The 144,179-nt window shown below is 40.2% G+C and overlaps 1 protein-coding gene across 1 annotated transcript; it reads left to right on the top strand.

Moving 5' to 3' along the window:
- The first annotated feature begins 76,948 nt into the window (after positions 1–76,948).
- Positions 76,949–137,880, top strand: CNKSR3 (CNKSR family member 3). The gene is made up of 13 exons (XM_042795819.1): positions 76,949–77,099; positions 109,233–109,396; positions 116,995–117,197; positions 118,570–118,657; positions 121,576–121,617; positions 123,502–123,621; positions 125,396–125,455; positions 128,281–128,349; positions 129,073–129,219; positions 130,938–131,062; positions 133,551–133,759; positions 134,236–134,325; positions 135,837–137,880. Exons 1-13 carry the CDS (start codon positions 77,048–77,050, stop codon positions 136,133–136,135), a joined length of 1,668 nt encoding a protein of 555 aa, XP_042651753.1. The 5' UTR covers positions 76,949–77,047; the 3' UTR covers positions 136,136–137,880.
- The last annotated feature ends 6,299 nt before the right edge of the window (positions 137,881–144,179 follow it).

Below are 144,179 nucleotides of genomic sequence, written 5' to 3'. Positions count from 1 at the left end.
CAGCCTTTGGGAAAGTACTAATGAACCACAAATTAGCATCTTTTGGCCTAGTAGTTTTTAACAATGCATATTAAGTGCTGATTGACTTTAGTATGGCAGGCTGTAAGCTACAGCTCTTGGAAACTGGTTTTACACAAAGTCCAGCTTTCCCTGCCATGGGGTAGTAACGCTGGGAGAAGGCAAAGAGCAGAATTAGATTGTTTTTCTATTTCAGTTCCACTTGTGTTCTCAAGCACCATTGGATAGTAAACTAGTGAAGTGCAATATAAATTCTGTAGAAGCGGTAGATCTCATAATAAAAATACCAGAGCTTTAAGCGTTCTTTAAAATTGAAGTACTTTAAACCATTAACATATAGAGAAATATTACAGCAACAAAAATAGCTACTCTTTTTTCATCATAACCAAAACGTGTACCATATGTTTTACAGATATCTAAAGAGCAGGTAAGTAGAACAGATACCTTGTTTTAGTGTTTCTCATGCCTTCCAAGTGGCATTGTGAAAAAACCCCTATCTTAAATAGATAACTTATTCTTCTTGATGAGAATAAAAGAGACAGGTGGCAGAGACTTACTTAGAGAAGGGATAGTTTAGTTTAATGAGATGAGGTGATTACTTATTTCAAAGGGTATGTTTTTAGAAAAAGATATTGTTATCTAATGTGAGGAGGTTAGAGGGTTTTGGTTATTGTAGAGTGTTTTGCTGTGGGTTTTTTTGTTGTTGTTGTTTATTCGTAAGTTTGCTCTCTCCTTTCGGATGTTTAAAGTCAAAAGCCTGATTCTGAGGTTTTGCAGCTGTTCTGAAATGCATGCTCCTACTAATAAAAGATACAGATTGTTTATTTCTACCTGAAAGGTGGTGTTAGATCTGAGAATAGAGGAAATTATATTGTGATTGTACTTAGGAGTATGCTAGTCTGTAAGTTTTGTACAGAAAAGATATAGTAATGCTTACAGCTGATGCATTATTGGTAGACTTCTATACTGTGCTGCTAGGTAGCCTCCTTGCTTGTTGCTGATCAAGATGAACTTTCTGTCTCAAAGAATGATGTAAAAGAAGAAAGTGGCTTAATGACTTATGAAAATAGAGCTATGCTAGGAAAATGATCAAGGAAAGGAGAGTACTAAGATTGTCTAGGAAAAGAAGTCATATTCAAGGTACAAAAATAAAAAACCTTGTGCTATTTAGTTAACTGACTATTTTACTGTGTGATTTAGTCTGTGGTTTGTGTAATAAGTAAAAAAAAAAATCTAGTTAGTACTTTCAATTTAAATGGCTATAATGACTTGATATGGTATAGCAGACTTTTATTGTAACATTCAGGGGTTTTTTATTAGTTTGTTTTGTTCAAGCTGTCTGTGTACCCTGTGTCCTTGTCATGTTTCACCATTTCTAGAAGTTTATATGGGACTGTCTGAAGTTGTAAGCAATGAAACTTAAAGCCCTGAAGTTTACGATAACCAATGTGTTAAGAGGAGTACAAATTAACTCAGAAACCCTATTGCTCCCTGATGCAAAATACAGCATTTCACATGATTATACTGATTTATCTTCAAAGGCAGTATTGTCCTTAACCTAACTGAATACTGCTGAATTCCATTAGCTGTGAGATTATAATTTCTCGGGGTCTTGAGTTATTTTTTTTCTTTTTCTTCTAAATCTCAATGAAAATACTGAAAGTGGGATGTAGGGAGTAATAAATATTCTCACAGAGCTATTTAGTTCATTACAACACAGGAGAAGTTTAGAGAAACTAGCTTAATTCAAGCAAAACCAGATAACTGAACTAGATTTAAACAGATAGAAAATGTAATCTTATTAACAATAAAAAAACCACCAACTGTATAGTCTTTGCTTCACTTACCTCCTTTTGGAATGTAGCTACAACTAAAATATGAATTACATGGACAAACTCTTTATAGAGTTTGAGCTTTGGATACAGGCATTTTCAAAACCAGTCTTACTCCCTTTTTGCTGCAGATTGTATATACACAGCTTTATATAAAACTTTGCCAATATTTTCTTTTATGCATTTTATTGTTCAGTTCCAGTTTATGCAGACTCAGTAGTTCATATAATCACTGAAAGATTTTTGTCAGCACAGGTGGGTTTTCTCTGCTGTTATTAATTGAGAATGGAAGTCCTCTGTTCCGGGATGCATCATTTGAAATAAGATGCATGCTTTGGAACAGGCAGGAAGAGATTAATAAAATGTGTACTCTATTCACTATCATCTGGTCTGCTAATATAGCATAATAAGTAAGCCCTGGGGAGTTATTCCAGCCTGGCAGGGTTTATCACCGTGTGGTACATGGATTGAACAGAAGAGATCTTAGCCTAGCACAACAAAGAAATTGTAGTATTATGGGCAATAGCTATGCAACATCCCAAATAAAATAATAGGTCACCTTGCACATACTAATCTACAGTACAAACCTATTGGAGCCTTAACCTGTCACATTATGATATCTTCTTCATTGAAGTTGAAAGGGTTCCCTGCAGAACAAATACTGTGTGTATCTTCCTTTAATTCTTTTTCCCTCAAAAAAAAACAAAACAAAACCCAAACCCTCTCTCACTTCCTAGTACTTCACTGGGAATACTGAGCGCTGCGGGGGTGGATATCTTTGTTTGAGGCCCTTGTTTTAAGGGTGAAAAGTGCTTTCTCTGTCTTCATTCTTCATCTTTAACTCACAATTATGCTGGAGGATTGTCATATTGAGAGCTGGTTTCTTTTTCTCACGGAAAAGAGAAAATGGGAGTAAGCTGTCACCAAGAGTCATTGTAGGAATAGTAAGAGTTGGACGTTTAGTTACAAATCTGTACTTTTCCTCTGGTGTGTGCCTGTCTCTGACAGGGGCCAGGCTGCCCCCAGGACAGCACAGGGTGTGGGTGTCAGATCTCTGCTGCTGCAGGCTTTGGGCTGCCCTGGGGTAGGGACCTGGGCTCGGGTAGGAGGCAGAGGTGGCTGCTCTGGTTAGGTAGCCCGGTGTATCTGGGTCTTTCTGCCAAAGTCCAGCTATCAGTAAAAACTGCAGGTAATGCCTGCCTAATGTTTTCTGTACTCCTAAAGCCAGAGCACCTACCTACCTTTTTCTCTGCCTGTGCTGCTGGAGGGGAATTCAGGCAGCTTACACAGAATAGGTCAGAATGGGTTTTCAGTCTTGGTTATCTGAAGGTTCTCGCACAATAACCCCAAAGACAGGGCGGCTCTTATACCTGTGAATTTGGTCCATTTTATTCTCAGTAAAACTTGTGTATTCGTTCCCTTAAAGGGCCTGCAATTAATTTATGTTCTGTTCCTTTAAAATATAAACCGCAACAAACTCCTGTTGAATAATGCTTATCTGATGAAGGAAAATGGAAGAACAGAACAAATCTTGATATGCACACTGTTAAAATCTGTTACAGCCCACGAAAGTGGTTCATGGGCGTGCTCCAGTCTGCTTTCACTCCTTCACCTTTGGAAGTGGATAACCTTTATTCTGGTACAGTGTTACTGTGTTAGATGTGAAAAGGTCCCCTGACATCACATGGCTAATTGGGGCTCCTCAGTGAATAGGATCTGGCCTTTTAGCGGTATCCTGAATACACTATTGACTTGCTGACAGGAAGCCCTGCAGCGATAACAAAGGAAGAAATGATTCAGCAATCACCGGAAAGCCTCCCTTGATTTCACATCTGCTAGTCCATCTATTTCCATGCTGGCCGAGCTGCCTTCACATGAGGGCAAAGTCTCTCATTGTTCAGTACTTGGTTCCTCTCTTTATTCTTCTTTCTTTCTTTTTAATTTAAAATGTCACATTTTCCACAGGCACTATCAAAACCAAAATAAAACAACTGCTAGGGTGATGGAGTGTCAAAAATTATTAACTGCTGCTAGCTGCAGCTGAAAAAGGATATGTGAAGACGAAGTGCTGCATTATAAACGTCAGGGCAATTTCCAAAATTAGCTTAAAGTCCAAGGGATTAGGGTATTGTCTTACTCAACTGTGGCAGACCATGACTGTCTCTAGGGTGACTCTGCTGCAGCCCTTTAAGAGCAAAATCCCAAATCCTGCTTTAGATAAGTTGGTTTTGGTTTGTTACTGTAACAAAGAGGCACCATTCAAAGTTTAAAATGCTTTTGCTTTGTATTACAGTACCCAATGTGGTTAAGAGCTAAGAAAATACTAGGAAGTTATTTTATTTTATAAAGAAAGCAATAAAGCCATTCTTTCTCTTGATTCATGCTTCTTGTGAGAGTACAGTGTATGCCAGCATGCTTAGCATGACTAGGAAAATTCTTTTGCTGTATTTGGACAACTTGTACACCAGGACATTTTTATACTTATCTGGATGAACTCTAAACATCAAATGTTCTGGTCCAGATATTAGAACACAGTTGAATTAATAAATATGTTAGGAAGAGCATAAATAATAACAGCTGTCTAACCGTGATATGTTTATTTTAAAACTCATAGAACAACACAAAGGTTACATATCCTTGTTTTAATGCAGTTCATGATGTAGGAGCATACAAATTGCCACTTGAAATCAAAGCAGTTATCCATATACTTTGTCATTTTAACTTCTAATTAGAACAACAAGTCTAAGGTATCCCTGAAGTTGTGTTCTTTGCCCTAGTTAAATCAAAAAGAAAGTACCATTTGCTCTGCCTGTTTGCAGGGAACATTGTCCTCTTTCTGAAGCAGCTTAGCTTTTCCACGTTATGCCTTGCGTAACTCCTTGCACTACTCCTTCTCTTCCAGCTCTTTTATTTTTTTGGAGTGTCTGTGTTTTCTGTGACGCTATATTGCTGCATGGTTTCTGAGGTTTTTAGCTTCCTAATTTAGGCCTCTAGATTAGTTTCCTTCTTGTGAGGGGGTGTGGGAGAGGTGAGGATTGTTCACTGAGTCATCTTTAAGATCTGGTGTGAGAGCTTTTTGAAAACCCAGGGAAAATTTTGGTAGACTAACTCTCCTGCAGAGGTGGTGGGGGTGCACTTCTGCATTGGAGGCACTGGATCCCAGTCAAGGCATGGCAAATCTCAGATTAATCCTGTCTGGGGAGAGCAAAAAGATGGTTATATTTAAAATAATGAAGGCAAGTCTTAACTTTAGGTCATCTTTGGGAAACAGTAGTAGTCACTCATCACTGTAGGACTCTATGCATGGTAGAATGGGGGGTGATCTGGGGGGATGGTGAATGGCAAAACATGTTTTCCTCTGTGGTCTTAACAAGGTGGCAGTCTCTGTAAATTTTGGCAGATCCGTATGGAATAAAGTGTTAAACTGGTGTTAATCTACAAGTGAAAACTTCACTCATGTACTCCAAAGTGACTCTGTTTCTAGCATTGTGGCATCCAGTTTTGATCATTAATGGGATTTTTCTGGAGGGTGGCTACGGACCCAGAAGGCACGAGGCATTTTCTCACAGTGCACTTTTGCTGTTCCCAGCAGAAGTCACACAATTATTTGTTGGGAAGCATTGCAGGACCATTTCAGAAGCCTTCCAAGTGTTTTATGGAGGAAAATGTGACTCAGGAACACAAGCCCCTAGCTGAAGGGAATATCAGGTTTAATTGTGGCTTTCTTGCTGTGTATAAAAGGTCAAGCCCTATCTTATGGAAAGTTTGGAATAAAAATAGTCATAAAACCTTAGGAGAAGAGCACCAGGAGATGGAGTGAAGAGAAAAAGAGCACACATTTACAGAGCAGGATGTTCCCTGTTGATCTGGAATTCAGCTGTGAAAGTGAAATGAGGATATAAAGCACCATCTTCATTTGTCCTATCTACAAGAACTTTGAATTACCAGCGTTTCTTCATTAAGTCTGGCACTTTACCTTCATATATTTATTGCTGTACTCTTTGTCCCCTGTGTTGATACCAATGCAAACAAGGATAAAGTACCAATGGATTGTATGCATGGAAAGGTGCTTTTCTATTGGACAAGTGTAAATATTTACTTGCACAATAGAGCCTATATATGTATATATACACAAGTAGACACATATATATATAAATAGAAATATAATATATATATATTTCTGTAGATATATTAATAGAATGTATATAGGTCTATGAATATATAACTCCACAGAGATATTAATAGAATACATATGTATATGTAGCTAGACCTATGAGCATTTAGATCTTTATATATCTGTACCTATAGATATGATCCCAGGAAAGACGTGGTATGATCTCAGAGCTGCCTTTGGTGGGGGCGAGACAGGTGGGCAGGCAGACAGACAGACAGACAGACGGGCGGGCGGGCGGGCGGGGGCTGCGCACAGGCGGGCGCCCGGCGCTGGGGGGCAGCGCTGGCCCGCAACCCGCCGCCGCCCGGCTGCAGCCTTCCAGGCTGGAAAACGCTGGGAGTTCGGAGTGCAGAGGGAGCTCCGAGGGGCTCCCTGCCTCCGAAGGGCAGGCAGACGCAGCCCCGCACAGAGGCCTTGCGTGCTTCACCCCCTTTCTTTCTTTTAAATGAGGAATCCCATTTTCCTTTTGCATCCCTCACGCTCTCTAACCTGTTAGGGGAGGTGAGGGAGCTCGCAAGCTCTGGACCGGTCTCTGAGCGGTTAATGTGCTGAACCGTCCTCACAGGCCGTTTTTGCAGAGTTATGTCTCTGCCAGAAGAAGACGGGGCCCGTGGGGGCACAGCGGCGGAGTCCCTCGGGCTCCCCAGAAAGCCTGGAGCTGTGGATCACACCAGCACCGCAAAAAAGCAAAAGTCAGGGGATGGGCCTGGCTGCCCCAGGTGGCACAAGCCCTGTCCGTGTCCAGATCTCTATAAGGAGGATGTAATAATACAGTGATTAGTTTTGTGCTTCTGCATACTTCATCTTTACATTTGTAGCAGCCTAACAAATGCTGGAGAGAGCCACTGTCTTCTGCTGCATTTCAAACTGCAGTCTATTACAGGAAATTGCACATTATGCTTTCTCATGGAAACATTACTTTTTTTCCCCCATATGGTGATATTTTTTCCATGAATTCAAAGTAACTTGAAACTTATGGCTGTTCTCTGAGTATGTGAAGTATTAGTCAATTTGACAGAAGATGTACCACATATAAAGGAAATTTTTGATCACTGAAAGTCCATTCTAAAAAAAGCTAAATATTTATTGAATGCTGCTCCTAACATGAACCTTTTATCTGCCCTGGGGCAAGAGGATAGTAAGCAGTGGTAGATATGTTCTATAAAACTGTATATAGTATCCAGCTTTTTTTCTGGCTCTGAGGAGGCTCAAATTCTTCAGGAAACATCTTCCATTTTTATATTTATTTTATTTTATTTTATTTTATTTTATTTTATTTTATTTTATTTTATTTTATTTTATTTTATTTTATTTTATTTTATTTATTGCCAGATTAGTTAAGTAACTTACCTGTTGTTTCTATCACTGGATTTTTTTTTGTTAGTGACTTTAGTTTGTGTCACTAGAAAATAATCATTTTCTCTTAGCTACTGTTGATGCTTTCTTTCTCTCGAGCTCCCGGGGGAGGCAGATTCCTCGAGCCCTATTCAAGTAACAAAGCACAGCGATTACTTACGGACTTCATTTGTGTATGTAAAGATTGCTCACGCTGCTAAGATCGCTGTAATCAAACTGTCTCTGCTAGGATTTCTTACATTGTGATTTCTTACATTGTGTCTTGCTCCTTTCAGTTTATAAATGCAGTTCTTATTCCCGTGTGTAAAAACGGTGCTGTGGATGAAGTTCATTTACATGTTTTATTTTCTAATGGAAGAGATATATATTCCTTGTTTATTTTTAGGGTATTAGAACCATGAAACCAAATAAGGAATGTTTTCTTTGGTTTAGCAATAATGATAGTATCTGGTACCTATATCGTGCTGCTGAATAATGTTATTTCCATTTCATACATGGGGAACTGAGGCACAGCAAGGCAAAATGAATTCCTGGAAAACACCCAAGAAGCACATGGCAGAAGCTGGAAAACAATCAAGTATTCTCAGTACTAGTCATCTGCTTTGTGCACAATGGTTCTCCTTCATGAAAACTGGAAGGATTTTCTTTTCTTGGGAATGAGGAGGTCAAGCATTGTGTGAGAGGCATTTAAACTCTAATGTAGCTCCAACTAGCTGAGAAAAGAATGTAACAATCTGCACTTTTAGAAACATAAGTAACTTTAAACATTCTACTGTAAAATAATTTGATGTAATGGAGGGAAAGAAGACCAGAAGATGAAAAGTTAAGGGAAAAGAAGAAGGAAATGTCAGTAAAAAAGTGAAATTGGTGTTAATATATATAATACTATGTAACGGGTTTGTATATAAGTATATATACTTATATAAAAAACCTGTTATAAGGGTTTGTAAACTTGATACAACTAACCTGATAAGGCTTCCTTGACTTATTGAAAGAATGCAAAGCTTGGACTAAAATACATTTCATAGGTACCTTCAGTTGCAGATTCTCATTATTGTTTATTTCCAGAGTAAACAGGGAGGTGGCCTGTCCCTCTGCTCCCTGCTGTAGGTGGTCCCACAGCTACAAAGTGCTCTGAAAGGCGAAGGACCCTATTTACAGGACAGGTGCCATAAAGCACATGCTTATCAGCCCTGACTGAATAAGGCTTTTGATCCTGGCTGGTCACATTTTTCCTTTGAACCTACAAGCCAGAGAAAGTGCCTTGTGATGTTGGAACTGTTTTTTACAAAACGTCAAACCTCCCACTTTGGACATCAGAAAACAGACTTGCTCTGTTGGACCAAAAATAGAAATCCCTCTCCTTCCATCATCTACTTCTCTGATCCTGTGCCTGTAGGTCACAGCAAGGCTGGTTGTCGTCATGGTAAGGATGCATCCCACTTTTCTTGTCCTCCTCTTCTAACTCAAGGGTGGAGTATTCCCCAGGGCCACTAGCTTATCCTTCTTATAACCCTGCAAGGATTTTTCAGGGGCGTCTGGCATTCCCTATGATACTTCATACTCACGCTGGCTAGGGACAGGCTACTCTGCCTTTCTATCTACACAGAGCAGTCATGTACATGATGAGGTGCCTGCTCTGAGCATTCAGTGATCCCCATACTGCTGCAGGAGTAGATAGTCAGCTTCCAGCAAATGGAATTTCTACCTATCTGTGGGCTGATATTTTGGTATGGGCAACCTGACTGAAATATAAGTAAGAGTCTGCAAAGAGATTCATATTATGATTTAGCCTTACTTCTTTTGAGAAAGAAATGCGTCTCCAAAGAAGCACTCACTTTAAGGCAACAAAGGTTCAAGATTGCTCTGGTACTGCTAGAAAATATTGATACTTCTGTCTCATGGTCCTTCAGAAGGTGAAAAAATGTGCCAATCCTGGTGGGATACAATAGGCAACTGGTTAATAACTATCACCTTGAAGAACACACAATGACTGTTCACTGAGAGAGTATGTTAAAAGAGAAGCTGAAATCCTATTTCCTTCTCATTGCTGTGATTAAAATTGGGAGGGATCGTCTGTTATATTAGGGGCCTCCAGTCCTTTCCTGTAACAGGTCATGGGATAAAGAAGACTTTGGTAAGTGGAAACTCTCCAGTAATCCAGGAAGTTGCAAGATGATGCCCAAACATGTATATGAAATGCTGAAGACCAGAGGATGCCATTTCTAAAACTATTTCCTTGTGTGGCAGGTCTTATCTATGATGTTATGGCCCATGTGCAACACTGGCAAGACTAAAGACAAATGTTTTCAAATGGGCTCACTTTGGGGCATAGCTGGTAGGCTGGCTGTGTTCAGGCCACCAGAAAGTATACTGGTTAATACTGGTGTGCCTTAGCAACAGGGAAGGGAGAGAAGGGCTGCCCTGTGGTCTTGCATGCTGCAAATACAGGCTGACATTTGTGAGTTACTGATTGGAAAGGTATGTGCTGCTTTCCAGGTCAAATTGAGCTAGAGATCTGCTATAGTTATTTATGGTGATCACATGAGTATGTTGGCAACACATTGTTATTTGATACTGTAAAAGGATGTCTGTTCCGGTCATTTTAGGAATAATTTGTTCTTTACGACTTCAGTGTTACATTTTCTATAAGCTTTTATTTTGACTATAAAAATGTAGTTGGAAAGTTTATTTTAGTAAATTTATTTTAAAATGTCTGTTTTGGGGTTTGAGTTTAAAAAAAACCCTCACAAACCTTTTGTTTTCCGATGATTCAAGCATTATCCAGCTCTAATAAAAACCTTCAAATATGTAGATATTTTTAATTTATAAATATTTTTGAACAACTACTACTGCATTTGCTTAAAGATACAGTTGGGGGGGGTAAAGGTTTGACAGACCAACTGCCTGTTAACAACTTGTATTTTTTTTTTAAAGTATAATCCAGTATAAATGAGAGTGTCCTTGTTTTTAATCAGCCTGTGTACATACAAAACACCCCAAACCAGCAGTCTTAACTAAATCAAAATGTTGCAGAGTTGTTAACTTAGGAAGGAGGGTTTTAAACCAGATATGATGGGGAAAGTGGGACTGAGGGCTTGAGGTGAGAGAGGAGACATTGCAGAGGTGGGGAGATGGACCCAGCAGAAGTCTGTAAAGAGGACTTTGACATTCCCACTCAGAAGGGAGTGTGCTCAGAGGCTTACTCTGTGTGTGTAGGTGCACTAACACGTTGAGCCCAGGTGGCACAGAAGAAGGGCTGGAGGTCCCTATGCAGTCACAAGGCCGTGTATGGATGGGTTGTGCAGAGTGCCATGACAGGAATGCTCCAAGGCTCTTTGAAAACATGCCTCTGAGCTGGTGAAGCATGTCTAAGTCCTACTGCCATGCTGGGTCAGCCTGAGGATGGAGAGGGTGCAGGCATCATTTAAAGCCTTTTCTCCCTGTCTCAGCTTCCAGTACAGCACTGTTTAGTCAGGCCAAAGAATCTACTGGATTTCATCCAGACTTCCCTTGTTCTTAGGGCTGGATTTACTACAGTTTAAATAACAATGAAATGTGAACTGATTTTGTCAATCTGGCTGCTCTTTAGGTCTCAGTCTCTTTTGTCTGTTTCTACTCCCATAACAAGCAACGTTTTCCAAAAATGATACTACCACAGATCTGGAAAGCCAGGATGCTGCTAAAAACAGAGCATGTGGGAGTTAGATCTCAGGATGGCAAAACTGCGGGCTTATGGTCTGTGCTAAAGATCCAGCTGCGGAGTGTTGTGGTATTCTTGCATTATTCTCAGTAACTCTGGTTGATGGTGATTTATATGATCAGAACTTTTCATCCAGAATCTTTCCTAAAGCAGCCTTTGCCACGTGAACTCTTAAACAGGTTGGCGAGCTAGTAGCACAGTCAGAATGTATTCTGGCCCCATTCTCTGATCTAGCTTTACCAGGGAGCAACCAGAGTAATCACTCCAGTCCCCAGCTTATGACAGGCTCCTTCTAAGCAACACTGAAAAGTAGAGCTCGTTTGGAGGAGAGAAAAAACAATTTCCTTATTACTCAAATGCCAGCTCTGACCAATCAGTTGAGGAATATTTAGTGGGATGCTTCAGCTCCTCCTGCCTACTAATGAACCCCAGGCCAACTTTGGAGGAACTCTGGAGACCTGTTACATAGCAGAGTCTCCTTATGCCCGTGTAGCTGATGAGATATGTGGGATATATACGTGTGATGGTGTGTGAAGGCAGTGACCAGTCGTCTGGAAAAAGGTTAATGTTATGAACAATGTGAGCTGGGGTGGCAGTTCCTTTCTGAGCATGCTGTGAGTGTCCTGCGAGAGTGTCTAAGCATTTGTAAGGTGTTTATATCCTCTTTCCTCTCCAACCAGCTTGTTACCCGGTTCAGAGCACAGAGAGCACATAACAAAGGTGGCTCCCGGGAATATTAAAGTTTGGGGAAAAATCTCTGAATTCCCCTTCTCAGACAGACTTTTACAAACCTAATATCTGCTCTTGTTATACCTAATGTTCTTATTTTCCAGTACTGGTATGGTCTAAAACAATGCAAAGGAAAGGTGCTTATTTGAATACCAAAAATTTAAGAGCACTCTGATTGGAATGATTTATGACCTTTGCAGAGTCTGAGGCATTAGTCAGAAGTCAGGGGTTTACATGAAATTGGCTTGTTATGGAGAGCAAAAAGCTTACCTGTGTCTTCTTTTTTCCCATCAATGGATACTTCTTAGTGTTTATTAAAAGGGATAAAATCAGAAGGGAAGCAGTGCGGGTTGCAGCAAGACTTTCTTTTTTATCAACATATGAAGTGCTGCCTTGATAGAGGAGCCAAAGGCTGTAACAGTTTCTTTGACAGAGTTTTGTCAGTGCAACTTGTTCATGGTCACCAGCAGCCTGCTGTTTCTAGCTTAAGAACTCCTATCCATATATGCCTATCTAATGAGTAGATTCTGAGCCGGAAAATGATTTTCTAGAACGTATATAATTTGTATAGAACTGGGGAGGGTATTTACAAAATGGGAGGAACTAGGGTTAGAAGAAGGTTTGTCTTGGCAGGGTTTTCCGGAAAACAGAGAGCTGAAAGTGTCAGAGGAAAGAGATGGCCCAAAACAGCCTCCCCTTGTTCTGTGGGAGGCCGGACACACTGGCTGCCACTGTTGTGCAGTCACAGGGAGCCCCAGGGGGGTCTGCGTCAGGGACCCTCTGCTGTTAGAGGCTGTGGATGCAGGGTACTAGCAGGCAGTAACTTCTGAAGTTAGAAGGACATGAATGACCACTGACATTTTCCCACAAAATAAATCAGCAGTGGATTTGACTCTTGTCCTTTTTTTCTCGATTCTTTGGTCACTCTACTAATTCATACAATGAAGGTTAATATGTTGCTTTTTTCTATTAGTTTATTTCTAGTTTTGATGTCCTTAAGCCAGTATCATCTGCTTGCCGTGCATAGTAGAAAAAGTAGGATAACCTCTAGTGGAAAGGTGGTTTTGAGTTGATGATCAGGAGATTTTTCTGGGTTCTAAAAACATTTGATTCATGGTTTTGACCAGAATACTGCAGCATGTGGTAAAAAGACAGGTTTTTTGCATAGCAGCAACAGCAATAATAATGTAGTGATGTTATCTGGAGGTATCATGTTCAGTTTGAGTGCAGCTGGGAAATCTGCTGTGCAAACACACTGGCAAAAAAATAAAAAACCCAACAAAAAACCACCCCCAAAATCCCCCCCCCTGCTTTCAGAAGTTTCCAGTCCAAGTAGCTAAGACAGAAAGGAAGGCATTCATTGAAGTAAGTGCCTTGGGATTGCTGTATGTAAAAGGAGGAAGATAGTTTGCTTAAGTTATATACCTATCTCTTAGATGGCTAGAATAATATAGAACCTACAAACAAGTATAATTCTGTTCCTTCCACATTTACAGGGCTTCTCTATGACCGGAGAATACTTTTTCATCAAAACAGACTGCACCAGGGTGAGCATTCAATTACAGCACCTGTGTCCAAAAAGCTTGTAAAAGCAACATTTCCTCATTCAGTTAGTGTTGGATGTGGCTGATGGCAAATTAAGTGATGAGGAACCTCTACTTCTAAGGAAAAGGAAAGGTTCCTCTATATGAACATTTTCTGTATGGAAAAGAAAGGGCAAGTATAAAACTGGATTGTTGCAACAGAAGCACTGATGAATGTATTGTTTTATCTTGTATTTACCAGAAGTTGTCCAGCATATGAAATGATGGAATTGTGTGGGCTCCAAAGCTATGCACAAAATTTCAGCACAAGGCTAAGAACTATTTTGTTGCCTTATTTGTAAAAGTAAGTTTGCTTTCCCATTCATTGTCACATTCTGGTGTGTATTTTGCAATTCTTGTTTGCTCTTAAATTGTCTTGGGCTGAAGTGTTGGGGTGGGGGTCAGCAATCCACCAGTGCTTCAATGCTGGCTCTGGTTTTCATGCACCAGCAGAGCACTGTTCATAATCCTCTTTCCAGCTCCCTGCCCCTCAGCACAGAGATGTGAAAGTCTTCCAGACAATGACTTCTGTATCTTGTAAACACACCAAAGGTCATAAAAATATACAGTGCTTACATTAGCTTCTGCTTTTCAGCCTCTGCTACCCCCATTTGACCCCATATGATTGCCTAAAAAGGTGAATAGTTGTCTTCAGGCTTAACAGTGAGGAAAAACTGAGTTTGGTCACTTCTGTAATAGGAGAAACCTTTTCTCAGTAGGTGTTACTGGCTTTGGGGAGTTTTGTTTGCTTTTAATGTTCTTCTGTCTTGCCAGCACTGAGGACAACCATAATAGGCTTCTGCCCGGAGCTTTACTTGAGTGGTCAGAAAAGTCTTCAGTTACCTGTGATTAGACATGTTTGTTTTACCCCTTAGTTAAAGTTTGCATACAGTGATGTCTGGGGTCATCCACTTGACTGCATAAGTGATAAATGTAGCAAGAATGGGATGTTTAGCAGAGTCTAAACATTTAATGGCACAGGCCTACCCTCTCCCACTCTGATGGGGTTTTTATTCTGTAGGTTTTATTCAGTAAAAGTAATGGAAGGAGTTTGTGCTCTCTTTAAAATATTCGATGAGCTCTTTCCAGACGGGCATTAAGTAGCATGTCAATACATTGAAATCAGGTCTATAAAACTGAGCTTTGTTTTTTTTTGTGGCATCTACTGATTTCCAGGCTCTATGCATGTCTCCTTCAAGCCCAGCAAGGCAGTGAGGACATCTGTTTCTGTGAATGAGCAGAATGTGCTTGGCCTGTGAGCAGAAGGTGTGTTTCAGGCTACAGTATCATGTTTTTGCTCTAGGAGCTTCCAGGAAACATAGCTTCTGTATGTTTAAGGTAGTAAACAATGTGAGAATATGGAAAGCTATTCCTGCTGTTAGGTTTTTCCTCCTTCCCAGGTTAGAAGCGTCTTATCTACCCTCTTTGAGAACAAGGAATGTGAATGTGCTAACTTGCCCCAACCTATCTAAAAGAATTCAGAAATCTGTAACCTCACTGGAAGTTGATGGGTCAAAGTGGGCTGTTGGAAAGATCTGCATCCAAAACTGGCAACTAACATTTCAAACCCTTGATTTCAGTGTCTTTTGTTTGGAAATGTATGATCTGGCCTACTGTTTTATTTAGGATTACAAGGTTTGCCCTTTTTTTGTTTTCTTGCTTCTGCTTGGCTGTGAGGATGCCATTCTGGATCTACTGCAGTCAACAGCAAAGCCCTCATTTGATATCAGTAAGAGCAGGATTGGACTCCTAGTGTTCTGTTGCTTGCTCGCACTGCACAGCAGGCTCCTCAGCTTTTTAAGAGCTTGATCCAACCAGGAAAAATCCCAAAAGAGAATGGATTTGGGGACCCCATGCTTCAGCCCAATAACTGGCGTCTCAGAGCTGTAGCTCACGCAGAGGCTTATCCCCAGATCTGCAGTCCAGGACAGTGGCCACAAGACTGCACGTCTCTCTGGGGCAGCTGCTGGGACCTGGCCCAGGGCAGGGAGGTCACCTCCAGTCTGTCTCCTACTTGCATGGATCTGAGGGACCAGGGGTTCTCCAGAGCATGCAGGAGGGTGGAGGTTGTGACCGTCCAGGCTGCTGCACTGTTGGAGCTGGTGCCACCACAGACAGTAGTGTCATATTGTATGAGCGCTTCTGCAAAGAAGCAGGGCTGTTCTCCTCATCTTGTGTATTCCTGGCTTCTCTGGAGTCATGGATAAGGATTGGCTTTGCTTAGGCTGTCTTAACCCTTGCAGGATCTCATCCCTCTTATATGGCCCAAGTACTTCTTTTACATGAGGCTTGCACTCTTCTTGGTCCAGCTCTGTACCTCTGGGTTCCTTGTTAATTCTGTCTTTGCTTTAGGACTGACTTGAAATCCAGAGTATCACATACTGCTGTCATTATTTAGAGATGCAACTACTCATCCCCTTAGAATTCTTTTAATTCTTTAGTTTTGCACTAAAAGCAAGAATAGCTTAGAAAGAAAAACAAAAAGAGCGTACTTTGTGTAATCCAAACTTTAGCTCCCCCGATTGTTGGCTCCACATTCCCGGTTTGTGATGTCAACAGAAATCTTGAAGATTAAGAACACATATCAAATTTCACTGGCTGGCTTAACGTTACACTACTGGGAAATGCTGCAGACCCTTTTTCCCTCTGCCAAGTAAAATCTTAAGAAGTTCGATAAATAAATAAAAAAGTCTGAGGAAGGTCTGAAATGAAACGGATGTGGGCCTCCTGAGCAGGGTGTAGTGCTCAGCCTTCTTCTGGCCTGGGTTCATCAGCCTGCCCACACCAGGAGTGCTGCCACATCCCATGGTATTGCCACAGCTGCCACTCCCCACTGCCTAATCTAGACTTGGACTTCATCTGCTCTGGTTAACTGCCTAGCTGCTCTAAATTTGCACTTTCTTCAAAACTGGGAAGTCCTCAAGATTTTCTCTTTGCTTTTCTGTCTTCTCCCCAGGCCATCAAACAAGAACATCCACGTCATGACTGTGGGTCCCTTTGGGCACTCAGGAGATTTAATGTTTTGAAATGATTGAGGGTGGGTGGGGAATTTGATTTCTTTAGAAATTAAATAAACCTAAATTTTTGAAGACCTATAAATGAGATTGTAATTAAGTATAATGTAGTATGGAAGCAGTGATGTGGGTTTTTTTCCTGTAATGTGTCTGTATACAGCCAACACAAGAACTTAATTTGTTTTTAAGGAACTTGTATTGTCAAAAGAGAAACTTTCCCTGTAGCCCTTCTAATGTGGTAAAAACCAGACCAAACCTTGCTCTCATCTGCACTAAGCCACACTGCGGTAAGCAAGAAAGCAAGCTCAGTATGTGAGTGTGTTTTGACAGTTGCACCAACTCTTATACCTTTGCTATGCAGTCGCTACTACTCCCACATGCTGCTTGTTATCTAGTTGCTCCCATACTCTAGGATAAAAATCATGCCTTTTGGGCGTTAAGACACACAGTAGGAAGGACTCATTTCAAAAGCTATTGGGATAGGGGCCCAGGGAACAGAGGGTCTAGCTTCCAGGATGGCTCCTGCTTTCCCTCCCTCAGCATGCCCTGGCTGACACTAATGGAGGGGGCAGAGCCTCCATTCCCTCTTGTATTTGCATCAGATAAGGCAGTAATTTCTGATTTAACCGTTCCATGGGAGCAAACTTTCACTTCATTAACACTGGCGTCATTATCAGGATGGGGTAATTCACCGTGTGATCCAGACCCAGCTGTGACCTGCATGGAGCCTTCCAGTGGCAGTGCTAATTAGTGCCTTAGTGCCACATGAACACCCCTCCACACTTTGGCTGAGGCCACAACTACTTCCACGTGTCACTAAGCAACCATTGCCTGGTAACTAATTTTGGACTCCAACTGCTTTAGCAAGCTGAGGATAAATGACATCCTGTTGTTATCTGTCCTCTGGGCAGCTGCTAAATTCCCACAGCAACTTTGGTCTGCTGTCTCCATCGCAGGATAGCGCTCCGGGCATTGCAGCATGTCCCTGATATGAACGTGAATAACGAGCATAATTAGGGTCTGACCAAGCAGAGATGCATCAGAAGCTCAGACTGGACCCTGGAAATATTTCTTCCTTTTTGGTCTAGTTTTTGGATCAAGGAGGAGAGGAGGGGGGAGCAGGAGTGCTGAGGCAGGGCTAACAGCTTTCTCCAAATTCCCAGGAGACACAGCCTGACACTTTTATGCGTTTAATTCTGCCTCTGATCATTTGGCGTGGCTGTGCAATACGGCTATGTGCATGGCCCTCTGAGGAGTTGCAGGGGAAATACCTACAGTGAAGGATTGTTTGGGATCGCAGAGGAGAGTAGTGTGTTTTGGCAGGGGTGCAGACAGGGTTTACCCAGGAGATGCAAGAAAGCTAATTTAAACTTTCTGATTAGCTGGATTTTGCAGTTGTGCAAGGCCTTGGGGTTAGCGGTGTTAAGGGAGATACTACCTACAGTGAGAAAGTGTTTTCTTGTCAAAAATCCAGAATATTAATTTATCTTGAGTTATTAAATTAGGGTTTGGTGTCTATACTCAAGGGTCTTTTAGCTATTTTCCTATTGTCTACTGTATTAGATACTTGAGGCAGCCCGTTGCTTTGAGAACAGGCCTTGTGTGACCAGAGCGAGCTTCAGTGCATGCACACACATCCCGAGAGCATGTCCTGACTGCTGGTGTTTCACTGAAACCTGCCACCAGATTCATCTCTATCTGCTGCTGTTGACAATGGCTAAGATAAATACTGTCTACATTAAAATTTTGGGGAACACATCAGGAAGAATAATGAGAAACTTTTTTACTGGAAAAAAACAAACAACTACCAAAAACCCCCAAACTCCCCAAAACCCCCCAAATTAGTGTTAGTACAGAAGCAAAACTTGCTCATCCAGCTCTGATTCTTAAACTTAGTTCCTGTAACAGGTGGTTCCAATAATGCAATATTTAGAATGTCTGCCTCTGTAATTTTGTACTGAGGATGTAATCTCTGTGTTGGTGTTTTTTTGGTGTTTTTTTTCTTTCTCAGATGTTTAGCTTGCATTTCCCTGTGAGGAATTCCTTTTCCAGTGGAAGCTTCATAATTGCAATAGGCAATACAGTAACAAATCAAGGGAGGAAAATTAAGTAAATTGTTTAAGATTGAAATTAATAGTATTTTTTACAAACATGTTATCATATAAAGATCCCCACACAGCTGAAACACGGCTAAAGAAATGTATTTACAGGCTGGATATCTAGCATTCAAGCTGTCAGGTTTCAGCTATGGGACTGGGCTTTCCCTGAGGTAGAAGTTTATCTACTGGTAAAATAAGATGTGCCAGTGGAGCTTCTGAAGCAAAGCAGAAAATCAAAGCCCCTGATCATTTGCACTCAGTAAAATTTACATGTCACTGTTTATAAGGGGCCTATTCTGTGGTTCTGGACATATTTCAATTTGTGTTTATGCCTGACCATCTTAAAATATTTTTTTTTCCTGTTTCCTGTACTTCACTGAAGTTGTGCTATGTCATTTGCTTTACAGGCCATCACCATATAACATTTAACTCTAAATTGATTAAGTTTAGTGAAGGATGAAGTGATCCCTATTTGTGTGTGTTTTTCTGAAGTACTGCTGACAAAAGCTGTGTAAATGTAACACATGACTACTGTTTATTGTAGATTAAGCTTGTTCAGCATTTGTCAGTAATGTACCCGGTTTGCAATTAAAATAACAGGATTTTGTGGTGGGGTTGTTTTTGTCATTTGTGTTAATAATTAACCTAATCTGACAAAAACTATCTGGCAAAAATAGCTAAACTGGACAGATATGTGGCACAAGGCTCCTCAGCGGGAAGAAGGCAACCTTTGGAAGTGAACAGTGAAGTTAGTATGTTAACTCTGCGGAGACTCAGAAGCAGTCTAGCTAGATTTTATTTTTTTCAACAGCAAAATATAGTTTAAACTGTCCCTTTTTCTGTTGTTCCTGTCATCAATATGCTTCCGTTTGCCTGCCCCTCCAAGAACACAGATCTGTGTGATAGCACCCAAGCCAAACTGCTATGCAAGCTGTTGTGCCAAATCAGGAAATTTTAGAGAATTTATAAACCCCGAGGAGAAAGCTATATAAAGACTTTGATTCATGGAACCATGACAAAGCTCCTGTGTTTCTGGGCTAATTTCATTTCTGTTTTACCTTTGTAGTTTACTTTTAATAGAGATAACTTCCTTATGAGAAAGTCAAGATATAGTGGTCAGTGTCTAGCAGTCTTGTGAGGGCAAACTAAGAGGGAAACCAGTTTGCATCTTTAAGCTACAAGATGAGTGGAAATTCAAGGAGGATGCTCTGACCAATGGCACACTAGTTGAGGGAAAAGGCAACATGTGGCGTGATGTCTTGGATTTTCTGGCATTTAACAAATTATCTTTGACCTGTCCCTGCATGTTGCCTTTTTGTATTTAAAAATTAAAAAAAAAAAAAAGGAAGCAAAACCTTATGTTCTTCATTATCAAGGGCAGTGGAAAATCTGCAAAAATTCAGGACTAGAAAAAAAAGATTAAGTCGGTGGGTGGTCTGTGGTCACTGCAACATCTTCTCAAGTATCTGGACACTGAATTTGTTGTAATCACTTTCACTTTATAAGCATATATCTGGGTCAGAAAGGAGTGGGGGAAAGAGAAAAATAACAAATGTTTTTTAACGAGACAGTATGTTCCTACCAATACTGATTTTAAAAAAGAAAGTAAAGATGTTTCCGGAAAGGAAACATGAAACAGCGTATTGTTAAGAGTCACCTCGTTTATATTTTGTATCACAGCCCAGACTCAGTTCTTCTGTGTCATTGAATTTAATTTCACTTTTAATCTTGCTTTTGTTTCTTAATGTAATGAAGCTCATAAGTTAAACACTTCTGGTTCCTTTAAAAAATGTTAATCAATTGTAAATCCTAAAGCCATCTCCTTGTTGGCTATAAGAGACAGACTCTTCTTGCCTTTGTTTTTTGGGGAAATAGCTCCACTGCTGTGCATTTGCCAGTAGCACAGGAGGCTTTTCAGATGCAGACTGGCCAGGTAGGTACAGTCCTATACCAGTAGGCAAAGCTTCTCATGTTACTGGGAGGATGTGCCATATAAGCAACAGAAAACTGTGTTTGTTTTTTGTTTTTCTTTTTTTTTTGTTGTTGTTGTTGGGTTTTTTGTTTTTTTGTTTTTTTGTTTTTTTTGTTTGTGTTTTTTGTTTGTTTTTGTTTGTTTTTTTTTTGTTGTTTTTTGTGGTTTTTTTTTTTAGTTTTTAAAGAAAAGCAATAAGCCTCTTTTTTTTTTTTTTTTTTTTTTTAAAGGAGACATGAGTAAGTAATTTTATATTTAGTGTGTATCTCTGTCCAGGGCTGCCTTCACTTTCCCTGCATAGCAAATAGAGTACTGGTGTCACTCTCCTGTGCCAGGGATGGATGTCCTCCTACAGGGTCACTGAGGGGCTCCCTCCCTTCTGCCCGTGGGTACCAGGCTCTGTGCAAGATTTTTTAGAGAGATTTGAACAGGTTTATAACAAACACTCAGATTTTAATCTGATCCTCAGCCTGTGGGCCTCATGCCTGCTCCTGAGTCCCAGTGTGTGTGCTGGGCACCTCTCCCTGCTGTGACAGGACAAGGCCTGGTGGGTACCCTCCGTCCTCCTCCTCCTTCTCCATGGGGGAACCCCCTTGATCTGCAGGCTTGGGGGGCAGCACAGTATTTTCTGTCATACTGAGGTGACAAGGCTGTAATGTCCCACAGTGTACAGTTTCTATATAGCCTGAGGGTATCAGGGCAATCTCTACTGTACAAACTTCTCAGTAGATAGTACCATGATTGTAGATACAATTCCACATTTGCAAACACCTGCTGTACTACATCACCTTTACAGTATTGTTATGACCTTTTATAGAGCTTTCTCAGTGAGTTATTTCTTATTTTTCAGTTGATAGCACAGCAAGTTGGACTGTGAAGGTGAAGTTGTGATAAGAGTATTTTTGTTCTAAGTTAATGGGGTAGTGCTCTGTATTGCTGATAGCTAAATCTGACTGCCTTTCAAAAGTCATGCTGTAGGAAGTTCCTCAGATAATATAATTTTGTTTCCTGTTTCTTCCAAAGCAAGAGCCAGGATTTTTTAATGTCTACATCCTCTGTACTCGTCTTTCCTTTGGCTTGCTGGATAAAGCTGTACTAATGTATCAAATCTGACTCTGCTTCACAGATGGGTGAGTTTTGTAGCAACTCTGACCTAATACAGAAGCCAATTCCATTATTAAGTTGCCTCCTGAGATTGTTTTGTTACTGACTACTGTGTCCCACCCCAGAGCAGATATTATTCAGCTCTCAGACACTGTTGCACACTTTCTTGGTGAGTGTTTTTTTTTTTTTTTTATTATTTTGTTTTAAATTAATAATAAAACCACTTTGGTACACACCATGGTGCAAGGTAACTTGCAGGAATATGCAGTATGCCGTCCCTGAAGCTGAATAATCCTCCACAGTTGATGCATCCCCATTAGTAGCAAAGGTCAAGTCCCACTTTTGAGACCACCTCTTCTAGGGGTTTCAGAAGATGCAGAAGCAGCTTCCAATTGCTTTGTGCTACCTTGTGCATGTGCAGGGATGTGTCTACAGCCCGTGTCTTTGCATGTGTGCAGCAGCAGTGTTAGTCTTGCTGCTTCTGAGCAACCTGTTTGCAAGTACAAGAGGAGACATTTCATGCCTGGAGAGCTGCTCACCTTCTCAGGGGAAAACGTAATGGGTGAGGTAGGAAGAATCCGTATTTTGGATGTAGAACAGAGGCTATTATTCCCGAATAAATTTATTTTTAAATGTACATTTCATTCTTTATAAAGGTTAAATGACTCCTACATGTTATCAATATCACATAGGACTTAAAGATTCAAATGCTTTTAAACTGCTGTGTGAGTGAGTTATGTGCTGTGCTTTACTTCATGTATTATATAACAGCTAATTCAATGTGTCCCACAATTTCTCTGGACCAAAGAAATGGATGTGAGGTCTTGTATATAAATCTCCTTACACCAGGTGCAGAGTGTTGGGTTTTGTTGTTTTGTATTTGTTTGTTTGTTTTTAAGCTAGTAGGGGATCTACCATTTTTATATTATACTGTTGTATGCAGCTTGTGTTAAGTGTACCTTCTTCAGTTTCATTCAGGTGTCCTTCCTTGTGTAATTTATATCACTATTCAGCCCTCTACATTGCCAAAATGGTGCAAAAGAGCCTTAAGATGAATGGAGGACAAAGAAAAACTGTTTTTCCTGGACTGTACATCTTTTCCTGCATTGCATGTTACTACTGATTATAACAAATTTAGGGGGACTCAAATTCATATGGAGTCTGAGTGCCAAAGCTGTGGATTTAATTGTAGGGTATACCCCTACAATTTATAGTAGACATTTAGTTAATTGCAGAATTAAATTACTTTGTTTTCCACTGTTGTGGGTCCTTATTGAATTTGGCACAAGTTCAAAGGGCCTTGTAGCATCCAGCCTTTGCTGGATCATAAAGCAAAGGCCCTCCCCAGGAACACAAATGGAATTTCTTTCCACCGCTACAGTGAGATTAATGGCAGTGTTAGTAGGGTTTTTTTTCCCTGCTTTGTCCTGTAAATCTGACCTCTATTGGACTAAACCGCCTTTAAAAGAAAACAAACTAAAACACAGGCTGCTTAAATTCTCTTGAGGCACCATTCAAGAGGCAGTATTTTGTTCATCCCACGAACCTTTCATGGCACTGAATTTTGGGCAGGAGATGTATACAGGATCAGGCATGCTGGCAGAGACTACTGGGGTTTGCAGTTGCAGGAGAAAGGGGCCACACATCAGCTGATGCTGCTGATGTGATGGATTAGTGAACAGAGAAAGGTTTGCATTGTGATAAAAATGGAAGGATTAGCGGCTGCCCTTGCTGAGTCAGGATAGAGGGAGGAGGATGAGGAGGACAGCAACATGCTGTGGCAGTGGTCTGTACTAAATTTGCTATCATCATCCTTCTTTACTGCTAATCTCCTTCCCCTTTCTTCAATGAGAAAAGTACTTCTGGAGATCTTCCTTCATATCAAAGGAGAACTTCATTTTTATTCCTTCCATTATGCTTATGGGTTTTTTTAATTATTACTCAGCTGATTGCATTTTTAACTCTTCAAATATTTTTATTTCAAAGTAATTTCAAAATAGAAAATAGTTAAAGGTGCTATCTTAACTGCAGAGGCAGATCCCTGACTGAAGTAACAACCAGAGAAGGTTGTACATATGATTTATTAAATGCTACAGTGGTATGGCTGGATAGCATGTCCTCATTGAGATCCATTCCTGTGATGTGAGGTTTGAATTCAGTTCCACCTCTAAAATTAATAATCTGTGGGTCTTTCTTTTCATCTCCTAAAAAAAAAAAAAAAAAAAAAAAAAGAGTAAATTGGTTGCTTATGATGATTTTTAGGACTTAGTTCATTAGGGCCCCTGTTCCTCTATTTTGATACAGTTCATCAATTGAGACTCTTATGTTTGGCACAAGACCTGTTTCAGTAATGCCAACAGTTAACATCATCGCTGATGGGCTCTGCCAAGAGTCGAGAAGCTTGCTCGGACACTTGCTGCCTCTCGCTGTCCCCTCTCCCCTCTTCTGGGGGGCTGCCACCCCCAGAGACTCTTTGGGAGTGAAGGTGTTTCCATACCTGCTGAGTAGAACCTTAAATCACTTCTGAGTATGGCTCTGAGCTCACTTACTGGGATGTGAATGGGAGCAGTTGTGTTACCATGCAAATCCCGCCTGCCAGCCCTGCCACCAGCCTGCAGCCACTGGGCAGGTGGTGGGGTACGCATCGTGGCACATGCTCCCCAAATCTGACGCAGCTCCTGGGACTGTGCTTAGGTGCTTTACTGAATTAAGACTGCTACCTCTTCAAGGTCTCTCAATACTTTTAGATGACATTTGACCAAATGAAATTGTATTCCTCACAGAAACAGATTTGCATCAGCCAGATACCTTTGATCTTAGCAGAGAACTCAATCTAATAGTTGGAGGGGAGTAAACCCCTCCTTTTTAAAGTTACATTGCAGCCAGTGAGGCTTCTCCCTGACAGATGAATCCAGACTTAAGGATTCCTCTGCAGAAGCAGAGGAATAAAACAGGGGCCTTGAATTACCTGACTGCCAGGTAGTGAGATGATGCAGTGGCTGGAGCACATGCAAGGCTCACCATTTCTAACCACTGCAGCTACCCCCTAGGTGAGCTGAGCATGTAGTGCTCATAGGGGCAGCAGCTTTTTATGCAAACCAAAACTTCTACTATGGGCAGCAAAATTGGGATCATACTAATACGAGGTAATAATTAGTGGTATTTTTGAAATAACTGCAAAGAGATTTGTGGATTAATATTGGTATTTTAGATCTACTTATAGATAGCTTTTAACAAAGAAATCTCATGAGATTTTTAAAATGTGTCATAATGTGGTACAGCAGGACAAATTGTTCTGGACCACCTTTCATTGGCCAGTGTGCAACATCTCTTGGCATTTCATATTTCTTTTCATTTAAGGAAAAATACAAGCCCAAACTTAAGAGTCCAAAATCTGAAAATGGAGCACTTAAATAAAAAGCTCTTCATTAATTTCTTTTATCCTATATGGATTAAGGTCCCAGGAGCTCTTCAGAAAACAGGGTTGATTTGCTGCCTTATTTTCTGTCACATAATAATCTAGAATATTTGGGATCTCCACCTGAAAGGGGAGGAAGAGGCATTGTGGGTACATGCAGGAGCACTGTTTAGGGAAAATCATGAGAAGAACTTTTCAAGTGAGAAAGCATATCACTGTTTGTCCTCTCAGAAAGTTGCTTGGGAAGTTAGGACAGAAGGAAGCTAGGAAGAATTTGGCTACATCTCACTTCCAGATTTTTCTTCTTCTCCTTCAGGGAAACAAATCCATTTTAAAAGAAGAAGTTGAAAAGAAGGGAGGAGTTCAGTCAGTGTAATGTCTTATTTTGCTGTCTTTAGACTGCAAGAATGAGTTTTTCCCCATCTCTAAGCATTATTGTTGCACAAGGCTTTCATTGTGATGGGCACATGTCAGCTGTAAAGGGCATACCTCAGGGACACCTGAAATTGGTACTGCAAAAACGCTGAATCTTAAAGACTTGGAAGGGATCTCTGATGTTCCCTAGTTCAAACTCTTATGAAAAGACTAGGTTAGGCCATTACTCCATGTCAGCTGAGGCTACTTCTGGCCAAGTCTTGGACACCTCCTGTATGTAGATTACACTGCTGCATCGGGTGCCCATGCTGGGCCTCCGACACCTTCCTTGAGAGGACAGTAAGGAACTTCTACAACACTTCTCATAGCAAACATGCACCCTTTGTACAAGGATGTGCCAGTAGGTTTTATCTGCAGAGAGGCAAGGTGAAGGAGAAGATGACCTTTTTTATTTTAAATTCCTAAAAACACTATAAGGTTTTGTAGTATCAACAAAAGAGGGAAGTTTATTTGGAAAACATATTAACCTGTTCTCATTGGAATATTTATACCATGTACTTGAAAATGTAACATATTTACATGGATAATATTACTGTGTTAGTTAAATGTGTGAGGGCAAAGAACATGTCTAGTGTGTGAGTTTTTTGACATATTTTTTAAGAATTGGGTGGCTCTTATTACAGACAAGGAATAGAACTCACTCTCACTCTTATTAGATAAATATACCATTGAGACTGAAGTCCATGGGGCTTGCTGAGGTACTTGGATGGATATGAAGTTAGGGCTAAAAGACTCTGTGTTCAATAATTCATTTAAATTATTCCACTTAGAAAACAAAACCAAAATCAGGTGTTGTGAATTCCTCAGGGAGAGGGGACAATGACTGAGATCCTGAAGAGGTATCCAGAATCCTTATATCTGTGATTTTCTGGATGGTGACTTAAAGAGTATATGTGACAGAAGAACACAAAAAGTCATCCAGTTCATGGTCAATATTATGAGTTTGGGAGATGGATGTGAGCCAATAGAAGTCTTTCCAGGGATCTTTAATGCATTCCTTTCTCTGTACCAGCACAAGCTGCTTAATAAAGTACCTCTGCTTTTTATTTTCTTTTTTTTTTTTATTTTTTTTATTTAAAAAAAAAAAAGTCTCACACAGACTGAGAGTGTGAGATATTTGACATCCTTCCTTCCCTTCCAAGTTCTAATACATTTTTTTCTCCCTGTGGAGAAATAGCAAAGAAAAGAAACACCTCAGCATAAGCTCCTGATTTGCACAAACTCCCCTGTGTGATCGGACAGAGCAGGCTGTGGGAGCAGCTGTTGACAGCCTGCATGCAGATGGTTGCATCCAGGCGGTATCTGAGTATGCTTATGCTAAAATTAATCACTTTCTAACATTAATCACTTTCTAACTCTTTAAAACCCCATGGTGAATTGTGGTGAATCCCGCTTTCCCAATAACTGATGGAAGCTCTTTCATGCATAGGCCCAAGGTGGCCTTCAGATGGGCTGGTAGAACATTGATGTGGTTTCTCTGGGGCAGGCAAGACCCTGAACACCTGAGTATTTGTGGTGCTTTGCCAACTGTGCCTCTCATGCTTGTTTTGGCTACCAGTGCCTTTCACATAGCACAGGTGCCTGTGCTGCACTGCTGAATGTGCTCATGACATCTTGCACTTCTGCTGACTTCAACGCAAGTCTGGTCTTTTAGCAAGTGCAGTAAAAAACTATATTAAAGTTGAAATAAAATTTAGATGTTATGTCCTGTATTAAGAAGAGTTTGAATTGTTTTTACATAGCCTGAGACATATCTGTTGCAAGATATGCTGATGACATTTTTGAAGTCCTCAGAGTCAGCTGAGAAAATGTTTTGAACAACCTTCTTCAGTAGATTGATATCAACAAAGATGAATTTCAGCAATGGATCTCAACTCCTTCTTCTTCATACAGGTGGTATCTGTTAGGATTGTTAGGACATTATGAACACAAAAGGCCAATTTCTTTGTCAGGAAACAACCTTCCCTAAACACTTCTCATAGCTGAACAAAGTATTAACACATGTATGAATCCTCTGTTTAGTTTCAGTGACAGTGAGTCACTTCCCTTGTTTTTGTCGGTCATTCAACAGCAAAAGAGAAGAAGATAACTCAAACTGTGTGAAGTTTCCGTTTTTTATTAAATGGGCTTCTGGTTACCAGTGTTTCTTCATCATTAATACTGGAAGTGACTCCCCTCTCATGCCACTCTTGAAGAGTTTTTAATTTGAAATAAATTATCTCCTATACATAATAAAAAATATAATTTGAGAATAAATACATTACTTTTTAAAAAATTTAAATCTCATGCCATTCAAAGACTTGCTTTTGCTTTAGCTCCAGGAGCTGATAAACCCATAGTTGTGATGTAGATGCATAAGTTTTCCATATGAGATAGATACACATGTGTAAGTCCAGTTTGTGTGCCTGTAGGGAGGATTTCCACAGTATCCTTGAAAATCTCACTCTCCCCCTTCAGGTAAATATATTCTGCAGTTACTAATCTTCAAGTACTTTACTTACAGGCAAATGGAAGCAAGGGGAAAAGAAGTGCAAAGTATTTTTGAAAAGCCTCACAAGCTGTTGGGAGTTGAGCAGACTCATAGACACTGTCCTTACATCACACTCAGTCAACTGCCACAGTACAGTGCCACAAAGGTGGTGAATTTTTAAAGTAAGGCTACAAAATCTTCAGGAGAATGGCAGAATAACATACAACTCTGATGATAACACTGAATCTTCATTTTATTGACTTTTGACAGCCAGCCATGATGGCCTTTGAAACTCCCAGCTCTGAACAGCCTGTGTTGAAACATTAACCAAAAACCCTGTCTAATGCAAACACCATCTGAGAAGCTCTTGTCAGCATACATAGCCTTGCCTTGTGTTGCCTTTCACTTGTAAGTCTTTCAGAAAGCTTTGGCCAAGCCCAGCTCTGGCTGAATGCCTGCTTCCAGCCTCCTGTGTTTGCCACACCACTTTCCCAGGCTCTGTGTGATTTTCTCGTGTTGTGCTCATGCAACAGTGATCGCACCACGCATGGTGGGTTCCCTGCCCTGTAAAATAATTACCTCTAGAAAACATGTCCTACTCATGCCTATGAGACAGGCACACGTTGAAAAGTTTTTCTAGCTTGGGACCATAGAAGGAGTGCAAAGAGACTTCCCCCGGCTATCTGAAATGTGCAGTAAGTGTGATTTAGATAGAGATTTTGAGGAAAAAATGGAAAAGAACAGTGGAGGAAGGAAAAGCAGCAAATATGCTAGGGACTTCATACAGTTTTTGATCCCCTCTAAGTGTAACAAAAGGAATAATCCTCTTTATTTCTCTGCTTCTGTGGTTAGAATTAAAGGAGTCTTTGATATACAGGCTAAACTGAAACCAGACAGATGATTTAGTAAAACAACAAGGTACTTCATCAAAAGGCAGCATTTTAATGCTTTTCATTTATTAAAATATGTTCCATTGATACATGGAATAGAACGAAGTATATTAAACAAAAGTTTATATTATAAATGCAGACAAGAAGTGTGCAGCCTTATCTGTTATCAGAGACTCAAAGTTGGAGATTTCTCACCACTATGTAGACTAATGGTGTAACTCAACATTGACATTCAAGAGGGCTTAGTTAAAATGCTGTTTGGGATCTAGAGATGGTAGCTAGCTCTAGTGAGCAATGCTACTGCAGGAATCTGGCTCAGATTCAGGTATGCAGGAACTTAAGACTGTTTATCCAAAAGCTTGAATCACCCTCCCTTGCATCTGAGCAGTCTTGGCTGGCAATCAATCAGGAAAGAAGAATTCTTCACCATCAGAATGCTAGAGGCAGGGATGTGTTTTACAGACAGGGAGGATGTGAGATGCCATTGCTGGGCTAGGAGGAAAGGAAGCTGTTGCTATGATGAAGGAACACAAACAGTCAAGTCACTTTGTCTTTGAAGATAACAACATGACTGTGAACCTAGACTTCTCTCCAACCTGGGAAATTCTGTAGTTGCCCCTCTGGCAGCTTTAATAGTTTTACTGCTTACATGTGTTCTTGGGAGTCTGTTCTTCCTACCATTGCTTGTCTCCCAGCAAGTCTACAGACAACATAAAATTGTTGTTAAGGATGATAGAATTTGTATGAATTCTGATGCCAGAATGGGATTCGACAATAGAAACTAACATCTGATGTCTGCTGGGATTAAAGTTACTTTGAACTATGGAGACTGCAAAAGTGTAAATCTCTGGGTTCTACAAAGCTCCTTGTCAGTCCAGAACTAGACTTGCAAGGCACAGGTGTCAAAAGGCTTCAGTAACCTTTTCTTTCATATTCTTCAGTAAAAGGAGGGATTTGAGTAACAGTCACAGTGTAGAAAGAGAGGTGACATATGAAAAAGGAGAGAAACATTGGGGCTTCAGAACTGGAATTAAAACATTAGAGCTGAGCATCTTGGCTCAGCTATTGACTTGTTGTGTGGCCTTGGACAGCCTGGTTTATAAAGTGGGGAGGGGAAACTGGCACAGGAACATCTGAGGATTAAAGGATGTTTACAGAATGCTTTGTACTTGCATCATTTTATCTTTTCAAAGTGTTTATTAATTTTGAGCTAGTCTCTTATGCCACTGTAACAGCACTGAACTTTCCTCAACTGGATCTGCTTCTTCACAAAAAAATTCACATGTACATAGATAAGACACAACACTCCACACAAGTTCTAATCAGTTATAGAAGTCTTAATATTATCTCTTGATATTCAGTGTTGAAAAAATTGGAATCCTAAGGAGGGGGGAAAGTATGGGATAGCTGTCTCATGAAGACTTTCTTATGACTGCATCTGTTAACCGATCAGTTAAGGAAATATTTATTTGACTGAGAAATATACTTTATATATGTTTTCTAAGTCTCTGTCATTTTAATTCATATTAACTTAGTGACATCCTCTGTGACATGAAGTCATAAGAGTGTTTTACAACAGATGTTTCTGAGCATCCAAGACCTGCTTTTCTGTATAAGAATACAGTGAAAGTAGGTGCTAGTAGATCATACTGCGTGCAAGCTTGCTGTGCTTGTTTCAAGAGACAAGAAGCCATGTGTTAATAATCATTACAGTACGAAACTACTAGCTGTAGTCAATTTAAGAGTTCGTGCAGAGTGATTCCCCTAAACCCACTTGTCTGCATGTCCTGGTAGTGTTCCCTGGGAGACATTGGCTCCCTTGAGCCACTCCGGTAAGATAGGATGTGGAGAGCATATGAAAGGGAGGAGGAAAACAAGCTGAAATAATGCTGATTATTGGTATTATGGGGAACAAAATGCAACAGGTCAAGGGACTGAAAAGATACAGAAAAAGATATGTGCTATCATAAATATATGCTATGAATGCTTGAGAAAAACAGGATTCAGTCATGAAGAAAAACCTTTGAACAGAATGAAGACTTTGTGAGCAGTTGCACAAACGTAGTTTACAACAGAGATGATACTATGGATGCAGGAAATCACAGTTGTTGCATGCATACACTGAAAACCTGGTGTTCTTCGATATGCAGTAGCTGTAAAAGAAATGTTTCTGTGCTCATTTAAATGGCTGATGGACTTCAGGAGCTCTGGGGGGCTACTCTCAAAGTCCAAGAGAGGTAGCTAGTATCTTCCATTGTTAATGACACTGTATTATTATTTACTTTTGCAAAGCAGCTCTGAATATTCAAGCAGTCACGTGGCATGTGTGTTATATGCCTGGAGCCCTTGATAGGTTTGTGGTACCTTCTTAACATTTCTCTAACTGCAGAACTGCTGGTCCATTTTCAATAAGCTAGGGGATCAAACTAGCAAGGTCAGGGAATGAACATACCTGCAGAGGAGAAAGGTACACCTGGTTCCCATCCTTGGATTTTTCAGGCGTGAAATCACGAGAAAAACCCCATCAGACTCATGTGCCTTGGGTCAGAGACCCACATTCAATGTTGATGTATACAGATAAGCAGTCTGGTTTCCAGGAATGGTAAGAGGCATAGCAAACTACAGACATAGCTGAGATTTGTGTGACAATCAACAACTCTGAAAACCAGGCCCCTGGTATTAAATTCTTACCATCAGCCACCTAATCTTGAAAATGTTGGCCAAATGCCACAAAACTGTCCTTCTTTTAGAAAATGGAACCTGTTTTTTAAAAACTCTAATCTGTAGTGATGGAGCTTTGTAAACAATCTCAGATATTTCCACTATAACATTAATGAGTAAGTCATTTACCAAGGGAGAAAGAGATTGGCTCAATTTTTCTCTCATTGCCCTTTCTTCTGTGGTCAAGGTTGAAAGACTAGAGCTGAAATGATTACTAGAGGAAGAACGTTCTCTGCTTCTGTTTTTCCAGCTAAAACCCTTGTAAGAGAAGGTGCTTCTTGTTCCTGGCTCTCATTTCTGGGGATTAGGTTGTTCTCACCCCAAACTATTTTTCAATTTGCATGAAGTGATTCCCCTGTGCATTTTTATTTAGTGTCTGTGTACAGCTGGGATGAAATATGTTCTTAGGCTGTTAATGCAGATTGCTGAGGGCATGAAGGGTGTGAAATCTTCATGCTCTAATGGCACACAAACACAGACTGCGTGAGATTATTTTGAGGGAAGCATGGCACTTGTATTCAAGAGCGCTCTTCAGTCCCTGTGTCTGTTAGTGTTGTGGTATATCAAACCACCCCTAAATTCCTAATGTATTTTCCCGGTCGCAAGACATTTATTCAAGAGTAAGATGAAATGAGACTGGGATGGAGAATAACATTCCCAATTGAAATATGTGTTGGGTTTCTCTAAGTTGTATTGTCTTTGGACTGTTTCTTCCTGTCCAACAGGCTCTAGTAAAGTTTAAAAATCTGCTTCAAAACATTCTGCCAGTTCCAGGTACTTTGGTATCTTTCAGTAGCACAATCACCTCGTTATTCATTTAAATTATTACAGAAGATTAATTTTAAAAATTAGTGAACTAAAGATTGACAACAGTGATGGTGGGTCTGTGAGAGAGCTATGGGATTTCATTTGACAGAATTTAGACATGGAAAGCAAGGATGTTCATTTATTCACTTTCTTGATGCATCCCATGAAGACCTTCTGAACCTTGATCTTGCCTGAAAAATGCCGAAATGCTCACCTATTGCTTTCTGCTACTGTTGCGGGCCTGATCAGCACTTACATTGCTGCAGAGGAAGAGATCCAGCTGGGGTCTTTGCAGGACAAATATTCTAACAACAATTTCTGTTGCATAACCAGTGGTATTAGATGCTCTAATAGCTGGCTTAATGATCCAATAAGACTTAAAACCTAACTGGGCGTGCATATGTTTGGCTTAGCATGTGGCACTAAAAGCACTCTGCAAAGCTAATTGCCTCTCTTTCTTTGTAGTTATCAGTGTAAAAAACCTAGACTGATGAGAAACTTGCAGTATGCATAGGCGGTGTTTACCACCAGCTTCATAATGTCAGTGACATCTTTGTCTTATCAGAGATCTCAGGAAGACATTCTGGTTGTGCTGTTGTCAGGGACCTCAACTTTCATTGCACACAGATGTTCAGCACTTGGCAGGTCAGGTCAGATGATGAAGAAAAAGGAATGAGGAAAACCATTCTGGCCAAGAAAAGAGGGAAACCTGCAAATGGAAGCCTTGAGGTCAGCCACAAAAGGACAACTTGAGCATTACTTCTTTGGGCTCTCCTGTGAGAGCAAAAGGGCTGAAGGAAGGCACAGCCCTAATAACTGGAATGGCAGAGGGAGGAAAGTCCCCAGAGCCTTTCCCTTTCTTGCCTTGCATTTATCTCCTGTTGGCCATCACAGGAGAAGGCTTTTGAGGGCAAAGATGTCTTAGCTGAACAAGAAAAAAATGCAGAAACAGACACTTGCCTGGACATTGCTCCTTTCAGGGCTGGTATTGCCCAAACAAAGCTGAATGTAACTTCTGACTTGCTGGCATACTAGAAGCTAGTACATACTAGTATATAACCAGAAGCTATTTTCCTCAACTGTTTTCTTTCCCTGAAGCATATACCTCAAAGGGCCCTACTTCACTTCAACATGCAGACTATATGTGATGAAGTGAGCCACTATTACCACGTTCCTGTGGCTACCATGTAACCATTTTTTTCTCAGAAAGATCTTCCTTTTCTATCCTTTATGTCCCACTGAGGTAAATAATTGAGTCCCTGCCTGTTTTTTATTTATTATTTCTTGCCAGCCTGACCTGGGTGAAACAAGTTTGGGAGTACCCGGCTGTTCTCAGGTGGGAGGTAGGAGGCAAGTGCTGGTGGCTGGGGATAATATAACAGGTTGAAGATGAACACCTCATCCACATACAGCAGATGCAGATGCTCCAGCTGGGAGCCTTACAACAGAACAGAAGGACCTAGGCACTGAGAGAAATAGGAATGCCCCAAGTGGTAGGGGGAGAAGGGGTTGCAGATGGGAGGTGCTTTGAGGCAGGATCAAGGACAGCAGGCCAGAGGAAAAGCAGAACTGAAGGAGTTGGGGAGCTGAAAAGTGGGAGGGCATTAGGGCAGCAAGGAGAATGGGGGCCTGAAATAGGATGTATATGGTCCATAGTGAGCTTAGGGTTGGGTAGGTTGAAGAAGGGAGTTAAGAAGAGCAAAGAATTTTGGGGATAACGAGATTGTATGAGGGAGGAACACTGAGAAAAAGATGTGGGAGGCTGGATATTCAGTTTGGGAAATACTGGGAGGTTCTGAAGAAAGAGTAATGGGGATATTTGATCTTTTGGGCACTCTGGGACATGAGGAGCTGGAGACAGAGTCTGTGAGACAGGAGAATTGGGACCGCACGGTCTGGAATGTGAGGGGCTTGTAGTCAGGAGAGGACCAATTTCCCCTCAGCCTCTGCTGTGGGCTGATGGTAGGGACATCCACTGAACTCTCCACGTGCTGTCTCAGCTGCAGGTCTGTAGGACACCTTCGCCCTGAGTGTTCCCTACTTTCATTAGAGTGGCAGCCCAATTAATTTTCAATCATGTAACATCTCTGTGACCAAAGGAGTGGTGGCTTCCCTATAAAGAGTTAGAGATACATTTTAGCTGTTAATATATGAATGTAATATAGCATGTGCTATAATATAGATGTAGTTTAGCTATATGATTTAGCAACTGAAAACAAAAAGAGCCAGCAAAATATCCCTCATGTAGTGGAGCAGGAGCCCTTCTTCTCCTTTCCCAGTCTGTCTATAGGTAATCTAAGAAAATTATAGAAGTTAATCTCTATTTCTCTAGAAATAATATTGCAGGCAAATGCTTTTCAGTAATGCATTTGGACAGATTCCTACAGATAAAATTCAGCCTCTGGAATCAGAAAGTCCATTTTATAGGAGTTTGCAACACTGTTGAGGTCATCTTGCCTGTGGAGAGACCAGATACTACCCAGTGATGCTACCTGAGAACATAGTGTCAGTTAATAGAAAACCTGATTAGTTTTCAGGAAATTTTACTGGTTTTGATGAAGCCAGTGTTGCTTAGGGAAGAAAGTTTTGCAGCAGTGTCAATTGCCATTTTTCCTGAGAACATTTCCCTTCCCAAAGACTGAGAGCCCTTCTCTGTACAAAAGCAGTAACGCTGTCTCTCTGTACTGGGAAGAATGAAGCTCGCCCTGAAGGAGCACCCTGCAACCCAGTTTCTGAACTCTGCTGGTGGTGGCGGAGAACTGCTGAGGCAAATGCTCTGGTGAACGCATAGGCAAGCACATCTTCTTACTGCCGGTACTCAGCCTGTAACCAGTGCATGCTTCTCTTTTTTGCCTAATTTGTAGTCTGTTCACCTCAAGTTTGTTTATACCTAGCAAGTAGGTTTATTACTTGTTTGTACTTCGCTTAGTTTGTTTGCATCCAGATTACAGTAGGTTCACTGGCAAATTATACCCAATTTGCAATCTTCATATAATTAAATGATTTGTTAATACCTCGTTTGCTATCTGTTTACAAAATTTGACAGAGAGGCATGTTTTGATATTATGCGGGTTCCGATGAGGATGAGAGGAGCTTTATACAATTTCAAAAGGTACGTGAACTGGGCCTTATTTGCTAAGCTCTTGAATAGACTGCCATGTTAGTGGAATAAAGAAATGGGCCATATATTTTAAGTGGGGAGAAAATGGATAATTCAACGGTAAGGGTCAAATCATCCTGCCAAGAAAAACCTACTGAAGAGGAAATACACTGAGTTATAATTATTTGCATTGTAGATAATAATATCAATTATAGTTCCCAGCTGGAATCAAGCCTCCATATTTTGGCTTCCGTACAACCACAGAGTAACAGTTCCAGTCACAACAAGTTTTAGCCAAATAAAGACAAAGCTCAATTAGCAAAACAACACAAATTTGCAAAAGCATGGGGTTGGACAATTAGAGACTGATGTTTGGATACAGTTACATATGGCAGTTCAGTGACAATTAGCAGCACTAATCAACATTCATAATTAATGTAATTCTTCAAACAAGAAGTTTTAACCCTTCCCAAAAGCTGGATCAAAGAAAATCTCTTGTCAAGCTCACTAGGAACCATCTGCGTAGGATTAAGTCTATAGTTTAAGTAAAATTGCCAACCCACTAGTCTTTGTGGTAAATGTCATGCTATCAGCTTCTTCTAAAATTCCCAGATTCTGAAATCTAGTTTTCATGGGAGAATCATATTTTCCTTTGAAAAAAAAAAAAAAAGCAAAATAAAAGGAAGGAGCATGGTGGCAGGTGCTGGGATAAAAGGAGATCAGACTGGTTTGAGGCAAATGCAAATGAAGCAACTGTATTTGCCTACTGCTGGGGTACTGTGCCTGACACAGAGCCCTGAATGCCAGGCTGGCACTGCCACTGTCCAGGCAAAACATCAGGGGGTCTAGGGAAGCAATTACACCAAAAGGGCTAACGCCTCTCCAGCCCCTCCTAACCTTCTGTGACAGCAGTATCAGCAATCATGGCTTTCTGAGGTTCTCCCCTAATTTATTTTTCCTAGTATCCTCTAGTTTCCCTATGTTTTCTGTGTTTTTCCCCACTCCTCTTCACATAATAGTAGGTTTGGTCCCTCCCACCTGGGGATGGAAAATTAAATTTTGCCAACACAACTGAAAAGCTTCATGCAATTTCTGTCCCAGATAAGGGGACTAACTTTTCTGTGGGATTGAGCAGTGAAGCCCTCACAGACTTTAGGAGGCACAGAACTGGCTGAAACCCACCAGCTTCCTTTCCTTAAATGAAAATATTGAAGTAAGGGCATCAACCTCCTTGGGAAAGATGTCAAGCATTCATGCATGTCACTGATCACCATGGAGATGGTGAAGGTCTTGGCACTTCTTGTACTACCTCTTGGAAGAAATAGTCTGCATATACTTCAAACAGCTCTGATGATCCAACCATCCTGTACCGAGTTCTCAGGTCCTGTGGAACCCAAGTATGTGTCACTAGCAGGAGAGAGAAAGGTACCAGGATAAAGTGAAGAGAGAAATAATGTGACTTGTCCATGTGGTAGTACATATAACTGTGGTCAGCTCTCTAGAGCAGTTCATCTTGACTTCATCTTTGCAAGATTTCTTTTTTATTTCAAGGCAAACCTAGCAAATTCTAAAAGGTGGTAGCAGTGGAGCCAGCCAGAGGCTTCCTGCCTTCTTGTGGCACCCGGCCCTGCCCATTGTCTAGTGTGTTGCTTTGCACCATGCTGATTCCTCTTCACATTCCCTGTGTCGCTGACACCTGCAAAAGCTTCTTTTCTAGGACAATAATCCATGATGTAATCATAATGGATTGCCATTTTAATAACTGAGCGACAGATGAATAGAAATACCTCTTCATTACTTCCTTTTTCTAGCTGGTAGGAGAAGATGTAGCCTTCTCTTCAACTTCCCATCCTTTAGAAGGAAGAAACTTTTTTCTTCTCCTGCCTAAAATATACAGCAAGAGGTGTCTCCTCTTTTCCCTAGTGCAGTTGTGGTCATTCAGAAAGGTGACCTATTTTTGTCTCCCATTAATGCACCCTTTGGGAGACAAATGAGTCTGGCTACCTCGTACCTCTCGGAGAATCATGGATGCTCCCACTTTCAGATTACATCTCAAGGCTTCAACTTGTTTGTTTACCGGCAGCATTAACTCGACAGGCCTAACTGGATTTGGCACATACACACCCTTTATCTCTGTTGTGACAGCAGTTAATTAAAGTGACTCAGAAATAAGCTTCTCCAAAACAAAGTAATTTTTATTTGCCAAAGGATCATCCAAAGAAGGAGCCTAAACAGCAAAGAACCGTAGTTTAGCTTGACCTGCTTGTAGATCTGGCTTTGGCCCAGCTTGGTAGGGAAGCCTGCTACCTGCTATGCTGCTTGGCTGCCCAGAGCTCTTCTTTGCTCACTGTTAGTGGCAGCTCATCCCTCCTCTTTGCCAAGCCAGCATCTTTAATGTGTAAAATCCACCTTGACCTCACCTCTTGGCCTGAAGAAGCACCAGTGCTCTGTGCCTGAGAGGAGCAAGCCTGGAGTAGATCTCTTTTCTTCAGAGGCACTCACATTGGCTCTTCTTTCTTACTCACTTTCTTTTAACAGTTTCACTGCATTTTAAATTCTGGTGCTCAATAAGAATAAGATATCACAGGCAAAATGAGACCTATGTGTTACATGCAAAACAGTACACATTTTTCTTATTCAACCCAACTATGTAAGAGAAAAGGGGATGCTTCTCTTCCTTACTTTTAAGAGTAGGTGGAAAAGCGTATCTTGGTATAAAAACCACCACGTGAACAACAGCAACTTTCAAACTGGGTCTGCTTCCACTTATATCCACTTAAACGCCATGGAGCCAGATGACCTCCTCTGTCTTTGTACAGTCCTTTAGATCTGTGAAAGGTCTGTGCAAGTTTGCTACTGCAGCTGTGCCTGGGAAATCCTCAGTGAGTAGCATTTCCACTCACACAGCACCAACACCAGTGGGACCCTAGTGAGATGAGCGGTACCAAATCAGTCACCAAGGAGCATGGAATTACTCATAGGTGTTTACAAGATAAAAATCAACCTTCTGTATCTAAGGTTTCTCTAAAAGACATTCACATTAGTGATGGGAGTAGCCTCTGAGTATTTGACTGCCACACTTTGGCCCATCACTGGTAAGCATAGGAACTTAAAAGAAACATCCCCTCTTTGATTAGGAAGATAGGGTGCCATCCCTAATCACCACAGAAATAAAACTAATCATAGTACAAATGTAGTAGTAGAAAAAAATTGTAATAGAATGTAGTAGTACAAAAAAATCTTAGTGCTATTAATTGTAGTACAAAAAAAAAAAAATACTGAAAGAAAACATATCATTTCCTCCACATGAAGAAATTAGGTCTGGAAAATCATGCAGGTAGTGCTGAAACTGCTTTGATGATTGTAACTTCCACACATTGCAAAATAAGCAGGTCAGAGGCTGTGGCTTAAAATAAGCAGGCCTGAGCTGAAGAAAAGGAAAGCTCATTAAGTTCCTCTTGCAATGCCTACCTATCCTGTGAAGCTTTGGGACAGAAATCTGGAGGACCAAATTTTAGAAATATTTCTGAATTTATAAAAGGAGACAGTGAGACTTGTATTTTCTGCCCTGTTTATTTGGAATGATAACTAAACATGATGTGTGAAGCAAGTAGAAACAGAAGCAACAGCTAAACTTCAGGTCACTGAGAAAGAAACACTATAGGCATATAATGTATTACTGGTTATATTACATTTGAGGTCCCAAGATTAGTTTTATATTTAATAGATGACTACTGCATGTTAAAAGAAGTAATAGGTTTTTAAGGATCTGTTTTCTTTGTCCTTCTTTTACATAGTTTCCTTGGATATTTGGCTCATAAATTTGTGGAGGGAATGCTTCATCCATATTAAAAACCTTACTTCAGTTATTAAAATGAAAAACTGTGTTCATTTTTTTTCAGTATTTGCCTTTTAATTATATTTACTTTTTATTGTTCTTGCTGTATTTTCATTGCTTACACTTTTGGTTTTCAAGTGTTAATGACAGGTTATGAAAAGAAATATTTTTTTTTATATCCCAGTAGTTAATAAATGCAGTTTATTTACTTCCTTTTCATTTTTTTTTTTTTTTTATTGTTCAGTTTTGGGCTCAGAGTATATGAAAACTTTTATTTGAGTATCTCAGGCATTTAGTGTTTCTTATATAGTTGTTAATTCTGTATGCATACTATTAAAAACCAGTTGGTTTTTGTGACATTCATGGTTGCCACTATCCTCAAGCTGTGACATTGGGAATGCTTGAATCATATTATTTTTGTCATACTCCCATCGCCCACCCTTTGAAAGTCTGAAATCCCTGCTTTATTGAGTTGTTAGGGGGTGCTCAGAGTCTCCTTGAGCCCAGTGGCAAGTAAGTCCCACTGGGGACATGGTAACAATCTGAGAACAGATAAGTTTAAGAAGAAAAAACATAACAATAATAATTTTGGGCTATGAAAGAGATTGCATAAATTGACTTGTAGAGAGCAGTTGGTCTATGCCAAGGTTGTGTGCCTGATTGGAACCTCAGAGCAGCGTTTGGGCATGGGGGAATGAAGGGTGTTGCAGGACTGTAGGCTTATTTCAGCTTCGGTTTCTGAAGCAAAGCTTTAAGTAATCAGCTTCTTTGAGCTAAATTTTATAGGCATTGGAATATGAGGTTTTAATGTATTTTCTACAGCTTTCTTTCCTCCTACTAAAAGGTAACTGAAATTTGTACCATAAGGTAACACTGTTGAATATTAGCTCTTGGTTGCCCTCTGCTTCTAAAGAAATTCCTTATAATTTTTTTTTTTTTCTGTTGCTCAGGAATATGCTGGCATTTTAAAACCTTCATGAGGTAATGTAATTTGCCTGAGAAGAAAGTAATTCTTACCTGAAATGTGACATGGAAAGTGCTGGTCCTAGAAAATAGTAATTTTTATGTATGGACTTTATTTTCATGTTGATTTTTTAAAAAGAAGAACATAATGACAGCAATAACAAAAAAGCACATTATATTATAGTTTCTAAGAAATAATTTTTCTAGAATCTGAACAAAGAATTGAAAGCTACTCTCTGTGGTGATCAGGAAAGGATCATTCTTAAAGGACTATCCCCTTCCCCCCTCAAAAAAAACCCAAAACCAAACCAAACCAAAAGCAGAAAAGGGATTTTTTAAAATGCTATCAACTAACATTTTATCTTCAAATTATCAAAATTCAGTGTATCTTTCTGATAGAGAAAGAAGATGCCCTTCCTCACTATTTTGTGATGTGTGTGTTTTATCTCAGGACAGTTTCCCTGTGCCGGTCAACATAGAGCTTATGTATTATGCTCAGCATATATTCAAGTTTCAGGTAAGTTAACAGACTTGTTATATTTTAAAAGGATCTAAAAGTTAAATAAGGAATACTTTTCTTTAAGAGCTGAGTTACCCTGAGCTCCATTTTTTGCTTCCCTGCTTCTGAGCAACTGCACAATCATTTAGGCTTCCTGATTGCCCAAACAATCTCTACAAAGCTGTAGCAAAGCTGCTGTGATTTAAGCACTTTGGACAAGTCACACCTGTGCAATTCCACTATAACACGTGGGGGGGTCCCACACTTAGACAAGAGAACCTCATGCATAAGATGGGAAACATGCACTAGTGAATCAAGATCTTTACAAATATTCTTCCCAGTCATTAGTGATGAGATGTACTCAGTGTGTGTGCATATGAATGTGCATATATGTTAATGTGTCTTTATATATTTATGCATTAAATATTATTTATATATTAAATATTTCTCACTTTACTATAAAGTGCAATCCCAAATCGTACAACACAGAATTTTTCTTTCAGAATTTATTGATGCTCTGAAACCATTATTGGTAACTGGAGGAAGATGCCATTCTCCCATTCTTTACAGATGTCCTTTATAGACTGCAGTGGATTAAATTTGCTATGATTATGGTCCAACAGCTAAATGATATACTTAATCATTTAATATTATTTTATATGGCAGACAGTAACAGTTTTTAAAAGGTTTTCTTCCCTCCTTATGACAGGAAACTTCTCTGTCAATCATTTTAAAAAACATTTCTGAAATAAAATATAAATATGCATTATGTATGCCGTCATAGACCTAACAGTTAAACTGAGCAGACGTTTCTGATGAAAGTTTTCTGTTTGCCAATTTTAAATTCTCTTTCTATCACATACCACTGGGACAACTATCTTTGACATTTCAGTTTTTGGTTTCTTTTTATTGATCTATATTTCCTTTCTCTGTACAAAAAAAAAAAAAATACAGTGAAATCTGGTTTGCAGGAACATAATTTAAAGCAAATATTTTTTTTTTTTTGTTTTTTCTTGTCACTTCAGAGGTAAACCAATTTTAATTGTTCATTATTATTTACAAAGTGCTCCAGCAACCAGAAGATAAACCTTCAGAAATCAGTTATTCTATGTGAGAAGGTTGTCAGAAAACTGGTTAAGTTTACTGGTCTTTTCACAATGGTATGTCAAAACAGGCATATAAGAGCTCCTGTTCACTGTCTCACAAGGGTTATGGGAAATTCTATTTTTCTAGCAAATTAAATTCACTCGTAGACTAAGGATTATGCCAGCAATAACTTTTTTTTTTTCCTGGAAGCTCCCCACCATGATGCCAGATAATATTCCAGTGGTGTTAGCACTGGAAGCAGTAACATAGATCAAGTTCAAATGATTTCCAGTGCTTGACTTCAAATATTGCAAATATGTTGTGTACATGGGCAGATCACCACTTCAAAACAGTTCTTCTTTCATGCCTGTTAAGCAACAAAATTGTATGTTGTAAGTATATCATGTTGTAATGATCTGAGACTGGTTATCCTTCACTATGACATTTTCAGTGACAGAATTTAAAGCATTTTAGATATCGATCCAACCCAGATAGAAAACAGTCCCCTGCAGTGAGATTTTGGATCTTCAATTTGTGCCTGGCCTGCACACCTGTCATACAGATGATCTCTAGATCCCCGCTTATGTCACTTGATAATGTAGGGATTTTGACCCGTATGGGAAGAATTCAGGACATACTACAAATATTGCAATGAATTAAACCTATTGCTGATACTGTAGTGTTTTTAAATTTAGATTAATGAGATTACTGCATATTAACTGCAATAATCCTTTCCCATAAGATTAGGTAGCTAACAAAGATGTGGGAAGGCATTTGTAGGGCAGGGAGAACACGGGCTGTCTCTGGGAGGCTCTAATGAAATCGCCTTCCTACAGCTCCAGCTCTAAGGCACGGAGGTTCTCCTGGTCTTCAAGCAGCTACTATACCACAGAGAAAATTTTTCTGTGTCCAGAGAACTGACATGCCCTATTCTTTTTGACAACAGATGTGACATTGGTGGGATTTAGCCATGTGCTAAAGGACTGTTCTATAAATGTTTTGTTTCTAGGGTTCAATGTTAATGGCAAAGCGTGTTTATGCCCTGCTGTCTTTATGGAAGCTTGAAAATATATTACAAAAGACATGTCACAACCTTTACGAAATACTCAAATGCGTTATTATTGCACTAGAACTGTCTCTGTCCCTGCCTGTACTTGAACTGCAACCAACATTAGTGACGGTGGGAAGCACCAAAAGCCTGAGAAGACTCAGGCTTTCAGCCAGAGTGGCTCTGAGCTGTCCTCGAGAAGAAGGGAGCCTGGCTTTGGGCTGACAGTAGGACTTAACTGTGCTGCAAGGAGAAACTAGGTTGCTGAAAACATTTTAAAATAAAATCTATTGTAATTGGTGACTCCCTGTTTTACCATGGATATAAGTGCTGATTCAGGAATGGTGGAATGGACCACCAGCCTCCCCTCACAATTTGTGCTGTACCTTCATCTGCAAAGACATATTGGGGAGAACATATGGACACTGGCAAATCCTAGAGGGACAATACAAACCATAGTGAGTCAGATGTACTTGTGCTATAGTGATACATGGAGACTCCAGAAAATGGGAATTTCCAATTTCATGATATTTACTGCTGTCCTCCATGTGCCAGTGCACAAAAAAAATATTTCCCACGGTTGATTGAGTGATATATTAAGTTCTGTGGGGAAGAGCAAGACATTGTGGGAAAATGTGTGTCATGTCACATACCTAATACTTGGCAAGTCTGAGGTAATAGTTATGCATAAGATAACAGTAGCTAGCACAGTGGAAGTAGGTTGGGCATGCAAAATATTCACTACACCCTGAGGTCCTCAAACACTCATGTGATTAGATATGCCCGCCCTCAGATCAAGTAAGGATTAGAGGAAAGGTGTAGCTGGCACATGTATCAAAAAGGGAAAAAAAAAAAAAAAAAAAAAAGTCTTTAACCTACTGACTTCACAAGCATAGGGAAATAAAAATAGCAAACTGAAGCTCTTCCAAAAATGACAGGTGTGCGAATAGTTCCTGCTAAAGGGAGGTGTAATGCTGTTTACTTTGCTGGTCTTAAGCAAGACTTCACTTTGCCACCTTTCAGAGCATAAATATTGAGATTTTTAATGAAAGCAGCTGCAGGATATCTAAGAACAAGGATAGTATCTTTGGATAAGAATATATTGACACAGGTTATGTTAACCCTGTAAGTCAGGAACAATTAATGAAGTAATTTACTTTTTCTGGTTATGTAGCCAATAGCAGAGATTAGCAAGGCAGAAACATTTTCAACCTTTTTTCTTATGTGAATTCCCTGTACATTTTGATATCTTAAGATAGATGCAAATACATAGTGACTATTGTGGGTCAAAATGCCCCACTGAATAATTTGGCAAAGTCTCTTTTTAATTAGATACTTTATTCCTCCAAAAGGAGCAAATTTGGGGGAACCTTCTGGAGAGAATAATGGCAACAATCTGGGTGTTGTAAGCTCGGTAAAGACTCCTGCTAATCAAGCATGGTGAACTTTCTAAAAAGAAACCTCTTAGGAAAGCTGACTCTGTGGTGAGGAGCTGGAAGTTTTATGCAGTGAATGCTACAGGAGATTACATTCATAAATGGACAATTAAGGTGAATTTGTAAAAGCAGAAAAATGTATTTCTGTGCATTTTAATGCACTATTTGCAAGGTGTAATATCCAAAGTAATACTATAGAAAACAGTTCATACATGAAGCTGTTTGGGATAGTTACCAGTATTGTTGAATTCTACTGAATTGTTCACAGGACTGGCTGTCCCATCCAGTCTCAGCCCGTCCCCAGGGAGGTGCCCGGTGCCCGGGGCTGGGCTGTCCTGGTGTCTTTGGCTGGGGCAATGGGATGGGTCCTGCCTGCCAGGTCCTGCCTGGCCACCCCCATGGGGACCCCCCACGGTCCTGGACACCCAGCTCCTGGGAAACCCACTGGTGCTGGAGTCGTGCTACATTCACTGTGTGAGAAAGGAACAAACAAATTAACCTAGCACAAGGTACCAGAAGTGCTCAAGAGAGCTGAAAACCTAGTGCACTCCCAGCCCTATGCCACCTAGACAGACATCTCCATTATTTGTAGCCTAACAGCCATTCCCTGCTCCAGTGGTAATAATGATGCTGTATCAGATGCTTCCAATTATCCTCTAGTGCTAAATATAGAAATATTTTAAATAAAATATAGTGCTTTAAAAGGTATGAAAATAAACCTCAGCATTTTATTCAATTACTTTTATCATCCCTTGAGAGAATGAAATGCTCAAGCTGACCCTTTTGGATCCCAAATCAGTCATCAGTGATGGACAGGGAACAAATATTCTCTTGCTTACACACATCACTGCACATCTGGCATTAGCAGGGCAGAAGAGAACTTGACTTCATCTAAAGCAGATCACACTAGAAATTGTCAAATGCAAATTATTAGCCAGGAAGGACCCGTGACTACACCCACTACAGCCTGGCCCATTTTTTGATTTAATGTGTGTGCCTATCTCACAGAAAAAAAATAGAGCGTATCGGTTAAATTAACATTTAAACCAAACAAACAGCAATACTACTTGGTTATGTGTCCTAAAGGCATGGCATAGGCACTGTGTTATGGTGTAGCTGCCTGGGACACCTGAAAACCATGAACAATGTTTCTGTAAAAAAAGTGACGTAACTGAATTTAGTTTTTCTTAAGAACTACATATTAATATATTTTTTAAATTAAGGACATGAACTGGGTGGGAAATTTAAACTCAAGGCTTCCAAATTCAATACAACCATTACCTTTTTTCTTTTTTTTTGCTGTATTTGTCAATGACATTCTAAAACATTTGAACCATTTCAGCTACTTTGGAAAAAGGCATAAAAATCTCAGAGATATGAAGCTCCTGCACATTTAAGGAAAATTGGTGCCTGGAGAGTGGAATAAGACCCAGAGGGGTGTCTCAGCTGAGAAAAAAGCTGCAGCATAAGGGTGTCCATTGACTAATGGTGACGTGGGTAGCAGCTGGCCAGTCAGCAAAGAGGCAGCTCAGAGCCAGCCATGGTACCTCCTGTCCCTCCAGTTATTAGTAAGAGAGCACAGCATGGAACCAGGGGTCTTTCTGAGGTAGCGGGAAGTTAAGTGTTGGTGAAAATGGTAAGCTGTAAAAAGATGCCTGGGAAAAAAACGCAAATTCAAAAGGAAAAAGATGATTCAGCAGTTTTCTCTTTGTGGAATAACTCATTTTTTTCCAGTATTTTAAAAAATCACAGTACAGGAATCATGAAAAAATTCTCTATCTGACAGTGTAGCACATTATCACGTTAAGTTGCCATGCTGCCTTAGTGAGCAAAAAAGTATTTTTCTAATGACTGGAGGTTTCAGAGAACCATAATTCACACTGCCTGAAATACAGCTCAATTTCTTTTTGAAAGGAGCCTTTCTCACAAGATTCCTGGCACTTCTTGGGTCCAGCTGGATCAGAAATAAAATACAAATAGCCTCTCTTTGAATTCAGTGCTGCTTCTCTGGCCACAACGTCAATTAGGAAGTCAGCAAGGGTGTGTACGTGTGTGGGTAGATAAATTAGTAAGTGAGATTACTTTAGTTATTTCCATAGATTTAGCTGCCACCTTTGTGACGATGACTTTAAAAATCTATTTCCAGCCTCTCCCACTTCCATATATAATACTAGACATGTCATTGGTGTCTTCCTCAATCAAAGCCTCTCTATCTCAGTTCCTCCCTCACCCCACCTGGGCTCCTGCTGGGTCACATAGCTTCATAAAAGCCCTGAAAACCATTCCCACAGCCACCAATCTGATTCATCCTATGACTCGTTTTTATCTTGGTTATTGTGGGTTCTTTGTTTCTATTTGCATAGTCCATAAAACCTGCACTTGTACAAGTACTCATGCTAGTTATGGGCACTAGTGATGTCCTGTTCTTTTACTGAGAGATGAGAAGGAAATTGAATTAGGAAATCATCCTAATTGAAGTGAGGGTCTTCTATCAGTTTCTTTATGTGGGATTTGGGAACTGCTATCAAAAAAATTACTGTGTATTATCCAGTATTTCCTGAAGAGGTTAGTGAAGACCCTATTGTGTTCAATGGTGTTTATATTTATACAGTATCTCCAACAAACTTCCCACCTGAATAGCCAAATCAAACAGAAACACAAAGAGCTGAAGGACACTGCTGAGTCAGACACACCCCATGGTTGGCAGTTCTGATGAGGAAAAGCATGATCATCAAAATCTCAGTTCCTTGCTTTTTCCACTGTCTCATTCTCACTGACAGATGATAAGGTTTACAAAGCCTTTAAAAAAAAAGAGAGACAGATGGAAATTGCATTTAAGAACAAGCCCATAATAGCATTTTCTGAGCTCATCCTTCTAATTGTCCTGTGACACTTGCAGAGTTAAAAGAAAAAAAAAATTATATGGAAAGAGACAAATCTTAGTATTTATATTCAACTGAGGATTTTGTGTAGGGCTGAGGTAATAGGCCTCAACTGCCAGGCTCTCAATGGACCCATCTTCTCTCGTCTGTTCATTGCAGCAGAGCACAGGGAATGGGACAGCAAACTGTGCAGGGTGCACAGAGACCCTGGGCTCAAGCACAGCACTCCCAAGTTAAGCTGCTCTCCTTTTATATCTGGAAGTGTCTAATTGCTTTGAAAGGACTGTAGTCCTCTGCAGTCACTGGACCTGAAGATGTGGCTTGGCCTTGGATCAAGTATGTGAAGAATGTGTGACCCTCTCAACACAGAGAACTCAAGTAGCAACACAGGAAAGTTGTACTGAGAATAACTACAGCCTCTCTGCTCCTCCCATGAAGGGATATATAATTCAGCCAGTGTTTGGAAGTGGGAAAAGAAGACATTTGTTACTTTTTTAACCTAAATTTTCCAGGGCTCTTCCCAAGTCCTTGGGGTGAACAGTTATCACCGCATAATGAGAGGATACTCCATTGTTCTCGTGCATAGACCCAAGGGAGGGATTTTTATTCCTTCATTTGCTTCCCTATGCAGGCTCTCCTCTCAGTGAGTGAGACACGAAACAATATTGTAGCATCATAATTTGAAAGGGCAAGGGCAAAAACCTAGCTCTTTGCAACATCCTTTCTTACCCCTCCAATGTGACTGTAAACATCTATCTCAATGTCATTTTTTCCCTGTCTACGTATCAGGCAGGTTCTGCAAAGGAGAATGACTCTGATGCTGTAGTAATATTGACCTGGAAAATTGGTCTGTAGAGCTTCTGTATGAAATTCTAAAGCCTTCTTACAAATATTAATGGAAAGCATTTCACAACTTTCTTGTCAGACAGGTAACTGTTATTGTCATTATTTGTCATCTGCAAGAACTGGGGCAGACTATGTGAGTTGCTCAAAGTCAAGTGAGACAGCTGAGTACAGCATCTAGTTCCCTGTGACACAAATATATAAAATGTGGCAGCTTCCCAATCCATTTAATTTCACTAACAAAACTGATTAATATAATGATGAAGAATATAAAAATCAATTTTAGTCTGTGTGGTGACAGATAATTTTTTCAGTAGGAGTTGTATGAGAATGCTTCACAGAAGCTGCAGCAGATACAATGGATGATGTGTCAGTGCAGTGCCCCTGTGTAAGTGGGGACACAGAGACACTGGGCTTCTGTTTCTGCATCCTGTGTTGATCTTCTGGTGAAAGCCAGTGCTTATCTGTGCAAGGGTGCACTAGTCTAACTATTGCTTGATCCTTACAATTGCTGGAAAAGTCTTAAAAAGAAGTCTGTGTTCAGGGTTTGGATACTGACAAATCTGCTTGGGCTGGCACTGTCCTGTTTGCTGTATATAGGAAAAGATAGAAAGAGGTGGTTGGTTCATCCATACCTGAATTTTCTTGCAACAGAAGTAAGCAGTGATTCCATTCCCATGCGACAGTCACCACATTTTGTTTCACTTAGAAAGAAACAGGTGAAGTTTCTTCCAATACTAGGCAAGTTTCATCACAGCAGATTAAAATGACATCTTATTCTACAAATCCTTAAGGATTAAGAACGTTTATTTCTAAACATTAAATCTCAGCAAAAGGACAGGAGGGGCTTGTTTTTAGCTTGGAGCAATATAGCAGATACAGCTGATAGCAGAGACACTGAATAAGAATATAGTTAATAAGGACAGGAAAATATATAACAGCAGAATTAGATTTCATTATTTTTACTTTATTATGTTCAGTAGATTATCACATTGTTATATGTTTATAGTAGAGAACAAACTAAGGTTATACTTTCATTTGAAAAATAGTTTATATTCTCTTTTGAGTTAATTAATTAGAAGTGTATTATAAGTGGAATTAATTAACCTCACTCATTGGCCATGCAGTCTACCTACAACTAAATTCCTGCTGAATTTTAGACGTTTACCAGTTTGAGCTTTCTGTGGGTTGTAGTGCTGTAAATTTAAAAACAAATAGTGGATTATCTTTAAAATAAGCTTGTTATAAAGTTCCCTCTATGATCTTGTACTGTTCTAATTCCTTGTATACCCAAAAGTCTTTTTCCCATGAACTCTTAACAAATACCAGGGAAGTAACATGTGTGTATTTGAGGGTGGAAGGGTATTGTATGTCTCCTCATTTAACTGAATTAACTCAGGATCAAACAGGTGTCAAAATTTTCTAGGGTTTGCAAAGAGGTCAACTGCACTGATCAAACATCAGTATGTGCTACTGTATGTCTATATCAGAGGTGTACATTGATGAAGCTCCCTAGATGTAGAACCATTTTTAAATCTAGCTAAACATTTGGGGGTTGAATTTTATGCTATAATGTATTTCCTCCAGTATGGTTGACTTGGCTTTTTCATCTTCTGAGAAAGATGTAATGGCTGGGAATCTTCCAGGTAAGGTTCAGATTTATAATCCAGTTTGGTTTATATGTAAGGACCAAAATAAATAGATTTAAGGAGAAAAAAAATATAATAGTGACTTATGTTCTTTCCCATCTTTTCTCTTGTTTTGTTTGGTATATGCTGATGCTGCCTTACAACTTCAGGGCAACTACATTTCAGTTGTGTTTTGTTTGTTTTAGAATCCTTTGGGGATGAAAAGAAATATCCCCCTTAAATGGTATTAATTACGCATCCTTTCTACAAAATGAGAAAGAATGCCAATACTTGCTACTGTCTTCTACTGCACAGTAAGATGTATTAGCATCTGTCTAAATATTGCATCTACCTGATCTGTATTTTATTGTTGTCTGGTACTTGTATTTCAAGAAAATCTGATATGTCAAGAAATTACTCAGCTGCTGGGAGAGAAAGAGCAATGAAATCTAGTTGTGGAAACTTATAGCTGTGCCTATGGCTTATGACTGTCAGTGTGTCTGTAGCAGAGGTCGTCCTCCATGGCAGTGTTATATGGCTCAGAGACTGAAAACCCCTCTAGATGTGCAACATTTTCTCATGGTGTTTCATTTGGAAGATTGCCTGCAAGCAGTCTGATGTAATAGGAAAAGAATTCAAAATGAAATATCTTAAGCTGATGAGCTTTCAGGTAAGTATGTTGCTGCTCCAGCCTATTTGATTTCATAAGATTTTAATTCAACTCTACAACCTCTTTGGGGATAAAATCTTTGACAATGCTAACATAAAGAATAAGACTGAATCTTCCGTATGCCCCTGTGTGGCTGTGACAGCATCAGTAAAACATGGAAGCAGATATTCAGCATTTAGCAACTACTGTAAGAACCACCTGTTGGCAGGGCAGACATTACAACAGTGATGGATATTTTTGAAAATCATATGTATCCCACCATCTGCCCTGTCACCTTTCTGGGGTTCTCACAGTTCTCCTGCTATGTTTTACTTGTGAAAGGAGTGGCAGGAGGTAAAAGCTTGGCAGTGATTGATTTGCCAGTGTGGTTGTTATGGGTGTTGAAGAATTGTTATTCTCTCCCTTTGAGTGTCAACACTGAAGTACTTTAACAAGATTCTTGCACTTTGACAATTTGCTTCTGAGATTCAAAGCTTTTCTGAACGATCAAGATTATGCCTAGACTGTGAGAGAGATGCATTCATGGCACCCCACAGCTTGTGCTTTTGACTGTCCCAATTGTCCATCACTGGTTTGGCAGTCATACCAGTGTGATTATTGTTACAGACACAGTTCAGTTGTAAGTATGGTGAAATAGGCCACTGCAGTAACTTTTATGTTCTCACTCTACACAGTCAGACATGTCTGTATCAGATGGTTCCAGAGGGGTACAGTCCCTCCTCTGACTGTGCTTGTGCCTGTCCTGTGCAGTGGCTGCTGTGTAGCTGTATCACTCCTACTCTAAACAGATTAGCTGGTTCTCCTTGCAGAAATAATAACGTATCATCAAATTATCTTTGCTAAATGATCTATGCTTTGATATTTCTTATGGAGACTATTGAAAATTCCCAAGAATGTATAAAGCCATAATAGGGATGAAGGCAGTAGAATGATGTAATTTGGTCTGATTCTGTGATAGAAGATACTACAGAAAAGTAAATTTTGAGGATGAAGAATTAATATTATCTTTATTTACCATATTTAATTAGCATGTAGGTCTACCGTATATGTCTAACATAAATCACATAGATGGGTTGTGATGGATTTCCTTGGTGCATAAAATAAATATTTTTAAAAATAATACAGGTATTATTCCTCTTAAATATTACACAGTTCTTCTACGATGACTTCTTCCAGGTGGAAGTATCATTCATGATATTAATATTAGATCCATAACTTCTACTTGACAGATGGAAGGAAGCTTTTATTTAAAGGCTCAGCCCCATGAAGTGTTGCATGCGTTGGACCACCACTGACTCCAAAGACAATCTGAGCATCTAAAATAAATGTTCAGCACTTTTTAGAACTGAAGTCTGCTTCCCTTAATGAGGCTGCTGAGGATCAGGTGATAGTGTTGCAAGTCTTACACATCCAACATGCAGTTAAAAATTGGGGACTCTGCTGACTGGTTGTCTGATTTCAATGTCTGACTACTGGATGATACCCGGAGCTCAATTTTTGCTCTGCATTGTGTGTCATACACTGAAACATGCATGCAAGAATTCCTTTACCATTCACTTTTTTTGGTTTAGCATCCCCCTGTCTAGAGTCCAAGAAACATTTTTTCTAAAACCTAGTTTCTTTGTGTCAGAATCTGGAATAAGTGTTCTCCCTTCAAATACAGTCTTAGGAACTCAGATGTTTAATACAACCAAAACGTGGTTACCCAAAAGTGACCCTTCACTGACTCAAATTAACACAGGATGAGTAAATGCTGTACAACTGATGCAAAAAGAATTGGACTGTATAATTACCATTCTTTCTATATCTTTTTTGGATCAAAACTTTGTAGGTCAATGTTATAAAAAACATCTTGCTGCAATTTATTTGCTTCTAAGACCTTTTTTTTTTTTTTTTTTTTTTTTTTCTGTAAAATAGAAGTCTCTGCTGCACAGAAGTACCGTTCTGGCCTTCAAACACAAAGAAATATTGCATAACAATTACTGAACTGGATGTTCCCCTCTGTCTTCCTGTACATCAGCATATTGACATTTCATCAGTGACATGAATTTTCCATGTGACTTTTATTTAGTTTTTGAAACCTGCCTGCATATAACTGTTTTAAAGTTATCTACTCTCAGAATCATTATTATAGTTTTAAATGCTTGCAACTGTGAAAAGCCATAGACAGATGTTTCCTAATGAACAGTGTGTGCCATGGCCCATTGCATGTGAACAGCAGAAATACAAACTTTTCAAAACAATACACATTTTGTGGTTGAGTTTCTCCAAACTAGCGAGTGTCCCCACCAAAAGCAGTTTCCTGGCAGAACATAAGGGTACAGCAGCTGTTTGAGAAAAAAAAAACAAAACACCACTCCTGTTGCTGGGGTGGTTTGGTATATCCTCAATAGTTTTTCTTTTAAAAGACCACTGAAATTCTCACTGGGAATTCACAAAGTAACATGCAGAAAATGATCCTTCATATGCATGAGGTATGGCACATCACTACATCTGTGGTGTCATTAATTCTGCATGCTGGGCTTCTTGTTTGGGAAGCTGAGTGAAAAGCTACTCGTCTAGGAGTCAGGCACATTTATCAGGAAGGAAAGATGCTTTTCTGAGTCCATATTACCCTAGCAGAGTAAGCCTCACTTTCAGAGGACTGCATGTATTCAGATCCCATTAAATCAACTAGAAATATTCTTATTCAGCATCTCAGCTAATTCTTTCTAAAAAAGAAAAACAACCAGGAGTGGTAATTTCAGTTTAAAAGGTATATTTTGTTAACAAACAATTTGTGTTTGGGTGCTTTAAGGTACAGAAATGTATTATTATTACAGAAAATAACTTTAAAAGCTATTTCACCCATCATTAATTCCATCCTTTGTTTATGTGTTTGTCTTAGCTTCTGTTTTTATCACAGAAGATTAACAAAATCAGTGTATTACATGGGATGCTTAACTGGTCATCAGTATTTTTCTGTTACTCATTAAATATTTTTCTTATGGGAAAGAGGAGAAGGTATACACCATGTTGGTACTATGATGTTCTCAAATGCTCTAAAATGCTGGCTGAAGACATTCCCTTACATATACCAGAATTTTACATGTTTCTTTGGGTTCTGCCTAGAACAGAGAGGCTTTGGAATTTTTTTTTTTTTTTCAGAAGAAGTTAAACATATATTTCTTTCTCTTCTTTATTCGAGGCAGCATGTATTAAGAAAAACAGATTTTAAAAAGAGTCATTATGCTTCCAAACATATTTAATATGTATGTAGTTGGATACATATTATTCATGTTTGTATTTTGTTTTGTTACTTGCATCCCAGAACAAAGAAGGCAAAGAAATTAATGAAAATACAAGCCAAAGAAATGGCGTGTGAGAGCGTGTGTGTCTGCATGCAATAATTTATATACTAACTTCATTGCATAGTAATACAAACCATCTAGCCTGCAATGTTCCCCTGCTTCATTACACTGTGCACAGAAAAATTGAGCTTTAGATTAGAGATCTTGTTATATTCATTGCCATCTGAATTTTTTGCCTCTCTCATTGTTCCACTCATCTCAATTTAAAACACAGTTCCGATTTTGATCTCAGAGTACTATAAATCCAAAATAAGTCTTACAACTTCAAAGAAGTTTATTTCTGCTTTACATAGTTATAACTAAGATACAAATCTGACCCATAGGCACATTCATTTTATAGCGAGTTAAAACATGTACCCTTACTATTGGCAAATCCTTAAGGTTAACAGACATACATGTGCTGTTAGAATAGCAGCTATGGTGCTGGGTTTTTTGGTTGGTGTTTTTTTTTTGTTTTGTTTTGTTTTGTTTTTTTTCATCCAGAGATATTTTTGGTTCTTTCCCTTTTGACACACATTCCTGGTAACAATTAAGAGCGGCTCTTCTTAGTACAAAATTAAATCTGATAGCTGAGCACTTTATGTATCAAATTCATTTTCTGTTTAGATGATGATTATTGTACATGGAGTAGAAATGTGAGGCCTGATTGTCCCTTTACTTACAGTGCTGTAAACCAGCAGAGATAGTGTGAAAGACAGATAGGAAAAAGATTCTGGGGATATATCCATGCTTGATGCTTCGCTATCAAAAGAAGAAAGTGGTGGGGAAAGAGGGACTGCTTGCGCCTTTATGGGCTCTGAATGATCCCTGTCTCTGCTTGTGGAAAGCCTGCTTGGAAGGAAAGCAATGCACGAGGTCATTCGTATCTTTCCCCTCTCTCTCACAGGAGCCAGAGCTGACACTGCACCACATTGCACTAAGGGGGTTTGCCTCGGCGGGGCTGTAGGACTGGCTGGAAAGGGCTGCTGGCATTGTCCCTGCAGGCTGTCACACTGGGGTTACAGGGCCCGTCTCCCCTTGACAGAGATGTCGCCCTTGCAGGTAGAGATGGACTTGGTATCTGTGCTCTCTCTGTGGACACTCTCTACCCCAAAGGTGAATGGAGAAGTGGATGACCTTGTCCATTACAAATTCTTACTGTGGGCCTTTAATCTGCCTTAATCCCCAGGTGCTCTTACTGATGTAAACTGCTGAGTGCCCCTGCGTCTCACTGATTTCCTCTAGGAACTCAGGGAAAGTGTTCTAACCTTTTTCAGGATCAGTCTCAAGGACTCGGGGATCTCCTCCTTTCATATGACCTGGGCTATCCAGTAATATTTCCTGGGATTATTTTCGTTTTACTCCCCAGATTTGAATTTCCAGGTGCTGGCAACAGAAGGTTCTTAGTGGAAAGTCCCTGGGGCATTGACTCATTTCCTCTTTTTTTTTTTTCATTAGGGTCCAGATTTTTTGACTTTCAGCATGCAAACCAGGAATACTTATTTAATTTAACATTCCTGAGTATAGGCAAAATGCCAGGAATTTATTTTATCAGTGGGTGGGGTGGGCAGATGGTGGCATGGCTTTGGGCATTTGCCAGGGGTTGGCAATTTCATTTGTTTATTTTTCTTTAACTGTGCACTCTGCCTACACATGGCATTATGATAATAGGGGCAAAAAGCCATGAATAGTGATGAAGGAGATCAGCTTCTAAGATCTCCATTATGGAAAGGGTGTTAAACTCACAGCCTACAGTCCTCTGCAGGGACTCCATTCAGCCTATTAACCCAGTTCAACAATGTAAATTGGTTAAAGTATCAAACCCTTGCTCAGGAAAAGTTTCCCTTCAAGGGTTGTATGAAGGCTTTAAGTAAGTGGGATTTAAGCAGGTGCTTGTTTCCTGAAGTAGGACTTTGATAAGTTTCATTCCTTCTGGCTAAGTCGCAGCTTTGATGTCTATTCTTCAGGAAGAAAATGTCACCAGAAAGTGCATTTTCACTGAGATTAGCTCTTGCACCCAGAGTCACTGGGATTCCATGCAGACTGCAGTTGCATTTGAAAATGGCCAGAAGTAGTGGGGAAAGGGTCCTGTTTCCAGGGTGGCTGCTGGAATAAATGCTGGCAGTGTGGTCACCAATGGATGAAGAGGACTTGTTGTCATCTTGTGATGTTTTAACAAACACATTTTTCAACATAAGAGCAGAGGTAGTGTATACTAAAGAATATAAGAATAATGAATATGTCCCACTAAGAAAGACCAGACAAGTTGTAGGCAAGGCACGATATGCAAAGGAAAGTCCCATTCAGTGTCGGTAAAGATCATACAGTTGGGCCTTAAAAGCAGTATCTGGAAGACAGGAAATGCCATCTGTATCATACACTCTGCGTGTGTTATTTATCCTGCTGTGACATTGCCTGAAATTGCTCCAGTGCTTGCAAGCTTATGACACTCCAGGAGACCAGGATGAATACAGCAGCACTTCTGGCAGCCAGCGTTGTCCAGAACATGGTGTGACAGTTGCCTGGGGTGCAAAAAGCTGCAACTGATGTTCATTAAAATGCCATCAATGTTTTTATCAGGACCACAAATAAGTAGTTAGATGGTTCTATGTACCTTTTTAGGATAACATTTTCTTGTGTAAAGTTGATTACTAGAAAAACTTGCAAGGAACAAGCTTCAGCTCAGCCTTGAAAGGGCAGACTTACATGAACATTAATGTCATATGTGACAGCCTGAGTTTGAATCTCAGAAACTCTGTGTGTCATTTTTCTGAGTGTTGCAGGTGCTCTGATCATAGTTCTTGCAATATTCCATCCCATAAACACTCAGTAAAGTACGTAACCAACACTGTCTGGTGTGGCTGAACCTTGTGTTTGCCTCATAGTGGTCAATATTCATTCCATTCTAAAGGCCAAGCTTTCTGGTTAAGTTATACATCTCATTAGAAACTCTTTTCAAGTGATGTACCATGTCATACAGTCAGGTGATGGCTGTTTTGCATCACTGGAGATGTTGTAAAACCACAATGCACGGCCCAGCCCTAAGACAGCAAAGTGCTTGGTCTAGATCTCCTGTGAGGCAGTTGGCCATAGCAAGGAAAAATAATTTATCTAACTGACTTAATATGAAACATCTCAAGTCAATTGGACAACTCAAAATAATATTTTCCCCAGAAAATTATATTTAAATATACTTTTCCTCTGGAAGTCAACAGCTTTATGGGAACTACAATTTCTGTTGGAAAGGTATTACAGCGAGACATCCTTGATCAACTCTAATAATTTAAGCACTGCATGGGATATTATTATTGACTCTTTTGGTCTTTTTTTTTTTACCTGCAGTGCCCTCCTTTCCCTTTCTCTGCTTCTATTGCATTGGCCCTAAAACTCTGGCTAGACAAACAGATCATCTAACCTCACCCATCTAGTCATTTTTCAGCTAATTACTTTGTGCTCCCAACCCCCAAGCAATTTTCATGTAAACATGTTTCAGGAAATATGTTTCATTGTGGATAATTCCCTTGCCACCCTCAAGTTCAGGCAGGTGTTTTGTTTGTTTTTATACAGGTTCTTATTCTCTATCATTAGTCTTTGTTAGTCATTATTTTTGTTTTATCTGCTTTGATCTATTCACTAACTTCAAACTAGCCTAAGTAAAAGTTGACTCCTGTATGTTTTCATTGATTGATTTTCATGTTATAATAATGTTTCTAAATTCATCTTAAATTCATTCAGCTTTTCATCTGTGCTCAAATAAATGAGATTTCTGCCACAAATAGGACCCACAGACCTCTTTCCCACAAGAAGAAATACAGATCATCACACAGCAACAGCCATCAGGTAAAACCCCAGCCTACATCCTACTGGGGATGCACGTACTGCGTGGTGATACACAGGAGAGCTCCTGTGGCTCTGCAGGATGCTCAGCGGTGGCACGTCATGCTGCAGAGGTCCAGGTGTTTCAGAAGAATATCAAAGATGTCTAGAGTGACAGGTCCACTCCAAATGCCAACCTTCATCTATTTATGGAAGCAAATTTATGCCCTCAAATCTTCTTTCTTACGTCCAACTTTTACCTTTTCCACCTTTCATCTCCAGTTTTGACTAAGCTTGGCTTACTTTTAAAACAGGTGATGTTGCTTGATGATTATATTGATCTATTCAATCATTGTTCAGTATTCTCCAGCAGGTGCAAGATTTTTTCCTCTTGTTTTCTCATAAGTAGCTCAAAAAATTACATAGTCTTAAAGTAAAGGCAGAGCTTCTTGGTCTATACATCTTATGAAGAAGAACAGGTGAATATACTGCCTAAAAATATGAGTTTTCAGAGATAAACCACATGACAAAATAGACTACAGGGCAGTAGTTTGTTGAGGTAGCCAGTGAACATCTAGTCTTCTCTCTCAACATGCTGAAAGCCGAGATGACATGTCAGACCGCTTCTAAATTAATTGGAATTTTGTGTTTGGTTTACCCAAAGTTCCTTTAAAAACAACAACAAAAAAATCTTTATGTCTTTAAAACTGATGAAGGCAAGGTGTCAAGCTAAGATATTGTCAGGTTTTATTGTATTTTCTGAAGAACATAAAGAAATGATGCAAAATCACCGAGGGAAATAATAGTATTTATCTAAAGCCTTTCATCTCTACACCTGGTTTTATCAGGTATACATGAACCTCTGTCAATTCTCTTATGCTCTGAAATTAAGTAGGTGGGATTTTTTCTGTTTGTAAAAGAGAAGCAATGGAGAATAATTAGGGTAAGTATTCCCTAATTGGGAACTGGTATTGGTAGCATCTTCATTGGCCCCCAGTGGGAAATCCACTGAATCCTTTGTAGATATCCTTTTGACTTCAGCCAGGACAGCAGCAGAGACAGTTCAAGTTTCCAAGATCCAGCTGTCAAATACAGCGTGCAGAAAGCTATGATTTAGAATTTCCTCCTTAGGGTTTCCTGGTAGTGAGTCTAAATGAAGACTGTGGCTTAGGGAACCCACAGTCTCCCCAGGGAGATAAAACAAACACACCCAACAGTCAGAAAAGAATCTGTTCTCATAATATTTCCAAGTTGCTTTCAAAACAGCTGGGATTTCCACACTGTGAAATTTGGATCCATATGGGAACAACTGTATACTGCTCTGACCCTAATTTTACTTTCAAGCTTTAGAGTTTTGTCCACCTCAGGGAATAATGCAAAATGGAATCAGGATGGACCTGGAACAATAAATATATTTTTGCAACATATTTGGCTTCACAGTTAGGCATTCTTGATGCTAAACTCAGTCAGCAAGTCATTCATGGCTTCCATGGGAATTTTTGCCTCTTAGTGCAAAGATAAATAAATGCAAAGATAAATAAATGCAAATATTTATTCCTTCCCAGAAGCAGAAGTTATGTGGGCATGATTTGACTTGACAGTAAAAACAGTGCTGACCTGGCTGTACCACTGTGGTCTAATGGGCTAAAGCTTTAATCCATTAAGCTACCATGTCAGCTTGGCTTTCCCTCTCCAGCTGTTGTGAAGAGAGAACTACTCTTCTCCTAATTCCTTATGCCAGCCTGGTCGATACGCCCTTCGTATGAACATAGCAGACTCCAAGGTAGATATTTTGTTATTACTGTCTTCAGGTTAGTTCAAAGATGGACACATTTACCTTGTCTTCTATTCCTGTGTCTTGATGCTTTATACAGTATGTTGGGGTATGATCTGACTTTCTTGCTATAGGGTGTAGGAGAGTCTTTTCCAGCTAAGCATAATAACTGCCTTTTCAAGGCATAATAAAATGTATTGCTAACATGTTTCTTAGTACAGGAGTAGTAGCAATAGCATTACTATAGCTATGATAACTGCAGATATGAGAGGGTACTTTCTTGAGCGCTTGGAAGGTTTCCTGTGTCTTCTACCTACATCACACTAATGTATCTTTTCCTGCAGTGCTTACTCCTGTTTGTTAGTAACCTTAGAGACAAGGTCCACATATATTAATCCATAGCTAGGATTTTAGTTTACTCCCTTCCCTAGGCTTCTGAAACTCATTAGGACTTAACTAATAATTAAATAAATGATCCCTTTACTTTCCTCTCAATTTGCAGATCTGGAAGTAGAGTGGAAACAGACCTGGCTCAGTGCAATTTGTAATATTACTTACTTTCATTATCTCTTTTTTGCCCTTGAAAACTAGTTCCCTAGGGCTTACAAATCTGGGGCAAATTGGCTGATGATATCTTTCAACTATTTGTTGATGGAAAAGGGTGCAAACTGATCCATGTAACAAAGTAAGTTTTAAAAGAAGTCTTCTATGACATGCAAAGCCCTGCTTTGCCCTCACAAAATTAGCTTGTTCTTGTAAATAGGCAGTGCTTTACAGAACACAGAGAAATATTTTTAAAAAGTATGTTTTATTAGTATTATAGTGTAGTGTTGTAAGGTCATAGTAGCAGAGAGTTGCTTGAATTTACTCCAGATGTTGCTTAAAAAAAAACCCAAACTGATTTTTGGCAGATGTTTGAAAATAAAATATAGACCAAGACAACTAATAATTTTTGAAAATGCAACTCTATGTTGTAAACTTCTCATCAAGGTGCAAAGGCTCATTGAATTATTTGGTGCAGTAGAGGGAAATGTGTGCCCCTGTTGAGGGCGGTTTCTATAAATGAGCTCAAATGTGATACCAGCCACTGGAAAATGCTACATGGGAGACAGATGATGGCAATTTGGAAACACTCTGATCAGACATTGTACTTCGTGTACAGCGGGAAATAAATCACATGTCATACAGAGACATAAGAAACTGATCTTCACAGCTCCCAATGCCAACTAGTCTCTTTGAATTAAATGAACTTTGTTGCATACATCATGGTTGAAATATTATTTTGATACAAACAGAACAGAAGTAGAAAGTTTAAATTGAAGCTTAAAACCATACAGTTGTATAAGATGCTAGAACTCTAAACCACTGTTTATTCCACCTTCTATTGATTTGTTTAAATGTATGAAACCCATAGGGCACCTTGTGCCGGTCACTCCTGGGCTTGACACTATCACTAGTTTCCAAGTTTCCAGTCTTCACTCATGGCTCTGACAGATGCCTTGCACTGAATCAATCTGTTTCCTGCCCCTGTGTCCCCCCACAAGCTGTCCACTGCATCTTTCTAGGGGAGCTTATCTTCTCTGCTGCCGAGTTGCCATGCAGCCTGAGTGATTGTGCCTGGGCTGTTCCAGTGAACACGAATAAATAAGGTTTGAGCAAGGGCTGAGATGCATTTCAACGTCCTAATTTAAACCACCTTACCTATATTTATCAGTGGATGGTGGTCACTCTTGTGAAATAAAGATAATTTCTCTTCTTCAGTCTCTCACAGTGATGGCTGTGTTTGGATGAGGCAAGCCGGAGCCTGAAGCATTTCTGTTTGCTGACTGAATGGGTACAGAAGTCAGATGCGATGCAAGCTTCACCAAGCTCCCTAGTAAATAAAGTTAGATCATCATTCAGAAATGCGCTATGTTCTCTGCTTTGAGCACCTGAGAGTGCTCAGATGCTCAGAATGAACCTGCATGCTTAAGTCAGTCATGATCTTATGTGAGCTACCAAACCAGCAGCATGATTGTTGCAGCAGCAGAACATGTGAGCTGGGGCCTTTCTCTGCTGTTGATTTTTGAATGACTGTGCGCAAATCGGTCAATGTTTATCACTTTCTCTGCTCTCTGAGATTCACTTAGATATTTGTGAACTTTCTCGAGCTCCTTGGATAAAAGTCTATACAAGGACAAGTCAAAACACAGTATCATGATGTAATTCTGCTTAGCTTTGCCTGATAAGGTCAACACTGTATTTTTTCCTTTCATTTGAAACCAAACTTCCATTAATGTCAGTGAGACCTCAAAGTGCCTTTTGCAATAATGCTTTTGAAATAACTTTTCATAACAAAAACAAAGTTGCTGTTCTGCTAAAAGGATTTCAGCAGGTGCTCCTCATGTTTGTAACATCATGATAAAACAGACGAACAAGAGTCTTCTTTCTTCTCTGATAATATACATGTGATACAGTTGTCCATCTCAACTTGTTGCATGAGAATTTGGCTGCTCAGTTTATTAGCATGAGGAATTCCATGTATTTATTTGGCAGCACAGATTTTGATCTATGACAACACTGCTGAAGCATTTTGGGAGAAAAAAATAAATAAAATCCATTATCCTTCTATTTAAACTTGGACCATATTCCGTCTTACATCAAATGACAGAGTTAATTATATTTCACAGGATTGCTAAGTCCAGTATGACAAAATGATCTTTGAGAAAGAACTGAATATAGACAAATGGCAAAAGATCATGACAAATATTCAATTTGCATTATCTGCTTTATCAAAAAGCAAATTCTCCTTTTGATTCTTATCCTTTTTTTCTCTGTAGAATGATTTTTCCCACACATTTCCAGAAATATGGGATGTAATCCAAATGGCTATCTTGCTCACTTCTGTATATATGGCTTACATGCATTAGTGTGGTCTTTCTGGGGCCTAACTTTTACATTATCACATTCCTTGGGATTTGAGGGACAAAGGGTGGCTATTGGGAGACAGGGAAGTTAAAATTGACAAAAAGTAGGTCTTGCAGGCTAACTGCCCTGGTACCCTGTTATGTAGTATTACTTTCCCCTACAGTACCTCTGGTTTTATTTATGCTCTTTGCTTTCTACTCTTTGACACATTGGACCTGCCAGCTCCTTTCCTTAGAGTTTCTCCATTCCTCTATCACACAGTCCCTGGCAGCCCCAAAACCCTCCTACAGTGAGTGCTGCTCCCTCAAGCCTTCAGTTCCTTCTCTAAAACACATGAATGTTGCAAGGCCGATACCACCTCCAGTGTACTGTAAACTGAAACTAAACATTCTTGCCTTCTTCTTTGGACACCTCCACCCCCAGGAAAACGTGATTTCTCCACCGTAATGCTAGGCAGGTGCTTGCAGTTTGGTGGTTATCTCGCTCTGGTTAGAAGATGAGGTCCTTGAGGCACAGGTTAACCTTAGGCTATTGTCTGTATCATCCCAACTACACCACTGGCACATAGCTCCAAGTAATAAGCTTAACACCAGCCCACAAAAATCAGGAACTGTTATGCTGTTAAGATCTTTCCAAGCTGCAGGTTTCAAAAGTAAAGTCCTTAAGGAATTATGAGTCATATTGAAGGAAAAGGAATGTCAAGTTTAAAGAGTTATTAACATGTACGGAGAAAATATTTTAAAAATTAAAATAAGTTCATCCAGCTCCTCAAAGATAAGTTGAGATTGAATATATATTGTTGACCTGATTGACTCATTTGAACACTTTGGCTGCCTCAAGTTCTTTCTTTTTCCTTTCCACAAGTGTGTAAATAGCCAGATATTTGGACAAATAAAACCAGATCAAACCTTTTGCAGATTTCTGGGTAAGCCAGACATATCAGGACTGCATAAGAACTGTCTGGTTAGAGAAGCTGCCACTTATATAAACCCCCTAAAAAAGATCTGCCAAGTCACTGCCTAAACCACCAAGAAGACTGAAGTAATTATTGCCACCTCCTGTGTTAAGCAAACTCTGTAGCACGGCTAAAACCACACATGGAATACATCGTTTCCAAAATGAAACCAAAATCTCAGTAGATTTGGAAGCTTTTCATATCAGCTATTAGCCAGTTATCAGAAGACTGAGTTAAATGGGGAAGATAAATAAGTGGAAAATCCATAAAGATAATTAACCAAAGATAGCTAAAGAGGGACGCTTTCCAAAATATTCAGAGGCTCCATTTAGTTCAAATGATAAACTCTTAATAACTTGGTTATTTATCTATAATGACCTTTTGATTCAGCAGAATGCTGAATCTAATTATATTTGTATTGAAGTCTGTGAGAGATCACTCACTGATTTCCTGTACAAAACATTCTTCTGTGTCAACAGAGACTGCTATGAAATACCCTTCAGCATTTGAAAAATGGAAATGTACACAATGTCATAAATTGTGACAGAAAATGTCACAGTCAGTACTTAGAAATTTGTCTAAGTTTCAGCAGACTTTGACAAAGAACAAGATTAATGTGAGGTATCTGAGATTAGCACCAAATGTGGCTTAGTTAATTTAAAAAGATCCAAATAAGACCATTGGTCTTTAGAAATAGTAGTTGCTTAGTATTTTACCAAGGGTCTGTATACCCAGGAGATTCTTAACAGGGGTCTGTATACCCTGAAGACTACACAGAAGTTGCCATAAACCATGCATGTGATATCTCAAAACTGTAAAAGCACAAGAATACTGCCTGTTTTAACAGATTTTGGGAAAATTGAATGTAGTGATATGTATCCAGGGGAAAATTAACCTGGTGCCTGATCTTATTTCTATTGGATTGAACTGTTAAATATGTCAACAAGAAGTCATTCAAAGGTTCCAAATACCCTAAAAACCTCATTCCTTCATTTACAAGCAAATCTTCTGAAGCATGATTTTAAAAGGTAAAAGAAGTAAAGAACTCATGATGGCAAAAAAGAAATAAAATCTTATTGTTCTACTGTCATAAAAAAAATGGATAAATGAGATGCAAGGTCCTACTAGCTCCATGAATTTCTGTACACTTTTTTTACAGAGGTCTGTGAAAAATAACCTCAAACTGCAGCCATGAGACTTTGGTTTACTTGACAAAGGAAGAAATTTTGTTCCTTTTTATTTGGATTTGTTTGGCTTTGTTGTTCTTTTGTTTGTTTGTTGGGTTTTCTTGTTGCTGTTGTTCATCTGCTATTTTTGTTCTTGCAGTTATAATGTTTGGAAGACCTACCTGTTGTAAATGGCATTAATGAAAAAAACACATGGAATCAGAAAGAGCTGAGAATGCACTACCTGTTTTTCTTTCTGAGATATTTTGTGTAGACAAACAAACACTAAAAATAAATGCCCACTTAAGCCTTACCAATTTTGTAAACATTCCCAAATGCAGTGCTAAGAATTGTTTACCCAAGTTGTGCCAGCTACTTAATGGTTAAAGACTTTACCTCTCTTCACATTGAAGCAGCAGGGAAGGAGACACGTAGAGGAGGAACTTGCAATTAGGAGCAACATAATGATCATCCAAAGACCATCTGGAAAATTTGCCTACCGATGGACAAGCTCCTGATGAAGGTTTCAAGATGTTTAACACTTAACACTACACTATACTCAGATTTTATGGATTTAGGAGCAAACTATCTGGCACTGGTACTTTCTGCTTGGCCTTCTGCCCTACTTAAAACCATGAACCTACATTTTCAGAATTGTTTTTTCACTTGAAGTTAGCTAAATGCATTGATCAACTATGTTTTGCATCAGAGAGATTTTCCTTAAGAAGATTACAAAGTATCTCTTACTTACATTGACTCTTCTTAAATCACATATTAATGACATTACTGAAGTTTGTGTTTCCTGACTTACAATGGTATAGTCAACTAAGAGAAGCTTATCTCTGGAGTTTTAATAAAAGCAGCTATTTGATGACTTATCAGGAAGTGGGAATATTTTTTCACATATATGATTTTTTCCCTTAAATGAGTCATCTCTGCTTAGCCCACAGCATTAAGGTTTGATTTCACAAAGTACGTAAACACAATTGTAACTTTAATCATATGACAAGTGGTACATTTCAAAAATAGCCTCATTGGTCATGCCGCTAAATTTACAAATGTTGAAGGACCTTGTTGAATCAGCAGCTTCAGCAAAACTGGCAAACTTGCATGCTCTGGATCATATTTAGTTGCCTTTTTTTTTTTTTTTTTTTTTAAAGCATAGTTCTTCAAAACAAGAAAACCAGTGGGAAAAATCCATGATTCAACTGACAGTAAGCAGGCAACGTAGTGATAACAGCCAAATATACAATACTGTGAAACTGTGCCTATTAGTAGAAAATTACATGCAAAGATAGAAAAAACATCAAGCCTCACCAGGCAAGTAGTCCATCTCTAAACTTATTTTGTTTAAACATATGCCAGCAGCCTTAACTACAGATCTATACCAAACATACAGTAGTGCAATAAAACCCCGCCAATTGATTACAATAAAGCTAGAATTTTGTCAAAAGATAGTAAAATATTGCTATATAAAAGAATTTTGCAGTACAGTAACACTGAATGAAAAGGGAGTAGTGAAACCTTTGGGATATGTATTTTATTTTTCCATTGAATCTGGCTCCTTTCAGAACATAAATAAAAGGTGCACAGTGCTGCCTGGCTCTCCCTTACTTTTTCAGGAAAAAAGGCTTCTGTTGATTGCTTTCATGTGCAGCATACGTGTTCATCTTTTTCATTAAGAAGAGGTTTGTGTTTTGACACAAACACTGCAGAAGAAATTGCCAGGGATCCAAAGGGGGCAGGCTTCATACACACATGCTGTAGGCATTAAATGAAGAATCTCATTCATGTTAGTGTTGATTAGGACTTTACAGGGCAAATCCTGACCATGGTAAGGGTCGGGTCAGTAAGTGGAGAAGCTGCTCCTGGCCTCCAGGGCCAGAATTCACCCCAGAAATCCACTGGGAGTCCTGCATGGAAGTACGTCCTTTCCACTTCTGGTGTTAAAATCTTGCAGCACCTTTTCTGGTCACAGTTAAAATTACCTCATTTGGTCCAACGGGACCTGAATGTGTTCAGCTTTGAGATATCTGCACACTCTTTCCATTTGCAGCCATGGGGGTGGGGAGGGGAGGGGCAAAATAAGCAACAAGAGCTTAGAGGAACCCCAGTTTCTCTTTCTTCTCAAACAAATTTGAGCAAAATCTCCTTAGTCCTTCCTTGAAACCAGCAGAAAATGTCCCAAATCAAACTGTAAACTAAAGAGAAGTATTTTAAGATCATTGGAAGGATTTAAGTGATCAAATCTTGCTAATGGTTGACAGGAACTTTACATATACATTGGTGGAGGAGGAATTCATCCCACCCCCTTCCCAACCAAACACATTTGCCCTCTGGTGATCTCTCCCTGTGACTACAGCAAGGGAGAGGAGCCACTAAGCAAGGCTGATCGTAGATAGATGAGATGGGTCTTTCTCCTCAACTTGTACTAAATACTGACACTCAGATGCTCACACAGGACTTGATATTAACATGAGCATCTCAGTGGCTGGGCCAATTCCCCTCTGCTTTCCTGAAGAGGTAATTCATTTGGGGAAAATGCAAGCAGAGGTCCTCACAAATAACTGTCCATATATACCAGGGCTGTGGTGCTTTGACAAGGCTGTGTAGGGAAAAGAGGTTTGCGGTGAGCCTTATCTGAAGGCCACTGATGCCCATGCACTCAGCACATGGTACCTTTCTGTGCCTTGCTCTGTTAGAACTTCTGGTCTCTACGTCCTCCTATAACCATGAAAATCACTTTAAAATTGACGAGCAAATGCCAAAAATATATGGTGCCATAAACTAAACCAAAACCACAATAAAAAAACTAGGCCCCAAACTAATAAGTTGCAAATACAGCTCTGTCTGTGTGGGAGGGACAGGCAATTGAGGGCCGAATGAGGATTTTGAACTCATGCCGGATCCTTGTGGTGTTGTTTCTCTTTCAAGGAGCATGTGAGAGATGCCAGCCTTCCAATGAAACACTAAATATTTAAAAACAACAACCCCACTCGTCTGGTGGCTGGGTTTGAAAGAACAAACATCAGTCCATTGTCTGGATTCTGCTGTCGTCTTGTACACACAGAAAGCAAAGACTCCAAATAATTTTGTGGCCTTAGGCATCAACAATAAACAATGTATATTTGATGTGTTGGCCTAATTTCTGTCCATTCAATCTGCTGTTTTAAAGCTGTTTCCATGTTGTTTTTTTTTGGTTTTTTTTTTTTTTTTTTTTATGTTCAAGTCTTTATATGCCCTGCAATCTTTATCTGTACCTTTCTCAAGTCTTCCAGTACCATGTTTAGGATGATGTTACTGAGGAAGAGGTGACCAAAATGCTATTTTACACTAAAAGACCACTGTAGACATGATTCTTGCAGAAACTTGCAATTCCAGTCTGGTGAACTCCTTGCCTGTTGCTACACTTTCTAATTAAATTATCAAATTTTGGGGAAAAAGTCCTGAAAGCAGGGGAAAGGAAACACAATTATCCTTCCAGTGGAGGCAAAGATTACTTACAGAACGTGGTTTCCAAAGTTTTTGTGCCAGACTTCTGCTATGAAAATTATTGTCCAGAAAGGAGGCTGTAAACCTATTGTTGACGATAAGTATGTTTCAAGAAGGACTATTGTACTTCAGATAATTGCTTTAACCTTTCTCATATGATTTATAAGCTCTTCCAACACTTGTGGTACCAACATTTGTTTGTGACTTTTATTGCTCTTAGAGCAGTCACTGATTCAAATGACAGACCTACTCTTTGGTGTCTGCAAAGCTGTATTTTCAGAGGATTAAATGACCCCTTTTTCCTCTCCATTCCTCTGAGCTCCTCTCCCCCGGGCTTCACTTTGCATCCCAGGCTCAACACAACCAATGAGTCAACTCTTTGCAGAAGCAAGAATAATATACAGTCTAAGGAAGCGTTATACATAATGTAGTAGTTTATTACAGGAAAAAGCTTGTGATGAATACACAGGAAATATTTCAGTGCTGCTCCTCAAAGGAATGACAGGTATAAACTTCTCAGCAATGATGATAAAAAAGCCATAAGGTACAAAGCAAACGGTTGAGTGTGATTTACCATTTCATTTCAAGCAGTGTTTTATACTAGCGGTGCTTTGTCAGTACCAACAGCACTTGCTGCAAGGGCAAGTGCCACAGAGCCGAGGCATTTGCTTTCTCCTCAGATTACAGAGGCAACACGTGAGGAGAGCTGGCCACATAAAGGGTATAAGCCATGAAATCTAAAAACGTTTGAAAGAACTAGCTGAGCCAGTCCACTAAGAAACACTGCTAGGGCTAGACTGAAGAGGTGAAAACTATAGCTAGAAACAGCCCCGGGAAGCAAACCAAAATCCCGTGGGGCAGAGACGGGAGCTGAGCTGAGATGCCCCACAGCGTGGGTGAGTCTGTGGCTCACCCAGCTGGTGGATGGAGCCCCGGCGTTTTCACCCAACTGGTTTGATGAGACCTACTCTGAACATGCCTGTTAACTCAGGATCCCCACGTGCCACATGGAAGTGAACAAAATTAGCACCTCAACCCAGAAAAGGCCTTGGTCAGAAGATAGTCATTGCTCTGTAGATCTTGGCCAAACCTGGACTGAGGGCCTGGGCAGGCGCATGCCAAAAGAGCTACGGCAACAGTTAGAGAGTAGTGTTTCAAGATATTATTGCTCTCCCTCTTCCTCCTGCTCTTCTCCTTCCAGCAGACTCTCTGCCACAGATCTTCCCTCTGAAGGGGAGTACGTGGAATTATTTCTGGAAGCTCCTCAGGTGCTCCAAGGGACAGTCGGAGGTGAGGCTGTTACGAGCTGCAGGAGGGTTGTTTGGACTTTGAACCCAAAGGTACCCTTAAATCCCCTTAATCTGAAAACATTTAAGCATGTTCTTACCACTGAATTTAACAGAATTACTGTCATGCCTAAATTTAAAGCACTTCAGGATCAGAGTCTTTCTTAGTCTTGCATGAGTTGTCTGTGACAGAGCAAGGCTTTGAACCTCTTTCTTTTGAAACTGAGTTGGGCTGTCTTAACCACAAGACCACAGGTATTTTGTGAGACTGCTCGTTTATGTTTGCAGCATGTTTTAAGATCTGAAGATTTGACAATGCTATAGAAGCTACTACAACAGTAGTTTGCTTTCCAGCTTTCTAGAGAAACTTGCTAAAGTTAATGGGGTCTTTGATTCCTGATTAGGTTGATTTTCTTGGCTGCAATAACCAGTTGTGATACTGCTGCCAATTCTACTTAAAACATTTAAATATATGACAAATAGTGAAAAAAAAACCCAGCCAAACAAACAGAAAAACCCCTTCTGCTCAGATTTTAGATATTATTTTTAAATCTAAGCAAATATTAAAATAATTTGTTTATTTCTTATTACTCTTTTCCTCTTCCAAAAAATAACTTCTATTTGCAAGTAGAGCTCTAGCAGGTAGAATTAATGCACCTTTCTTACATTTCAGAGTCTGTAGATAAATTTAGGCTATTAAGAAAAATATCTGAATCAAAATACTTGCATATCTAACATCCTTTAAATAGAAGCAGCAAGAAGAAGACTGCAAAAGAGAGCAAGAAATTCTGTCTTCTTTTTAAGGCCTATAGCTTTACAAAAAGCCTGTTTCTAGCTCACAGTTCCATTGTTGCATGGGCACATTCAGCCAGTCTGGCTTTAAATCCCTTTGGCTGTTGTTTTCTGATTTCTGAAGACTTAAGAGGGAGGAGGAGTTGGAGTGATTTAAGCTTCTTGAACCAGAGTCTTTAAATACAATATACAAAGGACTATCGGCATGCTCTATGCAAGAAAGCTCTGGTTTTCCATCAATAGATTTGTATTTTAGACCTTATTTTCAGCAACTTTCCAGACAAACATGGGACAGGGTGTGCTGGCACCATCTCTGATACAGAAGAGACAGTCTTCCCTACTTTGGCCTATATGTCCTCCTTCAGTGGGAGGAGGAGGTTTCCACCACCAGCGTGTGGCTGCAGGGGTGGTGGGAACACCCTGTCTGCTCCGGCGACCCTCCTCTGCACCGCCTGTCGTCGCAGCCTCGCTCCCCACTCCTCCTCAGCCCGGAGAAGCGGGCAGCTCGGAGGGAGCCGAAGGGCACCTCTGCCTCCTCCTTGGCTCTTGCGTGGGGGCTCGGCTGTGCCATGTCTGCTTCACACGCTGGGGGTACAGCACCGTGCCACTTCTCACCCTCCCCGCCCCTCCAGGCGTCAGGCAGGATTGGGTCCAAGTCTGCCTCTGTGTGCCTTTGATAAACAACTGCTGGACAAACATCCGCAGCAGATGGGGCAGACGCTGCTCCAGCTCATTTTGCAAAGTGCTTTCCCTGCTCTACCAGCATACACTTCTCCTTGCTGCTGTTACACTCCCAGCAGTTGTTCTCCATTTGGGAACATAACTCTTCCGTACCCAATCAAACTGACTGACGGGATGCGCTAAAGACAAATCTTTCTTCTTGTGTGCCATTTGGGAAAGGAAATGAGGATCAGGTAAAATCATCTCCCTATTTCTGTATACAAAAATGCTGTCATTTGACTTTAAGTTCCTCTTCAAGCTTTGATATTGGTGAGTTTTGTAGTTTTACACAGATCACTTTTGTGCTCTGTGTACTCGAGAGTCTGATGCTTTCATAGCCAGTTAGAGAGACCTGAGGTAGGTCAAAATAAATTTATAATCCACTTTCTATTAACTATAAAATATATTTATAATAAATTTATATTTTGCAAAACGGGTTTGTGATCCTCTTCTAAAACATGTTACCTCAGCACAAGGTGCAGTGGAGGAAATTACTTTTGTGCAGTGATTTGAGATTCACTTAATAAAATCACCTACTGGATTGAAAATGTTAATATACGGCAATTCATGTCCTATTTCTGTACTCTTGAAGGAAAAAAAAAAAACACCTCAATAAAATTTAGAGGATTTTGCTTTGAGTAAAAACTTCAGGAGAAGACCTTTCTTCTTACTGCTTAGCTCAGTTTAGCACAGTCTCATCAGTGTACACATATACACACATATATTTATATGTAGACTTATAGATATACCCATAGCAGCAGGCAGTGGCAACTTTCACCTAACTAGGAATTTAGTGTAGGTTGTTTCAAAGCTGAATGGAAGGAAATGAGAACAATCCAAACACAGGATCCAATACAGCTCTATCCTTAGGAAATAAGTAGTGCAGGAACCTTATAATGGGAAAAAAACGCAATATATTTACAAGTCTGATAGACCCATTGATATATGTAGGTCTTCCTAACTTAACTTTGGTTATTTAGATAGGAAAGAAAAAACATAAAGAAAACCCAGGGTATTTCTCACCAATGTGAGACTATTAACCTTTGAGTGGTGAGGAGATAGAAATACAGAAATTAAATTATTTGATCAAGGCCACTAAGAGATTTGGTGTGAACAGTGGGACCAGAATTCATTCCTTTCTGATGTTTCCTTTTCCTAGCAACCAGTATTTCATTTAAGGCAAGACCTTTTTATGTATTTGGTCTGATCTGGAATGTTTATTTTTGTTTTATTGAAGGGAAAATTTAATTGCTTTATCAAAATCATTCTGAATTCATGAGAGTGTTACATCAAATGACAGTACACCTCAGTCAGACTGTTCTCTCTAGGGCACAGGGAAGGCATGGCCAGGACACTGTTTTTCCAAAGTAAGTGCTGAAGCCAGGAAGACCTCCCCCCCGGCTATCCTCCTTACCCCATCCAGCTGAAAAAGCCTCTCTTTGAATACACTGTATTCAAAAAAGGACTAGGCAGACCTATTTTTCTCATCAGGCTGTGCCGAGATCTCCCACACTTGTCATGTATAGAAGAGATCCATCGCTAACAATTCCAGTATCAAGGTGAGAAGTAGGATGTTTGTTCTTGTGCAACAACAGTTTCCCATTAATGTGAATTTTTTTAATTACATGCTTATAGAACCAAACCCAGTTCTGAACCTGACTCACTCTGACTCAGTTAATTTACCTGTTGCAATTTCCAAATGAACCTTAAATACTCACTGACCTTACCGGGAAGCTCTCAATTCTAGTCTGGTAGGGTAAAATTCTCTTGCTATTTTGCAAAAAATCTATTGACTTCTGCAGATTTGTGTGTGATTAAGGTAGTGTTTGGGAAATCATACGTAAATTGTAATTTTTTTGTAGTGACAGTAGTAGCGATGGACACTGAAGCATTATGAATGACAAAAGGTCAAAGAATCACTATTGCCTCATGTTCATCTGTGGATTGTCAATTAAGGCAAACAGTGGATTTTCTACCCATATACTGGCTTTTGTTCCTGATACTTTAAATTTTCAAGGCTTTCAACTGTGAATATTAAATAAATAAATCTATAAGCTTTTCATGACTGACGCACTGAAATACAGTAAAACTTTCTGAGACAACACTTTGCCAAACAGAATAAACATCCCTTTCACTCAAAGATACAACTGGCAACATGCTGACCCCTCTAAAAAGTTTGAATCAGTCAGAAAAATAACTTTTTGTGGCCCTGAACAGAAAACATACTTTTTAAATTTGGTATGTGACCTTTGGCTAAATATTTGTTTATTTATCCCTCTAGAGATGAGTAACAGCAGTTACCTCTCTTAGAGAAAAGGGGTTTAAGACTCAAGCCTGCATCCCTGCAGGCAGGGAGCTCTGCAGATGTGCAGAGCTGCTGCTGCCTCTGCGAATCTGCACTGTGCCCGGGGACCTGCTGCGTAGCTCTGGTAGCTGGTAGTAAGTCTGGTAACGGGCAGACTGCAGTGCAGCGGCCAGGGGACACAAGCAGCCACGCAATGCAAAGTGATAATCTGGTCCAAACTCACTGAACTCTAAACTGTTCAATGAATTTTGGCGTGCTCTCTCTGTACCAGCAGGTTTTTGTGCTAGATGAACCATTGCCCGTCCCCCTGATGCCATCTTGAAATTTGAATACAATCCTCGTTGAACACTTAAGCTACTTTGTCAGAAATGTGATCATCTACCTACCACCCATGGCTCAGATCCAAGCTGGTGATCTGGGAGCGCACAGATTTGATATTGAAAACTATGGCCTAAGAGGCAGAGTCAATCAGATTGTGTTTAGATAAAATGGTAAATCCAGTTTTAAACCAGACTACAGTTAATACAGCTGCTGAAATGATGCTAGCACATTTTTTTTTTTTTTTTCTGGAAAGGGTAATTTATTCCATCAGACTTCCTGTTACAAAGAATCACCTGTCCTCCTTTTGCTGACCAGCCGCCAGGATGGAAACCTGAAGGTGACAAACACTGTGTAGCTTTCCCTGCCAACTTGACAGGGGCACAGCTGTGGGTTTGTGACTGTTTTGTAAGTCTTTGCTGTGGGGTGATAGGAGAGCGCATGGTGCTGTGTGCATGACCGTGGAACCATGATCCTGGTTCATGTTGAGCTGTGTGTTGCCAGACTGCCTGTGCAAACCAATCTGATATCCCTTTGAAAGCCCGGTCTGTAAGGGGAAATGAAAAGAAAGAAAACAAAGAAAGCAGGGAATCAGCAAACAATTGGTCTGAATCTTCTTATCAAATCAAATCACTTTTATTGCTGGAAAATTATAACAAATGCAAAAATGCGTACTTCTGGAGAGATGGTAATCTGGTCCTTGCCACAGCAACGATCTCCGCACAAGGTGGCAAGCAGGGAAAGGGAGCTGACATATTTCCTAATACTCCATACTGGAACAAAACTCATAAACTTACCCACAGAGCATCGGAAGGCATGCAAAGGGGCAGTGTTATTTTTTGATTTGGCATTCCTGGAAATCAGGCAAAGTTGTTGTTTTTGTTTGTTTGTTTGTTTGGGGTTTTTTTAATTTCTTTTGACAGTGAGTATTTTTTTGAACTAGAATACCTCACTCTACAATCAGAACTTCTAATTGCATCATGCCAATTGACTACTAGTTAATCTCATCCTAAATAAAGACAAGATTGAGATGATGCAATCATGAGAAAAATCAACTCAAAAGAACAGTTTCTATCTGGGCTTGGAAAGAGTAGCACAGGTAAGCAACATAGCAATGAATCCTTTTGAGAATCTGGAGACATGCTGCCTTCCCCTGACAGCCCCATTTCACTTGTCCAGAGCAGACTGTAAAGCAGCTGGTGTTGGGTGCTATCATGTAATAAAAGAATAGAGTCACTTCAGGATCATCCTGAGCAGAAAAAAAAAAAAAAAATCATTTTGTAAATTACAAAAAATAGTATCAATGAATAGTGTGGATTTATCAGATGGGCAATCTGCTAGCAAGTGACCAGATCTGCATGCCTTGCTCACAAAATATGGCGCTCATCTCATCCAAACCAGACACAGGGACTGGCCCAAGACATGTGACAGAGAAGGATGACGGCAGATGAATGCTACAAACACCAGCAGTGAGAGACATTTGCTTTCCTGCCTGCAACCTTGGGAAGCATCTGTGTAGTTAAGACAGAAGCACTGTTACATTAACCCTTGTGAAACCATTAGCAGGGCACATAACAAGGCCCATCTGTTTACTCAGGCCTCTGTGAGGGGGAAAGTTGCTGCTTTGTTGTTCTTTAAGCATGAATAACACACTATTCTATAGGGAATCAGGAAATTTTTGGTTGTTGCACCAGCATTAAAGCTGTGATGAACTGCATTTTAATCTTTTAAATAGACAGAGGAGGTTAACTGACAGGCTTAATATTTCACAAACTACAACGCACATAAATAAATGAGCTAGAATGAGTTGACCTTATATTCAAGAACTAAAAATATACCTTCAACCACCAAAGAATGAACAAAATGCTAGTTTTTAGGTATAATGCAAAAAGACCATTTTTTAAACTACTAATTCCCAAAATTAGAACTTGTGAAGTGTGGCTTCTTGACCCTGTGGCAGGGGTCTGCAGCAGTGTGTGCGAGATGGGAGCTGTTTGTGCCTCAGTGGGAGAGCTGGGCACTGCACAGCCATGCACGGAACTGACAGCCCCTGCCCCAAAAGAGCCTTCATTTCACATCCATGACTAGGGATAACAGATGGATAGAGATGGGAGCTGATAAAAACAGTGGGATACCAGACAGTCTGAAATCCCAGCTTCTTACACACTCTCTAATATTGCCAAGTTAAAATTTCACAGTCTTATTGTCACAGCAGAGTTCACTCTGCTTTTTCTCTCTGAGGAAGAGGAGCAGCGAGACCTTCATGCATGTTACAAAAGGGCTTTGGGATGGAATTTGCTGCTGAGCCAGATCCCATAAGTGGCAGACACAATAGAAATACCTGGTTTCTCCACAAGTCCTTGCTGCTTCCTTAATGGAAAAGTGGTTGTAGCCTGAGTTACGTGTTTGGTAGCAAGGAATGGTGGAGGTTAGTATGCTGGGCACACAGTTTTGGAGATCATCACTTAAACTTCTGAGTAGAAGCTGACACTAGGGGCTTACACGGGCTTCAGGAGGTGGCCAGGACACAGGTGGCACATTTCCTCTGAGGAAAGCAAGCCTGAGGTGCAGCAGATGGCTTAATGTACCTCCCGAGTGAGAGCAGCAAAACAGAAGTAATCTATTATGGTGAAATGGCCTCCACATCCAAGGGCTCTTTTAAGTGCAGGATTCCAAAATAAAAAACCCAAATGCCAGTATTGGGACAAGCGTGGTTGAAGGCACTCTGCAATTGCTGCTAAAATTGCCACAGGGCCGTGACTCACGCAGAGCTGCCACTGAGGCAGGGTGAAGAGCCCAGCCGCCGCTCCACCCCATGGGCAGGTCGCCGCTCCTGGGGCAGGATGCCGGGTGGCTCCCAAATCGTCACCTTTCTGCCTGCCAGGGCGCCCCCATGCAACCCGTGGTGAGGGGGAACATCCACCGCTCCCTCCCTTTCCTCATCGCGGCATCGCTAGACACAGCCACCGCAGCGGTGGGCCTTCCCTCCCTCATGTACATGGAAATCCTGAGCCTCCAAAATATCCTTATTAAAAAAAAAAAAAATACTCTATTAATCACTGAGTACAAATTAAGCAATATTAAAATGACAGTAGGGGTGATATGACTAGTAGAGATTCCTGTTTCTAGTAATAATTACTGTTTCTGGTCACTTTCTCTCTGCCTGGATTCTCTAAATTTTCCAGGCTGGCCTTCACACCCAAGAGAGCTAAAACTGCAGCATGCTTTAAAGAAAAGTGAGATTTGTGTCACCACATGGTCCCAAGAGCAGTGACTTTCAGATGTGACACACTTGAGGGGTCTTGTAGTGTGGTCTCGGCTACCACTCTGCTTCAGAACGTCCTTTATGTGCAGATTTATACCCAGCAAAGACAAAGCTGGATGTGGCTTATCGACAGTAATGAAATTAAAGTGTTATGCGAAGTGTTAGGCCAAGTGTCAGGTTATTTAATGTTTTGGGGATTTTCTTTCCAGGCTATCAGTCGCGGGGGGGGGGAAGGCAGAGTCTGGAAGGTGACAAGCGTCTAAAAGCAGTGGCTCCAGACGGCTTTTCCTCCCCTGCCCCTTTCCCAGGAGAAGCCGTAGGGACCTCACGAAGTTTCTCCTCAGCGCTTTCCCCATCCCCAGCCCTGCGCCCGGGCCCGGTGCGGCCCGGCGGGGCCCGGCCCGGCCCGCGGCGGCGGGGCCCGGCAGCACCTGTGGGCGGAGCGGCAGCGGGGCGGGACAGGCCGCGGCCGGCGGGCGGAGCCGGGCCGGGGAGGGGAGGGGGCGGCCGGGAGCGGCGCTGCCGGGCCGGGAGCCTGAGGGGGGCCGGGTTGGCGTCCGGCGGAGCGCGGCGGCGGTGGTGTCCCGCGGGGGGTGAGCCCGCCATGGAGCCGGTGACCAGGTGGAGCCCGAAGCAAGTGGTGGATTGGACTAAGGGTAAGAGGGCGGCCGGGTTTGCGCCGCGGGAACTTCCCGGTGTCGGGCTCGGGGGTGACCCACCGCCCGGCGGGGTACCGCCGGCCGTCACGGCTTCTCTCCCCGGAGCCCGGCTCCTCGGCGGGGCGGCCGCATGGCCGGCGGGGCCAGCGGGGCCTCGGCCAGCCCCAGCCCCGGCGCCGTGGCCGCCCCGCCGGCTGAGCCCCGGGACTCCCCCGACGCGCCCCTGGGGAGCTGGCGGTTTACCGCTCCCTGCCGACTTGTCTCCTTATCTGTTAGCACACTTGTGTGGACTTCGCGTGGTGGGGTTTAGGGTTTGTGGGTTTTTTTTTTTTTTTTTTTTTTTTTTTGGACGTGGGGAAGCGGGGGAGGTGAGCTTTGCACCGGGCTGTGTGAGAGTGTACGTATATCGGCAGTGGGGTCTCCCAGGTCTCGGCCCCCCTCTTCTGTCCGCCTGCACGGAGATAGCAACTGTTCTCCTTCGGACAGGTAGCTAATCCGTGTAAGTTAGCATCCAGCTTTTCAAGCAAAGCCCGCTCACCGGTCGAAAAAAGCTTCGGCTTTGTAAGTTAAGCAAAAACTTTATAAACCAGCTCAAGTAAGCAAGAACTCTTCATCCTGCTTAACGGTGATGGGGATTAAAACGCTGGGCTCCGGCTCGGGGAGTTGAATAGTGACCCCTTCGTCCGTGCGTCTGTCCGTCCATCCATAGAATCATAGAATAACCACTGGGTTGGAAGAGGGACCTTAAAGATCATCCTTCCCTGCCTCCCACCCCTCACATCTCGTGTGTGTGCTTGTTTTTCTCCCTCTCCCGCTTATCAAAACTTCCTGCTCCGCTCCGAGGTTGGTTCACGGCGTTCACAGAGCCCTGAAAGCCCCAGCGGGGCTGGTGTGTGCAGCCGGCCTTTGGGAAGCCTCTCCCCGCGTCCAGCTCCGAGAAGCAGAGTTGGGTGGGAGGGAGAAGGTGGGTGCTGGGCTGCGCCTGCGAGGTGCCCCCTTCCCCCCCGTGGGGGACCTCTGCAGCGCTGGGTGTCTTCGGGTTTTACCTTGGGGGCACATTAAACCTCAGTTTTGTCAACTCTGGTTGGACCCTGTGCATTCATTCTGATTGCCGATTGGGATACTGCTCTCGCAGTTCCCGCTCTACAGGGGATAAACCAAAAGGGAAATAGCTGTGAGTTAGGTGAGGGATTTATGATTTACGAAGAGTACTTCTCTTCTCTTGTAGAACCGTGTTTTAGTGTGATCGTCTTTTGTTACATAAAGTATTTTCACAGGCTTTGCTGGAGCTGAAGTTGATGTGAAGTCAGGAATGTTTTCAGAGGTGAAAGTTTCCCTGGATTAGAAGCGGCGTTTACTTATAGCAGCCATTACTTCTCTGTCTCAGGACCATAATGCTGATTAGACTGCGTGCCTGTGGTCAGCACTTGGCAGGAGTTCGGCTCAAGACTGAAGGCAGATTTGGAAAGCAGGCTCGTGTTTTCATAGAGCGCAGGATGGATACTCCTGGCCCTCCTGAGTGTGAACATGTGCATGAGGGGGCCAGTGCCAGTGAGGGACCGTCCAAGCAGCCTTTGTGAGAAGAGGATTCCACACAAATGTGCTGTGAAGTTATGCGTTAACATATAAATAACTTCCACAGAAAGATCTCTTGGTTGTTTGTTTTGTGGTGTTTTTTAGTTGTTGTTTTTTTTTTTTTTTTTTTCCCTTCTTCCCCTCCCCCCCCCCCCCCCCCTCCCCCCAGTATTGGTTTAAACAGAAGAGCATTGTTCCAATGAAATAGGCTTTTTACTTTGGCATGTGGAATATTTATATAATGCTTTTTTCCCTCGTTGTGTTTTTTCTCTTGGGCGCTGAAAGTTTGTTACCTTGCCAGATTAAAGAGTAAATCTACTAATTATTTTAAAAGGCTTTATTATACTTAAGCATGCTTGGCTTGCTTTCTTGCATAATTTATTTTACTCGCAGGTTCCTTGAACAGGTAACTCTTTAGCTGGACTCTCAATTAGTGTTATGCAGAGTAATTTGAGGGCTGGCTGTAGTTGGGAGGTGGATCTTCTGACTAATGCAAACACGTGTCCTTTGAAATGCAAAGGAATAAATTAAAGACTACTGATGACTTTTATTTCTGCTGTTGTTTTTCAGTTTCTAGGTAAGCTTTTGACCTCTGGTGTACAGCGTCATTTTATGTCACTCCCTGCATGACAAGACTGTAATAAAGAAATGAGATGTGGAAAATCTTTCTTTATGGTTACTCTTTCATCTTGGCACGTTAAAATAGACACTTTAATAGCTAGCTAACAGCCTTGTTAGTGCAATGTTTCATAGTTTATTTTTAATCTGAAATGGTTATGTACAATGTAGTTCACAACCACTGGATTTTATGTTTGACCAAAGACCAATATTCTGTATTTTATCTTACGGAATATTAAATTTAATTGTCAACATTAGTTTTATGAAACAAGTGATTGGAGGGGAGCTTATGCCATTTGTTCTCTTACACGTGCCATTTAGGAAGGGTGATACCATCGTCTTCACTGAACTGGTCAAGCTCTGGGAGAAAGTATTTGCCTGGTCATGTCTGCTGCCTGTAGTTAGTGCTGTGGTGCCATGGAGATGTATTCTAGAAGAATGACATAAATAACTGTGGTGGGAGATGCCAGCTCTCAGTGGGGAGATTCGTTTTGCAGATAATGATGCATGCTTATCATACAACGCTAAAAACATCTTGGAAAAATGTAGAATAGCGGAAATAAGTGGTCTGATTTAATCCGTTTTAATGTTCAATGTAAAACTGAGAATATTTCTCCTGGAACCTTTTTTTTTTCTTTCTTCCAACTCTTTTTACAATCAAACATCTATAAATTGATTTAAAAAACAAAACAGAACAAAAAACCAAAAACATAACCCCAAACTTTTCCAAACCAAAAGAAGCATGGAAACTTCCCCCTTTCCATGAAACAAACCTCAAAAAGCAAAGTTCAAAACTAAGCTCCGTGACTGCTGCTGGACAATTAGCTTATTTGGTCTTGGTGAATTTGCCTTTTTTTTTTTTTTTTTTTTTTTTAATATATTATTAAAAAGTGGCTTTTGAACTAACTTTTTTTTTAAAAAGGTAACTTTTATTCTGAAGAGTTATGTCCTATGATTTTTAAGCTGCTCACTTCTAGGTAAATACTGTAAATAGCACTTATCTAGAATTTAAAATAGAACCTATTAAAAATGAATAATCAGAACATGAATATTTTTAGATTTCTGTAGTCAGGTTTTAAATAAAGTGCTCTGTTTATTGTTACCCGTATCAGCTGATACAAAATGTGGTTGCTTGTCTTCTCTTGTGAATTCAGACTAGAATGCTGCTTTTTTTTGAGAACAAGGGGTTTTTTTTGTTGTGTTTTTTTTTTTTTTTTTCTGGCAGAGTGTGCTGTACTGACAGTAGTAGGCTATGTAGCTAATAAAAGTTGGTCTAGTAAAACTGAAGCTGCTGAGGAAGAGTTGTGCTTTTATTCACTAGCAATTTTCTGTGTAGGTGAAGCATTTCTCAAGCTTTGACCAAGGATGTGGTAACTTTTTAGCTACAACATCAGTGTTTAAAAACTATATGTGATATGTTTATGAACACCCCCTTGATTTCTGTCTGGAAGAAGTGACAGTGGAGCTGTAGATTTCTCTTACAGTGTGACACATTCAAATAGTATTTAGGGGCTACAGCAATGAAAAGGCACTACTTTGACTAGGGTGCTCTGTTGATTTGATCTATGGCTGGGTTGACGTGGAGTTTATGCTCTCTGAATAGTATAGCCTGTACTGTTTTCCTGACTGTACTGAGAAGATTTTTTTGCTGTTGTTGTTTTGTTTTTCCTCTTGTTGTTGGTTTTGTGAGTTGATCCTTGTTGGGGTATAAGTTAACATCTGGATGGTGTTGCAGTTGACCTGCAGCCTTACTCCTGTGCAGGCTAAGATGCTATGGGCACAAAGTCCTCACCTGTATCTCACAGCACTCCCCCGTGTGCCTGCAAGAGTGAATTCCCCCAGAGCTCCTCAAGAGGGATTCCTGGAGTTATTCAGGTCATTATGGGACAGGTGTGTATGACCATGGAATTTGTAGCACATCTGTAGTACACTGCTGGTACTTGTTTGATTGTGGGCTTGCAGTTTTCGGTGCTCTCTTGGGTGCAGAAACCAGCAAGAACCTATTTTGTTCCATAGGGCTGTGTACATGAAGAAATACCCAGCACATAAGTGATTCAATTTTACTAGTGTAGCAGCAAATTGAAGGAAACGGAGTGATCTGATGATGTGGAGAAACTTTATGTGATCTCAGAAGCCCGTGGCTACTGAAAACCCCACAGCTAAGGTCATTCCTCGAAAGACGTGAGGGGGAGGGAAGCTGTGTATGGGTTAGAACCTCCCATGTGAGAAACCTCACTGTCTTTTCAGAGAACCTCTATGTGCCTCCTCTGTTTGCTGTAGCCTAATCTGTCTCTTCTTCCTGCCCCCAGGCCTCACATACTTATGTGAGTTGTGACTTCAAGCCAAATTTTACACGGTAAAGACATTTTGACGTGTTTGTGGTTTGAAGCCTTCATTGTTGTGAGGCTCCGTTACAATTTAGCCATTGTCACTGTACCTGTAGACTCGGCTAGCTGGGGATCACGCGTCTGCTTTGGTCTCTTTATTGAACTCCAGGTTTGATTGTTCCCTTCCTCAGTAGTTCAGGGATATCACTTATTCCAGTGCCTGTTATCATGAAATACTCTGATTTCCATTCCTGGTAAAGCTTTTGGGCAACTATATTTATTTATAGGTATGCCTGGGAGAAGAGGGAGAAATATGCTAATTTATTAATAGTTAGCAATTAATTGTGAGGGCCTGCTGTTCTTTTTTTAGAGCTATCTTGCTTACCCAGGGAGATTTCAACAAGGTCAGTCATTAACTGTGTGTGCTGGGAGCTGCAAACCATGGCTGGATTTTAGAAACAATTATGGGTAATATATATCACTGGAGTTATTTTTTTAGCCTTTCTTTTCTTTTTGGGTACTGTCAAATGATTGTGTTCAAATTATTTGGGAAAATCTAACACTAATAAACCCCTGGTTATTTTTTGAGACAGAGTATTTTGCTTTCAGTGAGGAAGAGTAGAGAGCCGCCCATAACTGGGGCTTCAGAGGAGTCTCTTTCCTCTGTTTACTTGGTTACTTAAAAAATACTTGTATAGAGTATTTGTTAAATAGATCAGAAAATGACATTGAATAGCCACTCTTTGCAGATCTCAGCTGAAATTCTGAATACAACTGGCCCATAATGTTTTATGAGCAAAAGGTGAATATACTAAATACATCTATTTATATGTATTTGTGGGTTGAAACAAGGTAAAAAGTTGCACAGTGAGTTTGTAGTGCTGCAGTCTTATAATTATTCATTCACTGTTGCTAAGATCAGTGAAAGAAATAAACCAAAGTTGGCCTCTGTGTTCATGTGTTTAGATCATGTTTTGCTGTGTTGCACTTTCTTGAGCTGCTTGTGGGTTTTGTGATATTTATTTATTTATTTATTTATTTCTCCCCCTCGTCTTTTCATGTTCACAGTCAGCTCTGTTTATTTGCCATTAAGTTGCTATTCAAACCATTTTAACCAAACATCAGGAAGTATAGAAGTTTAATGCCCTCAGCATACTGTCTGGAAAAGCAACATTTTAAATGCTAAAATCACAACCAGCATTAGTGGAAAGTTGATTGTAACCTTTGTAGAAGCATGTAGCGAAACTGACAGTGAATTTTAGAGATACTAGGTGTAATTAGGTAGCACCTGAATGTAGGTAGTAGTGTTAAGAGCGAAGATGCTTGCTCAGGATTAACCAACTAGAGATGTAAGGAGTTAAGATAAATCCATCTGCCTGCTCAGTAGAGGGTGCAGAGATTGGCCGAGGGGGTTGGTTGCTTTTTTATTTCTTTCTTTAAAGCTCTTCCTTGAGTGACAGGAATTAATTTGTATCAGTTGTTAGAGACTTCTGTAGGAAAAGTCTCATTTTTGATGAGGTGGTGTGTGTGTGTCAGATTTTCATAACTCCTGTTAGGTGTTCATTCCTTGTCTTTATGCCTGGGACCCCAAGTTTTCAGCATGTAAATCCTCTTGGCCAAGGATCACGTGTCTCTCTGTACACTGTCTAGACTGCAAGAGCTAAGGGAAGATAAAATACAGGGCACTGGATAAAATACATACTGAAATTTGTCATGATGTTTTGTTTCCTTAACTAAAAGACCCTGACAAAAGGCTGTTATCCAACACATTACTAGATGAACTGCAGTTATGAGTGATGTGTGCCTATAGCCTGTCAGCAAGTATTCAAAAGTATGTGGGCTTTTTGGGTGGTGGTTGTTCGTTCCTTTTGATTTCTTAAATATAAACTTCTGGATTGCCTGGTTTAAGTCATGGTCTAGCAGATAAGCTCCTTCCAGGCACATCATACCGATGATGACTAGTGACAGTTAGGGGTTGCAGAAGAGGTGGTGAGACTGCTCATTTTTTTGTTTGTTGCATCGTATTAGGACAAGATTTTCACTTACAGGGAAGCTTCACGCAGAAGTTAAGTTAATGAATAAGTCCAAACAGTGCCTCTGAGAGTTAAGTGGAAAAAGTTGATTACCATTGTGGTTTTTCTATAGAAATTATGATATTGGTGTTAATTTGTACCTTGTGTTTTCCTAACAACACTGCACAGTCAGGTCTTGCCTCCTGAGAGGGATAGTGTTTCCGCAGTGTCTCCTTGCTCTGTTCTCCACCTACCCCAAATCCTGTCCTGTCAAAAGGAGGAGGTAGCGAGGTACTGATGTTTCCAAGGTTAATTTGGGGAGAGGAAAGGAAGGGTGGACAGGAGTTAATGGAGCTGCGGCCTCCATAGCAGCCTCCCATGTATTTATGATAGTTCTTCAGGACGCAGCTTCTCCTGGTCGGTTGTGCGATTGCTCACAGATTTTAGTGTGTTTGTCCACAGGGCTGCAGTAAGAGATAGGAAATTCAAATAAAAATGCTGTTTGACTGTGGATCTCCATCTGATGTTAGGCAGGGTATACAGTTATTTTGTCATTTGTGCTCTCGTTACCAGAGTGTGATGACTTTGGAGTCTGAGGCTATCCCTGAGCTGAGCTTCCTTTGCACGAGGAAATTGCTTGCGGGTTTCCATATGCCTACCCCCATCTTTTCAGAGGAAAAGCAGTAACATTTCACTGCTTCAGGATCTGTGGAAGGTACACTGAATCAGCCTGATCTATTTCACTGGCTTTAAACATTCATTATCTATTAAAATAGATACTTAGGGTATTATGAAATGTAACTAATTTTCATCAAATGCCACACGTGCTAGACAAAACCAAGCATCTGTGTTTGATATGGTGAGATCAAATCACTGACCTTTCTAACTTTGGTCTCCTGACATGCCTTTAGCATCTGGCTGAATGCTGTTATTTTGTGTCAGTGCTGTGTTCATGTAGTTTCTTGCATGTGCTTTTCTGATACCTGTTTACATGCACAGTTCCTTTCAACTGTAATGATAAAATATCTAGTTTTTTGGGCTGTTTCTTATACTAGTAGTTAGGTGTAGGTAAGCAAAGTGCCTGGTGTGCTGTTGCAATCAAAGCTTTGTGGCATAAATGTGATCTTATCTTGCTCCTTGATCAAAGGAGAGAGCTCCATTTAAAACTTAATTGGTGTTCATCAAGGGCTAAGGCTTCTGCTAAAGCAAGTGTCGGTACATGCTTCTAGGCTAATGATCCTGATGTCTCTTGTCTTGTGTGTGCAGTATGAATGTTGCTTAGGTTGCCATTCTTTTATCATTAATAATATCTTTCTTTATCTCAGAGTCTTGTATTACTGGAATGAAGTTTGCTGGGTGAATGCTTTATGAAAAGCTCTGCAATATGCCCACTTTGTCATTAAATAAAAGATACCTTGTATGATACCGGTGCTTTCCTAGTCAGAACAGAATGGAAGGGCTCAAAGAATGGCTTCCTTTGGTTATATTATGAGTCAAGTGGGCCAGTGAGGCAGCCTGGTTAAGGGCTTCTGTTGGACTTTCAAGCTTTGTAGCTTGTAAAAGACCCTTATCTAAGAATAAGAGAGGATTTATGCCTTCTGTTGTGATATTACTGCTATTGCCACTTCCAGAGGCACTTTGTTCTGAGCTGCAGGTCTTGGCAGTACTTTTTTCCTCCTTCTGAACTAGCCTTGTGAAAGAGCTGTGTCACATTGCTATGATGGCCAAAAGGCAACCTTTTGGTGACAGGTGGACATGTAAATAAAGGAACGTAAACCTACCAGTCTCTTTCATCAGGATAGCAATATCATAACTTCAGTGCCTTGAAAATTTAATTTTGAGTTGGCTGCTATCCCACTGCTTCAGGAGGCAGAAAGCTGTACCTGAGCAGGTATCTTAACTCTGTACTGCTGAGAAGATGTAGGCTTGGCTGTGGGGGTTGGGAGGGAGAAGGGACCAATAGGGGATGAAGACTTCCCTCCTCTATGTAGGACTTCCCTTGAGGAGGGAGGGCTATAAGAACAAGTTCAGACATGCCCAAAGAATGTGGACTGGAAAGCATATGCGGGGACCAGGGGATGGAGCTGTGCCCAGAGGGTATTGCAGAGGAAAAATGGGATCAGAGTGAAATGCAGATATCTGCTCCGATGTGATGACATGAGTGGTTTTTGGTTTGGGTTAGGTTTTATTATTTACTTTTTTTTTTTTTTTTCTTTTCTCTATTCCCTCCCCCTGGATAGTTCTGGTGGTGATGTATATTCACAGCTTCACTCGCCCATCTTTCATAAGGTGCAGGATTCTTGATGTTTCTATTCTGTTAGCTTCACCAAACAGATTTTTAAAAGGATTATGGCAAAACATAAAACTTAGTAATTGTTGGCATTCCTAATGCAAGCTGTAATGGAAACATTGGAAGAAAGAGGAGACGAACTATAAATACGCTATAAATTCTATGTGCTTATATTTTTTTTTCTTTAAAATTTGTAGTATTCCATGTAGTATTTTGACTTAGGCTGTATTCACCAGAAGATGTAATACTATACCTGTTGTGAAATAGAATTCCCATGTAAACATAAAAGCATCTCAGTAATTTCCTTGTATTTAAAAACAATCCTTCATCTTTTCTGTAACTTTACATACTTCACACTGTTTCAGACAGTAACACTAGGTAAATAAATCCATATGTGATTGAAACAAGAACTTGGAAATCAAACTTGACAATAAATTTTTTTATTTCTTGCTGGTTTTGTTTGTATTTCATAATAAAATGTTAGCTATAACTGCATTAAAAAAAATTAAGAACACCATTTGCCCTCAGTTATGATTAGGATTTAACGGTAATCTTGGAGGAACATGTAATATTGGTCTTTGAGATTCATAGCTTGTTCGGGAGGGCAGGTGTGGGTTTAATGCAACAGTGTTAAACCTGGAGCATTAAAATGGACTGAGGTGGATGCTATGCTTCCAGAGGAAGCAAGTACTTGATAGTAGTGGGGGATCTATTTTTATGGTTGCTTTTATGATAGTTTCATGCTGCTTAAATGTTTTATTGCTTACTACTTTATTAGAGCATGTGTACCAGGCTGATGCTGGCTGGTAGGATTCTGGCTAGTTGTGGTACTTTTCTTCTGATTTTTATGAGTATCAAGAGAAGATGACTGGAGTAGAGCCTTGAGAAACAAAGTCTCTGTGGGGGCTGATGAAGTGTTTTTGGTGCCTTATGCAAATCTTATCTTGATTAAACCTTAATGCATCATTGTCATAGTGTGCCTGGTGCTTCACAGTCTTTTATTATTTCAACACCCCTCTCAGTAGGAATTTACTGTTACTTTAATTTTAAAGATAGGGAGTTAACATTGTGAGGAATTTGGGGTGTGCCTATCTTACACAGTGCAGATCCAACTAACCTGAAGTAGGCACCTATTTAGTAGAAACAGCATTAGCATGATTATCTTGGCTGTTTTCATCCCCTAATGCAGTTACATTGTTTATAAACTACTGAAATGTCTGGGCTACTTCAAGTGTTCATTTAGGGCTCTGTGTTGTGGAGCATATGGTGAAAGAAAGTGATTTGCCTCTGGTTATGCAGTGGGTGCCATTCAAATCAGGATTAAGACATGATTAATTTATATGTCTGTACTCCTGTTATAGTCACTGGAGCCTAGAGAGTGGCTCAGCAGATCTTGTGCTTGGTGTCTGTTTCAGGGTGAGTTGAATCGTGCTGTGGGCTCCATCTAGTACTGAGTAGGTCTTTGGTGAGTATCTTGGGACTTCAAGCACATCAGTCTCCAACCAGCTCCATGCCCTGATTTCTGCAGCAGAGGAAGGAAACTTGAAGGTCCTGGCTCAGCATTGTAGATACTGGTCTTTCCTCATCGGTCACCTAAGAACTGCTGGGGTGCAGGAAATCATAACAAACGATGGGGCATGCTCATTTAGAAATTATATGTATGCTTAAGTAAAGATTGTGGCTGCATTTAGGGTTGTTGGAATACTGCCAGTCAGTAGGCATCTGATGTACAAAATAGTTGTTGAATGTAATCAGTGTGATCTGTATGTGGGAGAGCTGTAATTGTATATTGTGCTATTCAGCACCTGATGAAAAATTTGGTATATTTTAACACAGGGTTCTTAAAGTATTGCATGTGAGAATAATAACAGGTACAAGTGTGATAATAACCGACCTCTTCTTTCTGCTTTGTCTAGCTCCAGTGCAGTGTCTATAATTGGTGGACTACCTTGTAAAGCTACGTGGAAAGATGAGCAAACCCACGTGTTATTGCACAAAAAAGCACCATCTAACAACTGTAGTTGAATCAGGGGTAGCTGATAGTTTTTAGATCTTGTGATATAATTTAGAAACACTTGGAGCAGCCTTCTGGGGCTGCTTTGTATTATTTTCACAGCAGAAACCCTCCTGTTTTATGGTGCTAGCCATGATAGGAAACCATCATGAAGTTTTCCATTGATGCTGCTGGGACCAAACCTTTGGTGAAGTAGCTAGTCTTGAATATTTGGGGAAGCTGTTGAGTATTTTTTTCTTAGACCACGTCACAGTGCTTAGGTTCCAAGCTAGTGAGCATCTTTGGTGTATAAAAGTGTCTCTTGAAACAAAACAATTGGCAACTGGACACTGCGATGTGGCCATAGTACCACTAGCAACATTGTATGTTAGCTTTTAGTGTAGTAAGGTTAGTACTGGCTTCTCAGGGCAGTGTATTTGGGGAGGAATTCCAGTAGAGATAGCACCATGCTAGTCAAGCCTGGAGACTTTTGTTGAGCTGTCATTCACAGAACTACTCATTTCCCAAATTGTCAGCTTGTATGTGTGCTTACAGGTTTTGCTCAAATTAATATGGCTTGGTTGCTGCAGAACACTGAATCGAATGTATGCTTTCTAACCCACGTATAATGGAGCATAATGCATGTAATTTTATTGTCCAGTATCATCCTCAGTTTTCCAAGGGTTTAAGAGTGTGTTGAAATGATATCTGGAAACTTATCTCTTGTGGCTTTACTGAAATAATCTTTAATACTCCTCTCCGTCATTGGGTGTTCTCAAAACTTTGTTAACTTCTGAAAACTAGTTTTCTGTTAAGATTTAAACTATTTTCATTCTGCCCGCAGCATGTCCCCTAGCAGCTTTGTTAGCCATATATGTGAGGGCCCTCCCTAGAGATGCTTCTGGCACCTAGGAATTATGCACTCCCTGGGAGCTGCACCAATGAGGTTGTATTCTGTAACAGATTTTTCAAAAAAAAAAAAAAAAACCAAAACCAAACCCAACTTATCTGAAATGCTGTGAGAAAAAGGCAAATAAGCCATCAGTTGAATTGACTGACTTCTGATGGTGCTGTGCTTTGTGCCTTAAAATTATCAGGAAGTTTGGAGCTTCAGCAGAGAATCAGAAATATCTTGTCACTACCCTATTAAGAGGGTAGAATATCTGCTCATGCTCTTGCCTCTTCATAATCACAAAAAGCACTGTATGAGGGTATCAGTTGGAGTGCCATGATAAATACAGGGCTCTTTCCTGCCCTTCTCTGTTTTACTTTATATCTAGGAAGGAGGTAGGGCTTCTGGTCAGGTTGGGGTATTCTGGAGTTGTGTATGATTCAGACAGAGACCTCAGTCAGCTTTGCCACTGTTGGTCTTAGATGCCTTTGGCTTTCTTACAGCTGGGGTGTTACACTTGAATTCTGATGAGGTCTCTGCTATTTTAGGAAGTAGCATCATCACTGCACAGCTAACTAGGGCTGTAGGACGATGTGAAATAATGAAAATGTGTGAGGCAGCTCATTGTTTGAAGCAATGGCTTTAGAGGTTTAAAGCAATTATAAAAATATGGGGAAGCTGAGAGATTTGGCAATTGACTTATCAGTTGATAAACTTTGTTTTTTGACACAGAATGTTCAAAGGAAACTCAGATGCCTCAGCGATATGCTTTAAAATGCCTATTGTATTGAGTGTCTCAGAACAGGTCTCCTGTTGCTGGGACAATGTTATCAGTGTGTTTTGCTGCTGCAAAGTTTTGGGTATTTTTTTTTTTTTTCTGTCTAGCTAGGTGTGCTAATTGTGTCTTCTCCTCTATCTGCTGCTGCCTTTATTGCTTCAAATGACACTGTACTGTATGGCATCCTTGCCTCTAGATTGGAGAGACATGGATTTGATGGGTCAGGAATCAGGTGGATTGTTGTACTCAGATTTGCAGACAGTGGCTCAGTGTCCACATGGAGACCAGTATTGAGTGGTGTTCCTCAGGGGTCAGTGTTGGGACCAGTGCTGTTTAACATCTTTGTTGGTGATATGAACAGTGGGATTGAGTGCATCCTCAACAAGTTTGCTGAGGACACCAAGCTGTGCGATGTGGTTGACATGCTGGAGGGAAGAGATGCCATCCGGAGGGACCTGGACAGGCTTGAGAGGTGGGCCTGAGCAAACCTCAAGAAGTTCAACAAAGCCAAGTGCAAGGTCCTGCACATGGGTCAAGGCAATCCCAAGCACAAATACAGGCTGGGTGATGAGTGGATTGAGAGCAGCCCTGCGGAGAAGGACTTGGGGGTATTAGTGGATGGAAAACTGACTGTGAATCAGCAATGTGCGCTCCCAGCCTAGAAAGCCAACCATATCCAAGCCATGCATCAAGAGAAGTGTAGCCAGCAGGTCAAGGGGGTGATTCTCCCCCTCTGCTCTGCTCTTATGAGACCCCACCTGCAGTGCTGTGTTCAGCTCTGGGGACCCTAGTGTAAGAAGGGCATGGATTTACTCAGGTAGGTCCAGAGGAGGCCACAAAGATGGTCAGGGACTGGAGCATCTCCTTCATGAGGACAGGCTGAGAGAGTCGGGGGTGTTCAGTCTGGAGAAGAGAAGGTTCCGGGGAGATGTTATAACAGCCTTCCAGTACTTAAAGGGGCCTACAGGAAAGATGGGAAAGGATTCTTTATGAGGGAGTGTAGTGATAGGACAAGGAGTAATGTGGGCAGATTTAGATTAGATGTAAAAAAAGAAATTCTTCACTGTGAGGGTGGTGAGGCCCTGGCACAGGGTGCCCAGAGCAGCTGTGGCTGCCCCCTCCCTGGAAGGGTTCCAGGCCAGGCTGGACGGGGCTGGGAGCAACCTGGGCTGGTGGAAGGGGTCCCTGCCTGTGGCAGGAGGCTTGGAACTAGATGGTCTTTAAGGTCCCTTCCAACCCAAACCATTCTGTGAAATGTATGCAGTCTGCTTTTGCTTTCAGAGATCTTTGTGGCCAGGCCTTCTCCTATCCTTGCTCTGCACATCTTCCCTCAGTTATTGTTGGGAACCCAATGGCTACTTTACCTGAGCACCTTTAAACTTTCTGATCCTTTTCACATTGCTACAAAGCTCTCCCCAAAGCTGTCAGCTGTGATGTCAGTCTTCCCAGTCCTTTGCAGGTGAAGGGCAATGTCTAGTGCAGTTGAAATGGTTGCCTGTCCAATGGGATGAAGTACTATTCCTCCTCTTATGTCCCCCTCTCTGTTTCAAGCTCCCTTTGGACAGGGGTGAAGGTTTTTGTTCTTTGGTCTTGAGGCTCCTTGTGTGTCCTGGTTCATGGAAGTGGCTGTGATGTGCTACATAAAATAATGCAAACAGTAACTTTTAAGAAGCTACAATTCCTGATGTAAATGTTGTGGGGATTTTTAACATGAAGTAATGCATGCATCCAAGTAATGATAGCATCTCCTAGGAGAACCCAGTAGTGACTCTTGGGTATCTGTTCACAATGGAAAGAGGTATGCACCATCAGCATTTTTTTGTTAATGTCATTCAGCTTGCTATGACATATTAATGTGATTAGCAGATGCTGATGGCTGGTGATTCTCATGTGCCTGTACTTACACTTCCCTGGTGACCGTGAGATTGTAAGGTGCTAGTCATAAATGTTTCGTAACAGTGTAGGAGGTTTTCATCTAAAAGGCTGGCTATCTGGCAACTACATCAACTGTTGCCTTACAGCAAACTGCTCCCCGACTAGCTCATGGGTGTAACAGTAATCACAGTGTTCGAAAGGGTGCATATACAAAGGAGAGGCAGATGTGAGTAATGACCTTGTTGCAATCAGCCAAAACAGTTCCACATGGTGGTGTGAGAAGGCAGCCAAACCAAATTAAAGGGATCACCCCATTTTTTCTTGGGAGCTAAGAGTCAGGCAGTTTTGCAATGTTCCCTCTTGTTTCCACTGTGGGAACAGGCATCAGAGTGTTAATTACCAGAGTTCAAGAAAAGGAGCTCTTGTGACTAATGAACTACTTCAACCACAAAAACCTTGAAACTTTTAAAAAGCAAGCTCTTAATGGCATGTGTGAGATGAAGGCCCTAGGATGGGGGGTTGTTGGGTTGTGTTAACCACACAAAGCTATCAGGCACATGGGCTTCATGTGCTGGAGACACAAACAAGTAATGTGGAGTGTACTGTTGTTACAGCTTTTAGAGAATAAAATTACTTTGTGCTTGACCTGTTGAAGAACAGTATTTATTTTTAGGGCCAGCAAAGGCTTTTTTTATTTTTTATTTTTTTTTAACTTGTTAAGGAGTATAAAAATTACTCTTACTGGAAAGATGTTGACCTATTTTTCCAATAGAAGGGGCCTAACCTATTAAAGTTGACAAACTGCAGATGCAGACACCTTAGGAAGTATGCCTCAAAAGGGACAGTGCTTTTGTGTTGCCTGTAGTCAGTGTTTTATTACTGTGGTTAATAGTAATTCTGCATGTAATTTGAATTCTGTGCTCATATTTGCTTCCATTTTATTCCTTTGGAAGAGTTTTTATCCATGCTGTTGTAAGTAAACTGGATGGGCAGAAGCTCAGTGATGGGATATATGGGCTGATGGAAGTCCAGCTCTGGATAAAGCGGGCTGAATTCTTGATTTTTCTCTCCAAGTGGAATGGGTTATCTGTTTAAATTGGGTTGTTGCTTTGGCAGAGAGTTTTGCTATACAGTTGTCTCTAAAGGCTTGCCTTGCTGGAGGTTTTGGCATGGAGATGGAGAGTGTGGTTAGGTGGGGGTCTGGCCTGTCCCCTCTGCCCCAAAGCTTCCCAGGCCCAGCCAGTTCCCCTTCTAGGAAGACGGTGTTAGCTGCTGCTGTCAGCTCTGGTGTGAAGGTAAATGCATGTTTTTGGTTTCTGTGGCTCTCATTCCAGCATCTTTCAGCAGTATTAGAGTGTGTGCATGAGAGGGGGAAAGAGCAGTTGAAGTTTAGTGTCTGCAAATCCAGAAGTTGATGACAGCTTTCTATGTATTAGAATTGAAAATGGTGAGGGTAAAATAAATATCTGTTTTATTTCATGCAAGCGGAATGGGATGTATAGAGAGAGTCACTTGGGGATAAGAAGACTTCTATGCTACCCTGTTTATTATATGCCAGTAGTGCTTTTCTATGAATTGCTTGCTTCTGAGATATTGCTACTTCTGTCAATTTGAAATAAACATTAGGATCGGAAAATAATGCAAAGAATTTGTGTGCTTACTATAGTTGAAGTAGTGTGACTGTTTTAATTGATATTTAATTGGCTCTGTTGGGTGAATTTCTCAAAGGGAAATTTTCAATAGTAATTTCTCACCTTTCTTCTCATGGCTATATTTCCCTTTATTCCCAGTATTCTCCAATTAATTGATCTTCTTTACCAGGTGGTATTTCATCATGTTGGTCTTACTTGGGTAGGAGCAGCCTCACTGTCTCCTGGATGTTTTATAACAGTTTTCAGAGGATTTTGGACTTTTCCTCAGTAAAGAAGATGCTTATAGAAGTGATGGAGAGCAGCAAATGTTTTGGTGAATTGCATTTGTCCTTGGCTGGGGAGCCCTCATTCTTTTCCAGCTAATGGTAAGCAGAAGACAGGAATGCCTGGTAGCCTCTGGTGACAGTTTGGAAATAAGTTGTTACTTCACAGCTTTCTGCTTACAGGTCTCCATTACATGTGCGGAGTGCACCACTGGAGTTGGTGGGTTTTGTGGAAGTTTTGGTAGAGAGCAAATGGGGATGGTGTCATGCTCTCAGTAGCAATCTTGGTTTAGGGATGTGAAGCCAAGTCTGCATAAAGAGAGATATCTGTGTGAGACACTGTTTCTTTGCTGCTGTTTCAATAACTTCTAAAAATCACTAATGACTTTCATTTAGGAAAGAAACCTTCTCTTCCCTCCCCTTCCCCACTCCTTGCCTTCCTCCACTGTTCCCCACCCTCTATAAGACATAATGATTAACTTGGGTGTAAATAAGGTCACTACAGTGCCTGTAAGTGAAGAACAAAGATGAACATTGATCAAACAGGCTTCCATAAATCACTGTCTTAAGTCCATTGCTTCATAGTTAACAAATAGGAGTACTCTCAGGGGTTGAAGAGGATCAACCTGATTGCACATTCTCTCCCCTTACACAGTAGCACACCAAAGTATTACTTTTGAATTCACATTTCCAAATACATCCTTGAGCACAGTGAGCGATTTCTCATGATTTGGAAGTTTAAAAATTTTATAACTAGCTGGAGACTACTGCCACAGTAATGTGGCAGTTCAACTTGAAGAAGTCCAAGCTGTGGAAATAAACTCTAGCTTGAAGAAGGTATTTGATCTCTAGCTTGGAAATAAAGCTCTGTAATACTTATGATAAACTATGCATCCAGGAGGGAGGCTGCTCAGGCAGCTTTAAGTTGGTCAAAACAAGGAAATAACTGTATTTGAATAAAACTCAAGATATTGCTGAATTGAATGTAATATCTTTTTATTAGTGGGTAATCTCCTGCTTCTAAATTTCCATGTCTTACAGTTTCATCTAGTCTTTATACCCATCAGATGCCAGTTTCATAAAAATTATGCAACTTTTAAAGATGGAAAAGGGGGGACACACACATAATTTTTTGAAGGAATTTTGTAACTTTTTACATGTTTTGAATTAATGTCTTGAAGACTCTTCTGTGATTAAGGTAATTATAACTCATTTGAAAGGTCAGGAGAAGAGGGGAGCATATCATATTTCAGTTTTGCTCTAGAAAATTATGTTGAAGTCAAGGTAAGTATTTGTTAGAATAAATGGCTAGGCTTCTTCCAAATCTGCATTTCAAGGACCAGCAAAGCTTTGAGAATTTTACAGTGCTCCTGAAATAGAACTTAGTTCTTCTTTCTACCCCATTCTTCTCTTCAAGTATAATGTTAAGTCATGGAGCTACATAACGCAGTCAGCTTCACACAAAACCTTGCATTTACTACTCATTATTTCTACTTTTTGTACTGATTTGCAAAATACACTGAAGTTTGTAACAGCTGGTAGTGGACAGCATAAAACCTCTGAGCACCAACAGGATGCTTAATTCTTTTTCTTCTACTTACTGTTCCTCTACTTACATTTCAAATAGCACTAAATAGAAGAAAAATAAGAAATTAATACCTAGGTGACCCTAGAAATAGAAACTGGGGAGGGGAGCATAGTGGATTTAAAAAACAAGTGCAAAAAAGCTTCCCCCCCTGTTTTTAGAACAGTATTTGCATCTGTTTGTTTCCAGCCTGTTTTTCATCTGCTTCAGAGCCTTCTGGATTGAGTTCATTCTTTGTGATGGTCTACTGTGTTAAGAATAAGTGCAGTCATCGCTCCCCTGTTCTTGTAGTTTCTTTTGCATGTCTTCATAACCCAGGCTAGGAACATTATGTTGAAGAGTCTGTATGATTTTACTGTTGACAGGTATCTCCTGTTGTTAGCGTCCAACTATGGCTATATGAATAGCCATATCCTTGTGATTTTTGTACTTGGGGTTGCTAAAGCAGGGTCTACATTCAGGAAACTGCAGTATGCTTCTAAGTGTGCAAGAAGCATTTGTGGGGTTTGTGTATTTATAAAAAGAGCAATCAAGAAGATTGAGGAAGAACAACTGGATTTGCTGGGAAGCAGGAACACAAACCTATCATAGTGTTGCAAAAGTTACTAGGTGATGTTTTGATCACTGCTCTTAATACAGCAGCAGAACTGTAGCTTACTTTTGTAGGTTCAGGATCAGGGCTTCATTGTAAAAGATTGTATGCTATCTCCCCCATATATATATATATATATACACACACATAGTGCACTCCCTGAGGATTAAATTATGTCAGACACTAAGAATGCAAGCCATTTATGGGATTTTCACCCCTTCACACATCTGTGTTGTAAATACAGAACACAAAGCCTTAAGGGGAGATTGTCTACTTACTATTGAATAATTTGTTTTATATGAAAGCCAACCCTAATGAAAAAAGCTAACATAAAAAGAAAAAAAAATGCTAAAACAAGCTTTGAAAGTAGCATTGTTCTTTTTAAAAGAAAAAGAACAGATAGTGGCATAGAAAAAACTCAGTATGAGGAAAAATTGACTATACATAAGAAATCAGTGATGCCATGTAGACAGAGAGAATTGTTAAATGAATGAGAATAAAGAACTGAAGAAGCATTGCTTTGAAGTGTCAGTAGGCAAAAGATAATATAGGTGGAAATACTGGTAGCTGTATTTTACTGAGGTTAACTCTCTGTGAAGCAGAAACATTTCCTCCTTCAGACAGCTTTGAATTTTTGACACCTTGAAGTTACATTATGTGATGGTGCTGGTATAAACTGTGTTACTGTGAATACATTAACATTACAATTGAAATTACAAGACTTTATAAGGGGAATGGCACATTAAATTGTGCTCATGGGAGTGCTCCCATGTCTAGTGCTGTTGTGAAAATTGTTTTTAAATTTGTTTGTGAATTACTTTATAATAATAACAAAGTTAGGTGAGCTAGAAAAGTACAGTGATAGGGAGCGGCCTCTTCTTAAATTTAACTTGATATGTCTGCTTCTTGGAAAACTGGAGCAAGATGTGAGGGATGGTATGAAACCTGACAAAGGACATACACCTCAGTAAGAAGTGAAATATTGCTTCGCTTTAAGCAATATTATACAAAATGACTGATGGTAATAACATCTGGGTCCCAGAAGATCAGTTTGACCAGCAACCTGGGACACTGATGTGATACAGCGTGGCCAGTTTTAAACACTTAGGCAGTAAATGCACTTGGTGTGTCTTGAATATTTTGTATCTGGGGTTATGGTGAGAGCCGTGTCATGCAGACAGTGCAGAGACTTTCTCCATCCATATCCCACATTTTCCTCCCATCCCCTTCCCCCCCACCCAGGAAATACGTAGAGGATCAAATAGGATTGTCAGATATACCTTGTAGGACCCTATATTAATGTGCTAGCTGTGCAACCCTCAATCCCACACCACACTGTATTCCTCACTGTCCTCTAAGTTTTGTGGTATTCACTGCTTCTTGTCCAACATCCCATCAGCCACTGAAGTGCCTTCTTATACTCATTAAGGCCATGGTGCCAGAGTCCTGTGACATCTCCCTGGTTCCTACTGTGTGGCACCTATGTAGTATATTTCCCCAAACCTGTGCCTTGCGTGGCGTCATTTGCTGCCAGGCTGTGCGCTAGTGTCTTGGGGATGGTGCATGTTGGTCCATGACACGGAGCTTGTCCAGCTTGCAGCATTTCTGTAGTAGACTGGTGTGCTTCCCAGAAGATTCTCAGACACAGCCAGAGCATCTGATGGGGGGCCCCCATCACCTCCAGTTTGGCTCTCTGTCACCACTTTTGCTATGGATAGGACCTGGAAGGTTTTCTGGTGAGGAGGTGGTGGTATGGTGCAGGTGAGAAGGAAGGGGATCAGGAATGTTGGAGAGAGGAGTGGGGTGGACGATGGGAAGAATGACACTAGAGAGGTGGTCTTCAGTCATACAACATGACTTGTAGACTGTGTCCTAATTCTGTAATTTCCACAGTTTCTAGAGTTTTTGCCTTTGGGGACTTAAATAGTTCCATATTCCTGCTATGGATTAAGCTACAATATATATTTCACTAGAACAATAAACCAAAATTAAATTGTTTCCATTAAAAAAAAAATCTGGTTCCTGTAATCTTGTGGATGACTCCACAGCTAGCATTGAGACTATTTTAGGTTCAATGTTGTTATAGTTCTGTAAATGAAATGGTAAAGTGTTTTAAAGGCTTGTTTTGAGTAAAAGTTCTCCTGTAAAAAGTGTGTATTAGAATAGTGGTATAAAAAAGAAACCACCTAACAAATTCAGCATGGTTGTGTGAGTTGGAAAATTCTGGGAAATGTATTTCTCTGTGGTTGCATTAATTTAGTGAAAACATCTGTATCTGTTGGTAGCAGAAATAAGATTTCTTTCAGGTTTCTCTTTGGAGCTGCTAATGGGTGTGAGGAAATACACCTCTCTAAGTGGGTCCAGTGAAGAGCAATGTGGGGGTCTCTCATGAGGTACAAGTCATGTCTCTGACAGATGAGGTCTGCTGGTCATAGTTGTGCCACCTTCTGCTGTTTGTTCCCCATCTCCCTGCAACTTTCCTCGTTTTCTGCAGTAATTCCACAGTAAAGATGTCAGGCCAGGTTGTGTCCTCCTCCATCTTTTCCCAATTTACAGATCATTGTACTAGCTGAAGCTGCTGCTGATGTTGATCTTCTAAAGGTCCTATTGCACTGGTTGAGGCACAAGCATAGGCGCAGCTTGGCTTCTTCTGTCAAGATGTTCGTGCTAAGTGGCTGAGACAAATTAGTCTCTGGTGGTCCAGGGGAGGTTTACCCCGGGTTTGGATAAAGGTGAGTTGTCAGTAATGAACTATGCATCTGTTTGTGCTGTATGGTATTCAGTGAAGTGAATGTTCTGAAGTCATGTTGTCCTCCTGCATCTGGCCTCCTTACTGAGAGTGAGTCAGTGTGTTGGACCATCCTGAAGGTGAAACAGCATTTAGTCTCCTATCTCAGTTCTTGTTGCCACCTAGCTGCAGAAGAGACAAATGCTGTGGTATGCCCATGGGTGGTTTGTTTCTGAGGTAGCCATCCCATATGCTCTGTACAGGAGAGGGCATGTGGTAAAGTGGATTGATTCCCTACAAAGCTTAGAACTGTATGGAGGGAGGAACAAAGGTTTTGTCTGTAGATTCTTCTCAACTGCAGTTTTCAGTGTCCAGATACCACTCTGCTTTCATTCCTGCCAAAACTCTACTGTGCCTTAGCAAAGCTGTTTTTTGCATCAAATGAATGAACAATTAACTTTTCAGTGAGAGAGAAAACCAGAACTACCTTGACTACAGAAGTTGCGAATTCCTGTTTGAGGGTAATTTAAGATGTATTGGCCAGCATGTCTTAGTGTATTTAGTATGAAGAAAAGCCTTTGTGGGGTAAGAAAGAATAATACTAGGATCATCTGGTTTTCTCCACTTTTTACTTTTGATTTTACCACTTGCTTTTGTTTCCTGCTGTAGAAAGACTTAGTGGTTCTTTGTGCATTGGGAAACAACTTCTGAGCATCCAAGAGAATTGAGATTTTCAAGCCTGAGGTAGAACAGAGTCCCCACACTTAAACTTTGGTTAAAGTTTCATTGTCAGAGTTTTGACACAGTACATGAGGACGATGTTTTATTTCAGTAATAGCCTGTAGGACACATTAATTTACCCAGCTGTATGTGGAGCTGTTCTCCACTCATTGCTTGAGTGGAATTAATGAAACCACTCTACACTGGTGTAATAAGGTAACTAACTTCTATTGATACCCTGTTTAAGCCCCACCTTTTGATCAGTCATGGACATCAGTTGCAAGATACAAAAAAAGATGCAAGAGAATTTTCTAGGGTTGTAGGAAGGAGCTGGCAGTGGTTTTAGACCTGTTAAATCCTGTTGCATCTATCTCTCACCACAGCCATGTAGTTGTCTTTCTTGCTTCCCCTAATGCATGCACGTGACTTTAGAGTCACATTGAGCAATTATTCTTCTACCGTGCTAAAAGCTCTGTATTTGCTGACACTGTCAGTCATGTCTTCACTAGCAAAATGATTTTATTAGGTTGTGACAAACACTAGGGTATGTTCACTGGATGTGATGTCTGTCAGAAGAGTTTGAATGAATTAGTTCAAGAACAATCTTTTGTGGTAACAATTAACTGTGAATTTTTCTGCCATTGCAGTAGTCTACTACAACATTCAGTGCCAAACACTATGGGTTTAAAATAATTTTTCTGGGGGGATAAGTTGATTACTAAATACAATGGTAAAAACTTAGTGTGAAAAAGAATAACAAGATCTGGGTCATACTTGCTGGAAGTTCTGCTGTGTCAGTGAAGAGCCCTTCTAAACCCATTTAACTACAGCTATTTTAAATTAAACCAATAGACAAATAGGCACACCTTTGCACTTACTAGTATATTGGGCAAAAATGTGTTTTCTTGTTTCAGTTTGGAGTTTGTAGTAGTTCTTAGGTGCTACCTGAGCAATAAAAGTTGATTAAATAGAAGTGCCTCATTACAGCTACGTTATAGTGCCATTTTATTTGGTTCATGTTACCTTGCTCATGCTGCAGTGTACCCAGGGGATGAATGCAAGTCACATCTTGCCACCAGTAGGATATTGCTTTTATTGTGAAGTTGGGGAGGATGTTGTCAGCAGTGTCTCTGAAGACATCTTGTGGTATTGGCTAGGAAGCTATTTGGCCTTGTCTGCCCAGGGCAGGTGTGCTCTCTATCTTAATGTGTTTTGCATGCATTTGCTGAATGTTGGCTTTCATCGCATGTTCTGTTGAAACTTAAGAGTGCCAGGTCTATCTGCAGAGAACATATGGATATGCTCTGCTTCCATCTCATTTATTTTGTTTGCCAAACAAAATCTGTTGAAAGCATGGAAAAATTGCTTTTGCCAAGCATAGCTGGTCAGTGGGTGATGTAGTTGATTCTTAAGAGAAAACCAAAGCATGAGTGTTGTATTCTGTGAAGCTACTTCATCACATGAAACTTAATCCTTGATGCAGACAGAGAATGTACACCAAAGTTGGCAGGAAAAAATGATGTGCATCAGTTTTCTTCTTCTCATCCTTCATATTTCTCCGGTCAGCAGTACTGTTGTGGTGGTGGCTGGGATTAGCAAGGAGTTACAGCTGAATTGCTGCCAGCAGGATATGATGCTGCCAGGTGTTTGAGGTCTTGAATATGAGCTCTTGTTTTTGGTTCATACTCTTCCTTCTTGGAAACTCATTTTTCCAAGATGAGTATTTGGGGTGACACTGCGGAGTCTGGCTGACTAGGGCTGAGTGGTAAGTGCTGAACAAGGGGGTGTCTCACCTCTTCCTTCTTCCTTCCAGGTGAGTCAAAATTTCAACCCTAGAAGCCAAATGATACTTAATGGCTTAATATTCAGAGGTGGAGTCAATTGTGTTCTCTCGGGGAAGTGGGTGACATTAATGTGGGTGGTGGCAGCAAAGCCCCACCAGGTTATGTCCTAGTAGGTGCCGCAGGGGCCCACAGCTGTGTGCAGGTGTCCAGTCCAGCTCTCCTGGTGAAAAACGTGACTGCCTGTGTGCTCTGATCCACCTGCCTTCAAATCAGTGGGAATGTAATAGAGTAGATTTTTTTTTTTTTTTTTTCTGCGTTCTGTTTTTGTTTCCTGGTATACTCTTTCATGTCTAGAGGGAGTGCCCTGTCAAAATGAAAAAGGCTTTAATTTCTACCTCTCTGCAGTTGTGGCATAGTGATCCATTTTTCAATGTAATAAGGTATGATTGGCCTATATTTTCATGCTTGTATCTTTCTTACAAAGAGAAATTTTTCTTGTTAAACCTGTGATTATTCTGTGTCTTTTTTTTTTTTTTTAAATGTGGCATTCCTTCACAATTCACTTTTCAGTTTCTATAGCATTACATTTTAATTTTGCCTTTAATTTGAAGTCTTAAATCTATGTCATAATAAAAAAACCCTTACGGAAAATATCAGAAAAAGATTCCTCTTTCCCCACCCCATTTTTTTCAGGAGTTCCCTGGAAAAGAGCTACTAAAAGGAAAGAAAACGCAACTCCGGGTTTTAGCTGAAATATTTTAGAATAAAGTACTGTGAATTTTCATTGATTAAAGAATTGTTTTTATCTCAGTTTATTGTATGCTAACATTCACTCATGTCAAATATATTTTTGCAGTCCTGATGCATGTTCAGTCATTGTCAGTTGAAGGTACAATTTCTAAATTAATTCACTCTTGTAATTTCCCTCTGCCTGTTAATATCTCAAGCTGGATTATGACCTACAAGACCAGCTGTGTGATTCACTGTGATCTATTTCCTAGTATTACTAGGGTCTATTTTTGCTGTGGTTTTTTTTGTTTTTTTTTTTTTTTTTTTTTAAACAGTCTGCAAGAGCTTTGGTTCTGTCATTGGCTTAAACTGTTATCACAATTCAGTATTAGCGTTTAGCCTTTTCCTCCACTGTGTTCTTCCCCACTTCTATTTCTCTATATAGAGTTTTTGCATTTTGGGGAGAAATCTTGTCACTATTACAGTAATTGCTAACACCAGTAGTAGCTTTCCCTAGTGGAGAGATAACAATTTTCTTAAGTCTTAGGTTAAAAATAATTAAAAAGAAGCCACCATCTATGTTTTGGTGCTGTGTGTGGTGCAACTGTGGAAGTCTTGTGTCCTGTGCCATCTAGCTGTGTCTCATCCTGAATGTTTGCCAAAAAGGGATATGTTAAGGAGAATCACAGGAAAGATGACATTGTGTAAGCTTCCTCAAGCCTTCAACAATTTCTGTTTGAGTCTTTTAGAGTCAGACATGACTTCTGTTGCATTCTCTTTCATGAACCTGTTCACCTTCCCCTGAAGCCTATGGATGGTGAACATTCTTCAATTCCTCACACAGCTGTGTGAAGAATCACTCTTATTGCTCATTTGGACCTGTTACATCCTAGCTTCGTTGGCTCTCAGTAGTTCCTGTATTGGAAGAGATGATGTATAATCAGTGCTCTTCCTGTTTTCTGTGTCACTTCTGGCTTTATAAGCCTTTATTGTGTCCTCCTCCTCCCTACAATCTTTTCTCCTGTAAAGATTCCACTCTTACTTATTCCATGTCTGCTTAGTTTCCTGAACATATTTTGTGAGGGGCATCTGAGTGGGTTTTTCTGGTTTTTGTAGAGAGAGGTCTTGCTTTGCAAACCTGCTGGAGTTCTTGGAAGGGTTCAGCAAGTGTGTGGACAAAAGCTATTGACAAAATACTTGTCAATCTTTGACTCTGTTTGACAAAAGAGTCACAGTAGCCTCTTCCTTAACATACTTCATGATTTACCTTGTGAAGTTTTGAAGCTTAGAGTTGTCCTCAAATTTACAGTCTGGAGCATGGTAACGGGTACTGCTGGAATGGTCTCAATCAATGGCTTTGTAGGAAGGACTGGTAAAAAGTACAGCACAGCAGAAGGCCTGCCAGTCTGAATTTTGCATTTATATGGAATGACTAAAGGTTAAACACAGTCTCCATGCCCTTATGGTCAGGATGGTGTACAACCCAAATTTACTCACCAGTTCTTTTATTACAAGGCAAAGCTTTCAGTTCTGCGTTCAAAAGAAGCTAGGGGATTTATTAATGGATTTGAATGGAATGAGTGGATTTATTTTGAGGTAGTGTGAATTCATGTGTATATAGTCTGTTTTTTCCAGGCTAAATATGTTACTTGGACATACTGGAAGTAGGAACATGTTGCAGAAGGCTTTCTGTGCAACTGTCAGAGGGGACAGTAAAGCACTCATAATCAAAGTTGAAAGTTTTGCCCTTTCACTCTGTCCTGCTGTGACCTTCATGAGAGTGCTGCCTGTTGCATGCCTGTTGGCAGGCAGAGGCCAGAAATTTGAATGGTTCCATCCCTGTATGAAGGCAGGGACGGACAAGAAACTTCTGCACCATTCTGGATGTCCTAGGCAATGCCTGTCCTCATCAAAGCTAGACCTAATGCCTGGTGAGGCCACAGGCTATGTCTGCTTGGTTAAAATGCAGATGATTAAACAGAAATATGGAAGATGTGCTTACAGTTGACTTCAGGAGAAGAATTTATAAACAAGCTGGTTTATGCAGGAGACATTTTGTGATCCTCATCATAAGCACCTCTTGCTCATCAATTCTAGGTTGTTTTTTTTTTTGCTTGTTTTGTTTTTGTTTTTTTTTTTTTTTTAAAGTAATTGATACTTTAGATGGTGGCGGTGTTATAAGTGATTGTGAAACTACTTAGATTAAAAAAATGGAACAAGACAGGTTTTTTTAACCTTTGTACACTGGACTGTAATTTAAAGATCCCTTGAAGGCTTTTATTTTTTCTTGTCAAACCGAGGCTGTCAAGCTCTTTTCTGGCTCCTATAAATGGCTCACATCAACTGATAACTGAACTTTTGTTTTGAAAACTTTCGGAAAGGTAAATGCTGAAACAATCATAATGGCTGAGAAACAATCAGGCATGTGGGTCATAGAAAGGCAGTTCATACCTAGGCTCAAATTATTACTGAATTAAGTTTCCACTTACTGCTCTAGATGTACTTTTTATCCTTTTAAAGGACCCTGAACTCCTCTGTTAAAGTCATCCTTGTCTCTCTTTGCCTGTAATACTGCAGGAGGATGGCATCCATGGTGTTACAGTGGAACCTTCCCATTACATTCTACATTAAAGAAAACTGTGCATTTGTTTTCTTTATCCTTGAACTTTTCAATTTGTTCCTTTTCACCCCGTACCTGTCCTACAGAGCTGCTTCAGCTTTTCACAGCTGTCTTGCATACTCTTTTTCCTTGCTTTCATTCACGTTCTCAGGTGCTGGTTCACCCACTTATGAAATATCTCTTTTCTCTTTCTAGTGTTTATTTGCTTCCTTGATTGCCTCCTGCTTCTTGTTTTATTAATTTCTTTCAGTCCTGGAAATAGATGGAGGAAATGAAGGGAGGAAGCTAGCACAATAACAGTTATAAAATAATGTGGAATATAAATTCTGGTATAATGCCATGTACCATGATGTATGTCAGAGATTCTCCTAGAATTGTTGATCTTTCAAGCTTTGGAGAATGGATTGAAGTTGGTGTGTTCAAGGAGTCTTTGGGGACTAAAAGTGGCTACTGAATAGACCCTAAGGGGGAGACCAAAATAAGAGTGACCTTCTTAGGTGGGAAGAGCAGTGTCTTAAAACATTTGAATGTGTGTTTCTTAAGGTGATGAAGCAAAAAAGACTTTGGCAGTCCCACCTAGCCAGCTATCTAAAGTCCAAGGGAGCCCTTCAATGGGCTGGGGGTTGTAGTTGAACCTTGGTGCTACCCTGAGAAGCCAGGTGCTGTCAGTTTGTTAGTCACCCAACAGAGAAGAGATGAGTAAGTGTTCGTAATAGTAAGGCTGTATTTCCTTGAGACAGTGAACAACAATCCCCATGGCAGTGCTATGTGAAAGAGAAGGTCATGTACTTATGTGCTCTTCCTCCATTCGAGTGGCTTGTGCTCCTTCCACTTCCTTGTGGCAGCTTCAGCATTTTATGAGCTGTCCTGAGAATCTGTTGAAGTTCCTGAACTAATGGAAAATTATTCCTGTGACTTTCCAGTTCCCTCTCCCTGTTTCTTCCTCAGTTCCTTGCCTTAACTATCTCCCCTTCTCTTCCTTTGCTTCCTTGCCCTCCTACCCGCCCCCCCCCCCCCCCCCCCCCCCCATGTTGGAGTATATAGACTCTGTGTTCTCAGAAGAGGGTGAGGAAGAGTGGGATGGTGGGAGGGAAGAAGAGGTGGCGAATCAGATGGTTTTGGACCTGTGGCTATAATACATTAGTTAACTGGTTTTATTGCTTTATGGTAGGTAAACTATTTGGTAATGTCAAGCACAGAAGTTGAGCAAACCTCATGAAACTACTTAACAACTCTACTTATAAAACACATATGTCTAAGTAGTTTGGGAGTGAGATATGCTATTGCTGAATGGCTGACATCTATCAACAGTAGAAATGTTAATTCTCTCTGAATAGTAAACTGATAGTTATGGCTTAGATCCAAGCCTTTCCCTTAACCCCCTAAAAGTTGTTTTTTCCCCCTCAATTCTTATTCAAAATAACGTTCTTAATCTTGGAAGCAGAGTGAGATTGGTATCGGTGCAAATCTGTAAGTGTAAGCCCTGTCCTAATGCTTTTGCATGAATGCGAGGTATTGAATGTCTTCTGGTGTGCTTTGCGTGGTAGTGGATGGTTATTTTAGACAGAAAAGTCTAGACAGTTCTTAGGATCTATTGCACATCTCTACACCTGCCAAAGTTTGGGAGGGAGTTTTGTTCAAGTTACACTGCAGTTCCTCAGAAGGGTTTTCACAATACAAGTAACACTGACTAGACTAGCCCATCTTTCTCCCTCCCCACCCTGCCCCAATCACTGTTACTATTGTAAAACCTGGGTGACATTCTGCAATTGCTATTTCTATTACCATCTTCCTTCATTATGTAAGTAGGAAGCATGTTCTCTTTAGTGCATGGTTTTGGTATATGTGCAAGGAGTAACAAAATTTTTTCACGTGCAGTTGAGACATACTTTTGAAACACACTTTAAACATAGAATGAATAGATTAGACCTCACAAAGGTTTTTCGGTGGGTAAAGGAGATATAGATATCTTTTCCAATGGTGAAATCTTAATTGTATTTTTTCAGAAGTAGGGAAAACTATTTTCTTGCTTGAGCCTGCTAATATTGCACTGTTGAAAATGACCTGGCATGTAAGGTGTCTGAGTAACGTAGACTGCTCCTTATAGCTTTTAATTCATCTATGTTTATTAAAAGTATCCCAACTTTGATAATGGGCAATACCAACTCTATGTGAGGCTCTGAAGTTCACAGAGAAAATACATAGAAAGAACTGAGGTGTCTGGAAGAAGGAAAAATGAGCAGTTCATTTAGATTACCAGTGGCATTTGAATGCTGACTTTTTAAACTCTACTTCAATATTACTTTATTTTATTGAACTGATTTATGAGTCGTTTTTTTCCTCCCTTTTCCTTTCCCTCTTAGAGAAATAGGATTTTTTTTTTTTGGTTTGCATACGATGTTTAAACATTTCATTCATACGATGGAAAATTAAACAATAGGCTATAAAAGTGGTTTCAAACTCAATTAAAATGTTTAAGTTTTTTCCATATGTTTCTTAGTAAAAATGATAACAAAACTAATGTTAGTAGGCTCATCTTATATCATTAGTGAATGCTCGCCATGAGTTGTGTGGGTCTGCCTTCACTTCCTGCTTTGCATAGTTTTGGTCACTTAACCTTAAATACATTTATAGCTGAGTGGCTCTGCCACTGCGTCGGCTGTTTTGAATTAACATTTGTGTGATTTTTGTAATATTTTATTTTATAAAACATAATCTTAAAGTGTGATTGTAGAAGTATTGTTTTTAAGGGCTCTTATTAAAAAAACAAAACAAAACAACATTTTAGAGGTAGCTGTTCAAGTTGTAATAGACCTTCAAGAACAGGCAAGCATGAATTAAAAAAATGCAAAGCTGAAAACCGTAGTTGTATTTCTTGGGGGGGATATGTACATTTGTGAGTCTCAAGTTTTAGAATAGAATGAGGATCTAGGAAGTTGAGCCAACACACAGAAAGGATAGTAGGCAAAGGCCACACTGTGTCCAGAAAACTTAAAAAATAAAAGCTTAATTGGATGCTGAATAAAGTGTTTTATTTTAGGTGTTTGTGTAATTTGCAATGGAAACTATGGGCTTACAGTGGCAAATGATGGGAAACAGTGGTCTACAAGACAGCATTAAAAATTGGGAATGCCAAATATGTGCACTGTATGTCAGACTCGGTTGAGAATTTGTTTTGAAAAAATAAATTGTTAAACAATGAAAGCCAGATCTTTTTATTATTTTTCCTGGGAAAATAGTTTATATAGCCTAAGGGAGAATTTGGTGCCTGTGGGAAAGAGAACACTGGGCTCAATTTTCAAAATTTATGTGGGCCTCTCAAGACAGAGGGGAAGAAACAAGAGTGCACCCCAAACAACTGTAGCCCTGGGAGACTGCTCATCTTGCATGCGGGTTTTCCCATTCATAATTGTGCTTAAAAATCAAGCTGTGCACAATGGTAGCTCTGCACGTGGAGGAGTCAAGCTTGTTTAGCCAGATTTTGATGTACTGCAATAATTAAGCTTGCCCGAGTCATGTAAAGGGGTGACTGTTAAGTAAGCCTGTGCCTTTGAGAGTCTGTGATCTACAGATCTGCTGTGACCAGACACTGCAAGACAGCAGTGACTGCTTGTGGTGCTGTTATGAAATGAATATGTTTCATGTGACTCCTAGAACCCCCCTTGTGATTCGTCTTGAATGTTTTCTTGGCAAGAGAGTGTGCCGGGAGTGCTTGTTTTCCAGGCTGCTACTGCAGCTCCTTGAGTGGAACTGAGGGCTGGTCTTCTGGCTCTCATTTCCGTGTAGTTCAGGATGCTGCTCGTGTTTCTCATCTGCAGCCTTCGACATCCTGTCCATCTTAATGGCTTCCTTTTGAGCCAGTGTAGTGGATAAACATCCTTTATACAGCTAAAGGTTCAAATTTTATTTATTTTTTTTTTTTTTTTTTAAAACCCAGTGGTCAAACAGTGTAGCTGTTGTGGATACTACAAAGTACATGTTGAATGTGTAATCTGATTTTTTTTTTTTGTCAATTATTTTCAGTTAATGTGGTGTATTTCTACAAAACAGTTCTAATTGGATCTGTTCCTTTTTGCTCTAGCTAATATGTTGAAGTGGAAAAGTGTACCAAGATCAATGCATCATCTTTAAAAAAACGCATCCATCCAATTTTTTTTCCCAGATTGTTGCTGTACACAGGATCTTTAAGAACAGAGCAAATGTACAGAATACACAGGGAAACAGGATTAACACCTGAAGTTTAGTTAAATACCACAAAATGAAAACCAGAAATCCTTTCTGTAATCACTGGGGAAAAGATACTGTAGAGAACAGGATCATAGAATCACAACTGAGAGTGAGGATTTTGGGACGCAGTACTCTAAACTGTTTTAAAAATACTTGACAGATACAAAAATAAATTAGATTTCCGACTGGTGTGTGCCATTAATCCTTAGCAAGGGGAAGGAATGGCTGATTCGGGAAGCTGCAGGGTCTCATAAATCAAGGGAATAATGAGACTTGAGCCAAACATCATTTTGGTTGCTTTGCCTTTGTTCCATTTTCCTCTCATCATTCATTCAGCCCTTATATAAAAGTGGATGGGGAACTGTGGGGTTTTGTGCTTTTATTTGTTTGCTTGTTTAACTAGGCTTTGGGCAAGATCTTTGTTCTTGCCTTGCCTTGTTGTATTTACATTTTTTTTGGTCAGTTTTTTTTGTTAGTTTGTTTGTTTGTTGTTGCTTTGGTTGCCCTTCAGGGTTTTTGGGTTACCCTGAGAGCAGAATCTACGCACATCCCTGATAGCTTTGCCTGTGCAGACACCAAGGGGATGTTTTTACCTGCTGAGCTTGACCCACAAGGAGCAGGTGGGTCATGCATTGACTTAGGTGACCCAAAGACCCGCATATCCTGCGTGCTCTGTTTCTGTGCCCCTGGGATACAACTTCAGTTGCACTGCAGTTTCTTTCATAATTCGGCATTGCATACTGTATGAACTTGCATTTGTACCTTTCACAGGGTTTGTTTTTGTTGTGTGCGGTTGGTTGTTTTAGTTTTGTTTATTTGTTTTTTTAATTTGTAATCACATCCCCTTCTCTCTCTCTTGTGTTTTGGTAGGCCTGGACGATTGCCTGCAACAGTATGTCTGTAAATTTGAACGGGAGAAGATAAACGGTGAACAGCTGTTACAGATTTCTCACCAGGACCTTGAAGACATGGGTATCTCACGGATTGGACATCAGGAACTGGTTCTAGAGGCTGTGGATCTCCTGTGTGCACTGGTTAGTTAAGTGGTGAACAGACGCACAAAGAGTTTCTTACAGTGTTCTTTTGAGTGAATAACTAAGGAGAGTCTGATAAAATCAGAATACTTGTGCCTCTTGCTTTCTGTTACACACCATGGTAAAAGAAAACAGAATTTGTTTAAGTCTTGCAAGCTTTGTATTAATAGCTCTTTAACTATTTCCTGATAAGAGGCAATGCTAATTCCTTTGGTTACACTTCTAAAGAAAGAAGCTTTCTGAGTAGCATTGTTAGATCTTGTGGCTTCTGTTAGTGAACAGTGACTAAAATTGCTATTGAGTGAATTTCTCATAAAACATAGAAGACATACTGATGAAATGACAGCTGCTAATGGTCCCTCACATCAGCTGAAATGGGTTTAGGGCAATTCTGTAGTCTATGTACAAAGTGAATAAAATGTTTTTGAAATGAGGGATGTCTTGCTAACTCAGTTACAGTTGAGTTCAACTCTCATTGGATTCAGAACTTAAGCTGTTCCTCTGTCTTACTCCTCATACATAAGTGTACAGATACTTTTAAAACAAACACAATCTGAAAAGAATAAATATATTTCAGATTGTTTTGCTAGTGCAGGCTTTATTTAAAAGCCATAGTTTGGACACAGTCTCGAAGACGTGTTTGATGTAACGCAGTGAATGAGTGCCAGAGGTATGTATGATTACATCAGGGAGAAGAGTGGGAAAGGCTGCCCAATGATTCCTTGGCCAGCTCTGGCCTACCTTCCCTTCAAAGGCAAAACTTGTAGCACAGAGCATACCCTTCTTATAATGGAGAGTCTTTATTGCCTGTGTGATATGTGCTTTATTTGTTGCAGAGAGGTGTAGCAGGGATCATTTGTACTCCATAACCAGGAACAAATTGGGTAGCCTGTACTGAAAGAAGTGTATTTAATGAAGTCACTTCACACAACCTGAATTTTTTCCCAAAGAGTTGCTCTTGTATTTGAAAAAATATTTTATTTCCTCTTCAGTATTTGATCTATCAAGCATTTTTAACATTCAACTTGAAAATCTAATACAACAATGTAATTAGCCTGAAATATAGTTCATGTTTTGGGAAGGGATAATCTGCTGGGCAAGTGAAGGGGTCTGTTGTGTTATTAAATGTACTGTGTGCTGTATACAGTCCTGACTGAACTAATGGATGTGACAGCCCCCAATGGCACTTTTTTCATCTTACTTTTTAAAAGACTAGAATAAAATGAACAAAGCTGGATGACCGCCAGAACCTAAAGCTGTGTTTTATCTCCTACAGTTTCCTCCTAATTTCCTTTGTAGACAAAAGTTTTGACCTCAGACTCATTTCTGGAAATCCTTTGTGAAATGCAGCTCAAGTTAATGCATTAGACAGAGTTCACATATTGCAGCTGAAATGTCCTTGTTCCCTTTTAAGAGGTGGAGGAAGAATTCCTGTGCTTTACATATGCCTTTTGTCACCTTGATGCCCTTGAGATCACTGTATAAAATCACTGTTGCTTTTGTTCCTGAGGGGATGGTGTGTTTTAAGTTATAGTGACGGTCAATTTTTTACTTTGCTGTCTATTCTTTTTGTGAAGAGATAATGAAGGTTTCCTTATTCCACCTGTATTAGCTCTTTGAAAGTCAGTCTGTGTATCATTTAGTGGATGGTTTTTGTGTTTGTGTGTACATATGGTGCCATTTCCATAGCTTTTGAGGCCTTGAATTAGGATTATTTTGGGGATTTCTGGGGGACTTTTTTCCCTTTTTTCCTTTTTATTTTTTTCTTTCACTCCACCACCCCACTATGCTTTTAGCTTAAACTGTGGAAATGTGGCATTGGCTGGGCCAGCCTAAGGTCAGGCTTTCAAAGTTGTTGTTCTTGGTGGGGGGTGGGGAAGGCCTGAGAGGGAGTTTTGGTTGTTTCCCAGTCTTGGAGTTCTCAAGAATCATTTCCCTTTTTATCACTTGGCAGAATATCTTTCTCCTGCAGTAACTATTGTCAGGCACTGCCCATACAGACCTTTTTTCCAGCCTCAGTAGATCAGTCGTAAAAATGCATTGTGAAGATAGTCCTTTCTCTGAGAAAGGACACCAAATACACCTTTTTTAAAAAAAAAAATTAAGATTTTATAGGGGTAGAGCCTTCTTTGGCAGCTACACTGTCAAGCTGAAAATTAGTCTGCAAGTTATGGTGTTTGCTGCTGCAGTAAGTAAACTCTAGAACCACTATAGCTGAAAGAGAAATTATTGCGCCTTTCTCTGCTGCTTTGGTGATGAGGCAGTGTTCCCTTGTAGCAGTGGCCACATGTGCACTGAAGCTGCAGCTGAAGAGGCAGCAGGAGAGAGAGTGGACAGGGGTAAAAAGTGAGGGTTTCCTGTGAGGAAAATTTCTGTTGCTCTCAAGCTGGTCTAATAGACTTTTCAGAACAGGTGTTAAAGACTTATGTAAGGAATTTACGGGACATATCGAAGTAACTGAATTCCCCAGAGGGGAAAAAAATCATCAGCTTGAGTGCCTCCATGTTTTTGTCAATGCCAATATTTGCTTGGGGGAGAAAAGGGATGGGAAGATGACATTTCTTAGTTGACTGAAGTATTTGAGGAAGGGAAAAAGAAACATACATAAATATGCTTTTTAAACTCATGCAAAACCATAAAAGCAGGTGCAGGGATCCAGAAAATAAGCTTTCTCAGCCAAATAATTGGGACAAAAAGCATCTAGTAGTGGTGAAAATTGAATACTTACTCATCATTCCCTGTTGAGTAAACTTGCTTGTTTGGGCTTAAAAATATAAAAGAGTGCAAACATTAACACGAAACTGTATGCAAGTATTTTCACTTTTAATGTGTTCTTTGGATTAGATTTCTGAATCTACCTAAACTATGTGATGGGAGAGTTTGGAAGCAAAAGAAACCAGCTGATTTTTCTTGAGGTTAGAATGGAGAGATACTAGTTTTAAGCAATCTAAAAAAAAAAAAAAACCAACACACAAACCCAAACCACAAAACAAAAGGAACATAGATTTTAGTATTGTGCCTTTTGATAATTTATCTGGTACTAATGTTCTGCCAGTATATTTGCAGTGCAGCAAAATAAAACATCATAACACAGAGCATACATACATGAAGACTTATCTTTTCTGGCTAATCCTTGTCAAAATCACCACTTCTATACACTGCCTTCTAAGATTACAGTTTTCTAGAGGTCTCAAATGTAGTGCTCTTTGCTAGGAAATTTGGGACTCCAAAGTATTCTTTAAGATGCATTTTTGTTACAAAGTAGAGAGCAAGAATGGGTGACTGTGACAATACCTAGTGTTAACTCTAGTGGCTATATAGGTATGCAGTGAGTTGGATCAGTTTACAAGCAGGCATTCAGTCTGTTTTTTTTGTGTGTGTTTTTTGGTTTGTTTTTTTTTTTTTTTCCAGAGCTGGTTTTCAGCAGATCCAGCTCATCACGCTGCAGCAGGTGGACTTGGCTGTGAAGGGGAAGGTGATGCTGTCCCTGGACAGTAGATCAGCCCAAGTCAGCTCTGACACAACTGCTGCGCTTTTTTGACTTAAGTTAGTCACACTTCTCAAATTTATTTTTATTTTATGTTGGCTGCCTGATCATGAGCAGTTATTTGCTCAGTGTACTTTTTCTCATTAAATGTAAGGGAGTTTGGAAAGAGTGCGTTCTTGTGCGCATGTGCTCTCTTGTGCACGTGTGTGTGCTGTCTCGCTCCAGCCCTGCATGTGGCTTCCCATGTTAATGAATAATAACCTGGGAGTGTTTGTCACAGAGTGTTCTTGACTGCTGCTTCAGCCTGTGTTTTGATGAAAGCAACTTTGATGTTTTAAATTGGGAGTGATAGGAAAATGTAATGTGTTCTTTGGTTCATGAGAAACATCTAAAACCTTTTGGTTGCTTAAATAATAATCTGTTAAACATTGTACCCCAGTCCTGTAAAAATACATCAGAAAAGCCTGCTAAACTTTGCATTTCAACTGTGTGTCTCTGTAAAGGCTGTTTGGTGTGCTGCCACACTATCAACATTCCTATCTGTCCTGAATTGGGGCTACAGCTCCATGACAAATTAAATTAATCCAAGTCAGCTGCTGCCTCCACCCCCTCCTGTCCTCGGATTAGTGATTTTGTTTTTTTGTTCTTGCACTCACCTGACCCTGAGGTGAGCTACTTCAGGGAGCTAAAGCAGCTGAGAGCATGCTACAGTAAAATAGGGAATAGATTTTTTTGAATTGCATAGTTCCCCAGACCAGCCCTTCCAACAGACTGGATGCTTCAAGTGAAGGAACAGAAAAATGGCAGAAATAGGTTGTTATGTGTGAAATGATCAAGATAGTGTTAGCTTGGATAGAAACATTGCTGTGTCTGGTGAAGGTACATAATGTTTTCTGTATATTAGAGTAAACAGGTGAGGAGATTGGCTTGCCTCTGGAGAAGAGGTGGTTTGGGTTGTGATGACATTTTGTTCTGGGGAAGTTGGTCCCTCAGGTCTGATCCATAATTGGAGAATTCAGTCACCTGTACTGAAGAGCTGCATGTTCCCTGTTGCACTGGGCAGGCATAGTGCTTAGCCAGGACTTTTCCTAGAGGAAAAAAATGCTGGTTTAGATATCTCAGGTACACTCTGTAGAGTCTCTGGGGGAAGCTGTAGGAAAGCTTAATGTAGTGGCTGGAGAGCTTGATTGTGATGTGCTCTTGACAGGCTGTTGGGGAGACCTGTTGCAGTCATAAGCTGGAGCCCCTATATCTCCAGAGGCAACAACTGTATTGCTGAAGTCCATCTCAAAAATGAGAACTACTTGACAGAATTATTTAAAAACTAGCTGAACTGGAAAAGTCACACCAGATTGAGTCGCTCTATAAATACAGCGAAAGAGGTGTGATAAGGAGTATGTGAAGGTTTTAGGGACAAAGCCAAAATCTGGCCTTGTATATCAACACATGTCCTCTTACATGCTGGGGCCATCTCTAATTGCAGACTCCCACAGGTGGTGGGTACAGTTTCTGCATCTGGATGACAGAAAGAAAGACCTGGAGATACTTAAATATATATGAAGACTCTCTCAATTTCTGACCAGATTGATTAGGTGGTTATACCACCGTAGAGAAAAAAAATATTTTGTATTTTCCATCCCTTTATGGAAGAAGGGGAGGAGGAGTGGAGGGCTGTCAGTGTCCTCTAATTCCCCTGTTAAAGTGGGAGATTTCTGGCATGTGGCTACTTTCAAATTCTTGTGGTCACAGGAACTTAACCCACATCTAGACTTGTTGGTGAAAAAGTATTCTTCCAAAAATAGACTAATATGCAGTATCCTGTGAGGAGGAGAAAACTACCTGCAAGGAATGCACTTGCATGATGCTCTTTGTTTTTGCTTTTTTCTTTTTAAATTAAAAGGTGATAAGTTTGCACATGACAGTGTGCAAGTACTTTAACATTGTCTAGTAATCCAAATATTTCCCTCTCTGTGAATTTGGAAAATTTAAGGATATCCTCTGCTGTTGCAACAGTGGCATTTTCAAAACTGAATATGTCCTTTCAACCCCTATTTCTGGCTGCACTTTCAGGGTACTTCCTTGCCAAGAGCCCTCAGGGGGAGGAGGGAGGCACTTGTGTACCTTACACCCATTGGGATCTTACCCACAGTAGGTGGTTGGTATTTTAAAGGTAGCTGAGTGGCTGAAACCTTTCCTTAGACTGATGGGTTTCTTTGGGGCAAAGGTTCTGTTTCATGTTTTGTAAATGACTTAATCTAAAATATTCCAGCCTGTTTTATGGATGCTTGGCTGTGGAAGGAATGGAGCCACAAGCCTGCAGTGTGCCCTGGCAGCAAAGAAGTCATGGGCATCCTGGCCAGCATTACTGGGAGCATGGCCAGGAGAGGGAGGGAACTGATTATCACCCTTTAGTTGGCGCTCATTAGTCTACATATGTCCCCTGAAAAAAAAGAGTGAGCTCAGTGGAGGGCTACCAGGTTGGTCAGGGCTGGAGTACTCACCTGTGAGGAGAAGCTGAGGGACTGGGACTTCTTCAGCCTGGAGAAGAGACGGTTTCAGGGAGGCTTAACAACAGATCCCCAGCAGCTGCTGTGCGGTGGGATGGGATTGGCAGGTTGACAGAGCTGGGCTGCCCGCGGTGGTGCATAGTGGGAGGATGAGAGACTTGGGTGGAAGTTGAAATAAGAGGTTCAGGAGGGGTATAAGGAAACATTTTCTCAGCTTGAGGACAGTCAGTCAGTGGATCACTTGCCCAGAAGGGTTGTGCAGTCTTTGTCTTTTCCCAAGACCTGACTGGATAAAGCCCTGCACAAGCTGGTCTGAGCTCACAGCTGAGCCTGCTGTGAGCAGGAGGTTGGACTGAGATCTCCGGACCTCCCCTCCAGCCTGAGTGATGCTGTGATCATGAATGGAGGCATGGGGAACCACTGGAAACTTGGAGTTGAATGGAATTAAAATTTGTTTTAGTTATTTTAATTTTTTGAGTGGGCAAGGAAAAAGAGTAGATAGTATAGCTGACTAAACTGTGAAACTTGGAGGTTGGTAGCAACAATCTGCAGCAGCAAAATAATAAGGGAAGGGTTTTTTTATATTTTTGGGTGTTTTTTTGTTTTGTTGTTTTGTTTTTGTTTTTAAGAAAAGTAGGAAATTTCACTTTAAAAGAGCTAGTGTTGCCTGGGCCTTAACTTCTAGAAGATGACCACAGAGGTTTTGCAAGATGGGATAACTCAAAGGCAAAGATACTTGGCAACATATTACTACATAATTCACATATGTGCACACTGACAGCAAAAAAGAAAATCTTGATTACAAAATTGAGTTGCCTTCAAAACAGATACAGTATAGCATTTCTGATGTCTGGAATGAGATGATCAATGTGTTGCTTAAAACAATTGGGTTTTAATCTTATGAAGTGTGCTTTGATTGTATTTGAATTTATAAAGTTGAAGCTATAGGCATGACATGGATTTTTTAGGTTTCAAAAATTTTTATAAAGATGCTGTTGAATGAAAAATATGACATCTAAGAATGGTTTTAATTACTATGTATAGTGTTAATGCAGTCCTCAAACTTGTAAGTAATTGCACTGCTGTAATCAATGGGCACAGTTACTGAAAACTTGTGATCCAAATATTTATTCCAGCTTTTAACTGTGAAATTACATTTGCTTCCTGTGGATGGTTTTATCTCTTGCCAGATAAAATTTATATTTAGTTGTGAATGAAATGTTACCTCAATGTTTATGTACCACAGTATAGAAAACATTTTGAGAAAAACCAGCATTTTCTTTTCTTTAACAAAAAGAAAAACAACACAATCCTGCTAGTCCAGCTACATTTTAATGGATAATGACATCTGATAGAACATTGAGACTTCATTCTGGTTGAAAAGTGTCCTCAAATGTCAGTGTCAGAAACTGAAGGGGTTTGGCACCCACAGAAGTATCCTTTAGTGGCTGTAGTGTAGACCAAGTCTAATAAGGCTTTTTGCCAGAAAACAGAAAAAAAATTGGGCAAATACTCAGACCTTTTTTTCCATATGAGTTTGTAACTGTGGTAAAATAGGAGGACTCAATAGAGAGATTTATAAAGCTTAAAAATATTCCTTGCAGAACTATGGCCTTGAAACAGACAATATGAAGAACCTGGTTCTCAAGCTACGAGCATCATCCAACAATCTGCAAAACTACATCAGCAGCCGTAGAAAAAATTCAAATTATGATGGAAATACCTCTCGCAAGCCCCCCAATGAATTTCTTACTTCTGTGGTAGAGCTTATTGGTGCTGCTAAAGCCTTGCTTGCGTGGTTGGACAGGTAAGAAGAAAATATTTATATTTTAATTTACTGCTATAATGAATTTATTCTCCTTGTAGGGCAATTTCTAGATGTTTGAGTGTCATCTTGATCTCTCTCACCCCGTTTTTGGTGTTGCCAGAAGGCCTCTAGTGGACAAATTTAAGCTAGGTTATCTACTCTTGTGCTTCCATTCTTGCTAAAACCAGTGAAACGGTTAACACTGCATCCAAACTGGTATTTATGAAAGTAGGAGTTCGGATCAGTTTCTCATATATGACTTCCTCTTCTCCCTTTCCCACCTTCTAAATTACTTGTCATTGTCAGGTCCCTTTCTAAAAGAATTTGTAATGTTCTGCTGAAACTGTGGCCTTAGCTCTGCGATTTGGAAATTAAGCAGCTGGAGAGACTCTCCTTCTGCCTGTTTGTTTGTGGTTTGTTTTTTTGGGTCCCCTCCACCCACCTTGAATTCTTTTTTTTCTTGGCAAGAGCCAGAGTTGTTTTGTGACAGCTGCAGCGGAAACAAGCAGGCAACAGAGCTGGTCAGGTGCTGGCAGGGATGCTGTCTGTGATAACAGATGAACATAAAAAGCCCTTTGCCAGCTTTCCAGAGAAGGATAGGTTATGAGGAGAGCTGCATGGGGCCCAGCAGCAAGGAGCACTTTTGTCCTTCAGTATCCCAGCTGCCCAACAAGGAGTCGGTTCTGTGCCCAGGCAGTGATGCTAACAGCTTGTGCCTTTCACCTGGTACTCTTTTCTCACCCTGTTGCTGGCAGCTCACCCTAAATTTCTTTTGCAACTCACTGTCAGCAAGATGACTCACTTATCTGTTTCCAAACCTGCCGGGGTTAATTTTCAACACCCTTTCTAGCTCTTTCAGTTGTCTGGAGGGCCTGAGGTGAGACTCTATAGGCAATAAACCTGCCCTACTTGTAATGCTCCTTCTCTAAGATTGAGCCTCACTGCACCTCAGTGTGTAAAATGTGAAAATCCGTTTTTCTTCTTTTAGAGAATTTTTTTTTTCCTCTCCAGTTTGAGTTTAGTAATCAAAGACTTGGAAGTTAGACATCTACTCACTGGCAAACTCAAGCGTGTGATTTTTACAACACAGTCAGTGTGATGTGACTTGAGCGTGCAGCTGAGAGAACTGTAGTTTGGAAAATTGTCTGTTTCTTCAGGTTTTGCTCTCTGAACTTGCTTTCCACATTCATGAATTTTGGTGCAAGGACAGAATGGGACTATGCAGTCAGGAGTACTGTATTGTAAAACTATCCTCACTCTTGTGTGGATGTCAGAGTTACAGCTCTTGCTTTCACATGCTCTTCTTCACTGATAAGGTAGGATGGGACAAGATTGGCCCTTCCTATCTAAGGGGAATTTTCTCTTGTTGCAGGACCCCATTTACAGGTATTGCTGACTTTTCATCAATGAAGAACAGAATCATTCAGCTCTGCTTGGATCTTACTACTACTGTTCAGAAGGTCAGCTGATTTCTTTTCCTCTTTGCTTTCCAAAAGGGAAGGAAGGTGGGTGTTTGGGGAAGTAATGTGCTCGCTGTGTGCAGAGTGCTAATTGGAAGGCAGATGTGGAAATAAGAGCTTACTTGAAACTATTAAGGTCTGTGAAGGTCAGCTTCACTTGTCCATTTTTCTGAGTTTTTTTTTTTTTTTTTTTCCCCCTGCACTTTATTTCCAAATTTGCTATTGCTGGCTGTGTTTTAAGTGACTGGTTTAAAGGCTACTCATGTTTTCTCGAACTTTAATGGGTAGAGTGTTAGTTTTTGAAATAGTTGGTCTGCATTTGAAGATTTTCAAGATCCAAGTATGTTGGAAAAACAGTTACTGTAAACAAAAATTACTCCATTGATTGTTATACCCATCCTTGCAGACTCCTTAGATCTTATACCATACAGAGTGTTTTAGCCATCAGATGGGAAATGCTGCATGTAATGGAAGGTGCTGTCACCTTTATGATACAAATGCTGCTAGTGCCAAGCTGCTTCTGCCAGTGGTGTGAGACCTCAATGTTTTGTTTCAAAACTTTCCGTTTATCAGCTGTGTGATGAGCGCTCGGATTGGTAAAAGCTAAAAAGACTTGTAGCAACCTTGGCAAATGATGTCATTTTGCTTTCTGACTAATACTGCCTGCTTTTGAAACTGTTCTGACAGTGTGCCACTGCTTTGGCTCTGCAGCGCTGTGTGCACGCTTCAGTTCCTGCTGAGCTTGCTTGTAGCCATTAGTTGGTGGCTCTATATTGTTTGCACTCTGAAGGACCATGTCCTGCAACATGGGTGATTCCCTCCCTGTTTTGAGGGGATGATCTCAAAGGACAGAAACATCCTGTGAGTTGTTAAGCTATGATGACACCCAATTATATCAGTTGGATCATTGTGAAAGGCTAGTGTCTGGATATTGTAAGTTCAAAGGCGCACAAGCTTGGCTTGCTGCTGAATGCCCTTCTTGTTTGGGTGTTGCGTGTGCAACTGCAGAAAGCCAGTGATTTACAGCTACAGATTTGCAGATTGTGAAGTAGAACAGTAAGTGGCTCTAGCAGCAGATGGTGTTCACCCAAGAGTGCTACAGGAACTGAGATATGAAATTGCTGAACTATATTAATAAAACTACTAAAAATGGTGTCTAATCTGTCAGTTAAATCAGCCTTTGATGGCAGGGGAATGGAAGATGATGAATACAACCCTAGCCTTTTAAAAAGCGCCAGGATACTTCTCTGCCAATTTGATATGAGCTATAATAAAGAATGGGATTGGTGCATAAGAGAATAAGCATTAATGGGGGAAGAATCAACGCTATTTTGTACTGGGTCACTGCAGAATAGTCCGAAGGAGTCCACTGATGTGGAAAAGAGATACAATTGAAAAATCTTCAGGTGAATTTTTAGTCTTCAAAAGTATTTCTTATTAGGAAATAGAGTGTAGGAGTTAAAGATTAGTTCTCAGAGTGGAGAAGACCAATGTGGTTCTTATGGAACTAATGCTGCTCTGCATAATCATAAATGATGTGTAGAAGTGGGTGAATAATAAAGCTAGATGGGAATGCAGTAAGATTCCCATTGACTTTAACGACAGCTATATAGATACAAGGAACAGAGTTTGCTGTTTCATAGTTTTCTGGCAAACTTTAAGGTTAAAGTAATCAATGTAAATAGAAATTAAGAGTGGAAGGACTTTGCAATATTGAACAACTGGGTTACATGATGATAGGTGACAAGTACTATTGATTCATGCAGATGTATTTAGCAGAAAAAAATCATGCTCACGTATAACAATGGAGCCTAAACTTTGTAGTAGTGTCTGGAAGCTTTTGACAGAGTGTAAAAAGTGTGGCCTCAGTCCTTGGTGGTCATTACAACAGTGAACAGTGTGTTAAGACTTAACTATGAAAACATAAAAGAAAACATAGCTGAGCTGTGTTTATATGTCCCTGGTGTGTCCATATCTGGAAGACTCTGGTTTTTTGAATTTCTGTCCCTGGTGTGTCCGTATCTGGAGGACTTTTTTTTTTTTTTTTTTTTTTTTTTTTTTATTTCTGTATTTAAAAGCACAGAACAGAGGTAGGAAGGAACAGAAGTAGTGTTGAGGATGATCAGAAATACAGAACAGCTTCAGTTCAGAGCTCCTGGATGCATCTCTTGGGCACTGTGTGATAACTATGCAGGTTGAGATGTCAAGTGCAAATATCTTGGGATTTAAGCTTGTTTAAATGCTTGAGGTTTGGTTTTTTTCTCCTTACAGATATTGTAAATCTTGTTTCATTATTTACTTGCTGTTTTACCTTTTTAATCTGAGAATCTAATACCATTCTGTAGTTCAGCTCTTCTTGAAGAAAACAATGACGACTTCTGTAGTTTGTTACATGAACTTGTTTCAGTTCAAAGACTTTTGTACCTGGGCTGTGTAAATAATGCTTTGTGTGCAGTCCTCTGGCCCTCAGGAATGTCATTGATAGCATATTTGAAAAAAAAATAAAATTCACTTTTCATTCTATCTTTAACAATAAGTTTTAGACCCATTTTGATGCCTGGGACAGGAGCACCTGAGTTGGGGTTTATCGGTGTAAGGCAAGCTCATGTGCTCGGCCTTCTGAGAGTCTAGTTTTATTGTGCAGGGTTCTGCTTTTCTGGAAAAGTCTGCTGCTGTAATTGAATCCCATGTTCTCTTAGTTTTCAAGGTTTATTATTGCTTTCTACCAGGGCCAGGAAATAGTTGTTTAACAGTACATTTGAACTCTACTGGTTGAAACTAATCTGATTAATCCCTGCAAGCATGAATAACTCTATTTCAGTTCAGGGTTAAAGTTGCAGTTTTGCAGAGTTTTCAGAGATGATGTGTTTACATGGTTATTGGTTAATGTAGGGCTTTTATTCTTGTTTTGTTTTTAGGACTGCCCTGTGGCTGACATGGAAGATAAAGTTCAGACTGTAGTAAGTACACGTTTCTGTTGAAACTCAACTGCTTGCATTCACATTTATTTTGGTGGCTTCTGTGCTGATTGTACTGACAACAGCTTTCCGATCCCACACATACAAGCATATCATGCAAGTAAACATTGTTATGAGCCATTTTATGAATATTCTTTACTGTAGAGGAAATCAATGAAATTTGAACAGATGGGTAGTGTGTATAATAGCATGGAGTCAAGCATTCCTTAAAGTTTCATTGCACAGCTATTTTTTTAAGGGAATTTAGACCTCAGATTTTCAAAGGAGGGGTAGTACTTTAGAATGATCATCAGCTAAATAAAGCAGTTATGACCGTGATGTGTGTTTAGTGCCTTAATAAGCAGACACTATGCCTTATTAAGCTTCTTCATTTCAAAGAACTGCCCTGCCACAGAAATGAAGTTCTGTCTCTAATTGTGCTTGAGTTTTCAGGGTTGTTTGAAGCAGCCTTGTGACCAAATGAGGAGTGTAATGGAATGCTTTTTATATTTTGTAACAGTTAATCATCGCTTCCTGCTTTTGACATGAACCAGGCTGTGCTCTTTGATAAGGCCTTCCGCTAGCTCATAGATGCTTAGGTATTTAGTAGCACAATAACTAAAAATAATTTTGTCCATAAATAGTGAGACCACGTAAAAGGGAGTTTTTTGCATCTTTCTTTTTCCATTTGTGCACACCCACTCTGGAAGTAGGTATTGTTGTTTGGAGTTCCTTTGTTTGAGCAGTTCCTCACGTTCACACTTAAGCATTGTTTTGATTTATTTTATTGCTGCTCTAAAGATCTGATGTAAAACAAACCTAAAAACATTGGAACTATTGTTTCCAGGGACCATTGTAATCCAAACCAATGTCTTCCTACAAGACAGCTCCCCCCATCCTGTAATTAGGTATGTCTATTTTGACTGAAGGAGTTAAGCCCCTTGTGAAAGGTGGCTTACCTTGCTGGCTCCCAAATGGTGTATAGCTAACTACTGTACTGTCTACTAATCCTCCCTCCCCTCTCCTTTAAGCTTTTGTAACCCACTTTGAATTTCAACATTGCTTCAGTTAACGTCAAGACCCAAAACACACTGTGGGGCATTAATGAAATTTGAGTGTAGGGAGGGCACAGATATTTAGAATATGTTGTGTTTTTTTTCCGTTTTCCTGATTAATTAGCCATTCTGCTAGTTAAAAGTTCTACAAGACAAAGCTGTTCTGCCTCTGACTTTACCAACACACACACAAGGTCAGAATTCACCTTTAGTTATAATGTTGGCTTAGGATCAGTTATGTTTTGGTCAAAAGGAAATATGAACCTTGCCTGTGTAAGCATTCCAGAAGAGGTCAGTTTAGAGGCACAGTGTAGAGAAGTAATGCTGAAAGGCTTAAGTGCTAGATGTCCTAACTTATACTGTAAAGCTTTGTGCAGATAAGTCAGTGGCCAGCACCACATTTCTGACACATGGCCAATTTTATTCTCATAGCAGAAATAAAGAACAATATGAAGAACTGTCAGTTGCTCCCATGAGGAATCATCACAGTGTTTCAGTATTTTCACGGGTTATATTTTGGTTAAAGCAATCAACCCCAAAAGCAATTTTTTTGCTATGTTTTCTGTGTTTATTTTTTAAAATAGAGGATGTGTTGGCATCTGTTAGCGAAGATGAGGTGGCATAGGAGCAGGGTGTTTGTACTAGGTTACACTAAGAAGATAAACACATTGTAGAATACATCGGTACAAATGAATCTTCTATTTCAGTGATTCTTAACTATGCTTTATTAGTGGACTAAGTTTTAGAACTCATTTCCTTTTGGTCTTTGAAAACTGAAAGAGGAAGAAGTCAGAGAAATTTTGTAACTGTTGTTTGTATGTTCTTATTGTAGGCCAAGACTTTAAATGGCATTTGTGATAAAGCCATCCGATCGACTACAGATCCATTGATGAGCCAGTGTGCGTGTCTGGAGGAGGTTCATTTAACCAACATTAAGCCTGGGGAAGGCCTGGTAAGAGCCAGTTCTGGAGTGTGTTGATGTCCCCAGTGTTTAATAGGCAGTCTCGTGAGCCACTGCATGTGTGTCTATAGCAAGCTATTTCAAAACCAGTAATATTGTATGGGGAACAGAAAGAAGCATGGGGAGGAATTCTGAAGGTGAATTGTCAGGTGATATGCCAGAGTGGCTGCCTGAGGTGGGTACGCATGTTATAGTTTTGATCCCAAATACAATTTTTGATGGTAAATTGTTGCAGATGTGTGTCTTAAGCAGGATGTTGGGGAATTTACAGATGCATGTGAAATCAGTCATTTTCTTTTTGCAGGTTATCTTAAGCTGTTTTTCTAAGGGGGGCTCGGGAGGGAGTAGGAGATGAAGAATTATGATTGTGTTTTGAAAGACATGCTTTTATGTGTGTTTATAGCAAGACTGAGAAGAATACGAGGATTTTTGAGGTTTGCTGTTAGCAGGAATATGAGAAATCTTTTTAAAAGTTCAGTGGCCACGTAACGTTACTGAATCTAGTTTGTACAGTGGATGCTGCTTAGCTGAGTGCTGGTTATGAAAAACTGAGTTTGAAATCTGGGTGGATTTTTCTAGCTGGGGAACAGACATGTTAGAATGTGTTGGAGGGAATTTAAATTCTTAAGTGCATTTGTATTCTCCTGCCCCCCCACCCCCTCTCCCCAAAGGCAGAAGAGGTGAACACTGTTAGAGGGAGCTTTACAGTCTTACTGTGCTGTATAGTTTTACCTAGGCCACTGGATTTGACTGAATCAGTCATGCATTCTTGAAATTATGGGGACCTCTTTGTTAATGCACAAGCTGCAATGAAGCAGAGTCAACCTAGCTTGGACTAAGTAAGAAATGAGGAGGTAGGTGCACACAATTGGATACCAATAGGCAAACTGGGAAGGGAAATGGCTGGATAGGAAGGGGCAAAAAAAAAAATATTGTATTTTTCCTTGTGCTTCTAATCAAGTGTGGTAACTTCAGAGAAATACGCTGCCTATGACTCCTGAATAACATCCAATTCTGTACAGCTCGGTGTGAGTGCTTCTAGCAACAGATATAGATAAGAGAAGTAGAGGTGTATTTGTTCATAAATGATGGAACCAAAGTACTGGTCACTTGTTGTGGGGAAATCTGTGCAATTATTAGTTAATATCCTGGTGGTGATTTTTTAATTTGGTGTTCATATGGTCAACACCCACTTCATCTGAATTTGTCCTTGCATTCACACTCAGCATTAACATATATGGCCACAAATGCTTAGTTCTGCCAGAGCTTTTATTGCTTATGTCAGCACTTTGGTTGCCAGACAGTCTGTATATTGACTTGCCAAAAGAAATTCTAAAAGAACATGCAGGCAATATTGTAGCCCACCTGTGTAAGTGTGCTTTCTATGGAGAGAGCTGGTGGCCATTTAGTAAAACCTGTAATTCTGTAGTGCAGACCAGGCAGTAAGGAAATTAACTTTTATTTGAGGCCAAAGACAAGGCAGCAAAACCAGCAGTGTTTGGTATTACCAACCAGTTTCTAAATTGCATTCCATATATTTGGTGTTTTAAGTCCTTATAAACATTATAATTAATTACTGTAAAAGTGATCTGTGAAGAGGTTTAGAATGTTGTAATATTGGAACACACACTTTTCTAGGAAAAATATGTGAATTGTTAAGTGTTTTTAATAATGTTTTGAATTTGTTGCCAACAGTTGTTTAATCAGATAAGTTATGTGTTTATTTTGCCTTTAAACTTGTTTTTCATTTTCTACTTACATTTAGGGAATGTATATCAAATCAACTTATGATGGATTACATGTAATTACTGGAACTACAGAAAACGTAAGTGAAGTAAATGTAGATTAACTCAGGCTACCTGACAGTGGCTTTGATTGAGTTAGTTTGACTCTTTACTACTTTTTCCTGTTTTACATACAGCTTTCATGATATTACTGCTTTAAGTACTGTGTGATGCATCATTTGTTTATCCACAATTTGTAAATTTTTTGTGTCTGCATGTTTCACTGTTAGTCTAACTAAACCAGTTCCTGCAAGTACATGAGTGAGTTCAAATGCTTGGCATCAAAACAGTTGCTTTGATAAGTTACTGTATCTTCTGTTCTGAGTGCTTATGGTATCTTGCTTAACAAAGTCTTGAACGTATTTGCTCTCTGCTGGCAAAGGCAATCACCCCTAATGGGAATGCATAAGTGGTAGTGTGTTAAATTCAGTAATGAGTAATGAAATCAATGAGCTGTTCAGTGACAAAATTACCTTGCATAGTAAAAAGACTACAAAAAAGTAAGACTTTTAAGAGTGATCTGCTGGAAGGAAACTGTCGGCATGATAGGCAACTGTATTTTTTGCCACAGATGGCTGCTTGTTTTATTCTTATACTGAGTTCTCCGTAGCTGAGACATTATTAAAGGCTTCTGAGCAGTCATTGCAGTGGACTTCTGGCCAGCAGCTGAGGCTGGTGGGTGAGGCTGAGGTGTTGTCAGACATGCCACTCTACAGAAGCAAGGGCTGAAAGGAAAAAGAGCAGAGGAACTTGCCCTTTTCAGTGATGCCTTTTTCTTTTTTTTTTTTTTTTTTTCCTATGAATAGGAAAGAACCAGTGGTTCTAGTTGTATCTCTGCCAAATCCAGGGGCCAGCGAGGAGTGGGTGGAAATCTGTGCTTGCAGTTCAGAGTGAAAACTAAAAGCTTTTATAGCTTTTCTGTTATTGTCCTGCTATAACTCTGTATAGGATCTGTGGCAGAGACCAAGTCCACTTTGACAGCAATTTCAGCATCTGATAAATGTGAAAGAATGTAAAGTTGACTGCCGACAAGCTACCTGTGTACATACTTTTCATTTTGGGGCCAGGAGTGGGGCTGTATTTCTTCTATAGCTTTGATCATTGGCCTAAGCATCTGCTTTTTTATGAAAACTGGCTCTTCCTTTAGTGAAGCTCTTTCCTTTGGAGCAACACAGCTTGACAAATGATGGAGAGATCTGCAAACAACTGATGTCTGTCTTGTGGCGTGGGATCATTTAGATGACCCAGGCTGAGTCTTAGCTCAATTTTCTGGATAGATTTGGAATGGTATTTTAGTTATAATTATATATTTAGTTATATTATCCCCAGAAGCCGGTGTGTTTTAATGCAGTGGAGTTACACTCCAAAATTGACAGGACTGTACCTTGGAAGGGCTGGGGAAGTCCATACATTTGATACCAGTCAGCACAGAGGATTCCTGAGTTGTGCTGTCCTACTTGTGACTTCCACCATCACGTTGGCCTAGATCTAAACTTTGCTCTTTCCTGTGTTCTCACAGTGTGATTGCAGTGTCTGCTGTGCTAGCTGGCATTTGCTGTAGGAGTCCTCTGTGCAAGGGTCCCCCACCCTCCCCCAGATGAGCTGTTGACAGCTCAAAGGACAGCTTAAAATGAGCTTTGTTTTTCACAAACTTGACTTTGGCCCAGCATTTTTTTCTCGATCGTGGTTGACTCATATATACGCAGCCTTCCACAGAGGCATTTCCTCTCAGAGGAAGCGGGAGGACAATGAAGAAATGGAGTTACTCATGATAGCTGGAGTGTCCCACAAATTCCCCCATGTTTTCTTCTCTTGTTGCCTTGTTTACTCCTATAGATCCTTTTAATAAAATAACTTATTTGACCTCTGAAGGTGTGATGATGAAGAGAAGGGAGTCCTTAATCCAAGTGCTTAGTTCCAGAGTCACTAGAAAGAGCTGGCCTGATGCCAGATGGTTACTCATGGGGTGGGGGTTATGGGAGGAGAATTGTCCCGTGACTGGGGTACAATATACCACAGTAGTATGCCTGTGTACTTCGGTTGTTGTCAAGGCTGGTCAGGGTTGGTGTGTTATAGCAGTAAGACTGTTTTTAAGAACTGCAGCAATAGTTGGTGCATGGCACCAGTCACAGATAAATATAAATAAATATTGACACATTTAGCTGTTCCTTGCTAGTGGTTCCCCAGAGCTTGGTTTTTGATTCAAGCAAATTGTATTTTAAGACGTATTATTATTAGATAGGTGTTTTTCAAATACCTATCTATGCATGTGTGATGTGTGCAAGCATATATTTTTGTGTTGACCTTGATGATGCAGGCAGGTAATTTCACATTAAATTTGGTAGCTCTTATTTATGCTAGGAAACAAAAAGGGAAAGTGCGGTGGATCCATTTTGTGAGTTGGAGAGGGATTTTGATCCTTTGTTCTGCACATTCAAAATCTTAGTGTATTTTTTTTTTTAAATCAGTACATATTTATTTGAAAGCTAAGTTTAAGATAGTTGCTGTGTTAGAATAGCAATCTTCTCATCAGTCCTCTCCTACTTCTGTCTGAAACTACAGTACAAACTGGAAGCAAAAGGACAGTGGAGACTGTCCCACGATTTAAGTACAAATTGGCCTGTGACAGATGTAGGGTATGCCTTCTCCCTTTCCCTGTAGTTTCCCCAGTATAAAAAATAAAACATAAGTTGAATTCATCTTAATTTCTCGAGTCGTCGACAGATGTAATGTGTGATCTAGCTGTGTGAAAATTTTCAGCAATGTTCTTCATTACAGATAAAACCTTTGACTTAGCTTGGTGGTGGTTGTTATTAGAGAGAAGAGAATGTGCTGAAGTACACGCCTCTTGTTTTCCTCTTTGTAGTCCCCAGCTGATCGATCTCAGAAGATTCATGCTGGTGATGAAGTGATCCAGGTTAATCGACAAACTGTGGTTAGTAACAAACAGCCTTACCAGCTTTCACTTATGCTTGCTCTACAGAGCTCCCTCCCCACAGGTTCTGAATGGAAGGGGTCAGGAGGCAGTTCTGATATCCTCCTGTTGAAATATTTGAAGCTTTTCAGTGTTTTGTTTTCAACACATTTTATTCTTCACAATATTTTGATAAAATAAATATGCAGTATTTCATGTTTAAATGACATGTGCATCATATTTAAATACTTCATGTTGTATTTAAGGCCTGTTTTAAAATGCATTGTTACAATCTACTGAATTATATATAAAAACAGCTTTAAACAGCCCTACAAGTATTTGTCAAATAGTTTGCATCTGAATACTTAGGTAAAAGTATTACATTTTTGCTTAGCACAGGTAAGCAATACCTTTTGGTGTGAGAAAGAAACAGGACAAAAGTAGTTCACTCTGTATCCCTGTGTTACTCAATTTGAGTACATCCATACATTCTTCTAGAACCAGAGCTGAGGTATAAAGAGCATTGTTTGGTATCTCAGTGTTGAATTTACAGCTTAAGTAGAGATCTTTCTTTGAAACAAAATAAAGAACAACCTTCCAAAAAAAGCTTTCCAATTTTTTCCTTCATCTTTTCTCTCTTTAGGTTCATGTTAAAACAGTTTGACTTGGGGCATTTAAGTGCTTCTTGTTTGTTCACTTTCAGAAAAGCAGTACTAAATAAAAGATGTCTTTATTCTCTTCCAGGTTGGATGGCAACTGAAAAATCTGGTGGCAAAGTTGCGAGAGAATCCTGCTGGAGTTAAGCTGCTGCTTAAGAAACGTCCTACTGGCTCTTTCCATTTCACTCCTGCTCCGCTGAAGAACTTGCGCTGGAAACCACCCTTGGTGCAGGTGAGAGGCTTCTGGCTCAACTCTGAAGTTAGGATGGGAATGCCTTGGTTGCAACTTGAAAAAGAGAAATGCCAGAAATGCTCCCAGGTGCTCATGTTTAAATATAGGTCTAGGAACGTTAGGTGAAATGGCTGTCTTCTTCTGGCCCCTAGATAAAAGGGAAAATGTTATCTTCTCTTCCCCTCTTGATACACAAAGGGACTAGACATGTTGAGCATTTTAAGTTCTCCCAGTGGCACACAGATGGATTATCTGAGGCAAAACTGCTGAAATGACTGATAGGTATGGAATTCGTCAGCATGGTGTAATCAATGCTTACTCTATTTAGCGGAGTAATATGTTTTTGCTGAAATAGTTTAGATTATCCCATATATTTGTCCTCTCTTTAGTCTGGTGAAGTGTGGGAAAGAGTGAGTGTTTTTCAAGAAGTTATTTAAACAACTTGTTTAAATAAGATTTCGTTGTTGGGCAGTTCACAGATTGGGTAATGGACAGACAGAGAAAGTGATGTTAATAATTCTTAAATAACCATGCTGAGGAATGGCTTGTTGTATTAGGAAGCTTAGGGCTTATGGGAGAAAATAACTGAATTGAATCTAAACTGATTACCTGAAATAGAGAAAACTGGGGAGAGTTCCCATTCCTACTCTTGTTCTGACACAGATCTCCCTACAGCTGTGAGGATAATTTATCAGCCTGTAAAATGCCCATGGCTATCGCAAGTTTTGATGCAGGCAGATTTCTCTCAAGCTGGGTAGATGATGTACATTTAACTCCTTTCATCAATGCCTTTGTCTTGCTTTTGTGGCATCATGCCTGTCATTTAATTAGAGCCAAAGGCAAAAAAACACCACCCAGTGAGTTTTCCAGGGTTACCCAAAGCAAGGACTGTGTTACCAGTGTGAAGAGCTGAGGTGGACTGGGATATAGGCTGTGCCAAATAGTGTTTCCTTGGTGGAGTGAGTGACTGGAGAAGCCTGTTGACAGTTCTGAGCTCCAGCATACTGACCAGTAAAAGGCAGATGCTTGCCATTAACTGAGTGGCCAGAATGAAAGCCTGGTCAGACCCTTGACAAAAAGGGAAGTGTGTTGTCCTCTTGTTCAACAAAGATGAAAGGGTCCTTCAAGCCTTTTCTCTCCTAGAGACAGACAGGAGTTTGGCAAAATGCTGGGGACATAGAACTGAGCCACAAAGAGCAAAGTGGAAAATTTACTCATGTGAACAATACCAAATACATTGTTCCTTTCCTTCACTTACCCTACTTATATCACTTGATGCAATTTTTGGCGAATATTACCATATTCGTGTCTATGCCCCAGGCACTGGACTGTACGGAATAAGGGTAATGTGAGCTGGCTTTGTAAGTGTTGCAGACAATACCTGTATTTAACAAATTTAATTATTTTAATGGATCTAAAAATAGAAGGAAGGGGTTTTGTCTGTGATTTTTCTGTGTATGGAATTTGCAGGAAAAATAGAACTGGAAAGAGAAAAATATTCTTGAGCAATGTATTACCCGTGATAGGATTTCTGTAGGAGGGACTGCAAAGCTAGCCAAAACTGGGGGTGGAGGAAAATGTAAATGCTGAGAGTTTTTAATGTGTTTATTAAGCACAGAAATAGTTCACTAGGAGATTAAATGGTGCTATTGATTGTTTAATTATCTTGTTGTGAATAAGTCAATGCTCAGATGTTTGATAGCTGTCTAACATTTCAGACCAGTCTTCTGCCAACTTCAACCCAGTCACCAGAAAGCACCATGGATACCTCACTGAAAAAAGAGAAGCCAGCCATTTTGGATCTGTACATACCACCTCCACCAGCTGTTCCATATTCTCCTCGGTATGCAAATAAACATGCACTACTGAACAAAAAAACTCCATTATTACACTTGTTTCTTAGCTGGCTTGCTCTTAAAGCTCTGTATAGATTAGCCTGAGGAATTTTCAGATTTTACAGACTTTCTTCTAGTTGATTAAATGTATAGGATTGCTTAAGCTCACGCTTAAATGCATAAAGTATCAGGATTGTAATAGATTTTATTATTAGAAGATTATTGTGTGCCATATAGATCAGAGTTGTTCCCAAAACATGAGCGGATGTCATCCCTGGCTTTATTGTGAGGTTATGTTTTTGATTTTGTTTAAATCTAACTGCACATAACAAGAAGTTATTTTTGTCTGTAACTTTTTCCACTGTGTGTTTTTTTTCTTTTTTTTTTTAGCAAGTTAAGTAACCGTTGTGGGAGTTAGGATAGAAAAGAACTTGTTTTAAAATGTTAAACTCGCAAACTGTATAAAACAGGAATGTTCCCACTGAAGGGAAGGGAGAGTCAATTCATTCAACTTTTTAAATTTTTTTTTTATCCTGTGGTGTAAACTATAAAAATGCAGACCTTTGTACAGAAAGGGTGGGGTGGGGGTAGGGGGTTGGGTGTATGCTAAGGCTAGCTTTTGTTTGTTCTCAAATCCATGTTGACTCATGCCAGAACCCTGCCAACTGACCTGGGGAGGTGATGGACAAGAGTTTTCAGGCAGGGCATCCTTCGTGGTCTGCCCTGACACTTTAGGCTACATGTGGATAGCTCAGCACATAAACTCTGACCTTTTGCTGCAGGACTCATATGGGAGGAGAGCTTGCCTCCTCTTATGTAAGGCCTGATACAGAGACAGAGGCTATATTACTGCAGTCTTTGGGGCAGTACTGGGGCCAGGGGAGAGGCTTTCTTCAAGGTAGGGTCTCTTTACCCACCTTGACCTGTGTTCTCTCTGTTTTTCATGTTTATGTGTGCTCGGTTCTTTAAAATAAAATCTCTTAGCATAAAGCCAAGCATATAGATTTAGCAGCCTAGTTTAGAATGCCTTGGTCTTTTCTTTAAATCCTTACATTTCAAGTACATTGGTGAATTATGTACATGTGTTCAGTCTGTTTATCTTTCCTAAAGAGTCACAAAATTATATCTAGCTTCAGATGCCTTTAGACCCGGATCCCTGTTGACAAGGAAGGAAGTAGCAGTGTGAGCTGTAAAAACTTGTCCTGGATGATGTGTGTAAAGGGGAAGGCTTCTTTACTTTGACTTTTAAAGAAAGCAAATGTGGGAAGCTGTGGCAGACAGGAAGAGGAGAAAGGACAGTTCTTTCACCTTCTGTTTGGCTCTTCGTGTTTGTGTTTCTCTTGAAACTGCAGTGCATTTGTGTGGTCGTTTCTTTTTTCCCCTCTTCATCCTGTTCTTTTCCCTTCCTGGCATGGATCTTCTCTGGTCCACACTGGGGAGGGAGAGAGCAGTGGCTGGTTTCTCTCCCCACAGCACAGTCTCCACATGGTGGTGTTGTAGGAGAGCTCTCCTCATATATACGGTTGTAGTGTAACACTTCTGTGCAATTTCTAGTCCCTGAATCTCCATTAATAGCTCCCTCCCATTCACTGAGCTTTAACATTGTTCTTGATGAAGAGCTTGAAAAAGTGGTATGCACTGGGCAGGGAGCTGTTGTGAATACTGGACTATGTTTGTGCTTAGGCAGTCGACTGTATTTTTATGCCTGTCTTGGCTGACGGTTGCTTCAAGCAATAAGATTGAAGCATGTACAGGGAAGGGGAAAAATACCCCACGTAAATCTTAACTTGGAGGGGATAGCTTTTCTTCCAAAAGTACTCACAAGGACTGGTTCTAAAAATGGCTGTTCCTGGCCTTTGAAATGAGGGAAGGGAGTTCCTGCAGAAATTACTCAAAATCATGTGTAGATACACTATGAATTTATTACTCACTCTCAAGGGACTCTAACTTTTGGATAGAGAGAGGTGGTGATGAATATTCGGTGGCAGTTATTGGGCTCTTATAATGACTGAAAAGCACAGTCCCTCAGATGGAGGTAATAGGTATTGCCATTACCCATTACACAGAGGTGGATAAATATGTGTATGCACTCCTCTGTCACAACTGTATACTGAACAGGCAGTGAACTGGTAGCTTTAATACCCTCAGGGCAGAAAGGTCTCATTTCTCAAAAGCTTTTTCAGGGGTGGTACCTTTAAACTTCTCTGTGTTAAATTACTGGCTCATTAAAAGTTAATTAGCATGAAGGTGGTAGATACATTTATAATGGAGTCTTCCATCACCTGACTAGTTTGGGTTTTGTTTTTGGTTGTGTGGGGTTTTTTTTTGTTTGTTTGCTTTTTTTTTTGTTTTTGTTTTGTTTTTTTTCCTCAGCTTGTTTGCAGTACGATGCCAGTTATCAGGAGCATGACTGGGTGCTAGTAGTATCTTTCAAACCTACTCATGTCAGTAGCATGAAACTCTTAAGTTACTAACTGAAGTGAAATGTTCTTTCAGAGATGAAAAGGGGAGTTTTGTATATGGAGGATGCAACAAACCCAGTCAGCTGCTACCTGGGTCCAAGGGTGCTGAGTCTCCGAATTCTTTTCTGGATCAGGAAAGTCGAAGACGAAGGTTTACTATTGCTGATTCAGATCAGTTGCCTGGATATCCCATGGAAGCAAATATTCTACCAGCCAAGATGAGGGAAAAAACACAGTCCTATGGTGAGTTCATTCCTCTTTCATTATTGTTGTTATGATAAACACTTTTGTCAGTTTGGAATAATTTGTGTTAAAAAACTGCTCATTTGACTTGATGGATATTAAGGGTAGTCTGTGCAAATTGTGAATGTGAATGAAATTCCACATCTGAAATAATTTTGCTTAAATACTGTTATTTCTTTAATGAATGTCATTCAACTGGGCTCTGTTGCTATGGTTGGCCATTTCCATGTGTGTTTTGGTTATAACTTTTGGTCATTTTGTGCAATGCTTCTGTAAACAAGCAAAGTGTGGCTGCTTAATCTCAGCACATTGCTTTCTTATATTTCACTAGTGGAAGTAACTTGGAATATTTTATTCTACAATTTTAATTCCTTATTGCTGTATCTTTTCCTTTGCTTAATTGTGAAAAGTACCAATTTAAAAATTATTTTCCTAAACTTAATGTAATTCCTCAGAACCTTCTGTGTTGCCTTTAGGAAAACCTCGTCCTTTGTCAATGCCTGCTGATGGGAGCTGGATAGGAGCTGCAGAACCCTTCTCTAGGCCACGCGCACCAGGGAGAAAAGGCAAGGTTTTAGGTCTCTTCCCTCTTTCTCTTCCCTTCTTCTCCAAAATTTCTTTGGAGTGAATTGGATGGAAATGTTTAAATTGGGAATGGAGGATCAGTATTTGCATATTGCTGAACTGATCCAAGATGACAGTTGTTGGTTTTAGCAGGAATGACAGATGGTAGTTGTGAAACTTGTGAGGCTATTCAATGCTGGGGCTCAAACTTTTTTTGCCCTGTCTTAAAATTCTTGTGAGCATTAAAAGTAGGCTAGAAGGATTAGGACAGATCTGTACTTGTCTCTTTATAGCACAGGTTTACCGTTTTGCTCTTACACCCATTTCCTTTTCTTCTGCATTAAATATTGACCATAAAACTGCTTTTTTGATAAATCTTTCTGTTTGTTTAGCTTACTGTGGAGGCTGTTGTAGAAAAAAATCTTGTTCTCTGAAATGTAGGGCCTTTTAGGAGTTGCTTTTTGCTCTGACTGCTGTTAGAAAACAACATAGCCTGAAAATGTCACAGAATGGGAGAGAGGTGGAAGCTCTCAAGGCTGGATGGCATTTTTTGCTTCCCCCCACTGCCCTTCTCTCCTTCCCAGCCTTTTAACCCGAAAGGCTATGAGTCCTGCTAGAGTGGGAAATCAGACAGATGACTATTTAGTTTATTATTGAAATCAGTTATGAAAGCTAATGTGTAATCCTAGGGGAAATAAAAGCTGAATTCTATTATTTTAATGCAAAAATAGAAGCTGATAACAAAAAACATCAACCTGGAGGGATATTAGAAACAAGCTAAGTAACAAGTCTAACAGAACCATCACCGGGTGGCAGGGCTGGTTTTTGTGTGTATGGCTATTTGTTTGGTTTTGCTTTTGGTTTTGTTGTGTTTTTTTTTTTAATGTTTGAAATGTACTTAAGTACTGCAGGCTTATATGTAAGCTGTATTGGGTCAGAACAAAGGCCTGCGTAGCCCAGATCTCTAGCAGCAGCTGCCGTGGTCAGGAGTCTAGGGAAGAGTATAAACAGAGAAAGTGTCACAAATCAATGGTCAAAACCAAGAAAGTGCTTGTATCTTTACCTGCAAAATTAATTTCTGTTGTCCAGAGTAATATTTGTAGCTTTTAAGTTAGTCATGAGATACATTTATGTAAACATGGATTCAACTCTGGTCTATCAGCATCTTGATTGACATGTTACAAGAAGGTTTGTTAGATCTTGCTCGTGATAATGATTTGCATGAAGGCAGTCTGCACTAGCAGTTTTGGTGCATGTGAATCTGGAATTTAACAGTCAAATGGTATCCTCTCTGCGTGTGAATTTATTTTATTGTTCTTTGTGTTGCTTAAAAAAATATTAAAGATGCAAAAAGCCATAAATCTATTGATAGCTGCTTATGTCCAGGTGTATTATGGGAGGTAACCAAAAGCTAGGTAATTTGAAATGTAACCAGAATCTGTTTATAAAAATAGAAAATGTTAATAGAGGGTTTTGAAGTCAGCAATAATCGGTTATCCTCCTGTTTGTACAGGTGAAGATGTCCTCTGCAGGTACTTCAGTAATGAAAGGATACCCCCAATCATTGAAGAAAGCCCTTCCACACAACACCCCCTCTCAAGGCCAGTGTCTGACAAGCAGTTAGTGAGGGGAACGGATTATATTCGAGGCAGCAGGTGTTTTGTGAATACAGACCTCCACAACAGTGCAACAATTCCTTTTCAAGAGGAAGGTGCTAAAAAATCCTCTGTTACATCGTCCACAAAATCTTCCTCGGCAGAGCCCTCACTGCTGGTCAGTTGGATCACAAGACTGAAATTGTTGACTCATTGACTGTTGCTCACAGGACTGTTACGAAGTGCCTTTGCTCATTGGCCAGACTTCTCTACTTTTCAGCTTAACTGATATGTAGTGACTAATGCAGTGTTCTTTCCTGGAGAATCTTACATTTTCCCATTTTGTTTGTGATTTGTGATGGATCAGAGGGAAGAAAGATAAAGATCAAGTTCCTCTTCCTGGACAAAAGCTGAAGGCTTTTCCCCTGGAAATGTGTAAAATTTCAGTGATACGGAGGCCACTCATGACCTGATAATATGCATAATGACTCAGAGGAAATCATTGCATTGCCATAAAGTCCAGTGGCACTTCAGTTGTCTGAGTGCTCAGAGGCTGGTGTGACTGGCTGAGTGTCAGAGTATGTAGAGCTCAGCAAAAGTTTTGTTACTCTCCTGACTAGGAAAGGTAATCAGGGAAACAGCGGTTTCATGCAACTTAGTGATGCTGTTGCAAGTACAGAGTGAGATCAGCCTTGCAAGGAAGTAGTAGTAGTGTTGCCATTCATTCTCTGATATCCAGAGATCTTAGGAAGAGTTCTCTTATTCAGAGATCTTAGGAAGTTGGACTAATTTAATTACAAATCGATCCAACCTGATACATAATCCATTTTATTGAAATCACAGTACAAATAAAGAGTGCTGAACAACTGCAGTGCTCATCTGTAAAGATATATGGATTGCTACAAAATGCCAAGGAAATGCATCTGTAGAGGTGGTAAAAGAATATATATTTTTTCCTTAATTGTTTAAGAATGATTTGCTGTTAACCAAAGTAAGCTTTTAAAGACAGTCCTGTTGGACTTACAAGAACTTTTACAGTGGTTCAGTTTTTGAATGATGTGTTGTTTTTATGAAAAATACATGCTATGATACATTACAATTGTAAGACACCTTGCTATTTTCTATATAGCGCAAATTTTTCCCCCTTCAGAATTTTAAAGTAGCATTGGGTATTTTGGGAGGAAAATAAAACTTGTTTAACAAAAGAAGAGGATATTAAAGAGGTATTGTTTAAAAAAAAATGTATGTAAGATTGTTAGTATACAAAAGTTGTGTTCAAAGTAATTTAAATATTGAATATAGTTGTATATATTTTTTACATTTAAACAGATAGAATTTGTACCTTCCTCTCTGGTACCTTGGCACAGATTAGTCAACTGAAAAGAAAAAGAAAGTCTTTTGTATTCCCTGCTAATTATAAGACTAACTATTTTCATAGATGATATGATGCCAACAGCCTTTACTCCTTTGGTCTTGCTGACAAGAACAATTTATATTTAATAAATGGTGAAGGAAAAGGGAGGTTAAATGCTAGCTTGCACTTTGGACTGGGGCAGGAATTGTATGTGATAACGTGTGTTAAAAACGCCGTAATTCTGGCCAATGATTCTGTTGAAACAAGCTTATGAAGCTGTGCTACAGCCCATCAGAGACTGTGTTAATTCAGTTCTCAATTAATTATGCCTGATTGTGACTCACTGGTGATCTAGGTGGGGCCTGGTTTGGAATTTTCTGATCAAAGCAGATTATAATATGTCTGTCTTGTGCCACTCTTCTCCATTCCCTGACAGCAGTCTGTAACAGAGACGTGGACAAATACAGCTGCGGTGCAGTTGAACCCTAGACCAGTTTGGTCATGCCTTTGAGAAGAGGGCTTAAGCTGCCAGGTTGTAGGTACTGTGGTATAATACAGTCCATCCCCAATTTGACTGAACTGTTTTAAATTAAATCACAGTTACTGAACTAGATTGAAGTCAGAGATGTTGTCTAAACAAGACTTCAAAATGGAACTTTTGCTCATCTTTAATGTCCTGCCTTCCGTGGTTTAAAAATGAATGGGGAAGCATCGTGCATATTGATGGAGGAAAAAACTCTGGATATATTTGATTTCCTAGGGTTGCACCTGTGCACACTTTGAAGACACTGAAAAGTTTGCTTCTTTTGTTTGCTAAGGTTCTCTTGAAGTTTGATCTAAGAGTAGTGAAGTAAGCTTACCCTAATTTAACAGTAGCGTTAAATCACTGCAGCTTTGAGGAAAGAGGAATTTATAAGCATTTAGGCAGAATGAAACCAAGCAATGTCCTCTCCGTGTTCATCCTCTCCATACTCCAACGTCCTAACCATGCTGATTTAAGGTTCTGAATTTCACCATTTGTCAGTCAGTCATAAGGATATCCAGTAGCTGATTGTCCAGAGAAAGACTTGATTGGCTCTTATGAACAGGAGAAACAGAGGTACTTTTCTGGAAATTACCAGGAGTGGTAACTGCAGTTTCTCAGAATCACAGAACAGGTGAGCTTGGAAGGGACTTCTGGAGGTCATCTGGTCCAACCCAGCTGCTCAGGGCATGGCCAGTTGCCCAGGACCATGTCTAGACAGTTTATTAGTATCTTCAAGGATGGAAACTGCACAACCTCCCTGGGCAACCTGTGCCAGTGCTCAGTCACACTTACAGTAAGAAAGTGTTTCCTAATGGTCGGAGGGAACCTCCTGTGTTTCAGTTTGTGCCCACTGCCTCTGGTCCTGTCACTGGATGTCACTGAGATAAGCCTGGCTCTGTCATCTTTGCACCCTCCCTTCAGGTATTTATACACACTGATAAGACTCTGGTGAGCCTTCTCTTCTCCAGCCTCAACAGTTTCCGGTCTCCCAGTCTTTCCTCACTAGAAGAGGCACTCCAGCCCATTCCTCATCATGGTGTCCCTTTGTTGAACTCTCTCCAGTATGTCCATGTCTCTCTTGTACTGGGGAGCCCAGAACTGGACACAGTACCCCAGGTGTGTCCCCATGAGTGCTGAGTAGAGGAAAAGGATCACCTCTCTCAACCTACTGGTATAATACTTTGTATAATGCAGCTGAGTTTGCACTGTAAATTAGCCAAGATCATTGAAAACATTCATGCATGATTTCTCAATCAAAAAGGCAAATAACACTGGGGGTTTTTTGCCCCTCTTAAGCTTTATTCATCATTTGCAGATGACACCAATTTGGATGGGAGTTGTTCTGCTTGAGGGTAGGAAGGCTCTACAGAGGGATCTGGACAGGCTGGATCAATGAGCCAAAGCCAATTGTATGAGAATCAATAAGGCAAAGTGCCGGGTCCTGCACTTGGGTCACAACAATCCCATGCAATGCTACAGGCTTGGGGAAGAGTGGCTGGAAAGCTGCCTGGTGGAAAAGGGCCTGGGGGTGTAGGTCAGAAGATGGCTGAATGTGAGCCAGCAACGTGCCCAGGTGACCAAGAAGCCCAACAGCATCCTAGTGTGTCAGCAATAGTGTGGCCAGCAGGACTAGGGAAGTGATTGTCCCCCTGCACTCTGCACCAGTGAGGCCGCACCTTGAAAACTGTGTTCAGTTTTGGGCCCCTCACTACAAGAAAGACATTGAAGTGCTGGAGTGTGACCAAAGAAGAGCAATGAAGTTGGTGGAGGGTCTAGAGCACAAGTCTTGTGAGGAGCGGCTGAGGGAACTGGGGTTGTTTAGCCTGAAGAAGAGGAGGCTGAGGGGGAGACCTTACTGCTCTCTACAACTACATGAAAGGAGGTTGTGTCAAGGTGGGTATTGGTCTCTTGTCCCAAGTAACAAACAATAGGACAAGAGGAAATGGCCTCAAGTTGTGCCAGGGGAGGTTTGGGTATTAGGAAAAATTTCTTCACCAAAAGGATTGTCAAGCATTGGAACAGGCTGCCCAGGGAAGTGGTTGAGTCACCATCCCTGGAGGTATTTGAAAGACATGTAGATGTGATGCTTAGGGACCTGGTGTAGTGGTGGACTTGACAGTGCTAGGTTAATGGTTGGACTTGATCTTAAAGTTCTTTTCCAACCTAAATGATTCTATGATTCTGTGATTATTGATGGACTTTTGACCATTGGAGTATATGCATGAGAATAAATATAGCAGAACACAATATACCTGGTTTTGTTGCAAAAACCACATCCTTACTACTGTGAACTTTACCGTGTGCTCAAGTAAGCCTGACTTCTTGATACTCTTGTGTGCAGGTACTAGTTCCTGCTCACTATGCTGCAAACCTTTTTATGTAGTACATGAAGACTTTCTTTGAGAAGCTGACGTTTTACTGGCCTCAGCAGAGGGATTTCCCCCCCCCCTCTGATTATTAGATGGAAAAGTTCTCAATAGTAATAGGCTATTTTGGTTTGCAGTATGAATTGTAGATATTGGATGCATGTACTCTTCCCCCACTCCTCAACCTCTCATGACTTTTTAATGCAGTGACTTCACTTGTATAACAAGCAGTTTAACACACTGACCTAAAATGTGGCTATATCTCTGCTTTTTGAAACTTGAGGAGATAAGTGCAGTTGAAAGACTTAAGGGAGCAGAATCTGTATTCTTTCTAATATTTATAAACGAGAGCTTTTTGCTTCCTATGCTGGTGACATTGATTACCAAAAAGCAAATGCATCAAGAAAACTTAAAAGAACAATAAAGTAGATAGCTGTACCTTCAAGCACTTGATAAGGTGAATTAAACAGCAGACCCCTTCCTCTTTTGCCTGGATAGCGCTCTAACATATGTAACTTGACCTTCTTCCAAATGTCTGCATCTTTTTAAAGACCTGATTTGATCTTACTACACAGGTGTGGCTGTTAAGGTATTAGCTGCAAGATTCTACTCTAATATACATTTTTATTAACTGTTGCTGGGATTTATGGTTATGCACTCATCATTCACTCTAGAAATTTTGGTTCAAAGTGAAAATGAGTTTTAATTGACCCATTTTGTCCCTTTTCTTGAGAGAAAGGAAGGAAAAGAAGGAAATATCAATGGGAGACACGTGTTCATAAAGTATGTGAAGTTCAAGGGGAAGTAACAGTCCCCTCTCTTCCTGCATGGAGCTGGGAAAAGATCCGAAGAACTGGGGGAAGACACTAAGTCCATAGCCACCTGTAGCTCAGGTATTTTGCGGGAGGACCTCAGCTCCATAGCTCTCTTCTGATCAAGATTATTCTTAACCAGTATGTCCAACCCTAGCAGAAGGAGCCTCACTATATGTTCAAGGACATTCTGGCAACTGCTTTGCCTATGTGTATGTCACATCAAAGCTTCTTTCCTCCATCCTGTGGATTCTCTTGCTGTGTGGAGTGGTTGTAAGTGGCTCCGAGAGGTGACCACTAATCAAGGGTGCTTCTTAGCTCAGGTATGCACAAATAATGCCCAAATGATTTCTTTACTAAAGAAGGAAGTGTGTAGTTCTTACTTCCTTTATATCTGTTACAAAGCATTAATGATATTAGGAAGGTCTTTCCAAGAGAACTGATAGAATAGATGGCAGAGTCAGGCTCTGATTTGGAGAGGGGCTCAGTGTTGTGTAGAGAACAAGTGCGCTGTTGTACTGGATGATGATGCAATCGGTTGAATAAACTGCTGCAGATGTGTAGTGGCAGCTAATAAAGTCCTACATTTTGTTTCAGAGAAACATTGAAGTTCCTCACTGCATGAACAGCAACTGAGAGGGAAAAATACAAGTACCAGTGTACCAAGAGAAATAAAGTGGAGTTGCAAGGAACTGGTAGAAAGCAGATCTTTAATAGCAGCTTTTACACTGTTCTATGAAAAGCACTTGGACTTTAGATGGTTTGCTTGCCTAGCAAAGAATAGAGTTTAAATACCCTGGCCTTTCTCTGTCTGTGCAGTGTGCAATATTAACCAGCTGATGTTTAGCAACATGGCACAGCTCATTTACCACTATTGTTACCATTTAGGTGAAATGCTGCAGTTGATTTGGGAAAATGGTTTAAAATGCAGGAAAGACCCATAGTACTGCATGTCACAATATTCCTGAATGTGGTTACTTTTCTTCTTTCACAGTAACAGCTCCTGTTAGAAATTCTAGTGTATGGAGAAGAGTTAAAATTACAACTTTTTGAGATTGTACCTTTGCAATTTAATCTCATTCAGAGAGGGTGAAACCTGTCCTTTGTGAAATAATTTCTCTTACTAGTCTCTTCTTCTATTCCTCTTTGTACCATATTAATTGAAAAGTAAGGGGAAACATCTGAAAAGTTTGAACTCCCAAGGACTAGTGCACTTTCTTTGTCCAAGAAGATAAACCTGAAAGATGTCGATCGCTTTAACTTCTTACTGTGTATAGTGAATATAGAGGGTGCTCTATAGTTTGAGAGTTTAAAAAAAAAAAAAAAACCAAAACCAAACCTGCAGTAGATTTATGAATAACTCACAGGCAATAACTTTCTGGCTTAATTTGAGAAAAATGTAGGATACAAGTTAGAAACTGCTATTATGTGGAATCTTGACTTGTCTTTAGATATTGAAGGTGGTACATTTATCTGTTATGAAAAGAAAACCTATGCTTAGATTGACTTCCCTAACGAGTACAACATGTGTACACAGATATCCTGTCATGGTGCAGTACTCCACAATACTCTGAATGCTCTGTCACATTGGCAGAACAACACAGTTAATTGGAAAACTTAATAATTGCCCCAAAATGCAAAAGAATATTTGATACTTTTGCATATACATATAATGATGATTCAGGAATGTGAGCTTCAGAAACAATGAGCAGGCTTCTATTTGAGTCTGTAGAATATTTGCAAGCCAATACCTGGGGTGTTCCTATACAATAACCATTACGAGAAAATACTATTCTAGAAGGTAATGTGCAAGAGGAAATGAGATATAAAAATGAATACTAATGACTTGTAGAAACAAAGTTCAGGGCAATTTTTCAAGCAATGTGTTTCCTCTAATATTATGGATAATTAAAAGAATCAGTGTTTTAATTCTGGATAACCAACAGAGGTGGACAGAATACTGTGAGTATTACACTAATTTTATACTAATCGATGAACTGATAAGATTTCCTTCCTCCAAAGCAGGGCTTGTTTTAAAAACAACATACTCCATAAGCTGGGTGCTCACTGAACAGAAGGAGGGGGGACAAAAAATATAACTACAACTTAACTGAAACAGATGGTGATGAATAGCTTTATAGTTGGAGAGGATAAAGAATTTTGGTTTTACAAAAATACCTTTTTTGTCCAAATCTTGTGTCTTGTTTTATTACATTTCCACTAGGCAGTCTTCACAAACTGCTCTGTACCTGCAGTCGCATCCTGAATAGACCAAGTTAAACCCCCTCATCAGGCTTTAACTTGGACCTTGATGAGAAATTAAGCTCAAACCTTTTTTGCGGTTTTTACTCCCTCAGAAGCTTTTATGAATTCATTAGTCAGTTTTTGGAGTGTCTTACACATGATCTGGGCAGCAAGACTCTTGTGTGCATGCCTTTGCCAACAGGATTGGTATCTGAGAGGAGAGTGGGTGCTGGCTTGTGCTTGTGGTTTCTGCACTTAGATAAGTACTCCTTCCCCCAGCTTCCACTGTACATCCTCGTGCAACATCTCAGAGCGTGAGTTAGAAATGCTTGTTCTCAGCTGGAAAGAAGTGTTGGGTCCTTTAGAGTAAATTGACTTTGTCCTGCTGTACAACTGTGGCTTCTTTCTTCTCTTCAGTCTGTGTTTTCCTTTGCATATGCTGTGGTTATCGAGCGCATACTCTTTGTGGCCATCACATGGAAATGCTTTTGTCATCTTGCAGGCTGTAAGGTTTTATAATGGACAAGAGTGCTTGAGAAAGCCATTGACTTAAAACTAAAATGTAGAAAGAGCGCTCCAAGAAGACTCAGTTTGGAGAATGAAGAAAGAGGGCCTGAGCTAAGCTGAATGTCTGGGTTTGTGTTGTGTTGAACACCATTTCAGTGCTGTAGCAGTAACTGCAGAGAAAACAACCCACACAGGTGCTACATGGCTATTTTTGTTTCTTCTACTACATTTGTGTGGTGCTGGAATGTGAAACAAGGGCAGTCACTCAAAGTAGTTATTTATAGTGCCAGGCATGGCACTTGAGCTGTAAGATGCCTGACAAAAGCAGTCAAGAGCTGCTGTCAATATATAATTTCACCAAATTCTACTGCCTACGCTGCTGCTGCATCAGTTTAAAATAGTAACCGCTCTTTATCCCGTTGCCTGCACATTGCAAACACAGCTCTCTGGCA

The sequence above is a fragment of the Tyto alba genome, unplaced genomic scaffold (genome assembly GCF_018691265.1).
Source record: "Tyto alba isolate M040663 unplaced genomic scaffold, T.alba_DEE_v4.0 Super-Scaffold_22, whole genome shotgun sequence".
Lineage (NCBI taxonomy): Eukaryota > Metazoa > Chordata > Aves > Strigiformes > Tytonidae > Tyto > Tyto alba.
Note: the sequence above shows the minus strand (reverse complement) of the source record. Positions and strands in the feature narration are given on the sequence as shown.

Coding starts and splice junctions, on each gene's coding strand:
- CNKSR3 (XM_042795819.1), top strand. CDS start 77,048: ATGGAGCCGGTGACCAGGTGGAGCCCGAAGCAAGTGGTGGATTGGACT. Junction 123,622..125,395: donor TTAAGCCTGGGGAAGGCCTG/GTAAGAGCCAGT, acceptor ACTTACATTTAG/GGAATGTATATCAAATCAAC. Junction 133,760..134,235: donor GGAAAAAACACAGTCCTATG/GTGAGTTCATTC, acceptor TGTTGCCTTTAG/GAAAACCTCGTCCTTTGTCA.